The sequence below is a fragment of the Sardina pilchardus genome, chromosome 5, assembly GCF_963854185.1.
Source record: "Sardina pilchardus chromosome 5, fSarPil1.1, whole genome shotgun sequence".
Classification (NCBI taxonomy): Eukaryota; Metazoa; Chordata; class Actinopteri; order Clupeiformes; family Clupeidae; genus Sardina; species Sardina pilchardus.
Window position 1 is genome coordinate 21,868,472 of NC_084998.1, and position 121,912 is coordinate 21,990,383.

A 121,912-nucleotide genomic window follows, 5' to 3' on the forward strand; every position below is an offset into this window, starting at 1 on the left:
ACCGTTTAGTTTCAATTTAGCAGAGGCTACACTTGAAGCTCTCTGTGTGCAATTTGGTTCTGTGTCTCACCTCTTGCTTTCTGTAGTCTCCATGGCTGAGTCTTTCCCGTTGTGCGAGCTGCATGTGGAGGCCTCTCGCCCACCACGGCCCTCGCTTTCCCTCTCGGCCGAGTCATTCCCGCTGGACAGGCCATCCGTGTCGTCCAGGTTGGCTCGTCGAGGAGCCCTGGTGTCCCTTTTCCCATTGGATGGCTTGTGCTTCCCACTGGACAGCGAGCTGCCACTCAGGCCCGGGGAGCTAGCCTCATGACCGACATCGTCGTCCTCCTCTGCCCTAGGCACCGCACTGCTGGCATTGCTACTGACAGTTGCCTCGGAATTGGCATTACTCATAATAATGGAAGGATGAATTGGAGTCTTTAAGTGTTATAACAAGTCTTTAACTTGCTGGAAGTGGTTTACGCGAAGCTCTTTTGACTGAGCCTTGATTAGGATTGGACTGGGCTGGCCTTTAGGCCAAAACTTCTTGAGATGACTCCTCTCCTTGCAGATTGATCCAATGTGCTAGTCAGAGAAATCAACAATTGACTGCTTGCTTTCTTGTCCTGTAGAGATCTTGACTGTTTACACTGTCATTTTCAACCTGAGGGTGAAAACAAACGAAAAAACAGTTAGTGGTGGCATGCTGTAATTACACATACAACCTCAAGGCAGCAAAGAGCTAATACTCTCAAACATTCTTATTTTGTATTATTTGAGATTTACACTAGGCTACATAGGCTATAAATAAATTGTTAGACCAAAATTAAGTTCATAAATATGTTCATTAATTGTCTGTGCTGTATTCATTTTCATTGTATGTTAAACCAGCATACTAACACTTGCAAGTGCACTGGCACATGGAAGGGGCATAGAGATTTGGGGTCACTAGGTGAGACCACACGAGATCTTGTTTGGCATTATTTTCAGGGTTCTGTCACTTGGGAAAATGTGCTTGACCCCTTCATGAATGTCTATGTGTGGCTATGCATGCGACTATGCATGCATCCTTGAACCGCAACAAGATTGTCTATGAAGTAGGTGTGATTTACCGACAAGTCATAACATTGCAGTGTGTACACGTTATCTGCCGGATACTGCGCGCAAACAAAACAAGGTCTTGTCCGCGAATCTTGAAAGTTTATTAGCAACTACCAATCAAATTAAATCAATCCCTGAAGCAACGTGTCGATTATCCAGACTTGTTTACGGTCCGGGTTAATAGTGATTGATTGATTTTTTTTAAAAGACAGTATCGGATATGAATATGAACACCGCAGGTTTAGAGCGCACACAAAAAAAATAACACAACGCAAGATACCGCGAGAGGATTGACAATTCACTGAGATACTAAAAGTGCATTGGATTAGACTTGCGGACACTATCTTTCAGATAAACACGTGTGACTAATAGGACGCTTGTGTCTATTAATCAGTAAATCATTAACTAAGTAAAAATAAAATGATAGGGGGTAAATAAACAGAGTTAACTGTAGTTGTTGTCACGCTGATAGGTACGTGGCATTACCACCAACCAAGCTCCACACTGAAGAAATAATCTATTCCAAAAATATATTTGTAAAATGAGGAAATACGACATTTAACATATTTTGTAGGCTACTATCCGCCTGAAGTTACGGTTACCTTTAACTAGCCCATTTCCAGTACGTAAAGCCAACATTTTCTAACCAACCTTAAACTATGCATAAAGGCTTAACCTTAGCGGTTAACGTACGCCACTGTTGACAAATGCATACAGTTTAACAACTCGATTAAACGATACGCTAACGTTACAGCAAGTGCTATACAGAATGATACTTATCATTAGGAGCCCTATTTGGCTAACAAGTCACATTACCGACATGATTGTCGATTGTTAACGCCAGTAAGGACGTTGACTTTAACTCGCTAACGTTAGCCACAAGCCAAGTAAAGTTACCTTGCGAAACTTGGAGCATATCACCGTCAAAACATCACCTCTAACGTTATTTACACACAAGCTTATCAGCACCACATTCGAGAGATATTTGACCGAGGGATTCGTAATTTCATAAAGAAATCCAGAAACTTATTGATAACGCAATGTGATTAACTTGCCTTGTAGCACTGTTAACTCGCTTGCGACCGACAGATACGATTAGAATTTACAAGGATATCTATCAACAAAACATATAAGCAACCCCTGCTTCAGCTATAACTTTACCCCACATCAAAAGCAACATTAAATCTACAATCTGTAGTCCATTTCTCTATCAGAAGTATCAAAATAGTCAGACAAAAGAACACACACAGACGGAAACGTCCAGTACTTACAGCTTGCTTGGGCGTTTCTGACACAGACCGCGCGTTCCTTGTACTAGATGTGTGTACCTACAGCATTCTACACGCATCGGAACACGTGCAGGAGGAGCCATGGAGTTGCGGTGTGGAACATCATGTTCTACCGAGGAGGGGGAACGAGGCCGGAACCACCCTCGCCTTTGGTGATTGGTTTCTAAACTAGTCCACTACCGCCCATTAATATGAGACCGCGCCCAAAAACCGCCCCTAAATCCTTATTTGTAGATGTGGAGGCGGAGTTCTCCTGCACGGGGCTCAATAGTCACGTTGCGACGGCACAGTGTAGAAGTTCTGCATGAATCCTGAGAGCATGTACACACACTTGAGTTTGGAACAGCAAATGGGCTTGTCTGCCTTTGACTAATACGACTCTAATTGTATGCTGTAGATGTCACTGTTGTGTGCCACATATTTATTTATTCATGCATCCCAACTTATTAAAGGCTTGTATGAGACACTGACAACGAATGACATATAGCCTATAAAAGACTATATATAAACTGTTATTTAAAAAAACCTGTTTCAATCTTTAGAATGTTTTTTGTCTGTATTGTGGTGGTGATGCAGTAGCCTAACATGTGGCATTATGTTTATTTGTCATATTCTGCAGCATTGTCTCTATTCGGTCGTTGCACTGATACATTTCACTATCATTGCAACAAAGTGTTTATTTGCATGCACAATTGCACATGTTCCATGATGACCCTCCGAGGTGCCGTTGTGCGAACAAAGTTGATAAGGTTTCTTCACAAGCAAAGGTGGTCACGGTACACAAACAGACTGGAATATTATGGACTTTTTCTATCCTGCACATAGACTGGATCTGTCGCAACCAATCATATCCATTCAATGACCCTCAGCGCTCTTCCTGGTGGCATACGTGATCACGACGGCTACGTCTTGAATATCCACAAGGGGGCGTTAGTTTGTTAGACCATAGCACTTGCAGCTCCACAAAAATAAGTTAGGCCTAATATAGGCCTACATGCGACAGATTTATGTTGATAAGTGATAAACCTAAACACAGAAAAATCCTAAAGTGGGTGGATAGGGAAGTGTGATGCTATAAACGTATAACAAATATGTAACAAAATACATTGCCTAAATGTAATACATGCATAATAATGTCACTAATGTCAGCTCTATATCTGTTTAAGAAGAGTAGTGTGCACATCCCACCTTGCAGGTGCAGGACAAATGGAGAGTAGCTTCAATAAAAGGAATATAATGTCCGCAACACTGCTATTTGCTCCCATTTAATGTTTAAAAACAAACAACGTTTCATACTGGTCTTCATTAGGCATCAGGCTAATTTTGCCTGATGAAGACCGAAACGTTGCTTGTTTTAAAACATTAAATGGGAGCAAATAGCAGTGTTGCAGACATTATATTCCTTTTATTGAGGCTCTATATCTGTCCCATGTTGTAACCATGGGAAATGGAAATGTGGCAGGTTAAAAAACAATTAATTTACTTTACTTTTGGCAAGCAATCTAAAGCACAGTGTCAAATCCCAAATCAAGAATTACTAGTAGGGATTGGGCAAATGTGTACTTTCTCTGTAAATCAGGGTTATGGCTATTCTTGTATAGATTTTTGCAAGTGGTCAACAATGATTGGGTGATATGTTACCGGTTTGAGTGTTAAGATCTTTTATCTTATCTCTTTTCTTTCATTATGTTTAATGCTCCTCAAAAAAGTGTTGGCCACTTGTTGATTTATCACTTTAGTAGAACAAAATTGACAAAGGAACTTCTTTTTTTTATCATATATTTTGTTTATTTTAATGTCATTGTTTTCAAACACACACACATTTTGATTTTCTAACTCCGAACAATAAACACAGGTCATTATAATTATTAATTTTTCCAATATATATATATTTATATATATTTCCCATGATGTTCATCAATATAATAAGACATTGACAGGTTTACTCTACAACTGGTTTATGTATGTCTGGTTCTCAAATGGTCATCTGTCTCATTGTAATCCATTCTGTCAATCCATTGGAAACGAAGACACAATAAATATGCAAATAAATTAATGCATATAAAGGAGGATAACATTACAAGTGGCCATCCCACCTCGTCCCTCCTATAAGGCGAGATGAACAAGCGTAATGTTGGCCTTAAGAACTTTGCCTGTGTATTCCCCCCTAACTGAAATGAAGAAAAAAACAAAACAAAACAAAAACAAAATCGAAACATCGTTACATCAATACAGCAAATATGGCTCTCAGTTCAATGCCTTCCTTGACATTCTGGACATTGCTCAGCATGATAGATACCCAGGATGTGGAAGAGTTCCGCCTGCCTCTTTCCCAGCTTCAATCAACTGTCCTCTGTCCTCCACTATAGGCATTATTACTCTCAGTTTTCCACTGTTCAAACTCACTTACTTAAAAATGACAGTAACAATGTGATAGGGCAGACGACAACACTCCAAAATGTTCCGACACTCTGACCTTTGAATGGTTGGGCTTTGCTTTTTTTGTTTATTACATTGTCTCATTTCAGGTACTCCAACTTAACTGAATAATAATAATAATAATAATAATAATAATAAAAACAGCTATCCCCTTCCCCCAACCAAACACAAGATTGTGCCATTTTGCGACACTCTTAAGCCATAGCTAATTTTTCTTTGAAGTAAAGTACACAATGGTTCAATCCAAAAGTAAAGTTCTTGACAAGAAGATCATTTTTGAATCTACAGCCAACCCATAAGAGCTCTAAGTCTTCTTAGGTTCCCTCCTAATTCGAAAACATTGAGCAGGTCTTAAAAGTTGGCATTTGAAAATGATCCTAGTTAACTATTCCCCTCCACCCATTTAAAACCTTCAGTAAAGGAAAATAAAATGATACATCAAAAGATGCAACAGCCCACTCCCACAAGAAAAACATAAAATAATAAATAAATAAATAAAAATACACATACATCAAGTTTTATTAGTCTTCTTTTTATGACCTTTAAAATTTGTTGAGCACTCTATAAATTTGCCTCAAATGATTTGTCCATTATGTTGAAGTCCTACCCCCATAAAATGGTCTTAAATTACACCCACCCCCTCACATTGTTTGGACCAGGACTGCAGATGGCCTGATATCTGCTTGTCTCTTTATTAGGGGGTTTGTCTTAATTTGGTTTATTTCATTTCTCACTGGTGTTTCATCTCCATTAGATTTTAAATATATATTTGCTTTTATTTTTTTCCCTACCAGATAACATAGGACCCCCCTTTCCCCAAGGTACACCCCCACACTACAACACCACACAATATACGGTAGATTTTTTTGTTATTTTTTTTAACAGTATTTTCTAACAGCTATACTTCAGAAGCTTTTCGTCCATAATTTGTTTTCTTGTCAGCATTACAGAGACAGACAAAAAAGGAACAGTTGTGCTATTATTGGTCGTGGAGAGCATCAGGCCAAGGGGATACACCACAACCAGAGGGAGAGTAGAGACAGGGGCTCTGAAGCTCGTTTAGTTTTCTTTTTTTTTCTCTCTCTCAATGTACACGATAAATGCACACACCTCCCCCGTTTTCCTACTGCCTACCATGTACCCAAAGTCACAGAAAAAGTTCAAATGCCACATCTTACAGGTGTCTGACAATAGGGGTGAGCTCTTCGTAACATGAGGTACATCTCCTATCTCGCTAGCTTGGGGGCAAATGTGTGTGTGTTCTCTCAATTCATCTTCATTGGCAGTTGGCAGCATAAGCAAGACAATACGGTCTTTGGTAATTTACTTGTGAATTAGTTTTGCTCTGTTTTCAGGGTGGGATAAGGTATGACAAAGAGAAGTGTGATGATGATGATGATGACAAATGAAATGTTCTAAGGCCATCTCTTTTGTTCTAATCAAAGAGAGAGTCATTTGAAGTGATGAGTTAAAGGGTGAATATCCCAGAGAAACATCTTGACTTGAGTTCAGGTGAGTTGTCTCAACATGTTCTCTCAGACATACCTCCTCTGCCTGCATTGTGTGAATCAATGAGAGTTTATGAAGGAGCACAAAAAGCCTTCCTGTGACAGAGATGCACACCTGAGGACTGACGACAGCCTCATACTTTCCTCTCCGTCACGCCTAACAGCCAGCTCTCTCCCTCTCAGTCCTTGAGTGACTGTAATTGGGGCAGCTTGCATTCACCTCAATTCTAAGCGGCCTAATCTGTGGGGATAAACCAGGGATATTCTGCAAGGGGCCAGAAGTTCACCAACAACACACATACACACACATACGCACAAACAAACAAACATACACCTAGGAGACACACAAGTACACGTACAAGGACACACCGAATAAACTGGCCATGCTAAGCAAAGACATCGCAAAACATTACAATATGGCCTCCCCGTCTTCTCTATAAGGATTGAGGTCTTCTCATGGGTGAGACAAGCACCTGAGTCTTCTAAATCAGATCAGGTGGAGCTTCACACCTTCTCATTGATTCATTCAAGGCAGGCAGCTTAAGTCATTAGCGGGAGGAATGGATCCTAATGGGGAAAGGGGTTGGAGCACGCGCGCAAGAGCAAACCACTAAGAGCAAACCGGTAAGGGCACAGAATGAACAACAAGAAAAGTAAGACAGCAGTTTAGAACAGAAGATCGAATCTCCCTAGTTGCTTGGCAGTGTATAATCTACAGCGCTTTAACTGACAGACAGACAGACATAAAGACAGATAGGGCAGGGGCACAGTGTTGCCGCAGAGGCAGCGTTTGAGTCCTGAATGAAGCCGCCCCCCGCCCTGTCCGCTTCTTACACACAAAAATATATTCAATATACAAATATAATCTGTCTCTAAGTAAAAAAAGAAAAAGGCAGTATCTAGAGAGAATAACCATAACAAGAATCAGAGAGAGAACCATGGCAGTAGCAACAGGCTTGTACTGTACCAGCATATAAAGCAGTAGCATAAGGACCCAATTGTACGTGTGCTTTTGAGTCGTTTGTAAAATCCTTGTAGACACTAATAGGAAAGGCGATGTCATAAGGATACATTTTACCCATATTGTGGTTGTCTTTCCCATGAGCATGCCAAGGTAATTTTGTGGGGGCATCCTGGTGCCATAATCTGGTTGAATTAGCAATAGAGCATGAGTTCCTAAAAGGCCTGCTAGATGGGAGCTGCACAAGGTTCTTTCTCAGTCTGAAGACAGTCACTGAATCAAACCAGTCAGAAAGCGCTGTCAAAAACAAGGTTATTGTGCATGATAACTTCCCCTAGGCCAACAACAACCCCCCCAACATAAAAAATGTAGAAAATGGAATTTCGCTGGCAGTAAGCAATAAGAGTTAGCCCAGTTGTGAGATAAAGACAGCAACTTACTTAAAATTCTTTACCTCACATAAATAGCCTATTTTATATATATATTATATATATTTAATTTTGAACCTCTACAGAGCACTAGAGCATTGGTTATAATGCGGCAATATACATTTTTGCTATTAACTCTCGTGTTTGTGCTACATTATGAGAGAATAGATAAAATTCTGCAAATAATACAAAGACATTAACCAATTATTGTCTTGGTTTATATTTTTGCCTTAACCATCCCTGCTCCTGGCTTTCACTACTCTGCATTTTGGCGATAGTATAGAAGTTTACTTCTGTAAGCCTGATTATTTAAAAATATCTGCACACACATATTGTGTGTTTAGCAATATAGACAGTATATTACTACACTGCTATGAAGGAATGTTTAAGAGATAAGACACTAAAGACATTAAAAAAACAAATCAAGTCTACAGACATTGGTCCAGCTCTACTGTGGCAGTTCATACAAGAGTAAGATTAAGAGCATGGTTGAAAGAAAGAAAGAAAGATAGACAGACAGAAAGACAAATAAGATGAAATAAAAGACAGAAAGACAGAGAAAAAAAGAAAGAAGAAAGAAAGAATGCTGGCAGAAACAAAGGCAGAGAACATACAGTATGCACTAACAGGCAAGAGAAAGAGAGAGTAGCAAAACACATCTGAATGGTGAATGCTCAAATTCCTCTTACAAGGGAGGCTGCTCCCCATGTGCAATGATACACTCAGACTCTGCAAGTCACAGAGAAAAACAGAAAAAAGAAAGAACTTGCAAGTTATACAGACTTTGAACAATAGGCAGTAGTTCCGGTTAGAAGCATTAAGTAAATTAATAGAAAAATAAAAAAAATACAAATCCACACCCACGCACACACAACCTACAAAAAACATTATATCAGAATAAAACTCTACAAAGAACAATATATATCTATATATATATGTATCACATCAGGTGTACAGCAATAATCGGCGGGGTCTTTTTCTCTCTTTTTTTTCCCTCCACATTGTTGCCATTGGCATAACAACCAGAGCTACTGGAGTTGGAGTATGAACAATATATAAGAAAAGCAAGTTATATTTACAGAGGATACACTGGCCACACACTCACAGGACGAAGATTGACGAAGGTCCGAATGTGAGGCAGTGGAGGCCGAGGGGTCGGGGGGCCAGGTAGGTGGGACGATTTTCAGATTCTTCAGGGGGATCGGTTGTGAGTTGTAGTTGTAGTGGTGGTGGTAGTAGAGGTGGTGGTGGTGGTAGTAGTAGTCATTTTATCCTCATCTCTCTTCTCTTTCTTTCTCGTAGAATCTTCTGGAAATTGGGAGGTCTGGAGTGCAGCCTGGGGTAGGAGCCGCCCTTCTTAGGAGCTGAAGTAGACTGTGAACAGGATGGAGTAAATGGCTTATCAAAATGGGATGCACATACAAAAAAATCACACACACATAAGCTCTCTATATACATTTCCATCCAAATATGTCTTTCTCCAATGGACATCTATCAAAGTGAAACATTCTATTCAACTCGGCTTGCGCTGTTGACTCACTGTCAACACTGGCTGTTATCGCAAAGGATGGTGGGATTGCATTTCTCACAAACAAAGTTGCAGTGGCCTTAATATTCAGCATTGGCTGTAAACGGTAATAGCAAGCAATATGGAAATTGCACAGTACATTTCAATCTGTTGTCTTTTTAAATCAGAGGGGAAAAAAACTTTAATAAGACCTAGGTGTAAATAAAAGGTTTTGTGCATAACCAAAGCTACCCCTTACCAATGATAACGATGAGGACGATGACCCCTATCACTCCCAAGATTATCATCATCTAGAAGAACACAACACAGAAAGGTTGACAATCAGCTTGGAGAGATGGAAAAAAGGACATTGTGTCATTATAGACATTACTGAGACAATTGTACAAATGTTCTAGGGCATTTGCATGTTTTTTTTTTTTCTTTTCAGAGATTGATTCTAATTTAAGATATATAGCACATATGAGTCACCGTCAAATTTAAGAGAGGAGAACAAGTAGGCTTAATGCGATTACAAACAATCATAGTTCATTCATAATTGGTTATAACTCCTACAGTAAAACATATCTCTGATTTCTGATCCAGAAGGATAATTTCTCTGGGACTCACTTCCCTGAGCCTTTGACGGTTCTTTAGAAATACCGAAACCCTTAGTGTTCCATTGCTTCAGCTTCCCCCACTGACCACAACGGCTGATTCCAAGTGATCTTTATGTGGCAGATAAGGTAACAGTGGCCTAACTAGGCACTAAAGTACACCAAATTGTTCTGATGACATACATAAAAAGAAAGGCACATATACAAACATTTAACTCATCAAATTGTATGGCCAGAACATCATTCCATCCTTAATCAGAAGCTGAAATCTAACATTTCATTGTAAATAGGTGACCTTTACTTGTAAAATAACCTGTAGAATCTTGTGCCTTTAACATTCCAAAAGATTCAAGTGCACCTCTAACTTGATGGTATCCATAGAGGACACTGTTGTGCATTATTCTACCAGGTATTATTCATCTTTCATAGGATAACAAAAAACCTTCTCTAATGCATTTCACTTACCTTGGCATTTTTCCACCAGTACTTATTCTTGAGCTTGGCAGCACTGGTCTCAAACTGTGAGGCCCCAGCCTGAAGAGCATCAGCACGGTCGTCCAGCTCTGAGAGCTTCTGGTCCCTCTCCAGGACCTTATCGACATTCACGCGCATAATGTCCACCACCTGTGGGAGTTCATAAAGGAGTGGGGGTAGGGTGGAGGTTAAAACAATCGTGTGGGTAAATAAATAGACGTTCTATACTATGGCCTTGGAGACTGAGGGCAAACGTTAGTGTTTGCCTCTATCTGTGCAACGCTTGCTACTGTAATACAATTTCTGCTTTGTAACCTCTTCTCGCATGCTGTCCAAGGACAAGTTTGCTTATATTTCCTCTAACCGCAGGGATACAGTACAACAGAGGGTGTGTCTAGGCCTACGCTCTGTTGGAGTATTTTCACACCCGGGCAGGAAAGCTGGAACCAAACTAACACAAGGGAAAAAAAAGACTGAGATGAGTTTGATAGTATGTCTGGAAGGTGTCCCTCTCTCACCTCATCGACCTGAGCCTGTGTCTGCTGCAGACGGCGATTGCTGGTGAGGTTGGGAGGCTGAGTCGCTCCATCTGGGGCACCGGCTGGGGCTGGAGCAGACCTGTCAGTCAAGACGGGAGGCGAGAGGGTCAGATCATGCCACCATAATGACATGCAGCCATTTTTTTTTTGACACAATATCATCAAAATGTGACTGAAGTAAACAAATATTGTCAGATGTCATTTTTCTTTTAATGTGCTTAAATGAAAAGTTCAGTACAAGAATATATATTGCTTTTTAAAAACTGAGGTCATAGTGACCATGTTGAAACAACAAGCAATATATTGCGCTTCCCAGACAGATGCTAAAGGGTTCTAACATGTTTACACAACAAAAAAAGAGACAAAATAGTGAGTGTATTTGAGTTTGAAGATAAAGTGCTCAGTCATGAGTAATTATTCTTTCATTTCCATCGACAGTATATTGCTTAAAAAAGGGAAATGATATACCGACACCTCTAAAGCATTCAGAATCATAGATACCAAATACATGAAGTTATTCATCACATCGGATGACCCTGGGAGAGAAAAAGCCATTAGCAGGCATTACCGAGCCTTTGCTTTTCATATTGGCACAAGCGCCACACGAATGAATGCTACTGAGGACAAAAGAGACCATGAATCTTTGTCTGTGCAAACATAATGCACATCTTTTCATAGCTCTCTTCAACGAGTGCCCAGAAGCTATCTAAAATCAACTCTGTCCAAGTCATGCTTAGCAAAAGCAGCTATTTCATAGATCCACAAGGATTCCAAGCAACAATTAACAGTCTCATAGTGCAGTAAATAGCACCGGTGCACATTGTAACAGGATCTCCGTATACAGTAAATATAGTCAGTGTGTTAAAACTTCTTCCTGATACTCACATTTCAGACCTTATACGATCATTATTTTGCTCAATATTCAATACGCCTGTTTTTTTTTTCTATCATTGAATGTGATAATCTTTACCCTAAATGCATCCTTTAGAAATATTTAGTGTAAGGAGAATCCAATTACACATAGGCAATTATGAAGACTCATAAGGATCGGCTGATCATTTATAGGGAGGTCAGAGGGAATGACATGACCATAATGACAAGTGATTCTCTTTTTGGACTAAGCATGAGCAGCAATGGCAACTCATAAACAATGAGTAGCATGGTCGGGAAACATTTATCTCAAAGACCAGAGTAATAGGTTCTGGTGGTTCAGAGACGACACACGTCCACATTCAGTGATCACCAATTTTACCTGCAGCAATTTGAATTGAAATGCCTTGTGTCTGACCAGTTTGATGTAGTAAATGCCCACTAAGATGGTATGGCAATGATGTCAAGGTCATATATAGGTTCACATTAACCAAAGGGCTAATGAGAATCACTTGTCATTATGGTCATGTCATTCCCTCTCTGAGACTGGATGGATAACGCTGTAGTACATTTTTGGGCAAAAAAATAAAAGCACTTTAATCTGTAGAGAAAGAATTGAAGCATTATGTCTGACAGGCTTGTATGCTATAACAAGGTTTGGTTCAACTAATCTAGAAGATTCTGTGATCAACCTGTTGGAAACACAATATAGCATCATTAAGTATTAAACTCAAAGAGTGTCTTAGAAGTCAGAGCAGAGAGGCAGTTTAATGGGGACTTGTTTGCTCATGTGCTCCTTTGGTAGATGTCATGTCTTACACGATGTCAGGCCCAGCTGTGGGACCAACCAACGCCTGCACCGGAAGGAGACACAACTCTGAATAAAGGTCACCCCTGAGCGCGGCAGAATATATAAATCACTCATAAAATTATATTTCTTGTTCGTGGTGAAACTCAAACTTATATGTGGATGCAATGCAGACGGTAGGCTCATGACACATGGACCTACATGATATGATGTGGATTTTCAACCGTCCAAAATAGCCCGCTTTAGCCAAAGGCTGAAGGAGTTTGGCCTACAACCGCGAAGATGGCCGAAGTCGACGTTCATCAGAGACACATGTTGATGGTAAATGGAAGTTATGGCGTTCTTCTATTGCCTAATTCATGATGTATCTTTAACATTTACATTGCTCCAGGTTAGGTCAGCTAACGTTATTCTATGCATTAGGCTACTTTCACGGATAAGCCTATTCAATTGAAATTAAGCCGTTATAGGCTAAACACTAATGTGATGAGTAGCCTAGCCTACTCGCCAAACTTCCACACACGACAAGTAAACTAGCCTACTATTAAAACACAGCTGTATGAATATACAATCGGGAATTATGATGACAGTACCTATACAATTATCATTTTGAGTCGTGGTCGGTTTGGACTGGGGATATCGGTTGGAGGACATAAGGGCGAGGCCTAGGTTAGGCCTAGAACGTTGCTTCTTTGGCTAGTTCGCATAGTGACGAAGTAAGACCAGTGTGGTTTAGGCCCTACCTCTAAAAATGTTGGTTTGATATTTACAAGTGGTCGTAGCTGAGGACAATTTGTCGCTGAGACGTGACATCCGAACAACTCTAGCCTGATGGCGAAGAGACCTCCGCGGAGAGCCTTCGGAATTAAAATGTGGACAGTGGACACATGGTGCGCGTTCAGTAGGCTAGACTACAAACGTTTAATGATGAAAGTTTGTATCTTGAAGATACTCAGTAACATGTTTTCAATTACACCATTGATTCATTCATCCATGCGTGCAGAAGATAACAGGTTTTATTGGACAACACCCCCAGGAACATACACGAACAAGCCTGTGCGCGTGCGTCAGAGCGCGCGAGCAAGAATGTCGCGCGGGTGTGTGCCTATGTTTGTCAACCCCCTGCTGCCAAATTGTCATGACATGCATCTCAACAGTTTTCCTAAAATCCAAAAACGCTCGTCTCTGATTTCTTGAAATCGATTATTTAACAGTTATCTGCGCCTGTTTTACCATGTCCACACTAGCCTAACCTATGTCGTGTTGGTGCGCTGGCCTTTCCACATTTCACACCTTTCTTTCGAAGGGTGAATTTTTAGTAGGATCTATTCACCACATCAAAACTGTTTTGTGAGTAGATGTGAAAACATATCTTAAGTGAAAACGTCTGTGGAAAGACATCCACGGCCATCTTATCGTACAGTGAAACACCTGCGCCCTTTGTGCACGTCGCTTGCCAATAGCCCCGACTGAATAAACATGCTATCAAATATAGTAGGCATTCTATTCATAATAAAGACACGATCATCGAAGAAACAGCGAAGAATTGACCTACAGGCTGGCTTATGTATTTGCTATAACACGGTCGAGACAAATATGACCGCCAGATACCCCCACCCCCACAGTTTGTTGGCAATATCGTGTATCAAGATGGATGTACAAGGATAAATAGGCTACTTGGTCTTCCATCGCAATATCATGGTATTCTGTAGGCTTTACTTGCAAGCAGGATATTACATTTAGTCTAGGGATACTATGAGCTTGTATAAGGGGGCAAATAGGCTATCTTCCCAGTGCCTTTTAATAGGGAGGTTCTCGCTGTCTCCAAACTATCAGACCATTTGTTGATAATTCAGAAGGACCCGATTTTGCGTAGCTAAAGAACACGACTCTCAAAATGAAAGAACATCGAATGGCTGACTGGAACCAAACCAGTCCAATCCGGTGGAAACATGCGCTTCCAGGTACTTTTCGGCTCTGATCATTGGAAAACAATATCACGGATAATATGTGGTCAGCTTTTACTGTCCTCAATGTAGTTTCAGTAAGGCGTGTGTTTTAGTCTATGGCAGCCTACAGTAGCCTAATAAAATATTACAGAATGCAATAGGCCAGGTGAACTGTGGAAGTATTACCAGTAGCCTATTTATAGTAGCCCGACCATCATTTGATGAAGTACATTCATAATGCTTTGGAAAATGACTGTTTGAATTGCACATGTAGACATACTAGCCTAATAGTCACAATAACGTGTAATACACCTAAAATAAGTTCGTAGCGAAGATTGTAGAGCACGTAACCCTGGCATGCCCTATGTGACTACGTTCTAATATGATCAACAACGTGGTAAAATAACCGCGTAAAACGTTGAAATATCACACAGACGCGCCTACATGCATTAAGAAATATTAGTGTCAGTACTCACATTTTTAGTGTGGTTTATGTGTATATGGAAGTCCAACAAGAATGTATATCTGAATGGTTGGATGGACAGCCTTAGGCGTTTTCTCCTTTACCAATTTCTTCACTTGTTATTTCAAAAGCGTCCGAGTTCTCAGCCGGTAATGATTATATTTGTTGCCCCCCTTTTTTCTTCGCGCTATAGCTTGTTTGACGCGTTGTCTGTACCGCGCCTCGTAAATGTCCCTTTATTATAGTGAGCGCGAGTCTCCTCGGTGTCACTATGTAGCCTACACATAAAAAATAGACACTTGGATTATAGGAACAAAGATGGCTCGTTGACGTCATTCGTCATCCGGGAAGCTGGATGTTGGAAGGGGTGACCAAAGTGATGGGAGCGATGGAGAGGTAACTTGGTTGCCACACCGATGTAAATATATAGGTGTACATAAACATGGGCGTCTTTTGCATGCCATATGATCGAGAGAGCGTCATTAAGGAGAGAATTAGAGTCAAATCTATAGGTAATGTGATAACATCAGGGCAATTAGATACACCTTAACAAAATGGCGGTCCGTAGACGGGGGTGGGATGTAAACAGCGGTCTCTTTCTAATACGGCTGGGTCGCGTGCAAACTAATTGTAGGCCTAGAATGAAAGAGAAAGTGATGAAAACGTGAATTCAGCTCTCTCCAGGCATCATCAGTAGCCAGTGACCATGAACACGTGATGGCAGTGTACGTTGGGCCATTGTTCTTTTAGTAGCCTATGGGTTTCATAGAAATATTAGAAAGTATCAGTGTATTGTCTGAAATTATTAAAAGAGTAGGCAGCGGTGGGATTCGAACCCACGCCCCCGAAGTGACTGGAGCCTGCCGTCGGATCGTCCGGGTAAAATATTGAACAATGTTGGGGAGAGGGCCAATCGCGTTTCGCCATTTTCAACATTTCTCAACATTTTCAGCCAATCACCATCCCTGCTCTTCATTATTTTCAACATTTGACCAATCAGGGGCGAGAATTATGGAGCGAAGTCTGTTGCTATCTGCTATCCATGTTGAGGAGAGGGCCAATCGCGTTTCGCCATTTTCATAATTTCTCAACATTTGACCAATCATGGGCGAGAATTATGGAGCGAAGTCTGTTCAGGGAGGCGTTCACGTTCGCTAGGAGTAGCTATATTATTAGCGGCAGAGTTGACCTGTTGTTGTTTTTTTTTTTCGAAAATGGTGAGTATGCACACATTTCCGACAGTGTCCGATGATATAACGTTATGTTAAGAAATAACTTCACTTGTCGTGCGGTGTTGTCATTATCGATTTATAGCTATATTGTAACGGAGTCAGCTGATAGGCATATTGCTAGGCTAGCCCGTCTATTCAGGTGTTGCACTTTCGCATGCAATGACATAATATACAGTTAATAAATAAGTTCAGCTATTGTGTGATGTTGTCAAATGTATACTGTAACGTCATTGCGTGGGGGAAAACACTCACTGACTTGAATATTGCTGCTATTTTTAGCGAACATTGGGCCACTTTCGGTAGGCTATAAATAACGGTAACGTTGCTATTGCTTATGATAAACGACAATTTCCACCTATTTTTCGCCATATTTATTATTTTTATTACTGGCTACTGTAGGTTAGGTCTATCACTCTCAATCCCTTTGCACAAATTCACTGTAAAGTATCGGCTAAAGCAACTAAGTAACTAATCCCTGATATTACTGTATAGCACATGGTACAGTACAGTAGTCCTAACAACCACGATAAACGATCAGGTTACAGAAAACTATTGCTGTTGTTGTCGTATGTACAAAAGAGATGGCAGCGGTGGGATTCGAACCCACGCCTCCGAAGAGACTGGAGCCTTGAACGCCAGCTGCCGTCGGATCGGCCGTGTAAAATATTGAACAATGTTGAGAGAGGGCCAATCGCGTTTCGCCATTTTCAACATTTCTCAACATTTTCAGCCAATCTCCATCCCTGCTCTTCATTATTTTCAACATTTGACCAATCAGAAGCGAGAAATATTGAGCGGAAGCTGTTGCTCAGGGATGTGTTCACGTTCGCTAGGAGTATCTGTCTAGCTATATTATTAGCGGCTGGAGTTTACCTGTTTTTTTCGAAAATGGTGAGTATGCACACATTTCTGACAGTGTCGGATGATAGAACGTTATGTTAAGAAATAACTTCACTTGTCGTGCGGTGTTGTCATTATCGATTTATGGCTATAATCGTCACGTAACGGGAGTCAGCTGATAGGCATTGCTAGGCTATATCCCGTCTATTTAGGTGAAGCATTTTAGCATACAATGACATAATATACAGTAAATGAATAATTTCAGCTATTGTGTGATGTTGTCAAATGGATGTATTTAGCTGTAACGTCATTACGTGGGGGAAAAACACTGACTTGAATATCGCTATTTTTAGCGCATTGGCCAACTTCCGGTAGGCTATAAATAACAGCAACGTTGGTATTGCTTATGATAAACGACAATTTCCACCTATTTTCCACATATGTATTAATTATATTACTGGCTACTGTAGGTTAGGTCTATCACTCTCAATCCCTTTGCACAAATTCACTGTAAAGTATTGGCTGGAGGTATATAACAGCTTGATATTAATACCTGATATTAATATAGCCCATGGTATATTCATAACAACCACGATAAACGATCAGGTTACAGAAAACTCTTGCTATTGTTGTCGTATGTACACATTGTAACCCTTTTAGAATGGTTTATTCCTTGAAATGGAAGTCAGATTAATTAATGAGCCAAAAAAAACAGATTGTATTATTATTTTTAAAAAAATAGGTGGTTTGTGTCACCTATGGCAATGGGTAAAGTGAAGGGATTATGTCTGGAATTCATTTTGTATCAGTCATTATGGTGCTATGCATTAAAAATAGATTGACAGTCAGCTGGGCCATCCAGGGAAGCTAGCGAGACTCTGTGACCTGCCTGAACTAACGCGTGCGTGTGTGTGTGTGTGTGTGCGTGTGCGTGTGCATGTGCATGTGCGCACACTCAAATCAGTACACAAGCTAAAACTAGTGGTGTATCAATTTTGTTTACAGCCACCCACAGCACATGTGAGGTCTGTAGGACAACAGGATGCTGCTGCTGGACGTCAGGCTGCTACTGCCGGATGACAAGCTGCTGATGCTGGACGTCAGGCTGCTACGGGGAGTCAGCAGGTTGCTGCTGCAGGACGTCCGCCGGTAGCTGCCACTGCTGCTAGAAGTCAGCAGGTTGATGCTGTGGGACGTCAGGCTGCCGGTGCTGCTGGAGGTGTGTTGTGTGCGTGCGTGCGTGCGTCTGTGTCTGTGTGTGTGTGTGTGTGTGTGTGTGTGTGTGTGCATGCGCGCACACTCAAATCAGTACACAAGCTAAAACTAGTGGTGTATCAATTTTGTTTACAGCCACCCACAGCACATGTGGGGTCTGCAGGACAACAGGCTGCTGCTGATGCTGGAGGTCAGCAGGTTGGTGCGGGATGTCAGGCTGCCGCTGCTGCTGGAGGTCAGCAGGTTGATGCGGGAGGTCAGGCTGCCGCTGCTGTGGGACGTCAGGCTGCTGCTGATGCTGGAGGTCAGCAGGTTGATGCGGGAGGTCAGGCTGCCGCTGCTGTGGGACGTCAGGCTGCTGCTGATGCTGGAGGTCAGCAGGTTGATGCGGGAGGTCAGGCTGCCGCTGCTGTGGGACGTCAGGCTGCTGCTGCGGGGAGTCAGCAGGTTGCTGCTGCAGGACGTCAGCCGGTTGCTGCTGCGCTCGGACCAGAGGCTGCTGCTGCAGTGGGTCCAGCTCCAGTCCAAAGTCTAGGCAGCAGTTCAGTTCAGAGGCCATTGCATTTGTCATTTGTCACGGCTGCCACTGGGCACAGCACAACCATTCCCGTGGCAGGGTTTATTGCCCAAATGCAGAGACCCTCTCCAAAGAGGACTGGTTGGCAGAGATGACGAGGAAGTGATGGATGCCACTGTAAATATTGTAAATAGTTTAAAATATGTGTTATTAGTATTCTGTTCTCTTCTGTCTATTATTGTTTTATTTTTCCTTGCTTCCTTCTTGTGGATTAAAAACTGGTGAACAACAAATGTACTAGTGGGTATTTTATTGACAATAAGTGTGATAATAATGTCATAATGGTGGTGATGTGCCATTTGGTAACAGCAAGATGGTATGTTATTTATTTATTAGGTTCATTTCACCTCATTTATACATTTGATACTTGAAAAAACAATACATTATGAACCACAAACAGAAAAACACAAGTAATATTCAATGATATGGGAGGTGTTTCCTGAACCACGCTACAATATAGGAGATGTAGGGAAAGATCCAAGCCAGGACATCAGCCTTTGCAGAGGACAATCCAGTCCTTCAGGTAGGTGGGAGAGGTAGAAAACAAAACAAAAACAAATAATTATTCATTATTATTATTAGTAGTAGTAATCCATAGCATAAAGGAGATGTAGGGAAAGATCCAAGCCATGACATCAGCCTTTGCAGAGGACAATCCAGTCCTTCAGGTGGTGGCAGAGCTAGAAAACAAAACAAAAACAAATCATTATTCATTATTTACATTAATAATGTTGCCTGTATGGCATATTTCACATATTCATTATTTAGTATTTATTAGTAGTATTTATTCTGAGCTTTACATGTAAATAAAGGCCTAATCGGAAGTCAGAGTAAGCCTAAAACATTTAAAATAGCTGAGAATGCTTGCAGAAATGAAAAAAATCCACTTAATTGTGACGTCATTGACAGTTCTTGAACATAGCATTCTCAGTTTTTGCAGGTTCGAATCCCGTCTGAAGTGTTTATATTATCAAATTATTATCAAAAGTTTCCTACGTGTGTCCAAGCACCAAAACAACTTTAATCAAGTAGATATCCATGCAAAGAGTCATATTCCTTCCTTTATTTCTCTCTTTTCCTTCTTTTTCTCCCTTTCCCCTCCCTTTTCTTCTTCCCCCTTCTCCCCCCTTCTTCCCCATCTTTGATGGCCGAATGTTCCCCAGCTTGAACGCCAGCTGCCGTCGGATCGGCCGTGTAAAATATTGAACAATGTTGAGAGAGGGCCAATCGCGTTTCGCCATTTTCAACATTTCTCAACATTTTCAGCCAATCTCCATCCCTGCTCTTCATTATTTTCAACATTTGACCAATCAGAAGCGAGAAATATTGAGCGGAAGCTGTTGCTCAGGGATGTGTTCACGTTCGCTAGGAGTATCTGTCTAGCTATATTATTAGCGGCTGGAGTTTACCTGTTTTTTTCGAAAATGGTGAGTATGCACACATTTCTGACAGTGTCGGATGATAGAACGTTATGTTAAGAAATAACTTCACTTGTCGTGCGGTGTTGTCATTATCGATTTATGGCTATAATCGTCACGTAACGGGAGTCAGCTGATAGGCATTGCTAGGCTATATCCCGTCTATTTAGGTGAAGCATTTTAGCATACAATGACATAATATACAGTAAATGAATAATTTCAGCTATTGTGTGATGTTGTCAAATGGATGTATTTAGCTGTAACGTCATTACGTGGGGGAAAAACACTGACTTGAATATCGCTATTTTTAGCGCATTGGCCAACTTCCGGTAGGCTATAAATAACAGCAACGTTGGTATTGCTTATGATAAACGACAATTTCCACCTATTTTCCACATATGTATTAATTATATTACTGGCTACTGTAGGTTAGGTCTATCACTCTCAATCCCTTTGCACAAATTCACTGTAAAGTATTGGCTGGAGGTATATAACAGCTTGATATTAATACCTGATATTAATATAGCCCATGGTATATTCATAACAACCACGATAAACGATCAGGTTACAGAAAACTCTTGCTATTGTTGTCGTATGTACACATTGTAACCCTTTTAGAATGGTTTATTCCTTGAAATGGAAGTCAGATTAATTAATGAGCCAAAAAAAACAGATTGTATTATTATTTTTAAAAAAATAGGTGGTTTGTGTCACCTATGGCAATGGGTAAAGTGAAGGGATTATGTCTGGAATTCATTTTGTATCAGTCATTATGGTGCTATGCATTAAAAATAGATTGACAGTCAGCTGGGCCATCCAGGGAAGCTAGCGAGACTCTGTGACCTGCCTGAACTAACGCGTGCGTGTGTGTGTGTGTGTGTGCGTGTGCGTGTGCATGTGCATGTGCGCACACTCAAATCAGTACACAAGCTAAAACTAGTGGTGTATCAATTTTGTTTACAGCCACCCACAGCACATGTGAGGTCTGTAGGACAACAGGATGCTGCTGCTGGACGTCAGGCTGCTACTGCCGGATGACAAGCTGCTGATGCTGGACGTCAGGCTGCTACGGGGAGTCAGCAGGTTGCTGCTGCAGGACGTCCGCCGGTAGCTGCCACTGCTGCTAGAAGTCAGCAGGTTGATGCTGTGGGACGTCAGGCTGCCGGTGCTGCTGGAGGTGTGTTGTGTGCGTGCGTGCGTGCGTCTGTGTCTGTGTGTGTGTGTGTGTGTGTGTGTGTGTGTGTGCATGCGCGCACACTCAAATCAGTACACAAGCTAAAACTAGTGGTGTATCAATTTTGTTTACAGCCACCCACAGCACATGTGGGGTCTGCAGGACAACAGGCTGCTGCTGATGCTGGAGGTCAGCAGGTTGGTGCGGGATGTCAGGCTGCCGCTGCTGCTGGAGGTCAGCAGGTTGATGCGGGAGGTCAGGCTGCCGCTGCTGTGGGACGTCAGGCTGCTGCTGATGCTGGAGGTCAGCAGGTTGATGCGGGAGGTCAGGCTGCCGCTGCTGTGGGACGTCAGGCTGCTGCTGATGCTGGAGGTCAGCAGGTTGATGCGGGAGGTCAGGCTGCCGCTGCTGTGGGACGTCAGGCTGCTGCTGCGGGGAGTCAGCAGGTTGCTGCTGCAGGACGTCAGCCGGTTGCTGCTGCGCTCGGACCAGAGGCTGCTGCTGCAGTGGGTCCAGCTCCAGTCCAAAGTCTAGGCAGCAGTTCAGTTCAGAGGCCATTGCATTTGTCATTTGTCACGGCTGCCACTGGGCACAGCACAACCATTCCCGTGGCAGGGTTTATTGCCCAAATGCAGAGACCCTCTCCAAAGAGGACTGGTTGGCAGAGATGACGAGGAAGTGATGGATGCCACTGTAAATATTGTAAATAGTTTAAAATATGTGTTATTAGTATTCTGTTCTCTTCTGTCTATTATTGTTTTATTTTTCCTTGCTTCCTTCTTGTGGATTAAAAACTGGTGAACAACAAATGTACTAGTGGGTATTTTATTGACAATAAGTGTGATAATAATGTCATAATGGTGGTGATGTGCCATTTGGTAACAGCAAGATGGTATGTTATTTATTTATTAGGTTCATTTCACCTCATTTATACATTTGATACTTGAAAAAACAATACATTATGAACCACAAACAGAAAAACACAAGTAATATTCAATGATATGGGAGGTGTTTCCTGAACCACGCTACAATATAGGAGATGTAGGGAAAGATCCAAGCCAGGACATCAGCCTTTGCAGAGGACAATCCAGTCCTTCAGGTAGGTGGGAGAGGTAGAAAACAAAACAAAAACAAATAATTATTCATTATTATTATTAGTAGTAGTAATCCATAGCATAAAGGAGATGTAGGGAAAGATCCAAGCCATGACATCAGCCTTTGCAGAGGACAATCCAGTCCTTCAGGTGGTGGCAGAGCTAGAAAACAAAACAAAAACAAATCATTATTCATTATTTACATTAATAATGTTGCCTGTATGGCATATTTCACATATTCATTATTTAGTATTTATTAGTAGTATTTATTCTGAGCTTTACATGTAAATAAAGGCCTAATCGGAAGTCAGAGTAAGCCTAAAACATTTAAAATAGCTGAGAATGCTTGCAGAAATGAAAAAAATCCACTTAATTGTGACGTCATTGACAGTTCTTGAACATAGCATTCTCAGTTTTTGCAGGTTCGAATCCCGTCTGAAGTGTTTATATTATCAAATTATTATCAAAAGTTTCCTACGTGTGTCCAAGCACCAAAACAACTTTAATCAAGTAGATATCCATGCAAAGAGTCATATTCCTTCCTTTATTTCTCTCTTTTCCTTCTTTTTCTCCCTTTCCCCTCCCTTTTCTTCTTCCCCCTTCTCCCCCCTTCTTCCCCATCTTTGATGGCCGAATGTTCCCCAGCTTGAACGCCAGCTGCCGTCGGATCGGCCGTGTAAAATATTGAACAATGTTGAGAGAGGGCCAATCGCGTTTCGCCATTTTCAACATTTCTCAACATTTTCAGCCAATCTCCATCCCTGCTCTTCATTATTTTCAACATTTGACCAATCAGAAGCGAGAAATATTGAGCGGAAGCTGTTGCTCAGGGATGTGTTCACGTTCGCTAGGAGTATCTGTCTAGCTATATTATTAGCGGCTGGAGTTTACCTGTTTTTTTCGAAAATGGTGAGTATGCACACATTTCTGACAGTGTCGGATGATAGAACGTTATGTTAAGAAATAACTTCACTTGTCGTGCGGTGTTGTCATTATCGATTTATGGCTATAATCGTCACGTAACGGGAGTCAGCTGATAGGCATTGCTAGGCTATATCCCGTCTATTTAGGTGAAGCATTTTAGCATACAATGACATAATATACAGTAAATGAATAATTTCAGCTATTGTGTGATGTTGTCAAATGGATGTATTTAGCTGTAACGTCATTACGTGGGGGAAAAACACTGACTTGAATATCGCTATTTTTAGCGCATTGGCCAACTTCCGGTAGGCTATAAATAACAGCAACGTTGGTATTGCTTATGATAAACGACAATTTCCACCTATTTTCCACATATGTATTAATTATATTACTGGCTACTGTAGGTTAGGTCTATCACTCTCAATCCCTTTGCACAAATTCACTGTAAAGTATTGGCTGGAGGTATATAACAGCTTGATATTAATACCTGATATTAATATAGCCCATGGTATATTCATAACAACCACGATAAACGATCAGGTTACAGAAAACTCTTGCTATTGTTGTCGTATGTACACATTGTAACCCTTTTAGAATGGTTTATTCCTTGAAATGGAAGTCAGATTAATTAATGAGCCAAAAAAAACAGATTGTATTATTATTTTTAAAAAAATAGGTGGTTTGTGTCACCTATGGCAATGGGTAAAGTGAAGGGATTATGTCTGGAATTCATTTTGTATCAGTCATTATGGTGCTATGCATTAAAAATAGATTGACAGTCAGCTGGGCCATCCAGGGAAGCTAGCGAGACTCTGTGACCTGCCTGAACTAACGCGTGCGTGTGTGTGTGTGTGTGTGCGTGTGCGTGTGCATGTGCATGTGCGCACACTCAAATCAGTACACAAGCTAAAACTAGTGGTGTATCAATTTTGTTTACAGCCACCCACAGCACATGTGAGGTCTGTAGGACAACAGGATGCTGCTGCTGGACGTCAGGCTGCTACTGCCGGATGACAAGCTGCTGATGCTGGACGTCAGGCTGCTACGGGGAGTCAGCAGGTTGCTGCTGCAGGACGTCCGCCGGTAGCTGCCACTGCTGCTAGAAGTCAGCAGGTTGATGCTGTGGGACGTCAGGCTGCCGGTGCTGCTGGAGGTGTGTTGTGTGCGTGCGTGCGTGCGTCTGTGTCTGTGTGTGTGTGTGTGTGTGTGTGTGTGTGTGTGCATGCGCGCACACTCAAATCAGTACACAAGCTAAAACTAGTGGTGTATCAATTTTGTTTACAGCCACCCACAGCACATGTGGGGTCTGCAGGACAACAGGCTGCTGCTGATGCTGGAGGTCAGCAGGTTGGTGCGGGATGTCAGGCTGCCGCTGCTGCTGGAGGTCAGCAGGTTGATGCGGGAGGTCAGGCTGCCGCTGCTGTGGGACGTCAGGCTGCTGCTGATGCTGGAGGTCAGCAGGTTGATGCGGGAGGTCAGGCTGCCGCTGCTGTGGGACGTCAGGCTGCTGCTGATGCTGGAGGTCAGCAGGTTGATGCGGGAGGTCAGGCTGCCGCTGCTGTGGGACGTCAGGCTGCTGCTGCGGGGAGTCAGCAGGTTGCTGCTGCAGGACGTCAGCCGGTTGCTGCTGCGCTCGGACCAGAGGCTGCTGCTGCAGTGGGTCCAGCTCCAGTCCAAAGTCTAGGCAGCAGTTCAGTTCAGAGGCCATTGCATTTGTCATTTGTCACGGCTGCCACTGGGCACAGCACAACCATTCCCGTGGCAGGGTTTATTGCCCAAATGCAGAGACCCTCTCCAAAGAGGACTGGTTGGCAGAGATGACGAGGAAGTGATGGATGCCACTGTAAATATTGTAAATAGTTTAAAATATGTGTTATTAGTATTCTGTTCTCTTCTGTCTATTATTGTTTTATTTTTCCTTGCTTCCTTCTTGTGGATTAAAAACTGGTGAACAACAAATGTACTAGTGGGTATTTTATTGACAATAAGTGTGATAATAATGTCATAATGGTGGTGATGTGCCATTTGGTAACAGCAAGATGGTATGTTATTTATTTATTAGGTTCATTTCACCTCATTTATACATTTGATACTTGAAAAAACAATACATTATGAACCACAAACAGAAAAACACAAGTAATATTCAATGATATGGGAGGTGTTTCCTGAACCACGCTACAATATAGGAGATGTAGGGAAAGATCCAAGCCAGGACATCAGCCTTTGCAGAGGACAATCCAGTCCTTCAGGTAGGTGGGAGAGGTAGAAAACAAAACAAAAACAAATAATTATTCATTATTATTATTAGTAGTAGTAATCCATAGCATAAAGGAGATGTAGGGAAAGATCCAAGCCATGACATCAGCCTTTGCAGAGGACAATCCAGTCCTTCAGGTGGTGGCAGAGCTAGAAAACAAAACAAAAACAAATCATTATTCATTATTTACATTAATAATGTTGCCTGTATGGCATATTTCACATATTCATTATTTAGTATTTATTAGTAGTATTTATTCTGAGCTTTACATGTAAATAAAGGCCTAATCGGAAGTCAGAGTAAGCCTAAAACATTTAAAATAGCTGAGAATGCTTGCAGAAATGAAAAAAATCCACTTAATTGTGACGTCATTGACAGTTCTTGAACATAGCATTCTCAGTTTTTGCAGGTTCGAATCCCGTCTGAAGTGTTTATATTATCAAATTATTATCAAAAGTTTCCTACGTGTGTCCAAGCACCAAAACAACTTTAATCAAGTAGATATCCATGCAAAGAGTCATATTCCTTCCTTTATTTCTCTCTTTTCCTTCTTTTTCTCCCTTTCCCCTCCCTTTTCTTCTTCCCCCTTCTCCCCCCTTCTTCCCCATCTTTGATGGCCGAATGTTCCCCAGCTTGAACGCCAGCTGCCGTCGGATCGGCCGTGTAAAATATTGAACAATGTTGAGAGAGGGCCAATCGCGTTTCGCCATTTTCAACATTTCTCAACATTTTCAGCCAATCTCCATCCCTGCTCTTCATTATTTTCAACATTTGACCAATCAGAAGCGAGAAATATTGAGCGGAAGCTGTTGCTCAGGGATGTGTTCACGTTCGCTAGGAGTATCTGTCTAGCTATATTATTAGCGGCTGGAGTTTACCTGTTTTTTTCGAAAATGGTGAGTATGCACACATTTCTGACAGTGTCGGATGATAGAACGTTATGTTAAGAAATAACTTCACTTGTCGTGCGGTGTTGTCATTATCGATTTATGGCTATAATCGTCACGTAACGGGAGTCAGCTGATAGGCATTGCTAGGCTATATCCCGTCTATTTAGGTGAAGCATTTTAGCATACAATGACATAATATACAGTAAATGAATAATTTCAGCTATTGTGTGATGTTGTCAAATGGATGTATTTAGCTGTAACGTCATTACGTGGGGGAAAAACACTGACTTGAATATCGCTATTTTTAGCGCATTGGCCAACTTCCGGTAGGCTATAAATAACAGCAACGTTGGTATTGCTTATGATAAACGACAATTTCCACCTATTTTCCACATATGTATTAATTATATTACTGGCTACTGTAGGTTAGGTCTATCACTCTCAATCCCTTTGCACAAATTCACTGTAAAGTATTGGCTGGAGGTATATAACAGCTTGATATTAATACCTGATATTAATATAGCCCATGGTATATTCATAACAACCACGATAAACGATCAGGTTACAGAAAACTCTTGCTATTGTTGTCGTATGTACACATTGTAACCCTTTTAGAATGGTTTATTCCTTGAAATGGAAGTCAGATTAATTAATGAGCCAAAAAAAACAGATTGTATTATTATTTTTAAAAAAATAGGTGGTTTGTGTCACCTATGGCAATGGGTAAAGTGAAGGGATTATGTCTGGAATTCATTTTGTATCAGTCATTATGGTGCTATGCATTAAAAATAGATTGACAGTCAGCTGGGCCATCCAGGGAAGCTAGCGAGACTCTGTGACCTGCCTGAACTAACGCGTGCGTGTGTGTGTGTGTGTGTGCGTGTGCGTGTGCATGTGCATGTGCGCACACTCAAATCAGTACACAAGCTAAAACTAGTGGTGTATCAATTTTGTTTACAGCCACCCACAGCACATGTGAGGTCTGTAGGACAACAGGATGCTGCTGCTGGACGTCAGGCTGCTACTGCCGGATGACAAGCTGCTGATGCTGGACGTCAGGCTGCTACGGGGAGTCAGCAGGTTGCTGCTGCAGGACGTCCGCCGGTAGCTGCCACTGCTGCTAGAAGTCAGCAGGTTGATGCTGTGGGACGTCAGGCTGCCGGTGCTGCTGGAGGTGTGTTGTGTGCGTGCGTGCGTGCGTCTGTGTCTGTGTGTGTGTGTGTGTGTGTGTGTGTGTGTGTGCATGCGCGCACACTCAAATCAGTACACAAGCTAAAACTAGTGGTGTATCAATTTTGTTTACAGCCACCCACAGCACATGTGGGGTCTGCAGGACAACAGGCTGCTGCTGATGCTGGAGGTCAGCAGGTTGGTGCGGGATGTCAGGCTGCCGCTGCTGCTGGAGGTCAGCAGGTTGATGCGGGAGGTCAGGCTGCCGCTGCTGTGGGACGTCAGGCTGCTGCTGATGCTGGAGGTCAGCAGGTTGATGCGGGAGGTCAGGCTGCCGCTGCTGTGGGACGTCAGGCTGCTGCTGATGCTGGAGGTCAGCAGGTTGATGCGGGAGGTCAGGCTGCCGCTGCTGTGGGACGTCAGGCTGCTGCTGCGGGGAGTCAGCAGGTTGCTGCTGCAGGACGTCAGCCGGTTGCTGCTGCGCTCGGACCAGAGGCTGCTGCTGCAGTGGGTCCAGCTCCAGTCCAAAGTCTAGGCAGCAGTTCAGTTCAGAGGCCATTGCATTTGTCATTTGTCACGGCTGCCACTGGGCACAGCACAACCATTCCCGTGGCAGGGTTTATTGCCCAAATGCAGAGACCCTCTCCAAAGAGGACTGGTTGGCAGAGATGACGAGGAAGTGATGGATGCCACTGTAAATATTGTAAATAGTTTAAAATATGTGTTATTAGTATTCTGTTCTCTTCTGTCTATTATTGTTTTATTTTTCCTTGCTTCCTTCTTGTGGATTAAAAACTGGTGAACAACAAATGTACTAGTGGGTATTTTATTGACAATAAGTGTGATAATAATGTCATAATGGTGGTGATGTGCCATTTGGTAACAGCAAGATGGTATGTTATTTATTTATTAGGTTCATTTCACCTCATTTATACATTTGATACTTGAAAAAACAATACATTATGAACCACAAACAGAAAAACACAAGTAATATTCAATGATATGGGAGGTGTTTCCTGAACCACGCTACAATATAGGAGATGTAGGGAAAGATCCAAGCCAGGACATCAGCCTTTGCAGAGGACAATCCAGTCCTTCAGGTAGGTGGGAGAGGTAGAAAACAAAACAAAAACAAATAATTATTCATTATTATTATTAGTAGTAGTAATCCATAGCATAAAGGAGATGTAGGGAAAGATCCAAGCCATGACATCAGCCTTTGCAGAGGACAATCCAGTCCTTCAGGTGGTGGCAGAGCTAGAAAACAAAACAAAAACAAATCATTATTCATTATTTACATTAATAATGTTGCCTGTATGGCATATTTCACATATTCATTATTTAGTATTTATTAGTAGTATTTATTCTGAGCTTTACATGTAAATAAAGGCCTAATCGGAAGTCAGAGTAAGCCTAAAACATTTAAAATAGCTGAGAATGCTTGCAGAAATGAAAAAAATCCACTTAATTGTGACGTCATTGACAGTTCTTGAACATAGCATTCTCAGTTTTTGCAGGTTCGAATCCCGTCTGAAGTGTTTATATTATCAAATTATTATCAAAAGTTTCCTACGTGTGTCCAAGCACCAAAACAACTTTAATCAAGTAGATATCCATGCAAAGAGTCATATTCCTTCCTTTATTTCTCTCTTTTCCTTCTTTTTCTCCCTTTCCCCTCCCTTTTCTTCTTCCCCCTTCTCCCCCCTTCTTCCCCATCTTTGATGGCCGAATGTTCCCCAGCTTGAACGCAGCGCCTTAGACCGCTCGGCCACGCTACCATGTGACCTTTTTATTTACCTCTAATTTTAAAAAATTATGTCAATGGAGATGCGCTGTTTTATTGATCTAAAATGTCATCAATGGATAGCGAAATGTAGCCTATAAAACTAGTCATACCGGAAGTTCTCCTTCTCCATATTGGGCCAGTCACGCAACTACACAAGACAGGTGCGCGCCCAGAAAGTGAGATCCCAAGGGAAAGCACATACCGTAGGCCTGCATCCTGCATCGTCGTGGACACAAATATGCGACCCTTTTCTCTTGCAGGCTGTATGCGAATTTTGGCGTTTAAATTGACTAGTAGCCAAACCTTGCCTAACCTTTAAAGATAAGAGCGAATACGAACAGGCCAACTAGATTACAGTACCCTCCCGCCCCCTACTGGGAGAAAAGATGAAAACAGCACCGAGAACATCAGCATTTCTATATAGTACATTCTGCTACACATTTTCCACGGTGGAAGCGACGAGGTGGCCGAGTGGTTAAGGCGATGGACTGCTAATCCATTGTGCTCTGCACGCGTGGGTTCGAATCCCATCCTCGTCGAAAATGAGTGTTTTTAAAAGATATATATTCCCAATTTGGACGGAGATGTTTTCGCGTCAATTTCGTAGAACAGATAATCAAATGGCAAGCTCTACCGGCTCTACTTGGGCCTTACGATAGCCTATATTAACGATATACCTGCTGGACTATAAACATATTTAATAACGTTTTGCAGGGATATCTTGCGTGTAGAACGAACAAAAAAAATGGACAGACACGACGTGAAATCCATTCAATCCATCCAAGTTAAATGAGTGTCAACACTGCTCACAGGAACAATCACAGTAGACAGGTTTTTTTTTGGCTGCGTGTGCTAGCGCGCGCTCGCACATGCGCGTTTGTTCCATACTGTATAAAATAAAGTTTGTTCAGACTAAAGCGCTCAATTTTACACGTCGTGCCATTTTCTGTACTGGACTTTCTCTATGATTGCACTGCTTTGCATTATTTTGTAAAGGTTAAATATCACTCCATACTGTTTCCCTAGATCAGAAGCATATTTTCTTAGTTCAGCAGTTTAGAAGTTAACCAGCTTACATTTTAATCAGTCAGCAAGACCAAACGCACTCTGAAAACGTCCAAACATCTTTGGATTTCCAGCTAAACATACGTGACTCTGGTTGGTTAATAAAATAAACTATTCTGTAGGAATCGTAATATTTTGCAATAATAGTAATAATAATAATAATCGAATGTAACGCATGCAATGAATAAGTGAATTTCTTTAGGAATTGTAAAAAAACATTTATGGCAGCGGTGGGATTCGAACCCACGCCTCCAGAGAGACTGGAGCCTAAATCCAGCGCCTTAGACCGCTCGGCCACGCTACCGCGCTCTCTCTCGCCGCCAGATGGCACTAAGAGTATGTATTCCACTTCTATTCAAGTATGATTTGCTCTGTGTCTTGTGCTTGTTTCCAAACACTAGTAATGTAGGAAGTAATGAACATCAATATAAATAGGCGTTGTTTTGTAATGCAGACCAGTTATTTTCTGAAGTGATGTGTCTATGATTATTGCCAAAAAATCTAAATTAGAAACAGCAAAAAAATCAACTTGCAAATTACTCCAATATGGAAAACTAAGCCACTTTATTTTTAGATTAAGTCACTTTATTTGTATTCTCATATTTTCACAGTCCACTTGTTTGATCTAGGCCTAGGGCAATATTTGTCATAGCAATGACAACAGCAAGTATAGGGTCAGGGTGTGTCCAATTTGAAGTCTATAAAACCAGATAATGCAACAATAAGATAATTGTCTACAACACTACAAAGAAGTGGCATATGTGCTTATTTTTGCAAATCAATGCTCTTCCCTTGCACATTGACATGGAATGATCTGAGTTGATAATCTGTCAGGTCTTGACTCAGCATTGCATGCTAAGAGAGCGTTTCATTCAAAGAGGGGATTTTTAAAATGGAAACTGAGATTCAGATAGTCTGATGCTGTATATTTAATAAGGTGATAATTATTCTCATTAAGTGAGATCGCGCAATCCTCCTCACTGACTACATATGTCACCATCTTTATTGCAAAACCTTTATTGAATCCTACTCCCCGTGCATGAAAGAATGCTCAAATGTTGTCAAACACGGCATGCCCCTTTACAGTCTGTCGGGTCTTCTACTTGTCTTCAGAATCTTCTTGAGAGTAGAGGTATGGATTAAAGAGTTCACGGTGGTAATCATAAGGATCAAATAGTGGCTCAGCTTGGGACGGACTGTCATTTGTGAGTGGAGCTGGAGCTGTTGCTTCCTCCTCCTCCTCCTCTTCCTCTTCCATTTCCTCTTCCTCTTCCTCCTCCTCTTCCTTTGAGACACTGGTAGTGGGCGGAGGTGGCGGGGCCTCTGTAACCGGGGCAGGTGGGGCCGCCTCGGCTTTCTCAAGGATGGGCCGGGGTGGGTTATCGATCAGGCAGTCGGGGTCCCAGTAGGGGTCACAGTCGTACTCCATCCCTTTGAAGATCAAGGCTGGTGGAGCTAGGGGGGTGTCGACCTTTTGGGGCGCCGGGGCGACGGGCTCCTCCTCGGAGTCCTCAAGGACTTCAGGCACTTTAGGGGCCACGGGTGCGGCCGGGACGTCCGCTTCCAAGGTGCCCTCCACTATGGTGGGCTTGCAGGCTGGGTGGTGGCGGGGGTCACACAGAATGGGCACAGCGCCCATGGGCATGTACACAATGTTGGGTTTGCACAGAGGGTCCTTGGGGTGGCAGAGGTACATGACGGGGGCGTTGGAGTAGGGCGGCAGGGTTGGTGGTGGCATGGTGGTGGGGGGAGGGGGAGTGGTGGGAGCAAGGGTGGGGGGAGGGGGTGTTGCCTTAACACCCAGGAGGTTCTGGTACTGGGAGGCGTCTGGCCCGTGTTCCAGTTCAAGGTGACGCATCTGCTGATACAGGATTCTGATCTTGTCAATCTCGTATAGCTGTGGGGGTGAGACACACACACACACACACACACACACACACACACACACACACACACGGATAGAGAGAGAAGAGAGAGAGAGAGTGATGTTAATTTTACACTGAGAAGTTAGCCAAGCAAAAAACTAAAATCTCAATTTCTGAAAACAAATATTCATCATGTTGTTTTAGTCCTTTGTCCACCACACCTAACTTCACACTGCATTAAATGATTTGTGTGTTTGTTGTGTTGTGGTTGTGTTTTTTTCCCTGTCCTCTGTCCTCACCCCCTCATAGTGGCCTATGCTGTTGTAGTAGCGGTAGTAGGACTGGAAGTCAGGGGTTTTGCGATACCACTTGGGGTCACTTGGGACAGAGCGTCTGGTCCTGGGGTTGGACAGGAAGTCATTTGCTCTGACAGAGTCAATGCTGAGACCGTCCACAGCTGGATTGGGAAGAGCAACATGGATCAAAGTGAGGGTTAATTACATGCTGTAAGGCAATGTGGCAGCGCGACACCGTGTCACAGACTAACTAGGGTATTACAAATGTTCCGTCTGTGCACACGCAGTATCTGCATATTTCCATGCAAATATAAACACAGTTTTGAAGTGGAACATGTAGTTACAGTATTTAACAAAGAAAATGTGTGGCGGATTAAGAGTTGTCGCAATGACTTACCTCTCTTATTGAGGATCTTGGACAAAGAGGTGGCTTCTAATAAAACTATGGGCAGGAAAACAAAAGTATAATGTCTGACTGCATTTTTACGTTAGGATATTTATGAATGAGTCGGCTAGGTGTCAACTATACAAATCAATCACCAACTATTATTGTAATTGGTGTGAGTCATTTCTTAAGGAAAATATCCCAAAATGCTCTGATTTAAGCATCTTCAACTTGAATATTTTCTGCTCTGCTTACTCTACTAATTGTCTTTGCTGTGTGGACAAAAAGTGCACTTGAGGACATAGCCTTGTGCTTTTGGGAAACAATGATCCAACATTTTTTTTCACTGTTTTATGATCAAACAATCCAGAAAATAATAAACAGATGAATCGTCTATAAACATAATCGCTATAGTTGCAGCAATATTAAAACGTTTCCCTTAATGTTATCATGTATCTTGATAATGAGCCTGGTTATAAGCGTTGTCTTTTACCTGGCAGCAGCACCAGGGAAAGTAGCACTAACGTGCAACGACCCCGGGAAGTCATCGTCATAATCTGAGAGTGGACACATGTTAACAGTTTTACACAGTACTTGTGCACAATCATTATTTCAGTGACTTTTAAATGGACTGTCAGTCGCCTATAGAGTTGATATCACAGTAAGACTGAGCTGAGAAATTAAAGTAAAATTAAAGTTTTCAACACAAAATGGTACGTGTCAGACCCTTACGTGGAAAGCCAAACTAGCTACACACATTGGAAATTGAGATTTTCAGATAAACAAACAATGATAATAAATGAACACATCAGTAAATAAATATACAGTACAAATAGGTATGGCTCAGCTATAGCTAGATAAAGACTGAAAAAGATGGAAAAATACTGAAGCCCTAAGGTTTTTTTTAGGGTCCCATGAATACTCCCTGTACTCCAATGTTTCTCTACTTATCTAATATCTTTGACCCCTGCTCGTTGTCAGCTAACAAATGGTCAGTCAGTACTTACCTTTACCTGCAGAATTCACCAGTCCAGGTTCAATGACAGACACAGACGTCTGCCTAAATACTGATGTCAGTACCACTTATTAGCTTCACTTTTGCCATAGGCTGAAAGCCTTGAAATGTCTCCGCCCCTATGCCCATTCTTGCCTGAGGCTTCAAAACTGTAATGTAAGGAAATGCGCCCTCATTAGAGTCCCATTCTGATATGACACATGTGCAAACGATTTCGGTTTTGTGGTTGGTGGGATTTGAGGGCCAAACTATAAACTTAAACATCAAATGAAAGTCAACTGGCAGTAAAATATTAGGAGCAGACACCTACAGAGACCAGACACGGGCCTCTGCTTTCTATGATCTATTCTACAGCTACTTGAGCTGGTCTCCCTTGAAGTGCATAGATGTTTGCGTTGCAAACTTCTATCTCACTTTAGTGTCATGTGCATAGTCAGTGGGGATATGAATTCTGTTCTCAAGAGAAATGTTGGCTCTATTCGTAGTTTGTTTTTCAAAGATTCTTCTGCACCGGTAATTACAAGAGTAGTCTTTGTGTGTTGACAATAACGGCAAGTCTCAACAGTGAAGTTAAAGGCCCCTCTAGACCAGGTGAAACAGCTGGAGTTTCTTCTTTTTTCTTTTTTTTTTACTTAAAGACTAGGAAGTAGTCAACCTGGTCCAAAGATGGTGTATTCCAATTTAACTGAGCTGTCTATCACTTTGCCACGTATACAGCAGCTCATATTGACTCATTTGTACATGCCAGGCACAGCAATGGGCAGCCTTCATATTATAACTACTATTGCTGAGTAGAGCAGATTTATTTGGTTCTCTATCAGAACCATCTGTTATTAATGTGGTGTGTTTACTTTGTTGCTTTTGTTGCTCTTTTTTTTTTTACTTACTGTACGTATCTGTCTGACAACAAATTATGTAAAAACACAACATCGTCACTTGACACCCACAGAAATAAAGAATAAAAGTAAAAGAAAAATAAATGCATGCACAATGGTTTGATAATTGGCTTTGAACAGAAAAGCTGAAGCCAGTGTGGTGTCAAGTGATGCGTTGGATTAGTGTCGGTGGGGGTTCTCCGATATTGGCATTGGGCAGAAATCTCAGGAGGCGGAGACGGCCGGGTCAGAGGCGTTCAAACAGGTGTGAGGGGGATGGCACAGGAATCTGAGATATGTGTGAAAATAAAAGGTGAGGGACATAGTAATCATACAGAATATGCAATAATTACATTTCAGCATCCGTATCCTCTGTCATTAGCCGCCAGCTACGGCACTTACAGCAACACTTTCCAGATGGAAATACTGGAGCAAAAATCGCTCTTTTTTTTATTTGTTTGGACACTGCAGATGTGAAAGGGGATCCAAGTACAGTGCCACACAGATTTAGGATATTTTGTCCTACATTGTAAACAGTGTCAAAGTAATAACTATAACTGTGCATTATGTTTAGTAATGTCACTTATGTTTTATTTCACTTTTGTAGTCATATTAGACTTTTTCTTTTACTTTTTGCTAAGGTAACAATATACCAATTTGGGCCAGCTTAGATGGAAAAGATTGAGAAAATTAAATGAATAGACCCAGTTTACTCGGTCTACACTCGGCACTGTGCTGATTTCTAGTTAAGTCTCCCCAGCTTTCTAAATTTCATAGTAATGAGTTTTACTGGACTGGTTTTCATTTAGACTGTGCCCTTAAACCCCTTTAATTGAGTAGGGTGTTGTAAAACCTCAAAGAAAACACAGGTAAGTATTTTCATGCAACCAAATATTTCATTGGTTATTATAAGGATGTCAAATAAATTAATTGGGACAGTATCACATTCCCTGATAACCTGATTCCACTTGTAACAATTTGAGGAAAGTCTGAAGCTGTCAAATTACCTTAGACTATTAAAGGTATACTATGCAACGTTTTTCAGTTAATCAATTCGTTTCATACTGTTATATATCATTAAATGAATCAATACCGGTCAAACGATGTATTTTTCGGCCGCCCTAGTGGTCTATAGCCGTAGAACCACACTTGCAACTTCAGGAATCTTCGGGCACGCACCCATGCTCTACTCCAGGAAGTGTCATGTAAAGTCTCATGAAAAGGCACGGCAGACTGACCGATTGAGGAGTTTTGTAAAATATACACGCTAAAGCTGTAGGGGAAGCTCTGCAGAGAAATATGCAAGCATAAAACGAGCGAAACCGGCGATGAAATCGCCAATCCTGCATAGTATACCTTTAACTGAGGTATTGCCTTGCATCAATGACCAAATTAATGTTGCAGTGGGAAATCAAAGAACAGTGCCCTCACACATTTATTGGATATTTAGAGAATATGCCTATCCTCTGCCTTCAGATTATTAATCCACATGAAGCCACGCTGTGACTTGCCCCTTCAGAAGGATGTGGCGCCTTGTCATTCATCTAAAATTGGTTTGTCATGTATGCACACTCTAATTTATCTGACCTATTTGTTGTATTAATTCCTGCTAGTGCTGCTAAAACGTGCTGCTAAAACGTGCCAATCACAGTTCTTGTCCCAAAGGCTTCAGTAAGATATGTCCTACAGTGTTTATTGAAAGTAAGTAAGATTATACATATGCAACTGATGTAAGTGTATGGAGTTATTAAAGTGCTATTACGCCATGGAGAATCTCTGTTTTTTTCAGTTTATCACACTCGTGTGTGGTGCATGTGCGTGTAGACGCATACACAAACACGCGCGGGGAGGAAGGATTACAAGACACGTTTTGAGGGCAGCTTTCTAAACAGCCAGATTAACAGTATCATTTGCTGATTACAAGATCTGATTGGTCTTCCTTTAAGTGTTTGTTTCCTTTCCCGTGAAGGATATCCACAGGAGGGAGGAAGTGCTGAAGAGACCGTTTTTCAATGACCTACTGCAACATGTGCCACTTTGGACCCCCAAAGTTATAATACTTTTTCGATCATTTGCTGAATTTGTGAGTTTCCAAAAACTACTCACATATAAATAAATTATCTTAATGATTATTAGATAATACTTTTGTATGTTTATTAGTTAACTAAATCAATTTGACTTGTAGAGAGTTTGCCTGTGTCTTACAGTGTTCTGTTTAGGGCCATTGCTAATTGGATTTTGAACCCCATACTGAGCAGTCTACAGTGAATGCATTCACTATTAGCATGGCAGACACTTCAGTCCACCATGATCCTGTTTCTTGCTGGGAGCATGAATTAGTGCCCATGTGGAAGTGATTTCTTGAGTAACAACAGCCTATAGCCTATAGGCTACTCAGATCCCATGCTAAGCCTTTGGTAAAATAAAGGACTGAGTGCAAGCAAATAAACAAATTATATAGGCCTACTGATACAAGTACTGACCAGGGTAAAAGTCAGTAAAAAGTTCTGTTGAAGGAAGGGTTTTTAATCTTAGATATGTGAAACATGTAAAATAATAATAATAATAATGATAATAAAATAAATGGGAAAAGATTTAGAAGAAAATGGCTTTGTATTTTTGGATTAATATGGTGTGTGTGCACGTGGAACTGGTTATGTGGTTGCCCTGTAGTAGCCTACTGCCCAGAAAGTTGCTCCATGTATTGCCTAAAGCAATATAAAAACTTCATATTTATGCCCCTTGGCACCATTTGGTGCTTACACGGTTCCCAGTTAGTAAAGACCAGCTAAAAGGGTCATGATCTTTCCTGATCAACAGCATTACACAGTGCAATATCAAGCAATTTGCATAAATTGACAAATTCAGTTGTGACTTTTAGAGCATCTCTGACACAGTATGTAGGCTATGAGATGTAACAGGTATAACAACAAGATATAACAGGTCAGCAAAAGTTAATCTTTTGATTTGTATACAAAATATAATTAAATTGAGAGCCCATATGAATTTGTGCACCTGGTATCTGACAAATCATGTAGTATGTAGGCCTACTTCCTCTCCGCATGGTGGCAGTAATCAGATGAAGCCAGTATAGTGTGATGGTCACACAGCTGTAGAGGGAAAGTAAACAGGAACCTATCTTGCTAGCTACTGTCGCACGTTATTATGAATATTTACGAATTTATGGGAATGTCTTAGATCAAACTTACGCGTGTAGGCCTACTTGACATTCAAAAAGAACCCACTGATACATCATTCTTTTACGTGATTAACGGAATGATAAGTAAGTGAGCACGTCTTCAAGTCAGCTAGGTAATTAGCTCGCTAATACTGTCGGTTTGACAGCAGCAGCAGCAACCAAACATTAACGTTACTATCTTGAAAAAGGTTCAGCAAGTTCACATTTCTTGTCATTCTGGGAATAATTCTGAAGTTTTAAACCAACGTAGTTCGCTTCTTCTTCTTCTTTTTTGTTTAACCAACGCTGTGTAGTGCCTCCTAACTAACTTCCATTTGTGATTGTACGTGCCTGCCTGTCTTTACGTGTTTGCCCTTTCTTTCAAAATCCAGGACAATGATTTCGCAGGTATTCATCTTGACCTCTAAGGGAGATCATCTTTTATACAAAGACTGTATCCTTATTCAGCCCCCTGGCCCTTGTTGAAGATAAACAACTGCCCTGCCATGCATAGAACAGGAGAAGCTGTGTTACAGTGTGTATATCTTTCCTCAATGCCTTAACTTGAAATATCAGTCCGTGGAGAAGCTGGAGTTGATTCCATCAGTGCTTTCTATGAAAGTATGACTGCATTAAGTGGCGATCAGCCTCCTGTTGTCATGGTAAGGTGAAATTAATTAGGACAGTTGTGTGCATTCATGTCAGAGAAGACTGGCTGACAGCATGTTGATATGATTTTTTTTTCTTTTTCAAGACCCATAAAGGCATGCATTTCATACACGTCCGTCAAGGAGGGCTTTACTGGGTTGCCTCTACTAAGACCAATGCCTCTCCATTTACCATAATCGAGTTCCTTAATAGGTGAGATTGCCTCATATTTCTGTATTCCATTGTGTCCACTTTTCCATATGGCTTTGGTTTACTTCTGAAAGTGTTGTATGTTGTGTATGTAAATGCCAATCCACACGTTTGTGAGTACAGCCTTAGAATACTGGCTCATAATAAATGTGTGTGGTTTTTGCAGATTAACAGCTTTGACAAAGGATTATTGTGGGACTTTGTCTGAGAAATCAGTCAGAGCAAACTTTGCTCTTATATACGAACTTTTGGATGAAATGGTGGTATGTATGGTGTTGCAACAATTTTCTTGTTATTATATCCTTCTTGGGATCTTGTTGTGCCCAATGTAAAAACATTGATATTTGTCATGGTCTGCTTCTTCAATGATGTTGTCCGTTCTGAATCTGTCACTTAATCTCTGATGCTCAGGATTATGGCTACATCCAGACCACCTCCACTGACATTCTCAAGAACTTCATTCAGACAGAAGCGGAGAGCTCCAAACCATTCAGTCTGTTTGACCTGAGTAACGTTGGGCTGGTAAGACTGATTTTCTTTCTTCAGTGTCAGGTGTTCTTGTGTTGAGGCACATAATGAAAGGTCTTAAAAAATTCATCCAGCATCTGCATAGCTGTCTATAAATTAGCAATGGAAAAAAAAATAATATGCATAGTACAGTAAGACAAGTAATAAAAGTAACAAAAAGTAATATGTGATCTGTTTCTTCCAGTTTGGGGCAGAGACACAGCAGAGTAAAGTGGCCCCTAGTGCAGCAGCAAGTCGCCCCATTATGGCTAACCGTGGAGAACAGGTGTGTGTGTGTGTGTAACTCAGGTCTAGGTCAGAGCAGTGGCACCAAGTTTACCAGAGAGCCATCAGTGTTTATGTGTAGATTCATTGCAATGTTTTGATTGCTTTGTTTAATTTAATTTGAATATGACATGTAGAAAGTAAAACTTGCTATAAATGAATGAGTTCTGCGTGGATAATTGATGTTTGTCCAGTAGGCTATTGATATTTTCAATAATTGCTACCATTATCCAATCTCCTACAGGGTGGAAAAAATGAGATATTTGTGGATGTGATTGAAAGGCTTGCTATGGTCATTGGTGCTAATGTAAGTGCTCTGAAATAATCCTTTTGTTTGATGAGTTGTTGTTGTTGCTGCTGCTGTTTTCAGTGCAAACAGGCCTTTTACACCTGTTTTCTATGTCTGAAACAGGGCATTATAATGAAAGCAGATATAGAAGGAGAGATCAGGGTGAAATGTTATCTGCCGAACTGTTCAGGTGAGTGGTACTGCAGAGGATATACAGTAGTGAACCACTGATAATGCAAAGTAACTGTTGTTGATCTGGTAGTGACCTTTAACAGCTTCCCTCTTTCTTTAACACACACACACACACACACACACACACCCTGTTATCTCCCACGGATTCACCTCTCACAGAGTCTTCATTTTATTCTTAACGCCCTCACTCCAACCCTCCTCCTACCTCTTTTTTTCCTCGTTTCTCTCTTTCCTCTTTTTTCTCTCTCTTTCCTCTCTTTCTTTTTCCGACCTGCAGAGATGAGAATCGGACTGAATGAGGAGCTCAGCATTGGAAAATCACAGCTTAGAGGTGAGTGCTCTTCATATCATAGAGAGAGGGAGAACAAGAGATAAACAGACATCCCATCCCACGACATCCCATCATTTTCACAGCTTCTCTTAAGATTCATGATATCTGTGTACACTTGCAAGCAACACTTGGCCTTAGGGAAAGCTTTACAGTATATCAAAATGGCATGGAGCCGGGCACACTATTTGAGTCCCGCTCTGTTGTGCAAAGAATTACGAGGATATCTTGTGTAATTATTAAAACAGCATTAAAACCTTAGTAACCCAGGCAACTCTTATCCTTATTTTATTGCCCGTCCTGATGCTGTTGTTTTGACTGCAGGATGATGTATTGTTTTATTTTGATCTCAAATGTGTACTTTCCCAGGCTATGGATCAGCAGTGCGTGTGGATGAGTGCAGTTTCCACCAGGCAGTTAAATTGGACGAGTTTGACACATACAGAATCATAAAAGTTTGCCCTAGCCAAGGCGAGGTAATTATGACACACTGACACACACACACACACACACACACACACACACACACACACACACACACACACACACACACACACACCAGCACTTGATGAACACCACTGTGGAGTCATCAACAATGTCAGCTTCTCACTGCCCCCCCCCTTCTGTCCTCCAGCAAACAGTCATGCAGTATCAGGTCTGTGATGACTTGCCGTGCGCGCCACCTTTTCGTTTGTTCCCCTCAGTGGAGAGGGACAGTGGGAATAGGTATGTAGTCTTCTACCCGCAAGTCATCAGGATGCTGAATTGTCCTTGGAAATCCCCATATAATGGGACTTAGGTTTTTTTTTTTTTTTAGTTGTTTCCCTCCTCTTCCTCCTTCTCTCCATCTTTTTTTTATAGTATCTATTTATTATTTATTTTCATTTATTTATTCTTGAAGAGGAATGGACACTTGAGCACAATGAATTTCAATGCTTACGAATGCTTATTTATGAGTACATGACAATAAACTCTGACCTTTGAACTGTGTAGTCGGGTCTGGGAGGCCTATGTGCAAGTTCTAAGAGTAAATTAATGCTTTGCCATCTATGAGAATACTTTAAGACTACCTATCCTCTGTCTTCAGATTATTGATGTACCTGAAGCTACGCTGTGATCTGCCTCCAAAGAGGTGTGTTGTGCCCTCTCATTCCTTTGAATTAGGTTTTATTAATTTCAAGAAAATCTTTAAATTGATCTGAGCCTAATTGTTTTGATTTACATTTATAGTGCTGCTATCAACGTGGCCATCACAGTTCCTGTTCCAAAGGGTTCAGTAAGGTAAGTCCTAATAAGTGTTGTGTCACTACTGAAATGAGTAAGATTATCCTATGCATATGGAACTGATGTTTAAGCATGTCTTTGTCACACAGGCAAACACACTCATGCACACCAGCTTCTTGCTACACTCTCACACAGCCCATCTTCCTGTTCCCCATTGTCAGGCTTTATCTGTATGTGTGTGTGTGTGTGTGTGTGTGTGTGTGTGTGTCTGTGTGTGTGTCTGTGTGTGTGTCTGTGTGGGTGTGGGGTGTGGGTGTGTGTGTGTTTGTGGGTGGTAGGGGGTGGGAGGCAGGGGGTTGGATGCTTTGCTTAGGCACCTCAGATCCACTGTTCATCTGCTGTGTTTGGGTGTCACCCCACCAGTCTCTCCCAGGAACTGAGTAGCCCAGACCAGCGTGCAGAGCTTCAGCCCAAAAATAAAGCCGTTCTCTGGGAGATCCCTCGCTTCCCGGGAGGCTCACAGCTCTCGGCACTTTTTAAGGTGGGGTTGGCCGCTGATTGGTGGACCGTAGCTTTTTAATAGTGTTATTATTTCCTGTCTTGTCCAGAGCCAACAAATTTGCCCTAAAATTTGACTTGTATACAGTTTTTTTTATTTTTCATGATCGGCTAAGCAAAAACTCTTTCCATCCCCCAGCTGGAGGTTCCAGGACTCTCCTCAGCATCTCTACTGGAGGTGGGACCGGTCGGCATGTGCTTCGAGCTGCCAAAGCACACCTGCACAGGACTTCAGATACGATTCCTCCGCTTGACCCCAACTCAGCCAGGACTGTCTCAACGTTGGGTCCGCTACGTGACCCACTCGGACTCCTATACCATCCGAGTCTGACTCAAAAGTGAAAGGACACAAACATTCAACAGTTCTCCTGTTGGTCTTGTGAAATGTTGGACTGTGTGGCTGTGTACTTTTGAAGATGAATGCTTGTTCTACAATATAGCCTACTACTTGTCTTGTATTATTGTGTACTGTTTTGTGCTGTATCACATTGTTGTATGCCTCTGGAGCCCAAATAAAATAAATTGTAACATTTTTCATTACAGTGCTAAAAATAATATGCAGTAAATGTTTTTTTTATGCCCATAATCAAAGTAATGTATAATGTGAGACCGCCATTTAATAAATAAATATTATTTATTCTATCATATCGAGGAGAGTCATTTGTTTATTTGTGGCGAACTGGGACAGATCACAATTTGTTTCTTAATTCTGTCTTGGTGTCACTGTGGCAACAAACGCGCCTGCCGGATGTTTTTCCATGTTGGCAAATGTTCTCAGACAAAAGCTCACACCGACTGATGTGTCGTGTCGCGCGCACTTAATAATCTATGGTCTGCATCACTGAACTGCAGAGCGTAGCGCACAGCACACACTGAGGGCCACCCAAACTGATTTCAGCATATGCAGGGCAGTCATGTCAGTGGAGGAGGAGCGAAGGAAGGGAAGTGTGGGGGTAGCACGTTCTGAAAGAAATACCGAGATAGAAAACCCGAATAGGCGCATTGAAAGCAGTACTTTCTATCTGAATGTTTTAAACGGATCCACCGAGAAGTCGTTAAGCTCACAGCTTTAAGCTGCCCTGGAGATGGGGGACAAGGCGGGGACCAGGTAATGTTAACGATAGCTCATTGCAGTAGCGTCCAAATATAATGTGGTTATGTATGCGCTGGTAGCTAGCTAGTTGAGGCGTGAACAGTCAATAGCCTAAATGGTAACGGTATCCAAGAGCAACTCCTGCTCGTTATAGTTGGCTACCAGCTGTGATTGCAGCAGACAGAAATCAAGTGTATTGGACATAAGAAAGCTCACATTTGTGCGTTGCCACTAGAGAAATAATTCAACCATATACTGCTACGACCCAATAGCTAGCTCATGGTATTTCGTCAGGTTTGCTATTGTATGAGCTTAGCTAGCGCAAAGATCAAGAGCCTTGTTTTGATAACGTTAAGCAGCTAGCTGGCTAAGTTAAGTTAGCCAGATTGCTTCAAAGCATTTATCCCTGAAGACAATTTTGCTAATGTATTCTGTTGCAGCTGTGGACTCCTCTGACTGCACGTCCCAATTATCACTCGTATATTGCATTCAGTCGATTAAAGATGTAGCCATCTGCGTCGCTGCACATTTACAAAATCAATGTCTGAATTTGCAAGCGTCGAAGTTAGCGCATACTAAATTATTATTATTATTATTTTGCATTGCAACAAATATAAAATGCACCACACGATCTGAAGGTAATGAATGATGATACATCAAAGGGACTATATAGGAAAGGATGCCTTTAACGTCATGGCATTTTTTAGGTAGACAACCTACATTGCCCACATCTGGTCTGTTGCCGTGTGTTTGGACAGGCTTTAGTTTAGTCTATCTCCAGTGATGACTAAGTATGAAATGTAACACCTTTAGGCGAGGGTAGAATCCTCAGCCAGCAAAGACCACACCACTGATCTCGGCCATTAAGCCTAATCTCTATTGTTTTGAGTCTTGATGTTGAAATCAACATGACATCTGTGTATCCTGAAATTAACTGGTAGGAATAACTCAATTATTTCCTATTTAGGCTCGGGTGTGTTTTGTTTGAACTAGAATGCACTAATCAGTGATCACTAAGTTGTATATCACTGTCATTGCAGGCAGTAATATTGATTGTCAATGCAATTGCAGGGTATCTATTTACACTGTTGTTGTTTGATGGTTTGACCTGGAATTTCAGTCAATTTCTTGGGCAGTGATTTTGCACCTTGCAGCATCGGCTAATGGTCTCTGTTGCACCTGTTTGTACTATTGACATCCATTCTGTCTAGTCTATTGGTGTCATGTATATGGATTTCAGAAGTTTTCACTTGTTTATTTGCTCATATTTCACCTTTGTGCTTATTTTACACTGCCTTGAATTCTGTTTGCCATAACAGGGTATTCAAGAAGTCAAGCCCCAACTGTAAGGTAAGTCATTTGTATCTGACTGCCCTGTCATGCACATGTGACTCTTAAGTGGCCTTATGGTACTTCTCCATGTCTATTCAAAACAAAGGGGATAAAAGCAATGTTCGACTCCTTCTAGGTCACAGTGTACCTGGGTAAAAGAGATTTTGTGGACCATTTGGACCAGGTGGACCCAGTAGGCAAGTTCGCACTGTCAGAGAATCACTAACACGTTTCATCCATTAAGGAAGGTTTCGGCAGAGCTAGAAATAAACTTGTGTCTATTCCTCTGTATCCCCCCCTCCCTCCCGCCCCGGTTTCCTCTCCATCCATAGACGGAGTAATCCTGGTTGACCCAGAATACCTGAAAGACAGAAAAGGTATTTACCCTATATAGAACTACTTCCGGGGTTTTCCTACCTGACTCAAAAGTGTTTCAGGAATTTGTATGATCTAGTGCAGGATTCTCCCTGTCCACACACGATGCATTCAAGAGGTTATAATTAAGAATCAGTCTTATTAGTGATCATCTTTCATAGAGGAGGTCACGGGAATAGATAGAGGGTTGAATCTGAAGAGCACTCGCTAGAATATGATGGAGGGCAGTGATCCAGTTTGCTGTTCGCCTGGATACTGCTGTCCCTGTGAGACCTCTCCAGGCTCAGGTCTGGGCTACCTGAATAGGCTGAAGTATAACGGGGCTGCAGTGTTGTCAACCAAAGAATACTATACTGGTTCTTCTAGTGGATCAACATAAATTATACGGCCTGTTAAATTTGCCTTTCTGTAGTTTGATCATGATATTGGCAGAGATTGTATTGTTATTTGTACTTTGAAAGCTGTTGAACTGGTTAAGGGCAGACCAATATCAACAGCCTGAATATTTTAGTAAGATTGACAATGAAGCTCAAACACTGCTTTATGTTTAACGTGTTAGACAGGTTCTGTGGAACAGGAGGTAATGTACTGAAATGTTCCAACTCCTCTTCCCTTTCTCCCTTGTCCATCGCAGTGTTTGTGACCCTCACCTGTGCTTTTCGGTATGGCCGCGAGGACCTGGACGTCCTTGGCCTGTCTTTCCGGAAGGATCTGTACATTTCCACTTTTCAGGCGTTCCCACCAATCCCGGACGAGCGCAAGCCCAACAGTCGCCTGCAGGAGAGGCTGCTTAGGAAATTAGGCCAGCATGCACATCCCTTTCATTTCACTGTGAGTCCACAGCGACACACACACACACACACGCACACACACACACACACAAGCGCACACACTCTCACTCTCGTACTCTCCACATGCAGGCACGTACTAGCTGCCTCAGGATTTAGCTAACATCTGTAGCTATATATGGGATCTGTTCACAGGCTTAACCAACTCGCGCCTCTGCAAAACAACAGGAAGTAGCACAGGTCCAAAATATAGACAACGCTCTAATCGGGTCATTGAGTGATTATTTTGTTTTTGTTTTTACAGTGTCACTAGCCATGATGTGGATTATATCTCTTTACGGTCATTAATGAAACTGGCAATGAATGCTCACCTCTGCCAGGTGACACTGGTCAGTGTATTTAGGGAGGTCATAAAGCGAAACATTGCACGTAACCACTTCTGCTGGAAAATAGTTCCTCAATTTTGCACAGTTCACATGGTACTATAAATGCATTTCCTGTTCTTAATGACCTCAGTAATAGAATGGCAAGTTCTTGTTTTCTTGGTTAAGGCAACTATCCAACTATTTGCCTTTTAAACCTTCTGCCTGTCAGAACTGACCATTTGTTTAAATGTTGGTCTGTTAAAATTGAATAAACTTCACACTATAACCAAGGGTGTCAGATATAGAAACGCTGGCAGAGGGGATTAATATGATGCATTGTAATGCATGACTGTGGCGGAGAAATGCTTGGTATCAGTGCCCTACCTTTGAACTGATTTGCTATAGACTGTAACCACAATCCCACCACCATGGCCACGCCCTAGAGAGCAAGTGGAAAAGTAAAAATGTATTCTCACCATGGTTTAAATTAGCTAAAACTCAGATTTGGCGTGTGGGGTATAGTCTTAATACCACCTGAGGCCCCTATGGGGATTCACTAGGAAGTGTTTTGAAATTCTGTCTGCTTAATGCACCATTTAACCCGTTTAGGAGGGACAGAAATACCTTTAGTCTATGGAACAAGCTGCTCTGGCTCATGTGACGTGAACATTGGCTACCTTTACGCATTATCACTTCACTGCCCGTCACTACCCTACATGGAGACATATCTCGTGTTGACGAAGCAGAAAGCATAACATGTTATTTGAGCGAATGGGTTTGCACAAACATAGCTTTTGGTGAACGGAGATGCAGATCACTACTGTAAATTCATTCCTTTGCCCAACAGCCCATGTTCTGCGTTCACTCCAGTGAGACAAGTGAAATAAATGTTTTTTTAAAGCTGTTTCATTGCCATAGGCTATTTGCTACAATCATTTTAAGTCTTCTGTTTTCATGGACAGTTACAGGAATCCACATAATTCATGATCTCGTTGCTCTCTAACCTGCCCACGTCTCGACCTCTCTTCTAGCTTCTCTTCATCCGTCGGGATTTGTTAGGATTTTGGTAAATTTTGTCAGGCTACACTTTAGAAGAGAAGACGAAGGGGGCCTCGCTCCACTTGCACCGATGCCATTGTAGAGCAGTGCGATGTGCTCAATGATTTGGTTGGCTAGCTCCAGAGTAATGACACCGCAAATATGGACACAGCCGTTTATTATCATTATTGATTATTATTATTATTATAATCATTATTATTATTAATGGGACCCTCATTGGTCGAGGCCCCTGGGCTGAAGCTCAGGTAAGCCCCTGTATTAAGGCGTCAGTGGGTATAGCAATGTGTGTAGACTGTGTGGGTGTAATGCCTGATGCTGTTACTTATGGTTGTGCTCATGTGTTTGTTCTGATAGATCCCTCAAAACCTCCCCTGCTCTGTCACTTTGCAACCAGGACCCGAGGACACTGGAAAAGTATGTACACACACACACACAGACAAATATATATCTGCAAAAGGGAGCGGCGGCCCCCTCAAATAAATTCTGTGCCCCCGTAGTGTGACCACCACATAACCTATTACATTTCTATCTTGTTGCTATTTCACGTAGATATGGTCCTCTTCCGTTAATTAGGCTACATGCAGCAGCAGCCTATCGTCGTCACGCTCCAAAAGTTTAGGTTCACCCAGGCAATTTCATGTTTTCCTTGAAAAATCACACATCAAATGAGTTGCAAAATAAATAGAATATATAGTCAAGACATTGAAAAGGCTAGAAATAATGATTTTTATATGAAATTATAATTTTGTCCTTCAATAATCGCTTTCGTCAAAGAATAATCCATTCTCAGCAATTACAGCTTTGCAGACCTTTCCATTCTAGCTGTCGATTTGCTGAGATAATCTGAAGAAATTTCACCCCACGCTTCCTTAAGCAACCCCCACAAATTGAATTGGCTTGACGGGCACTTCTTACGTACCATATGGTCAAGCTGCTCCCACAACAGCTCAATAGGGTTGAGATCTGGTGACTGCGCTGGCCACTCCATTACAGACAGAATACCAGCTGACTGCTTCTTCCCTAAAATAGTTCTTGCGTAGTTTGGAGGTGTGCTTTGGGTCATTGTCCTGTTGTAGGAGGAAATTAGTTTGAATCTAGCGCTGTCCACAGGGTATGGCATGGTGTTGGAAAATGGAGTTATAGCCTTCCTTATTCAAAATCCCTTTTACCTTCAAATCTCCCACTTTATCAGCACCAAGGCAGCCCCAGACCATCACATTACTTCCACCATGCTTGGCAGATGGCGTCAGGCAGCCTTCCAGCATCTTTTCACTTTTTCTGTGTCTCACAAATGTTCTTCTGTGTGATCCAAACGCCTCAAACTTCGATTCGTCTGTCCATAAGACTATATTTCCGATCTCCCTCTGTCCAATGGCTATGCACATGCCCATTTTTTAATCTTTTATTGGCCAGTCTCAGATATGGCTTTTTCTTTGCCAGCATCCCGGAGTCGTCTCTTCACTGTGGACTTTGAGACTGGCGTTTTGCGGGCACCATTTAATGAAGCTCCCAGTTTAGGACCCGTGAGGCATCTATTTCTCAAACTAGAGACTCTAAAGTAATTGTCCTCTTGCTTAGTTGTGCACCAGAGCCTCCCACTTGTCTTTCTGTTCTGGTTAGAGCCCATTTGTGCTGTTCTCTGAATGGAGTAGTAGTGTACACACCATTCTTTGAAATCTTCAGTTTCTTGGACATTTCTTGTATGGAATAGCCTTCATTTCTTCAGAAGAAATGAAGAAATGATGTTGAGTTTCAGAAGAAAGTTCTCTTTTTCTGGCCATTTTGAGAGTTTGAATTGAATCCACAAATGCTGATGCTCCAGATACTCAACTACCTCAAAGGAATTCCAGTTCTATAGCTTCTCTAATTTTCAGATGTGCTAAGTGACATAATTGCACAAGGGTTTTCTAATCTTCCATTAGCCTTTTAACATGATTATCTAACACCGTGTACCATTGGAACATGGTTGCTGGAAATTGGGCCTCTGTATACCCATGTAGATATTCCAGCTAGAATAGTAATTTACCACATTAACATTAATGTCTAGACTGTATTTCTGATTAATTTAATGCTATCTCTCTAATAAGGATATTTCTAAGTGACCCCAAACTTTTGAACGGTAGTGGGAGTGGTAAGGTAGCTAACAATCTATCAACTGTGACATGAAATATTTGCCCCCTTTGCCCCCTCTGTCACTGTACTGTGTATCTGGGACTGTCTACAACCCATTTTGTCTTTAGAACTCATGTTCCATACAGCCCAGTCCATTTGCATATAAAATGCTGAACACAGTATTTAATCTTATTTACATGATCGTACATATCAGGCACGCATGAAAAGCACAGAAGGATTGGTGTTCCAAGTTAGGTTTAATCCCATCAACATTTTCTATGAGAAGATTTTCGGCAAATTTAATCTGTTTAGGTTTCAGTTCAGAATACTTGCAGCCCAAGGACGGTTGTACCATAATCTGTATTGATGGATGAATGTATCGTGTCCAATTCTGCCCGTAGGCCTGTGGAGTTGACTTTGAGATAAGAGCATTCTGTGCCAAATCAGTCGAAGAGAAGATACACAAAAGGTACAGAGACGCCTTCTCCGTCTTCTCTCTGCTGTGTTCCCATTTCTGTTGTTATTTTTGTACATCTTTCAGTGGAGTTCATTCAGACGGACGCAGATGAGGTTTGTTTGCTGGTTTGTTATAACTCTACTCCTCGTTCATTTCATTTAGGAATTCTGTGAGGTTAGTGATACGTAAAGTGCAGTATGCGCCCGAGAAGCCGGGACCCCAGCCCATGGTGGAGACGACTCGCAGCTTCCTGATGTCCGATCGCTCGCTTCACCTGGAGGCCTCTCTAGATAAAGAGGTAATGATGGTGTGCAGGCATCAAAAAGGCACGCAGAACTGATAAGTGAAGTCGTGACAGTGTAGTTGTGCCTTGCGAGAGCAAAGACCTATTTTTCTGTGTTCTAAAGATGGGTAGCACCACTCAACCACTTGCATCATATTTCTGCAAAAGCTCCGATATTTTTAGTATGGTCAAGTGTCACTGTGGCTCGTAGCAGGGAAGATACTCTGTAGTGGCACGTGAACATTGTTTACTCTGCGGTTTGTTATGTCTGGACTTTATGAGTAATCACACTTAGTTAAATTAAACAGAACTACACAGGGCAGTTTTCTACCAGGAGGACCCCTCTGTTATGTCTGTGACTCACTGAAGGTTTCTGTCTGCAGCTATACTACCACGGAGAGCCCATCAGCGTGAATGTCCACGTCACCAACAACTCCACTAAGACAGTCAAAAGAGTCAAAATCTCCGGTGAGATCAAGTGACCATACCAGTCGCTTACTGTGTTCTTTTAGCATCTACGTAGTAGAGTCCACTGTTGTGTATTGTTTTCAATACTAGAACATACCTGGGTAATTCAATCAAGTAATCAAATAACGTAACCGTGAAATGCTATTAGAGACTATGATGAAAGAATTAAGCATGAAATATAATTTGGAGCCATTTTTAGCCTGTGTGGTTGTTAAGCCTTGTGTGTGTGTGTGTGTGTGTGTGTGTGTGTGGTGGTCACTGACGTCCTTCCTCTTTCCTCTTAGTTCGTCAGTATGCTGACATATGCCTGTTCAGCACTGCACAGTATAAGTGTCCAGTAGCCCAGCTGGAGGCGGAGTAAGTTAAAACTTCCCTTTTTTATCTGTTAAAGGTCAGCCACGCTATGGTAGTACACAATGCCTTTTGTGCTCTATTTGTTGAATTTGTTTTTGTGTTCTGCCAAATGTGAATCGACCATATTGTCTGAACGGAACATGTGGTCTCGTCTCCGTGAGTGGACATAGTTTGGGGATGAAAGACAAGAAAAGGACTTGTTCCACTAACATTGAAAGAGTCAGTGTAAAGAGACATCCAGTCGCCCAGGACAATAATCTTCCTGTCCTGGTCAAAGCATAGAGGAGGACTGTGTGGAGACGACAGAGAGGAAGGGCGTGTCTTTTTTAGCTGTTCAGTCTCAAAATGACCAACTTCTGCAGAAAATGCTGGTTTCATATTCTCCGTCATCTCTCTCTCTCTCTCTCTCTCTCTCTCTCTCTCTCTCTCTCTCTTTATGCCTTTTGACTTCATGAGGAGGTTATTTTTTATTTGATTAGCGTTCGTATCTTTAGACCTTGTGTTGTTTATAGAAAGTTGTTTGCAGTGAGCAACAACAAAGCTAGTGTTGCTAACAAACATAGTTAAGCAACAAGGCCCGAGAGGCCATAGTTTACACTGATTTTAGAACAGCTAAGTGGCGTTGAAGGGCAAGCAACTCTAACTTTTGTGTGAGTTATGGTAGCGCATTACTAAAGAACAAAATGCGGTCAAGGTTACTTGAATACTTTTAGTTAGAATACTGGTTTAATAATCAGTAGTAGTCAGAGAAGGAGGAGGAGGAGGAGGAGGGATATTGTTTAGATAACAAGTTGAAGTCAAGGAATTGGCCCAGCTCATGAAGATGGAATTAGGGAAATCTGTAAGGGTTGCTGAGATAGTGTCAGTCAGATGTCAGTTCCTCACCTAAACTTCTGCAGTGTAACTCGATCCCGATAACACAAAGCACTCCAGTGCAGAAGTGCAGAAGTGCTGACGTGTTAGTATGTTAACACCTTCCAGTTTCAGATGAGCAGACACAAAAACACACCACACACACACACACACACACACACACGTACACATGCTGTGCATTGCAGTAATTTAGTGTGATGACCTTTTTAAGAGACTTTACGAGCACAGGAAACGTGTCTCACTTGCACTTCATATATTATTCATCGTGTTTTATTTGTGTGTGTGTGTTTATCTGCTTTTCACCCACACAGCGACCAGGTGTCGTCCAGCTCAACGTTTTGTAAGGTGTACACACTGACGCCCACACTGAACAACAACCGCGAGAAGCGGGGCCTGGCCCTGGACGGCAAGCTGAAGCACGAGGACACTAACCTGGCCTCCAGCACCATGTAAGCTCACGCGTCATGGGGCCCGCAGGGCATAAACTGGGTAGTCTGTAATGGTATGCTAGTGTGTGTTCACAGTTTACCTCTAGTCATGTAGCAGATTCTTGTCAGTTTACCTCTAGTCATGTAGCAGATTTGATTACAATACAGGTATATACTGTAGGTGTGTGTATGTCCTCTCTGGGAATCTAAACTGAAGGCTTTATTAGCTCTCTGCTTAGTTGACAACCATCGCAAGTTAAGAACTTCAACAGCGGCTATTAATATTCAATTTCATTATGCTGATATGAATGTGGCTACTTGTGCTATTTCTTAATGATGTCAGTACTTAAATTAAGGAACTTTTAATTTACCAATGAAGTGAATGTCAATGAACTTGGGAGTGCCCCTCCATTTGAGAGGTAACTTTAGGACAGCAGACATAAAGTACAGTACGTGAGTCATATGTGGGTATCTAACAGAGAGGCTACACCGGATGCCCATAAACCGAGTCCTGATTACGACTTGTAGATAAAAAAAATGTTTATCAAACGTACGTGGCGCAATCATGTCTGGTGTAGCCAGTTCCTTCAATCATAGTGGAAGCTAATTATTGCAGCAAACGCAACGCAAATGGAACGCTTCAGTTACGTGCCCGGTGTAGCCTCCCTGTAAGAGTGAGGATTGTCTCAAAGGTAATGGAAAGGCATCTCTGCCTCCCAGTGATGGTAACTAAATCATCAAAAGCATTTTCATAAGTTTGTTTTGGTTTTGGACGACAAGTGAAATGCGTCACTCTGTGCTTTTCATTTCCTGTGGAAAAGGTCCAGCTATGATATTATCAGGAAGTGGTAGAGCTGTGGCTTTTCAAATTTAGACCAGTCTTGCTTTGAAAACCACTGTGTCACAGATATCGACCTGCAGGCGATAGCCTGCTTGAGCGGTGGCGCTAACTGTTTTGTTGGGGTGGGCCCACAGTGCGAAGGACGTCAGCAACAAGGAAGTGCTGGGCATCCTGGTGTCCTATCGGGTGAAGGTCAAGCTGGTGGTTTCGCGCGGAGGGTGAGCTTTGCCACTTATTCAGATGACTGCATGCGCACCAAGGCACTTAAGCTTTCATGATCCATCATTTCACTGTCTTAGACAGACACACACATACTCAATTGTGTACACACAGAAACACACACACACACACACACACACACACACACACACACACCATGAGTGGCTCTTGCAACAGTAACCGCAACCGTCTCTAGAAAGAGTTTGGCCAGTTAGCATAGATGCTCTCTCCAATCTCCTAAAATGTACTAGGGAAATCCCAATGCGTATGCTAAATTAACTTATTTGCATGATCACCTAGCGGTATTTTGCAGACTCATGTAGAAAGGCCCTGAACTCCATATTCATTGAGGCACAGTATATGTGGACAATACATGTGAACTTGCACATTTGAAAGAAGCAATCCTCAATGTGCACCATTAGAAGATCATCTTGTACATTTGTTTATGAACTATATGGAGTTTCCACATATTTTTATGATGCACACCTTTAGTAAATCAGGCCCTAACTACAGTAACCTCTTCAGTATGATTGAGTGGGTGTGGTGTGGCCTAAGATGAAGTCACTGTTGGACGACGCGTTTGCCAGTCACTTAAGTGATTAAAAACACACACCTCCTACTGTGGCTGAATACCAAATCACTGCATATGTTTAGGCCATTGCAGTGTCTGTAGGCACCATAGTGCATCAGAGACCCAAAAGCACTTGCCCCACTGGCACTCTAAAATGCACGTTGTGGTCAGCACTGCCGTAGTAGCCATCACTTTCGTAAGAGGGGTCATGTGGACCTTGAAGCTCTCCTGAATCTGAGTTCAGTCTGAGTTCATACTGAATTAATCTCAGTCAAGATAACTGTATGCTAAATAACAATATGCTGACAAAGATTCTTTGTCTACATTGTGCTGTTGGCACCTGTCAACCTAGGTAGCTGCAGGCAGCCTATGGTCATTATTCTTTTTCCAGAATTGGCATATTCAGGTAGATTTATGTAAATCTGAAAATGATGCTGATCGTCATTGTTTCATCTGAGAACTATCCATGGTGCTGAATCAGATGGCTAGAGGAGAGAGTCCGTAGAGTTGCATTACTCATCCAATATACAAGATGCTTATTATAACAGCACACACACACACACACACACACACACACACACACACACACACACACACACACACACACACAACGTAGAGATGATGTGTATATATGTGCTTGTTTTTTTGGGCTTTTTTTTGTTTATTTTTAGTTCATCCCATTTCATTTCTCCCTCTCCTGTGTGTGTCTTCTGTTGATCTTTTCCTCCTGTCTGTCTCTGTCTCTGCCCCCCCCCCCCTGTCATCTGTCTCTGTCTCCCTGGTGGGTTTCCTCAGGCTCTTAAGCGGATTGTTGGAGAGGTAATTTTACACCTGAGTGGTCTGTTTCCAAGCATCTTTGCCAAGCTCACCTGAGACGTTTGGGGGTGAACTGTGTGTGTGTGTGTGTGTGTGTGTGTGTGTGTGTGAGCGAGAGAGAAAGAGAGAGAGAGGAGAGAATGCTGTGCTTGTACACCTTTTGGGGGTTCCCTAGTATCCAGTTGTCTTTTGATCCTTTTGTGTTTGCTTGTTTTTTCCATTTGGTTGATATTTGATTTGAGATAAACGCTAATGCTAAAGTGTTAGAAATACTGTATGTACTATCAGAAACATCAAATGATTGAGCTGGGTCGTTTGTTTTTCTCACCCTTTGTGTTTGTTTTAACAGGGACGTGTCGGTGGAGCTGCCCTTTGTCTTGATGCACCCCAAACCCACAGACCTCCCAGTGTCTCGGCCACCATCAGGTACAAGCTTTGGTCCACAAACACGGCGCCCTTTAGAGACTCGTTCCTAGTTGAATGCAGCAAATGACGATATATCGTATGCTGTATCTCAAGAAAAAAAGAATATGTAAAGCTAAGAAGTGCGATAGAAATTTTAGCTAAAGTTTCTTCAAATTTAATTTTCAATTGAAAATGAAGTAATTGTGCAGCCCTATTGTGAGATTGATTTTGTAATTTATGTTGTAATAATATTTCTGCTGACGTTACTGTACATTTCCACAGCTGTCCCTGAGATGGATCCTCCTATTGACACAAACCTAATTGAGTTTGACACAAAGTAAGTTCACCATTTCTCCATGCTTAATGTCTTAACTCTAGTCATGTCCAGTTTTATTCCAAATTTCAACCATGTAAACAGTCTTTCTGAGGAACATACCTAGATGAAAAATGTAGCTTGTCTTGAAGGATATGAGTGTCTAGGGTTTAAGTATGTTTCCAAAACTCAGTCCTATCTTGCAACAAACTGCATTGTTACCCTCAGCGCTTGGCAAGGGGGGCAAAGCGTATTGTCATTTGGTCCATCCATCCGTGTTGATGGATGGAGGGTACTGATCAGATGTACCATATCTTGGACCTACCACATGGTCACTCACAGCTGACTCTGAATGCAGATACTGGACTTTGGTTAACACTGCATGACTGGGGCAAGGATCTGCTGTCTCCTCACTGCTCTTGGCTATTGTCGTTAGCAGTAAATCAAATTAAGCCTCCATTCATGGATCCAAATCTGACCAGTGATTTCCGTTGCCATTTACATGAACGATTGTGAATGCCAGAGACGTTAAAGGCAGCCATGAATCATTGTTAGTTCTGTGGCACTTCAGACCAGCATGTAACCATAATTTGCCCCTGCTTGTCTTTGTCTTGCAGCAGCTTCTCTCAAGATGACGACTTTGTGTTTGAAGACTTTGCCCGTTTAAGGCTTAAAGGAGTGATCAATGAGAAGGATGAAGACTGCTAAAGATATTTCTTTTTTTCTCTCTTTCTGTAACATCCCCTCCTCCTCTCCTTTCGCCTTCTTTCTCTCCCACACACAATCTATATATCATTCGTGTATACTGAACAGAGAAAACGGTCTGCCTGAGACTGACACTGAAAACCCTGTCCTCCATCTCTTTGACGCATTTATCCCCTGCTTAGGAGTTTTATTGAAACAAGGCAGCTTTATCATTTACAGGGACCCACCACAGTTACTGTAATTAGAGAAAGAGTTGAGCGAGAGGGAGAGAGAGAGAGAGAGAGAGAGAGAGAGAGAGAGAGTGAGAGATCAAAACAGGTGCTGGTGAGTTTTCACATGAAGCGAGGCATCTGTTTTTGACCATGATGGACTCTGCGAAGAAACAAACCATTACAAATGACCCTCTTCTGCTTTTCTGCAAGTTTTTTAAATTCAGTTGTTCGTCAAATAGCTTAACTTCTCTGTGACGGGGGGATTAAAAAATAACAATCGCAAAGGACATCAGGATCAGCATCATCTCAGCTCCCGTATGCAGTCTTACTTAGAATGTGAAGATACCCGTGGAATCGTGGATTATGATGCCCTGTCATTTTACATATATGAAAATCCTATTTAATAAGTGTCATTTGCATTGTGAGATCATGATCTAGATTTGAAGTGAAGTTGAAATTAAAATGATGGCGTGAAAAGGGTGACAAAAGAACACCTTTTTCACATGTCTGGGGAGTTGTCAACTGATAGCTTGCCCTAATGAGCTGCACGGCACAAGTGGAAATTGTTATAGTGTTCGCTTTTGCATGAAGCTTTGACAGGTGTTAACTTGCGAGAACACCAAATTCAGAGCAGTCTGTGCTTTCACTCCCGAGGGGTGGGGTGGGTGGGTGGGGGGGGGGGAATCATGTCAAGAATGGAGCATTCTGTGTTGCTGTGAAGGATCTTTTCGTGTGTGTGTGTGTGTGCGTGCGTGCGTGCGTGCGTGCGTGCGTGTGGATGTGAATGTCCTGCAATCCTGTACAAATGAATGAGACTGCTGCTTTTCTGTTCTGTTGGACACCATTGACAAAACAGAACAACGGGTTAAGATGAAACAAGCTGTTGATAATAATTATTGTTATGTTCATTTTCATCATCATCAGAAATGTGCTGTTGGCCAATTTTTTTTTTTTCAATTTCAGATTTTTATTTAATTTTCTAATTAAATGTGAGAAAATCTAAAAACTACGCTGAATGTTTTTATTTTGTTGTATTTTTAGAAAAACACTGAAATGCTATCACTGCAGACTGAATTAAAAGAAATCTGTTATGATCAAGTAAGACCTATACTTAAATGCACAGTAGTGAATAAGGAATTAGTACATTAGTTTTAAGTCAGAAACATGCTGATCAAATCCATCACAAAAGTAAACATTAGAGGTATCTGAAAATTAAATGAGGTATCAGCCATTTCTAACATTGAGTAGTTAATGCACCTACTTACAATTGCACAATTCAAATACAACAAAGATCCATTAAATAGTATTCCCCATCCTGTAAATAAATATTTTAAAATGTGCAAACATATACAGTATAAGTATAACTTATTTTAAAATGTCTTGGTTATGCAACCACTATAAATTGCAACCAACTGAAATTAACTCTTCATGACCGAAGGCTCATCTGTCAGATCCTGTTCACCATCCGCTGGATGTAGCTGTTGAGCTTCTGGGTGGTTACGGGTGCCCATATGTTCAGCAAAACGCTGCCACCTAGTGGATTATAGGAAGAACACAGAATTGACAAAGTAGGCTGAGGATAGATTTTTGTGGGAACTTCCGTACACACACTCAAAGACTCATTTATTCTGTAAAATGACGATGACAAATCAAGGGGTAGTGCGCTTTGAGTTCTAAAATATTTGATGCACCTTGTTGCCCTAACAGTTGAATTAAAGGTTTAATGCATGTTCACCTGTTGTGAACTGGGAAACCAAGTAGCCTATGTTTGCAACACGTTTTGGCACAACTTTAATCGTTGCCCATACATGAGATTACAGTAGATTGGTTTAGTTAACATTGTGTACTTTGTACACTAAATGCTGAAACACTGAGCTACTACACATGTTTTCATGTGTCTACTACTAGCTATCCCACATATCATTTTATTAGTTTGAAAATGACTGATAACCTTCCCATGTTTAATACGTAATTTTATATGTGGAGAGCTCAAATATTGGCACAATATTTTATATGTGGAGAGCTCAAATATTGGCACCACTTTAATCAAAATTGTGTTTTTCAGGATGTAACACTGAAGTGATTTCAAGGGTGGGAAATAATATGAAAACCCGGATTTGAACAGACTTATTTTTCAAGCCTTGATGTTGAGCCCTGTTCATGATATAGAAGTTTGAACTAAATCTGTGGCATTGCAGCAACAGCCTTATCTGATTTGACACTGCATGAGCCAGCTAGGATAGAGGGTGGGTGAAGCTAAGCTTTAAAACATACTGAATGAATGAAGCTAAACAATCAAATAGTACTTAAACTGATAACTGATGCACACTTTGAACTGTCAAAGTAGACCATTAGAGTCAATTGCCACAGAGCAGCAGAGCAGGGTATGATCACATGCTGCCTTGGATTGAAAGATGTGTGCTCACTACACATAATGATGCATGATAGGTGAGATGACCATGTCTTATTTCAGTTAATGCTAAAACATCCCTATCTGACCTAGAATGTTGTGTCCCAAGGACTTCGGCCTCATGCCTTTTCTGTGTAGCATACTGGTGGTGAAGTATGCATAGGGTAATTTGAAAGGAAAAAAACATTTAATCAATGAAAACACAACCTCCTTCATCTCACCTTTCTTGCATTTGATTGTATTTGTTAACTCGGCTTGCCTCCAGCCTCTTTTCTTTCATCCAGCGCTCCAGAAGTTCCTCTTTCTCTTGCCGAACAGCAGAGAGCTCATTTCTTAGAGCCACCAGCTCCCATCTCTGAGAGGTCAGTTCCTTAGATTGCAGCTCCAGGGAGTACTCGTAGTCAGCCATGTTGGTCTTCAAAGTGGCCATTTCACGGCCGAAGACCAAGGCTTCATTGCGGAAACGGACAACCCTAAGAGTCAGGGGAAGATCAGTTACTTATTTTATGTAGCCTATACTATATACTGAGTTCTGTGAACAGTTTTCACATTATGGGAAGGGATATGACAAAATACCATTCACAGCCAGAGGAAACTAAATCCGATCTAAAACTTTGAGAATGGTGGTTTCATGCATCTTAAATCTGTATTGTCGGCTAAATATTCTTGAAACAGACACAGAGTTATACATCTAATGATATTAAGCAAATTGATTTATACCATCAAAACACACACACACACACACACACACACACACACACACACACACACACAGAGTTAACTCACTGTGCATGGCAGTACTGCAGCTCTGCCTCTTTAAGATAAAGGGCTGCAGTGAGGTCTCTGAGCTGTTCTCTGAACTGCAATAAATTCAGACACAATATAATAATAAAAATAATGACTGACAAGCAACAAACACTACCACATAAAGGAAGTTGGCTCTCCAATTTGATTAGGTATGCTAGATCAGCGTAGATGTCATGCATGTCCATATGACTATAGAGAAGGTATAGGCAAAACTATGGTATGACCTTCATTCGATCCTGTTCACTTTCCCTTAAGACCAGCTGATGCTTGAGTGACAGCTCATCGTTTGCTCCACATCCATGTCTTTCACTAACAAATGAAATGTAACAATGAACACACAAAGGCTAAGCTGTGCCCGATCATAAAATAACAATAGGCCTACTAGATAAGAGAGGACAATTATACATGAAACATATTTCAAATCTTAACATAATTCCCAATGATTCAATTATCATCATAAATCCTACCGAGTCTGAAGACTGTCCAATAGTTTGTCTCGCAGACCAACCTTTTCTTCCAAACTTGAAACTGTCATTAAGCAAATTAAACAAACATGCCTACTTTACAATCATGAACTAACGATTGGAGAGAAAAAAACATTCACTGCATTTAACACCAATTGACTTACGTGAATCGAATAAACCATGAAATGGATCTTTCTGAAGGTAGTCTCTTTTGAACAATTCACCACGCACGTGACTCCTCCACTTCTCCATTGTTGTTGTAGACCGAGCCAAGTGCCCGAGTAGTTTAGTTTTAGCTTCTTGCCTACGAATCCAACGAGTATAATCCCATGTAAAATAGTGTCTTTAGTCCACACTATTAAAATAATATTCCGCGTCGGAGAAAATACAAGTGTTTCGCTCAACTTTATTTCGCCTTTTCGTTTACACTGTTTGACCTAGTAGACCTTCCTTCCAACTTTAACTATCCAATCGCCTTCACTCTGCAAAATACATCTAACACAGACCTTAGGAGCTTTGGATACCTGTGAAATATGCTTTGCACACATTTACTTTACATATGCTTGTATTCCACCTAGATAGAATCAAAGTAAGGCTGAATGATATCATATAGGTGCTAGTCATATAATTAGAATATCATCAAAATGTTGAAAAGATGTCAGTGATTCTTTCAAAAAGGGAAACTTGTAGGCTATATTCATTTATTACACACAGACTGATACATTTCTTTACATTTTGATGATTATTACTGACAACTAATGACAAATCCCAAATTCAGTCCATGTATCTCAGAAAATTAGAATATTAGACCTCAAATACAAAAAAAAAAGTTTTCTTTTTTAGAATTGTTGGCCGACTGAAAAGTATGAACATGGAAAGTATGAGCATAACAGCACTCAATACTTAGTTGGGGCTCCTTTTGCCTGAGTTACTGCAGCAATGCGGCGTGGCATGGAGTCGATCAGTCTGGTACTGCTCAGGTGTTATGAGAGCCCAGGTTGCTCTGATAGTGGTCCTCAGCTCTTCTGCATTGTTAGGTCTGGTGTATCACATCTTCCTCTTCAAGGTTAAGGTCAGGCGAGTTTGCTGGCCAATTAAGAACAGGGATACCATGGTCCTTAAACCAGGTACTGATTGGCACTGTGTGCTGGTGCCAAGTCCTGTTGGAAAATGAAATCTGCATCTCCATAAAGTTGGTCAGCAGCAGGAAGCATGGAGTGCTCTAAAACATCCTGGTAGACGGCTATGTTGACCCTGGACTTCAGAAAACACAGTGGACCAACATCAGCCGGTGACATGGCACCCCAAACAATCACTGACTGTAGAAACTTGACTTCAAGCAGTGTGTCTTCATTGAACCTTTTCACAATATTCTAAATTTCTGAGATACTGAATTTGGGGTTTTTATTAGTTTTCAGTTATAATCATCAAAGCAAATAAAAGCAATAAACTCTTGAAATATATCAGTCTGTGTGGAATGAATGTATACATTAGAAAAGTGAATGGAATTACTGAAATAAATCAACTTTTTCATGATATTCTAATTATATGACCAGCACCTGTATAAAATAAAATAATATATAAAAATATAATTTCCAACACCAAACAGGTGTCATAAAATTACAAGCTCAATGTTCATTTAGAAGTGTATGGTTCACACGACAGCAACTTTATTTCATTTTTCTGATGAAATCTACATTTTGCATTTGTTTAGTTAGGATCTGCTCTGTTAACATTCTGAGAGATTGGACATATGATGAACAAGAGTTGTACAGTTAGTTTACTTGATATGAGGTCATTCTGTTTCCTCAGGCCAGTACTGTTTCTATAATTTGATGGGGCCCGAGAAACGGCCAAAAAATGAGTAAAAAATCAGTTCACATGGTCGTTATAACCATTCTGGACTTTAATTTGTGAATCATGTACAGCAGAGGACAATACATTTTTCCAAAACAAATATTATTGTTTTTGTAATAACAGATTTAAAATAAATCCTCATAAATAAACCAAACACGCACTCACTCACGCACGCACGCACACACACACATACACACACATGCGCGCGCACGCGCACACACACACACACACACACACACACACGTTTCAAAGATACGGCTGCAGTTCACTCCTTGGTCTTCATAGACAATTTCATTTTTCACAGCAGACAAATAAGACATCTCAAGTATGTTTCGGCATACCCCATGGTTTCACAACACAAGACTCTCATAGAACATCTTGACCACTACAATAGTATATGATTTTGCATCACACTAGCACAGATAGAGAATTTTAATGTGTGTAAACATTAACACCTGCCTTTCCTAAAACTACTCTTGATCATTGTTAACTAATGGAGGAATTGGTATGTTGTGGCCACTTTCACTACTCAGTCAGTGTACCCTCCTGGATCAATATAGTCTCTCAGTTGTAACTTCTTCCACATAATTATCTACAATCTAGCCTTTGTTTTATCATACATGACAAGGGTTTTGTGTAAGACATAACAGGGTTTTGTATGTACAATTAAAACTCTGGAAGGTTTGTTTTGCTTCAAAATACAGTTCACAGCATACATCCTGAAAAAAATATCATGATGACAAGCAGAATAGGAATGATGAATACCACAACACATACTAATAAATAAATAAACAAGGATAAGTGAAATTAGCAAATTCCACCTTTCCCTGCATAGAATCTGGTCTTCAATTGGCAGAGCCTTGTCCAGCTTGGTGAGTTACTGGACCATGTATTCCTGGCGCTTGTTCAACCTGAACTGTAAAAGAGAGACAGCCCCTACTGCCACATAGATGGCAGCTGCAATGAAACAGTTGATGCCCACTTGATTGTATAGGCCATATATTGTCCCTGGTGGATTCTTGCTGCAAGGAGGACACAAAGGCATAAGGTTAGAGAAGCCAAATCAGAGACAGATGAAATCTTAAGCCGTTTAGCAGCAACCTTTATTTAGCTTAAGAAGTATGAAAGAGGCCATTTAGAGGTACATTCCTGAACATGAAGGGGTTTTATTACTGGGGTCCCTTAAACAAATTGTGTGTGTGTGTGTGTGTGTGTGTGTGTGTGTGTGTGTGTGTGTGTGTGTGTGTGTGTGTGTGTGTGTGTGTGTGTGTGTGTGTGTGTGTGTGTGTGTGTGTGTGTGTGTGTGTGTGTGTGTGTGTTCTACTTACTCATTGCGGATATCTTCCTCAGTGAACGGAACGTCTTCAATAAGCACAGCTGACTTTGCACTGAAGAAGATGCCCAGCATCACCTAGGGGAAACAATACAACAACAATACAAGACGTCTGTCACATTACTTTCACAACTAAAATGGCATTCGAATGCATCTACCATGGCACAACACAGATTCAAAGTTCATCAACAAATTACATTAGATAGCCTAAAAGAAATGACAGGCTGCATTATAGCAACTGCTAACTAACCTAAACCTAGCTCATAGCATCACATGCCGACCAAACGAGAGGCACTTACGACAAAACATCAGTTAACACTGAAACATATACTCTCTACAAGACTTATTTGCAAATATCAAGAAGATTCACATCAAGGGATATGATAAAGGTTCACAGCATCTCGCTAACGCTTCTTTGCTAGCTAGCTTAGCTAGGAAGCTTAGCAATTTGACAACTAGCCATCTTTGGCCAGCATTAACAAGGGAGGATTGCATATTACTAATTCTTACCAGCATGATGACTCCCCATATGCTTAATACGATCCCACATGCGGCCATTTTCGGACCGCAAAATAAAAGGGACGGCATTTTCTACAATATAACAGCAATTCGCTCAAATACGCGAAAAAATTACAGTCTCTTCCTGTGCGAAGGACAAGTGGTGCGCGCTAGTCTATCAGCTGACGTACGATTCATCAAATCGGTAATTTTCGTGAGTGTTCGGCCCATGGGCCCATGCCATCTCGGAAGGGGACACCCTTTACTGTCTATGAGGGTACATGGTGTGTTTTGTCGCAATATCAGAGAAGTACGAATTTTACTTGCTGCAGGACATAAATGCTATACAACTTTCAGTTTAACATAATAATTTAATAACAATGCATACATTATTTATTGCAACTTCAGACGCATACTAATACGCTTCCAAGAAATGAGCCCCCTCCTCAGAATCCTGTCGTCCAGTAATTCTCAGTCATGTGATATTGATGGCACGATACTACCAAAGATCGTATAGTTACTTGCTTTATAAACCGTCTCTGATACAACTTTATTTTGTGATCTGCATCTGGAGGACATTGGCCACCTATTTTGGTCTTGTAACTACACTGGCAACTTCTGGAGATGTGTTTGCAATGATATTTTCAAGCATATTCTTTCAGATTTCACCTATTCTCCTTTAGTAGGCCTAATGTAGGCTACTGTTTGGCTTCACATCTCATCCATATGGTAAATCTAATCACTTCTATATCATCAACTTGGGAATACTTCTTGCGAAATTTCACATTCACAAATCTAAATTCTGTAACCAAATGCTATCTTCTACAGCCTTCTTGAATGAAGCTAAACAGCACATTAAAAATATTGTACACTCAAAAAATCCCAAAGCTATAAAAACTCAAATACATTTTGATTTATTTATGTCCACGTAATGTCATCCCTTTGTGTTGTTTATGTTCCCCCTGGCATAATCTCAGTCCTTAATGTTTGTATGTTTTGTTACTGTCAATATTATTGTTGTAATACAAAAAAAATAAAAAACTTTATTTTACAGTCTATAGATATTTCCGATCTTTTAGAAGATACCAGTTGCACAGACGGCTCCAAACATGAATCGTTTGTATAGGCAAATGAATGGCAGAGAAATGTCCTTATGTCTGTTATGTTTCGTCTTATATCTTATTTGCACACACTATTTAAATGCAGAATGTTCAGGGGCCTGTACTACGAAGGGAGCTCAACCTACCCAGATGTAACCCAGGGTTACTTTGCTAAACCGGGGTTGACAAAACCTGGTTATCTTCATTGGTGCTAATCGGTACTACGACGCTGAGTAAGAAGTTGATTTGTTGAACTGGGGTTAACCTCATCGGAGTTGGTGCGCGTTCACATAAAATGGGCGGGTTGCAGCGCATATCACCACTTTTAATGATGACGCGATCACGCTATTTTACGCATAAGGAATGAGCAATGATTATAAAAAAGTTGCGAGGAATTAAAACCCACTTTACGATACATCAAATACGTCGGCAGCAAACAAAGCAAGACAAGGCTGTTGGCAACGTAGCCTATTGCAGATCGGATATATGAAAAAGTTTTATTTCATGTTCCTTAAATAGCCTATGTGTTACGGAGGATTAATAGCTTGCGGAATGTCTGAAATGAGTTGAAATAAATACATTTTGAGTTCATAAGAGTCCTACAGATGCAACACAATTCATGCCATGTATATTAATAAATATTAATAAAGGTTAATTGAATGTTTAGCCCCATTGACTGATTTAGTGTATGCCTATCCTGTGAACATTTTAGATGCAACGGCAGTGCCGCTGGCAGCAGGTGAAAATGAAACTCAAGAACATTCAGAAGGTTTATAGGCCTAGTTATAGCTTGCATTAATATTTCTTAATTATGAAAATATGTTATATTGCCAATGCTTATAGCCTCCACTTTGCCTCGATCAGCTGACAAATGCAACGAATTCCCTCGGCTGAGAATGTATAGGCTATCTTTCATAGAGAATATTATATGGAGAAAGATTCTGGCGGTCTTAAAAAACTCTCGCCTTGCGAAGAGAGGCGCTTACAATTTGCGCTCCAATAATGTATCTTCCAAGTAGCCTACGTCGACATTGTGGGGTGTGGTTAACCGCAAACCTCGGGTTAACCAAGATCATAACCTGCTCGGAGCAGGTTTGAGATGCAGCGTAAATTGCCATGGCAGCATACCTAGGTTAAAACCTATCCACCTTTCGTAGTACGGCTTAACCGGGAAGTTACGCCACACGTGATCAATTTACTCTCGAAGTTACCCAGCTAAGCCAGTAACCCCGCTTCGTAGTACAGGCCCCAGATATCTAGTGTTTGCAGTCTGCAGCGCGGTAAAGAAAACACTTGCTATACACAATCTAGCCTCTAGATGGAGGTATTTTTGTCTCTCTGTTTTGCATTCACCGCCTTGACTGAAAAAGAAGAAGAATCTTGACCAATCACGTTTTCAGAGGCGCGCAAAGCACGACGGGGAGTTTTTATTGCAAATCTTAACTTCGCATATGCGAGGATCTCGACTTTTTACACCATTACTACATTTTAACAATCTAAATTTTTCCTCAATTAAAAAGCAGTATAGTTGCATCTATCTAGCAGCCTGTCTTGCAACATTTCAGTGAAACTGAGTTATTGCTCTGAAAGCTTTAATTTCGTTTGCTAGTTAGCATAGCCATTGTTTATCCGCATATTGGCTCTCCTCACTTCAGTAGCGCTACCAATGGGTACTGCATAGTGCGCTAATCTGCTGTTTGCTCAGCATATTGTGTTCAAATTTTAAAGGGCATTTGCATTTATTAATTTTACCGAGGGAGTATTCCACAAATCAGGTTGGAAGTAAACACGAACGAATATGACTTCAGCCTCTGCAAAAGTAAGTATGGGCAATCACGTTATAGGTTGTCATGCAAGAATCGTCGACACTTGTTATAGACGTATTAGTAGCTAAGTAGTTTTGCTTTGACGTTAGGCCTACTTTTTACGTTTCGTGTTTTCTCGTTATCTCCTTAGGTTGGAGAGATCTTCTCCGCGGCAGGTGCTGCCTTCTCTAAACTGGGTGAGCTTACTATGCAGCTACACCCAGTGTCCGATTCTAGTCCTGCAGGGTAAGTTATGGTTTCTGTTCATTCGAGATGTTTTTAATGAATGGCCAAAACTGTGGAACAGAAGTATCAGTCGTATTTCTCACATCTTCGCTCTATCCCTGTACACCAGAGCCAAATGGACAGAAACGGAGATAGAGATGCTTCGTGCAGCTGTGAGACGTTTTGGCGATGACCTAAACAACATCAGTTCAGTTATAAAGGAGCGTACAGTGTAAGGACCCCTCTCAATGAACTTTGCTGCTTTGTTAACTTCCCTGCAAGTACACCTATCATCTCTCTGCCTCATCATTGGTCAAGCAATGATATCAGACATTTTTTGCAATAGTTTTGGCCTTCAAGGGCTTTGAAATGTGGACAATTAATGTCATTGGTGTAAAGAAAATAGTTAAATGTGTAAGCCCTTGTGTAATGTAGGTAATCATTGATTTTGACCTCTTTGATATTACCCAATGGATATAACTACAGTTAATGTACAAGCCTGTTTGTTTTTTCCCCCCTTGCAGTGCCCAAATTAAGACCACAGTGAAAAGGAAACTATATGAAGACAGTAGAGTTCCTCTCTCACCTGAATCTCCTAAAAAGACGGTGAAGAAAACTGTGGCTTTGGCTGCTGCCCCTGCTCCAGTGGCTCCCACCGTCATCACCGTGCCAACCTCACAGGTTGTCGTGACCACGGGCCTCCAAAGTCAGTCCCCCATGCCACCCGCAATCAAAAAGCAGAAAACGGCAGGTGAGGGTTTTGCTCATCACAAGGTCTAAATGCGTGCTGATGAAATGTTGTGAATTGTATTGTTTGCCCAATGCGAGAGGCCTGTGTCAGTAGCTTGTGCGTGTTTGTTTCTTCAAACAGATGTTACTTTGAGTGCTCTGAATGACTCGGACGTGAACAGTGACTTGGTGGACATCGAAGGTCTTGGAGAGGGTTCCACCAAGAAGTTAAACTTTGATCAAGGTAAGGGAAATTAGATTACCCTTTTAAACAGAATGAATTTGTGTCATACTTGATACTTGTACATAGTTTACTATATCACTGGTGCACTAGTCTTATGTTGCACATGCATTTAGTAGCTGCTAGTAGCTGCTAGTAACTGCTAGCTACTAAATGCATGCACATGCTTTTAGCACACACACACACACACACACACACACACACACACACACACACACACATACACACACACACACACACACACACACACACACACACACACACACACATGCATTCAGTAGCTGCTCTAAAGTATAAAACCAGCAGATGCATTTCCACTACCACAGAATGAATGTGCTTCACAATTGTTTTGTGGTGGTTTATATTTCTAAATTAGTCTCTGAGCACTGAAACACTGCTCACATGGCAAATATGTTTGAAATATGTGATCTGTTATAATTAAAACAGTAACTGTACTATAATTGCCATCGGTTATGTCTTGCATGGAAAATGTCCATGTGACAGACAAAAGATTCAGTAAGGTTTATAGCGTCTATCTTTACTACGCATTACAAATGGAATTAGAGGATGACCAAATGTATGTACTGTATGCATCACGCTGTTAGAGCTCTCGTCTACCCCTTTGTTTTCCTCCAGAGAGCCTGAATCTGGACTCGAGTTTGATTATGAATTCCAGTGATCTGCCCCTGCTTTCACGCTGACTCCACCAAACCTTCATTCGACTCCCAAGCATAGAAGACCGTCAGGAGTGCTGGGCTTGACGGAAGTCAAGTACCGTTACTCATATTTTGTACAGTACTGTGTCTTTTTCAGATTGTTAGATGTGTTTTTTAGTTATAGTCCCTTTGAGAGAGAAAAATGCACTCACCAAAATAAATGTCTCATTCAGGGTTTCTGACTGATTTCACTCTTTTATATCTTAAAGTTATATTATAGAAACTCAGAAAACGGTCGCCGTCCTTAATCGTTTCTTTTTGCTAATTTATTTTCACTTTCAGCTGTAGGGTTAACAAACGTTTCAGTCTAAAGACCACAGTGAAAAGGAAACTATATGAAGATGGACTCCAAAACCGTTTATTTTTGCCTATTTATTTTCACTTTCAGCAGCAGGGGCTAAACGTTTGTTACCCCTGCGGCTGAAAGTGAAAATGATCGAGCAAAAATAAATTATTTTGGAGTGCGACCATTTTTTGAGTTTCTAAACAGTTTGTTGGATCATGCACCCACTGAGAACAAACCGAGGAGTGCTGTGTTTGAGAAAAGAAAGATATATTGTAACATTGAGCAAGGCATGTGAAGATTAGCAACAGTATAAAATAGAACTCTCTTTTCTAGTAACTTTATTCATTTTTGGAGACTGAAGCATGTTTGATCCAAGCTCAATACAAACCTAATACAACTATTTTGATACAATGTGAAGTAAGAATAGTCTCTGCATGGGCAATAGTCTGAGGTATCAAAATGGCATTCCTCTGCAAACTGTTGGCTTCCTTTACTTCAATTCATAAATATTCTACAGCAACACAACTTGGGGACTCGTGTATATATGAATATAAACATCTAGCTAAATAACGACTTACCAGCAGAACCTAAGTCTCTTTGAACATTTCCCTTTTTATTCACTGTTATGTCCCCAAAATACTCTTGATATCTTCCATTCAGATTATCAAAATATGCTCTCGCCAAACATATACTTTCACATTATTTAGGTGGTGGATGCTACACATGACATGGGGCGGTAATGAGATAACCTCTGTTTTGGGATACATGTTAAACTACTGAGGTGAAAGGAATGGTGTCTGATGCCAAGTTAACAGGAGTATCCAGAGTGTTTATGAGTGCTCAGATTGATATGAGCAGTACAATATTAGACCAGATTGAGGCTAACATCCTCTTTTACTCCTGGGCTTTGAATACTGATAGTAAAAATGATATCTTTAGTGATTAAGATGCAGACAATGTATCTTTTGAGTAAACTGCTTTGTTCCTAGTCTCATTGGGTCTCGGCAACTTCCCAAAACTGCCTTGGCTTGTGATCATCTATCTAGGATATGACAGAAAATTTGCTCTCTGTTTACGCTTTTCAAAAGGCAAAGGAACAAGACTGTATGTAAAGTATTTGGATAGATATTCCCGGAAATTTTGCATCAGCTACAACAGCAGTCTTCCCTCTACTGGAGAGATATCTACCAACAATGACACACCCCCTTTCTTGGTTATCAACAGTGAAGTATTTTTCTGTTTCCCAGAAAATCTCCGCATGACACAATATGGGTCGGGTGCGTTAGTCAGTGAGGATTACAAAACATTTTGGATGCGGCCGTCATGAGGATGTGAGTGGTCAATTTCACCCCAAAACAACTAATGCAATCTTCCTCGCTATCTCGTATGCCTGGCTGCATCTTCAATGCCCTGGGTGGTGGTCCGTGAATCATGCAGACGCATGCGCTGTGGCGTCGCTGCTGCAGAGCGCTCGCCGAGGAGACTCGACGCTGTCAAGACAACACACATGCAGACGTAGCGCCACTATTTCAGCACCGCGGCTGTCCACCATTGCATGTCAGTGTGTTCAATAGGTCATCGATTATGGAAGCGCCGTGTGCTAACGCACTTGGTCTCTGACGTATGTCAAGGCTCGCAAGTAACCATTAACAGCTTGAAGGCGTGCACAGACTACAGAACAAATCAAGACTGATAATTACCGCTGGTAAGTCCATGTTGCACACTATATTATCTCTTTGAGCAAATGACAACCACGTCTATGCTGACAGAACAGTGAAACATTGGTCAGAACATGGAAACATAATAGCTGGCTCAATGTTAGGGTAACTTTTACTGAGCGGTAAAACCTTTGCATCGAGGGAAAAAGAGAGTTTGGAGAGATGGCGGGGGCGACTCCGTAACGCCAGGTCATTGTTAAGTGCGTGAAGCGGATTCATTGCCGGCGAAACTGCTTGCTTTTAAAAAATGTATGTAAATGATCATGAAACAACGGCAGGTTTACGCATGCCTTTCATCATTTTGCACAGTTTATCTTGTGGAATATGCCAGCTTCGTTTGCACTTGTAGTGTGGGCTTACACCTGTTCTCGACGCAGCTCTTCATCACATGGATGCCTGTACAGTAGGATCGAGTGACGTAATGGTAATCAACCCTACTAAATGCACTGATTCTTGTCAGTCTAACGCGCCACCACTACTAGTGTTGTCATTCTAACTCACATCTCCACTTTCAGAATAACATGGAGACATTTTTTTTTACATATAGGCTATTTTTTAATGAATATAGCCACTCTTCTAAGAAAAGGGGTAGCTCAGAGAAACCTGTTCTTGGATGTAAAGCAATTGCAACAAATCATTTACAAAATAGTCTATGGTTTGACATTTATTTTGATTACTGTGTGTTCCAAATTCCAACCTTTTGCAACTAAGAGCAATTTGCAGAATACTGACTGTGCAGAATGTTATTCATTTGTTGTTTTATAATGTCTGGTTGCACAAACAATGCACTGAATCAGGAGTCAAATGCAGTTGATCATCCATCAGGGCATCAAGTGGATAATCAGGAAATCAACTTAATTTTGGGGATTTCATAAATATACTTCAAGCAATGTGTATTTATCTTCAGGAAATATTATATAAGTAATCAGTCAAATCTAAAATATTTTTTTAATTTCTCAAACTATATGTGTGCTCTCACTTCAAATGGGCCCACATTTCATAGCCACTTTGAACTTATCATATGACAACACAGGAAAATACCTTAAAATGCCTCAACGCTCCACTCTCTCTTGTTCCATTCATGCTAGTACTAGACAACAGGTGTGGGCCTTTTATTAACACTTAACAAAACGAAATGCTCAGGAGAAAAAATCATGTTTGACAACTCCAGGCTTCCATAGAAATGTGTCAACACAAAATAAATTGAGTAATTGAGTAAATCAATATAACTGTCCTGATATTTGTTTAATTTGGCAGCAGGATTGAAATATTGGCTAGAAATATTGCAGAATTGTCCTATTTAGCCCTCTTCTGTGATGTTAATTCTTTTACATTTTATAATACATTATTGTACTGAACAATTTGTGGATATTCAGTCATTCCCGTCAGTTTTTACTTTTATCCTGCACGCACCTATAGACCATCACTAGTGACAAGCAATGTGCTATTCTTTCACTGGCTTCACAGCCAGCCAACACACACTCATATCTCGGGTATCACACACCATAACCGATCTATGAAGAGCTTACAAAGTGGTCCAAGGAGCTCATCTTTAAACCTTACTTCCTTTTACAAAAGTTCATTATGTGGTATTAGTTTTGGTTATGGACCATGAGTGGTCAGTTAGTTACACCTAGGAAGAACAAATACAGATTAATACAATAGCCATGCAATAAGCCACTAGTATTGTTATAATGTTCTGCTGATGTTGTAACAGTTTGAGACTGTTGATTCAACCCGAAAGAAAAATGTGCCAGTTCAACGTAATGCAATTCAATAGCGCCACAAACAGCAGCCTGCAGAATGAATACAGTTGAATATACAGAATATTGTAACCACAATGAGGCAAAGATGTATTATTTGTTATATTTCAGACTCAATGACTCAAAATGAAATGGGACACTCGAGGACTTTCACAGGGTTTTCCTGAAGCCAGTCAAGTGTTCTCTTGGCAGTAGGCCAATGCTTCGGGTAGTTGTCTTGTTGAAATGTAAATGTTCGCCTCAGCCTGTGATTGAATGACCTCCGATTAAGGTTTTCACTCTGGATCGCTCTCTATTTCTCTGCATCCATCTATCCATCCTGATTGGTCTCCCAGTCCCTGTCACAGAAAAACATCATTATCTTGCCACCACCGCAAATGACGGTACGGATGGTATCAACGAGTTCCACATGCTCGTTTCACGAGTATCAGCATGCCTGGCTGATGCCTGGGTTTCTCCACACATACTATTGGGAAAAGTGTTCAATCTTCATTTGAGTCCGAAAGGCCTGATTGGTGTAGTGCTGCCCTGTTGATTGTCACTCTGTAAGTCCCTCCTAACCTCCACAAAGGAACTAAATCTCATTCATAGTGACCGTAGTGATCTTTGGTGTCTGGTTACCTGACCTAACAAGGTCCCTTGCTTCCGAGTTCCGAGGCTGATAGGCCAAATATAGGAAGACCAAATTTGTTCTATTTGACAATGATTAAGGATGGAGACTCAATGCTGTAGAAGTCTGCAGAAGTCTTGTATCCTTCCCAAGGGCTTGGGTCTGGGTCTTCAGAATGGATTTCTAACGATTTTGTTGATGTCATGACTTGTTTTTTTTTCTCAGCCTTAAATAAAAGGCAACACCTTTAGTGAATTCAATTAGGTGCAGGTGAAGTCAAGCTCTAAAAGCTTTAGCAAGTTTCATAGCGAAGTTTGTCTGGATGCTTATTTAAATGAGACATTTTAGTCTCTCATTTTTGATAAATAAACAAAACACTTAGAAAATCTGTTTTTGCTGTGTCATTGTGAAATGACGTGTGTAGGATGTTGAGTATGGTGTAAATATAGTTTGAAACCTTTCACAGTCAGTAGAGTGGGCAGTGTTGTCTCATCCGTGCACTCGGGAGTTTTATTTTCCAAATTGTCCAGTCTGTTTGTCCTAATCCAGAGCCGTCCACTGTTTACCCTCTCACGCGCATTCTCTCCGAAATTAAGCACCAGAATGCGGCACTGGGAATAGCCTTCCTCTTCATTTTCTAATGGCAGAACTAAAAGGGGTTTAAGCAGTACAATGCCACATGGTGGAATGCCATCCCTAATTCACATTCCAGCATCTCGTCCGGTGTAGAGATTATGTAAAACTATTTTGTAAACGAGCCAAGTTCGTTGTACCACCAGCATTGCCGACATGTTGCCATGGTTTCCTTTCAGTAGTTGGTTGAGTCCTCTTGACTATGGAGGCTGGATGTGTAGCTACCAGCAGACATGATGGGTTCTCTTCCTCCTCCTTCCACAAGTGTCTCTCTCTGCAGTCTTGTCCCCCTGTGGTGGAATTTGATTGGAATACTTGGGAAGTGAATTTTAAATCCAAACCATGGAGGCAAATGCCTTCATTTGACTGGCACATATTTTCCATGTTTTAGAAAAGCCTCTTTTTTTTAATGATCTTAGTAAGCGTATCATTCATGGGACCAGTGAATATTGATCTTAACACTTCAATAACTGAAGTGAATTCAGTTTAGTCCAGTGTAATGTTATTTATATAGCACCATACCAATTGAAATAGTCTCAATATGCTTTACAAAGCCTGAACTCCCTGAACACTAAGGGAATAGTGGCAAGGGAAAGCTCAATTTTAACTAGAAGAAACCATGTTCAGAAACTGTCTATAAGGGGGAGACCTCCTGCAGTGAACTAAATAAATCAGCGGTCTTCAAATTAAGGAGGCAGGATTTGAAAACATGCAGTCCTAGAAATGTCCAAAACGTCATAATCCTTTTTTTTAGTCAAGCGTAACAACAGACCTAGCTGTTTTTGTATACTGTCACAAGTAGTTCTTGGGATATGCCATAATTAGCATGCGGCATTTTGGGCAAATCAGTTCCATCCATTTTTACACAATAACAAAAAAACAGTGCCAGTAACACCTATGACCACAGTAGTATAACAACAGAGATTCTGAATGATAATGGATACAATATGCAGAATAGGTCCACTCGTCACCTAGGGCTATGTGGACTCTTGTGTGTCGGACCTACTCAGACCCAGGGCAGGTAGTAACTCCCGTTGTCATTGGTATCTGCTGGCATCCGTGGCCATGACCGCTGGTTGCTAGGTTACATCTCACCATGCATCTCGATGGCCTTAGAGGCAAAGCATGAGGTCGCCCTGGCACATGCGCCTCCTCTCTCCTCCCCTGCCCTGGGTGAAGTCCCCCAAGGCTGTTTACGCACATTCAGATGCAGCGCGTTGCCAATTTAGCGCCAGTCCAACAGCTGCAGAAAAGGAGCCCATCGCCCAGGGGAGTATTTTGGCCTATTTACTCTATCTGTCTCTTTATTCAGAGAAGAGCAAATATCTAAGCAAAGTGTCTGAAGCTCCCTTGACACTTGCAGAATATAGATTTTTTAGAAGTCCTTTTCATTTGTTTTCTATTTCTGTTGATAACTTGTGTATGCAATATTGAACATCTCATAAATCAGTTTGACTGTGTTTTTTAATTTACCATGTACTGTAATTTGTGTGTGTGTGTGTGTGTGTGTGTGTGTGTGTGTGTGTGGTGATCTGATGCTTGTAGACAGAGCTACTCTACTGAAGCTCCTCGTCTCTCTTCTCCATGGCGATGGGCACGGAGGCATGAGGGAAAGGGCCTGCGAGGTTGCCATGGCAATGGCCTCTAGACTCGGGCTGACAGTGCAGTGCTTCCCGCTCCCTCTCACACAAACACACACACACACACACACACACACACACACACACACACACACACACACAGAGAGAGAGAGAGATATTCACATTCATTACGCACACAACACACACAAATACACAACGGCAGCCGTTTTCAAATACTGTATAGATGTACACATAAACATAACATAGGCTTGGCATTAGTTTAATAACTAATAACTCAGTAAGGTTGTTGGCTTAGGATTGGTTGATTAATAGTAATCCATTCAATAAAAAAAAAAACTGTATGTTACTCTATGTTGCCTATAGAAGATGTAGTAGTAGTCTCTACTGTCGATACAAGATGACTCTATTGCCAGACTTTTTTCGGAAAACTCTGACAAAGATTTCACTCTAAACATCTGCTGTTTTTCAATTACGTAAAGTGCACTCGGAATTAATTACAACATATGTTTTGTTATGCTTACGTAATTTCGATTTTGTATTTTTGTTTGTCGTTTTTGTTTCTGTATAACCCTTAAAAGACAAACCGACGCAGCACAGACTGGTCAGGATGTCCGAGTTTACTGATTGGCAGAGTGCGCAGCGCTCTGTGGGGGTCAGCGTGCCAAGCTGAATTACATTTGTGTGGGGAGAGCAAGAGGCTGGACAGTCATAGCTTATTAGGCTGATGCACTGAGATCATCAGAGAAGCGTACGGACATGCGCACACATATACATACGCACTGGATACGTACATACAATGTGTATGTACATTGGAATGCTCACACTCACACAGAGACACATGGAGATGCACATGACATAGCCGACTTGAATTTGCTTGCTCACATGGACACGTGCCTACGCATGCGTGGGTGTGTGTGCCTACACAGAGACACAGACACACGCACACACACACACACACACACACGCTCACACACAGAAACACATACGCATACACACGTACATATTCATGCCCTGCACACACTCTCATAGATAATGCGTTTTCCCAGTTCAGCAGGGTGTGATGCTTGACCTCATGTTTCACTGGGTCATCTTCCATTTGGCATCAACCAACCCCCAACCTAATCGTGCCATCATCTGTCTCTTCGTTACTCTCTACCTCTCTACCCTCTCTGCCTCCCTTTGTCTTTCTGTCTCTCTTTTTCTCTTTCTCTCTCTCTCACTTGACATGGAAGCTTTCTTTTGCAAGCAAACTGGACTGAAATGATCACTTCCACAGTGGATGATACAGAACTTTGAGTTTTTCAACATGCACAAATGCAAGCAGGCAGATTTAGGCATGAAGACCTCCTCACTTGTTTCTAGTCTGTCACAATATGTACACTCTGCCACTCATCTCTTCGAAGGATAGACTGACACAGTCACCCCGGATTCTGACCCCTTTCACCTTTGAACTCTGACCTTTGACTTGGTTCGTCTCTCTTTTCCCAGGTGTCCAGCCCCTTCTCCTGGCCGTTGTAAGTGTGTGTGTGGCCGGAGGGGGCAGCCATGCCTCTGGTGAAGAGGAGCATCGAGCCGCGGCACCTGTGCCGACGGGCCCTGCCGGACGGGGTGACCAGCGAGCTGGAATGCGTCACCAACAGCACCCTGGCGGCCATCATCAAGCAGCTGGGGGGTCTGAGTAAGCAGAGCTTTGGCCTATAGGATACAGTAGGATAACGATGAACTACACAAGGCTAAATGAGCTTGTTGGGTTTATAGAGCTGTGGTCCTCCATCCTTGCAGCCTTTTACATTCTGTGACAGTTCTATATCAAAGGAGATTGAAACTTCCAGTATTATTCTATCTACTTTTGTGTTTAACCTATTGAGCAGTTGAGTTCAGTTGTAATCCAAAGTTATTTTCAATCACTATGAGGTAACACTGCTATATCATGACGATTGACGAACTACCTCAATTAAGCTACTACTCTACTATGCTTTTTGTGATTTGGCCTATGAACATGGTGTTGTCCACACTATTTTGTACAGCCTGCGATTGGGTAGGAACAGCGTATACTTTTGCATAAACGTTTTATGCAGTTGATTTTGTATTTGACCCACTGTCAAAATCTTGACTCTCCGTTGGTGCACAGGCCAAATAAAAGCATGGGACAGATAGACACAAGTATATGCCGAATGCTGTAAACAAACATCTGCAGCATTGTAGTTTCTTAACATTACTTTTTAATCCCTCATAAATATTCAACATGCAGTGCAAGATACTGGTTAGTAACTTGAAACTTGGCAATGATTCATTCTTTTTCACCACTGTATCCTTTGGAGTAGTTTGGTGCCTTAAGGCAGCTTGGAGGTCTTCAAGCGTAACTTAAACAGACAAAGTCCCAGGGCTCATTTCCTGCTGTTACGTCAACAGTCAGTAGATCCCACACACTCCCTTCAATGTAACTCCTGTGTCAGGCAGACTTCAATGATAAATGGACATAGTCTTGCTTATTACTGCACACTTACAGGGGAGCAGGCGCGTAACTGAAGCGTTCTGTTCGCGAAGCGTATGCTGCAGCAGTTAATAATCACTATAATCAATGGAAGTAGCTACACCAGACGCGACAGTGGTGCGTACATTCGAAAACTGTACAATCTAAAACTGGATTTTACGCGTCGCGAACAGAACGCTTCAGTTACACGCCTGGTGTAGCTCCCCTGTTATACCCTAAGTACATACTGGTTATTGGTTTTGTGTGAATACTTACTACTGGTGTGTAGCTTGTAATTGCGGTTGTTGTATATGAATATAAACTACAGTTGTGTATGTTTGTGACTGCAGGTAGACATGCTGAAGACATATTTGGGGAGCTGTTCAATGAGGCCAACAGCTTCTACATGCGAATGAACAGCTTACAAGAGAGAGTTGATCAGTTGGCCGTCAAAGTGACACAACTTGACTCCACAGTGGAGGAGGGTGAGTGTGTGTGTGTGTGTGTGTGTGTGTGTGTGTGTGTGTGTGTGTGTGTGTGTGTGTGTGTGTGTGTGTACGTGTGTGTGTGTGCGTGTGTGTGTGCATGCGCGTGCGTGTGTGTGTTCAGACTACAGGCTCTTGTATGGATAGTCTATCAGTCTAACATGTATGTAAGGCTGATTGTGTATTTGTGTGTGTTTGTTTGTTTGTGTGTGTGTGTTTGTGTGTGTGTGTGTGTGTGTGTGTGTGTGTGTGTGTGTGTGTTTGTCTGTTTGTCTGTGTGTGCGCACGTGCAAGTGAAAGCGAAAAAAGGGAAAATAGGTATTTTTTGTACTCAGTCACAAAACAATTCCTCATATCAACAATTCAACCAGACATACATACATAATGCATAAAAGCCCCTGTATGTTAGTGTGCATGTACTCACACTTATACTGCACACACTCCACTCCACATGCGGAGCCTGGCGCTTCCTATCCTGGCACGCTGTGCTCCTGAGCAGAGGTGAGCTGAGCGCACGTCAGCGAGCTGAACTAATGGGCACTGTCAGAGGCACCGCGGCCCAGCGCAGGGAGTATCATGGAGACATGTATTATTCAGAGGCTGGCTGCGGAGCGCCGCTCTCCCTCCCGCGGCCATGACGCTAGAGCTGGAGCCGTGGCGATCCGAGGGAGGCTGTGGTGGCGGCGGGCAGCTGCCGCTGAGAACGTGTTTGAGTCAGGGCTGAGTCATAGACACACACACATGCACACACACACACACACACACACACACACATACACACATATACGCACACACACAGCGCTGCAGGGTCTTAGTGCTCACCTTCCAATTTGTACTGTGCCTGTGACTCATCCATAGACATTTGACCACGTGTCCTTAAGGTCATTCAAAAGGACATGGTCAATTACAACAGATTGACCAACATTTTTTTCTCAGTAACATATTTTGTAAAAAATCTTAATAATAATAAATATGCGTAGCAACAAGACTTATTGTCTCAGCTTCATTTTCAGTTACTAAAGTGTTCCCTGTGATAAGGTGCTATGATAGTTATGCTACGTGAACTATGCATTCCTATACAGTGTCGCTGCAGGACATCAACATGAGGAAGGCCTTCAGGAGCTCCATCATACAGGACCAGCAGGTGGTGTCCAGAAACTCCATCCTCAACTCAGTCCTGGAGATGTACCACCGCTGCGACAAGCCCCCACCCCTTAACATCCTCACCCCGTACAGGTGAGACAAAGCCCCCACCCCTTAACATCCTCACCCCGTACAGGTGAGACAAGCCCCCACCCCTTAACATCATCACCTCGTACAGGTGAGACAAGCCCCCACCCCTTAACATCATCACCTCACGCAGGTGAGACAAGCCCCCACCCCTTAACATCCTCACCCCGTACAGGTGAGACAAGCCCCCACCCCTTAACATCATCACCTCGTACAGGTGAGACAAGCCCCCACCCCTTAACATCCTCACCCCGTACAGGTGAGACCAGCCCCCACCCCTTAACATCCTCACCTCATGCAGGTGAGACAAGCCCCCACCCCTTAACATCCTCACCCCGTACAGGTGAGCCAAGCCCCCACCCCTTAACATCCTCACCTCACGCAGGTGAAGTAGATGTATGAGAGCTGAGCTCAAACAGGGTGGGGTCATTTCAAAGACTCCACCCTTTGCTTCCTCTGATGTTGCTCTGAGATATTTCACTGAGTAACACCAAAGATCGTATAGTTACTAAGATGAATCATAAAGGGGTTTTTCAATGGAATGAAATGGCACCACTTCCGCCTCCTAAAGGGGAGTGTTCAGTGACGAGATAATCGGTTTAGAACGGTGTAGAATCAGCAGAAGCAGGTGCCATTGATAACAGGTTTATTTCTCCCATAGAAATGCTCCCGTTTGCCTCCTAAATGGGAGTGGCAGTTGCGTCACAATGAAACCAGAATTTAGCCTCATATGAATCGTCTCGCTTTATAAACCGTCTCTGGTAACACTAACAATAACTCTTCCAGAATTCCAGAACTTCCAGAATGTGTTTTTTGAGGGGCAGAGTGAGCACATTCCGTTGATATGGAAGAGTTTCTTCTTATCTGTTTGGGGTTGTACGCCTCATTTAACTCATCATAGCAAAAGCACCAGCTAGCGTCTGTCTGACTCTGTTTTCCTTCCATATTGAAATACATTATATGTCTACCATAATCATCGGCTTGATGAATGGATGGATGAATCCTATGGATGAATCCTATTTTACATCTTAAATTGCATTATAGACTAACTGATTTGAGACATTGAGACTGCTGTGTTCTTTGCCAGGGATGATAAGAAGGATGGCTTGAAGTTCTACACAGATCCCTCCTACTTCTTCAACCTGTGGAAGGAGAAAATGCTGCAAGCCACGGAGAACAAACGGAAAGAGAAGAGGAGGCAAAAGGTTTGTGTGTGTGTGTGTGTGTGTGTGTGTGTGTGTGTGTGTGTGTGTGTGTGTGTGTGTGTGTGTGTGTGTGTGCGCGTGCGTGTCTCGGAACAGGAGCTGTCCAGTCCAGGGAACATGTTTGTGTGTGTGTGTGTGTGTGTGCCTATGTGTGGGTGTGCACTCATGTGTACATGTATGTTCTTGACTGTGCACCTGCTAATTTGTCCCTCCCTGTAAATAAAGCTGTAACCATGCCCCCGCCCCCTCTCTGTGTATCGCTCATCTCTCTCTCTCTCTCTCTCTCTCTCTCTCTCTCTCTCTCTCTCTCTCTCTCTCTCTCTCTCTCTCTCTCTCTCACACACACACACACACACACACACACACACATATAGTGCACATACAACACCCTTTGTGTTTATTGTCACCTTTGGTGAAGCTGAGTAATAAGAATGAATACAAATGAGAAAAAAAAAATCCAATCTTGAAGGGAAGCAGATTTATTCTGAGAGAACCAAATAGAAAAAGCACCACAAAAGTGCCACAATCATTAGCACATTTCTGTACTTCTTGTCCTCCTTGTCCTCAGAGATCAGGGTGGCCTGTGTGGTGGCATTCAGGGTAGTGAGGCCCGTCCTCTCTCCTTCAGCCGGGCACCACACGCCGGCCTGAGCGGTGGCCTCCCGTACTCCAGACTGGTACTGATGCCCGTCCATTTCCAAACGAGGCACATGGCTCGCTTTGTCCCCATCGCCTTGCAGCAGGGACGAGCTCTCATCGCCCTCCTCGTCCAGCTGAATTGCCCCCTGTTCTACAGCTGGCTTGTTCAGGACTGTGGAGACTGGACAGAGATGAAATAATGATGAGTGATTAGTTAGTCAGACAAGGCAAAATGTAGGTGTCCATTTAAACTCTATTCAGCCATTATAAAAAAGTGATACTTACTGCAGTCCTCTTCGCTGAACTCTTCATAACTATCTCCATCAACAAGCAGTGGAGATGGGCTCCTACCATCCTTGTCCAGAGGTTCCCCTTGGTCAACAGATGACTCATTTGGGACTGTAGACAGACATGAAAACATGATTGTGATTAGTAAATCTGTCTCTAAAATGTAGGCGTCCATTTTAACTCTATTCAACCATCTGAAATTGTGATACTTACTGCAGTCCTCTTTGTTGATATCTTGATCTCCATCAACATGCAGCGGAGATGGGCTCCTGCTGGCTCCCTTGTCCAGCTGAGGTGTCCCGTTGTTAATGGAGGACACGGTCAGGTCTATGGACAAAGATAATTGTAATTAGTGAATCTGTCAACATACAAACATAGACGTCCATTTCAACTCTATTCAACCATCTGAAATTGTGATATACTTACTGCAGTCCTCTTTGCTGATGTCTTGATTTCCATCAACATGCAGAGGGGATGGGGTCCTACAGTCCCCCTCATCCATCTGAGATGTTCCACGGTCAGCAGATGACTCGATCAGGTCTATGGAGAAAGATTAAATGATGATTTTAATGAAGGAGGTTTACAACATTAAAGTGTATGAGATATGGGATTAGTGTTAGTTATCTCACCATGGTGAATAAAAATCACAGCAATTTTATCATCAGATCTCTCTGCAGGCCCATCCTTCACTTCATCCAGAGACACCACTACAGTCTCCACACTTTGCACCTTGGAGATGTCCATCTCAAGGGCCTCCTTTCTCCTCTTATCTCCCATCTCCTTCTTCAGGCGCTTAGCCTCCTTCCTTTTTTTCTTTTTGCTGGTGTCAACCCGCTTGTTGTTTTGCTTCTTCCCTCCGATCGGGAGACAGCAGCAGAAAAGTTCGCTGAGCTTCATTTCAATCACCTGTTCGCTTTAAAGTGTCTAATAAGACTGAGCAGATTCTTGGAATTCACACTGAAGATTCTAACTTGCACATTCTGGAATGGAATCTTCAGAGAACAATCCAAGTTGTCACGGCGATAATTCTGATGCAGCAACAAAGGATTTAGAATGTTCATTCTGTACAGCCCAGCTAACTCATTTTGATTGTCTTTTTTTACAATCGGTTATGGTTATAGTTGGTTATGGTTATGGTTCCTGGCTGATACTTTTGTCCAAAGTGGCATACAAAAATAACTACACAAAGACAGACAGACAGGACACCCCCCCCCCCCCTCCCCTCACCACACACACACACACACACACACACACACACACACACACACACACACACACACACACACCCTTTTGCTTTCTTGTTATCTGTACTGTCCTCTTCTTTTCTCTGTCTGAACGCATTGTGTTGCAGAAGAGAAATTCTGTTTTGAAATTCAGTTTTGAAATTCAGATGCTAGTGGAGCTCCCTCTCTTGCCTGTTCGAAGTATCAGCATTAATGCTTCGCTCATTTGCAGTCCTCCAGTACAAGAACGTATAATCCTGCTCTAGGCAGATTTCAGGAAGAACAGGACTTACATATAGTGCACATACAGCACCCTTTGTGTTTATTGTCACCCTTGGTGAAGTTGAGTAATAAGAAGTATTTTTTTAAAAAAATCCCTTTTTTGCCAATACACCCTGGCCTCACAGTTAATACAAACAAGAAAAAAGATATCCAACCTTGAAGGGAAGCAAATTTATTCTGAGAGAACCAAATAAAAAAAGCACCACAAAAGTGCCACAATCATTAGCACATTTCTGTACTTCTTGTCCTCCTTGTCCTCAGAGATCAGGGTGGCCTGTGTGGTTGCGTTCAGGGTAGCGAGGCCCGTCCTCTCTCCTTCAGCCGGGCACCACACGCCGGCCAGAGCTGTGGCCTCCCGGACTCCAGGCTGGCATTGATGCCCGTCCATTTCCAGACGAGGCACATGGCTCACTTTGTCCCCATCGCCTTGCAGCAGGGACGAGCTCTTATCGCCCTCGTCCAGCTGAATTGCCCCCTGATCTACAGCTGGCTTGTTCAGGAGGACTGTGGAGACTGGACAGAGATGAAATGATGATGAGTGATTAGTTAGTCAGACAACTGCAAAATGTAGGTGTCCATTTAAACTCTATTCAGCCATCAGAAAAAAAATGATACTTACTGCAGTCCTCTTCGCTGAACTCATCATAACTATCTCCATCAACAAGCAGTGGAGATGGGCTCCTACCATCCTCCTTGTCCAGAGGTTCCCCTTGGTCAACAGATGACTCATTTGGGTCTGTGGACAGAGATGAAAAGATGAAAAGATGAAGTAAATCTGTCTCTAAAATGTAGGCGTCCATTTCAACTCTATTCAACCATCTGAAATTGTGATACTTGGCTGATGCTTTTGTCCAAAGTGTCATACAAAAATAACTACACAAAGACAGATAAACAGGACACCCCCCCCCCCTCCCTCCCAACACACACACACACACACACACTTTTGCTTTCTTTGCTTTCTTGTTAGCTGTACTGTCCTCTTCTTTTCTCTGTCTGAATGCATTGTGTTGCAGAAGAGAAATTCAGTTTTGAAATTCTCTTCGTCAGTTTTTTTCAGATGCTAGTGGAACTCCCTCTCTTGCCTGTTAGAAGTATCAGCATTAATGCTTCACTCATTTCCAGTCCTCCAGTACAAGAACTTATAATCCTGCTCTATAGGCAGATTTCAGGAAGAACAGGACTTACATATCCTAGAAATCTAGACGCCCCTAGCGGCAGCAAATGTAATTTGGCTGGTGGGGCAGTCTAGGCACGATCCATTGAGCCAGGGAGCTGAGAACCCCCAGCACCAGCGATCCAATCACAGGGCTTAACATAATGGTGACTGACATGCGACCAGAAGTTGTGACGGTAACGCATCCTGTTATTTGAAAACAAGAAGATGATTCGCTTAGCGTTATCCTATTGCGTGGAGAGGGAAGGTTACGCATCCTGCTACTTGAAAAGAAGAAGATGATTCGTTTAGCGTTATCCTATTGCGGGGAGGGAATTTGAAAGACAACTGTTTATCCCACCCCTCCGATTGAGCCCTGTCTACGGTGAGTGTCCAGACCCTACATCTTGATGTGGGTCTGGCTCGTCAGGCTAGGACTTACACATAGTGCACATACAGCACCCTTTGTGTTTATTGTCACCCTTGGCGAAGATGAGTATTAAGAAGTATTTTTTAAAAATCCATTTTTTTGCCAATTTACCCTGGTCTCACAATGAATACAAATAAGAAAAAAGATATCCAACCTTGAAGGGAAGCAAATTTATTTTGAGAGAACCAAATGAAAAAAGCACCACAAAAGTGCCACAATTATTAGCACATTTCTGTACTTCTTGTCCTCCTTGTCCTCAGAGATCAGGGTGGCCTGTGTGGTTGCGTTCAGGGTAGCGAGGCCCGTCCTCTCTCCTTCAGCCGGGCACCACACGCCGGTCTGAGCGGTGGCCTCCCGGACTCCAGGCTGGCATTGATGCTCGTCCTTTTTCAAACGAGGCACATGGCTCACTTTGTCCCCATCGCCTTGCAGCAGGGATGAGCTCTTATTGCCCTCCTCGTCCAGCTGAATTGCCCCCTGATCTACAGCTGGCTTGTTCAGGGGGACTGTGGAGACTGGAGAGTGATTAGTTAGTCAGACAGCTGCAAAATGTAGGTGTCCATTCAAACTCTATTCAGCCATCAGAAAAAAAAAGATACTTACTGCAGTCCTCTTCGCTGAACTCATCATAACTATCTCCATCAACAAGCAGTGGAGATGGGCTCCTACCATCCTCCTTGTCCAGAGGTTCCCCTTGGTCAACAGATGACTCATTTGGGTCTGCAGTCAGAGAGAAAAAGATTATTGTGATTAGTAAATCTGTCTCTAAATTGTAGGCGTCCATTTTAACTCTATTCAACTATCTGAAATTGTGATACTTACCGCAGTCCTCTTTGCTGATCTCTTGATCTCCATCAAGATGCAGGGGGGATGGGGTCCTACTGGCTCCCTTGTCCAGCTGAGGTGTCCCGTTGGTAATGGAGGACTCGGTCAGGTCTATGGACAAAGATGATTGTAATTAGTGAATCTGTCAACATACAAATTAATGTAGACGTCCATTTCAACTCTATTCAACCATCTGAAATTGTGACTCTTACCGCAGTCCTCTTTGCTGATGTCTTGATTTCCATCAACATGCAGAGGGGATGGGGTCCTACTGTCCCCCTCATCCATCTGAGGTGTCCCACGGTCAGCAGACTCGATCAGGTCTATGGAGAGAGATGAAATGATGATTCTAATGAAGGAGTTTTACAACATTGAAGTGTATTAGATATGGGCTTAGCGTTAGTTATCTCACCATGGTGAATAGCAATCACAGCAATTTCACCGTCAAATCTCTCTGCAGGCCCGTCCTTCACTTCTTCCAGAGACACCACTACAGTCTCCACACTCTGCACCTTGGAGATGTCCATCTCAAGAGCCTCCTTTCTCCTCTTATCTCCCATCTCCTTCTTCAGGCGCTTAGCCTCCTTTCTTTTTTTCTTTTTGCTGGTGTCAACCCGCTTGTTGTTTTGCTTCTTCCCTCCGATCGGGAGACAGCAGCAGAAAAGTTCGCTGAGCTTCATCTTAACCACCTGTTCGCTTTGAAGTGTCTAATGTGACTGAGCAGATTCTTGGAATTCACACTGAAAATTCTAACTTGCACATTTTGGAATGGAATCTTCAGAGAACAATCCAAGTTGTCACGGCGATAATTCTATTGCAGCAACAAAGGATTTAGAATGTTCATTCTGTACAACCCCGCTCACTCATTTTGATTATCTTTTTTTACAATCGGTTATGGTTATAGTTGGTTATGGTTATGGTTCCTGGCTGATGCTTTCGTCCAAAGTGGCATACAGAAATAATTACACAAAGACAGACAGACAGGAGAACCCCCCTCCCCAACACACACACACACACACACACACACACACGCACAACAGACAGGACAACCGGCAACAAACAGGACAACCCCCCCCCCGAACACACACACCCACGCACACACTTTTGCTTTCTTGTTAGCTGTACTGTCCTCTTCTTTTCTCTGTCTAAATGCATTGTGTTGCAGAAGAGAAATTTGGTTTTGAAATTCAGTTCTGAAATTCTCTTCCTCAGCTTTTTCAGATGCTAGTGGAGCTCCCTCTCTTGCCTGTTAGAAGTATCAGCATTAATGCTCCGCTCATTTCCAGTCCTCCAGTACAAGAAGTTATAATCCTGCTCTAGGCAGATTCAGGAAGAACAGGACTTACACATAGTGCACATACAGCACCCTTTGTGTTTATTGTCACCCTTGGCGAAGTTCAGTAATAAGAAGTATTTTTAAAAAATCCCTTTTTTTGCCAATTTACCCTGGTCTCACCATGAATACAAATAAGAAAATAGATATCCAACCTTGAAGGGAAGCAGATTTATTCTGAGAGAACCAAATGAAAAAAGCACCACAAAAGTGCCACAATTATTAGCACATTTCTGTACTTCTTGTCCTCCTTGTCCTCAGAGATCAGGGTGGCCTGTGTGGTGGCGTTCAGGGTAGCAAGGCCCGTCCTCTCTCCTTCAGCCGGGCACCACACGCCGGCCTGAGCTGTGGCCTCCCGGACTCCAGGCTGGCATTGATGCCCGTCCATTTCCAGACGAGGCTCATGGCTCGCTTTGTCCCCATCGCCTTGCAGCAGGGATGAGCTCTTATCGCCCTCCTCGTCCAGCTGAATTGCCCCCTGATCTACAGCTGGCTTGTTCAGGAGGACTGTGGAGACTGGACAGAGATGAAATAATGATGAGTGATTAGTTAGTCAGACAACTGCAAAATGTAGGTGTCCATTTAAATTCTATTCAGCCATCAGAAAAAAAGTGATACTTACTGCAGTCCTCTTCGCTGAACTCTTCATAACTATCTCCATCAACAAGCAGTGGAGATGGGCTCCTACCATCCTCGTTGTCCAGAGGTTCTCCTTGGTCAACAGATGACTCATTTGGGTCTGTAGACAGAGATAAAAAGATGATTGTGATTAGTAAATTTGTCTCTAAAATGTAGCCGTTCATTTCAACTCTATTCAACCATCTGAATTTGTGATACATACCGCAGTCGTCTTTGCTGATCTCTTGATCTCCATCAAGATGCAGGGGGGATGGGCTCCTGCTGGCTTCCTTGTCCAGCTGAGGTGTCCCGTTGGTAATGGAGGACTCGGTCAAGTCTATGGACAAAGATGATTGTAATTAGTGAATCTGTCAACATACAAACGTAGACGTCCATTTCAACTCTATTCAACCATCTGAAATTGTGATACTTACCGCAGTCCTCTTTGCTGATGTCTTGATTTCCATCAACATGCAGAGGGGATGGGGTCCTACAGTCCCCCTCATCCATCTGAGATGTTCCACGGTCAGCAGACTCGATCAGGTCTATAGAGAGAGATTAAATGATGATTCTAATGAAGGAGTTTTACAACATTAAAGTGTATGAGATATGGGATTAGTGTTAGTTATCTCACCATGGTGAATAGCAATCACAGCAATTTCACCGTCAGATCTCTCTGCAGGCCCGTCCCTCAGTTCATCCAGAGACACCACTACAGTCTCCACACTCTGCACCTGGGAGATGTCCATCTCAAGGGCCTCCTTTCTCCTCTTATCTCCCATCTCCTTCTTCAGGCGCTTAGCCTCCTTTCTTTTCTTCTTTTTGCTGGTGTCAACCCGCTTGTTGTTTTGCTTCTTCCCTCCGATCGGGAGACAGCAGCAGAAAAGTTCGCTGAGCTTCATTTTAACCACCTGTTCGCTTTGTAGTGTCTAATAAGACTGAGCAGATTCTTGGAATTCACACTGAAAATTCTAACTTGCACATTTTGGAATGGAATCTTCAGAGAACAATCCAAGTTGTCGCGGCGATAATTCTGATGCAGCAACAAAGGATTTAGAATGTTCATTCTGTACAACCCAGCTCACTCATTTTGATTGTCTTTTTTTACAATCGGTTATGGTTGTATAGTTGGTTATTATGGTTATGGTTCCGGGCTGATGCTTTTGTCCAAAGTGGCATACAAAAATACCTACACACAGACAGACAGACAGACAGGACAACGCCCCCCAACACACACACACACACACTTTTGCTTTCTTTGTGTTTCACTCATTTCCAGTCCTCCAGTACAAGAACTTATCATCCTGCTCTAGACAGAGTTCAGGAAGAACAGGACTTACATATAGTGCACATACAGCACCCTTTGTGTTTATTGTCACCCTTGGTGAAGTTGAGTAATAAGAGGTATTTTTTAAAAATCCCTTTTTTTGCCAATTTACCCTGGTCTCACAATGAATACAAATAAGAAATCCAAAAAGATAACAACCCCCCCCCCCCCCCCCCCCCCACACACACACACACACACACATACACACTTTTGTTTTCTTGTTAGCTGTACTGTCCTCTTTTCGCTGTCTGAATTCATTGTGTTGCAAAAGTGAAATGTTTTCTCTTCCTCAGTTTTTTTCAGATGCTAGTGGAGGTCCCTCTCTTGCCTGTTAAAAGTATTAGGATAAATGTTTCGCTCATTTCCAGTCCTCCAGTACAAGAACGTATAATCCTGCTCTAGGCAGATTTCAGGAAGAACAGGACTTACACAGAGAGCGAGGAAATAGTGTGTTAATGCATTAATACTCAAATGAGAAAGATGGGGGAAAAATGGTGAAAGAGATAAATTGCGACTGAAATAACCCTGTCTGCACTACACCTTCCTCTAGCCCTCCCTTTCCCCCTTCTCTCTCTCTCTTTCTTTCTCTATCTTTCTCTCTCTATGTGACAAGCATACCTTCCACTACTCCTCCCTTCCCTCTCTCTCTCTCTCTCTCTCTCTCTCTCTCTCCGTCCCTCTCACTGGGCCTACATGCATGCATGCCCTGCAGCATGCTTGTCTTGGTTGTGTTCCCCGTGTTGAGATGTTAGCAGGTGCAGATGGTATGGCAGCAGCCGTCTCCTCCTGTCACACTTTGGCTGTGTAGTCGTGTGTGAGGCAGCAAGTCTGTTGTTTTGCACATGGAGGCATTTGGTCATCACATTCGCAATGACATTTATATCATCTCTTTGATGTACTCAGATGTCAGCCAAAGCAGCTTGATGTACGTACGTAGCCAACGTCAGTTGTAGGCTAGCCTTCACATTTAGTGTTTTGGCTAGTCAGAACTGAAGCCACAGCATCGACAAAAAGCCAAAGCTCATTTTCTTAGAGCGGTTGCCTTAAGTTGTAGGCCACTTCGTTCAGATAATGTTGCGGATTTACAAAGTGTACAGTGCAGTGTGCTATGAATGTCGGAGAGTTCTGATGGAGGATGATTTGAGTCACACCTGCAGAGAGAGCAGGCTTTTGTCTAACAGGCCTCTGACTCAGTCATGTCATTTCCCTTCACAAAGGGACTTTTGTGTGGGTTTAGAAACAGGTGTACTTACATCTGGACCGTGTTATTAAGTATAAGTGCCTCTTTGGCCACTCATGGTGATGATTGTCCAGTGCTCACAGCTTTATTTACCAACAGCTACTGTGCTTAAATTTACATAAGCTAATAATGCTACATTTACTAGCTTGTGTCATTAATTATGCATTCATAATCAGGAATGATATCAGAAAAGAGATATTGGAAACCTTGGATCTGTTTCATTTGGAACAATGATGTTATGATGTTCACAAAAAATGTGTTTTGTAAATGAATATAATGTGACTATGTGTAAACCCAGTTTTACATGGAATCTTACATTTGGTCACTTGGAATCCCACAGCAAGAGCAGAAGCACCAGGAGGACCCCAGCCGTGAGGTGAAGAAGATCCGCAAGGCTCGGAACCGCAGGCAGGAGTGGAACGTGTTGGCCTATGACAAGGAGTTCCGCCCCGACGCCCGCCTCACTCCCTCGCCCTACCATGGCATGTCCTCGGAGGGCTCCCTCTCTCCAGACAGGTGAGCTACACCTGGCCCAGACTGACCGACGCACTCTCTAGGGAAACATTATGGCCTCCTGTTGCCTATGATAGCTAAATGAACGTCTTCATATCACTTCATATCACTGGACAGTATTGCTTCTGCTGTGGAAAGCACATGGAGCCATGTCTGTGTATGAGTAACAGTATTGATGAATGAAATATTATTACATTATATCAGAGATGGTGTTCATGTGCTTTATGGTACTTCGGACTAATTCTGTCACTGGTACTAGGCCTACTGGTGTTACCACCACTGCAACCATTTTGAGTTTTGAACTTTAACTGCCAGTACTAGATTTGTGTTGCTATTTTAGTGTTGTACTGTATGCTAGCTGAACTGATCATCAAATAATACAGAACAAGCACAGAACAACAGTGCCGTGCCCTCCTGAGCCATGTACAGAGCCTATACAGCCCTGCACCTCTCTGCTCTCTGCTGCCCCCTAATGGAGAATGAGAACTCTGTAGACACCACACAGAGTTCTATGTTTATGTTTATGGTATTTGTTTAGTTTTGTACAGCTTAGTGCATTCTAGAATTTAAAACTATTGGCCTTAGTGCTTGATTCATATTTTTGTATAAATTAGTATATATTAATTAATATAATAGATTAATATTATATAAATATAGATTAATATTTATATAAATATAGATTAATATTTATATAAAATATTTATCGATGTCTCTCCCTCTCTCAGGTCTGGCATGTCAGATGAGCTCTCCTATCCGGCGAGCCCAAACCATCCGCCAGAGGCGGGCGGCCCAGGCGCAGATGGTAATGACGCGGGTCCTACGCAGACCCAGTCTCTGGACCGGGCCTACCGACCCCCAGCCTCGGGTGCAGCATCGGGCACGGCCCGTCAGCATTCCCTGGGCCGCGTGCCGTCTCACCCCCCGCCCACAGACCAGGCCCTCAACGGGCCCAGACCCGCCGCCACCAAAGACTACAGGTCAGCACTCACTATCAGAATATCAATACATACTGTAGATAGAGTCTTTATTTGTCCTGTAAGGATATTCTTTTGCACACATATCATTACATTCCACAAAAAGACAGCAGCATCTGATGTTAACGTCACAGCCTCATGCATATAGCATATCACATATACTGTAACATGTACCATATAACATAACACACACCAAGCAGACTAGTTGGGATGCAGTGATCCCATGGGAGTCTTTGCTACTAGGAGCATGAGTGAAATTCAAAAAGTAACTGACTAAGAAATCAGTCAACTAAGAAGATGAAGGCTGAATTGAGAGTTCTTTACAGTCCAAACATGCATTGCATTGCCTACAGCTACAGACTGTGCTGTATGTTCTGCTAACTCTACGGTCACTCTGTGTTGTTGTCCCTCAGTGGTCACCAGATGCCCGAGCACTTCGTCCCTCCGGCTCCCCCTCCTCCCCCGCCTCTCATCCCCTCGGCCCAGACGGCCTTCGACAGCGCGGCCGGCGGCGGTGGCCCCCCGACCCTGGCGCCCGGCACGATGGCGGCCATCTCTCGTCCCTACAGCCCCTCCCCTCCCCCGGCGCCCCCTGCCTCCTACGTCCCCTCCCCGTCCCATCCGGCCATGGCCGGCGGCCCCCCCGTCGCCCCTCCTCCGCCACCCCCGGGCGGCCCCCCCACCCACGGCCCGTCTCCTGCCCGCGCGGCGCACCCTGGCGCCGGGGACACGCTGCCCAGGAAGGGCCAGGTGCCCGTCATCCCCATGAGCGACGCCCGCAGCGACCTGCTGGCCGCCATCCGCAGAGGTAAGGGTGGTGGAGCGGGCGAGGCAAGATGGCCAAGCCAAGGCAACTCTATTGATTATAGTGCATTTCATACACAAAGAGATCATTCAGTGTGCTTTACATAAACACAAGCAAACAGGCATAGCTAATAAAAGCATAGAAGGGCATTTAGTCAAAGAATAGTTTAAAAAGTAAAAGAATTAAGAAAAGGAAAGAAAACATAAAAGGTAATAGTACAATAATAAGCATAACATGGCAATCATTTAAAAGTGTTTACAAAGTAATAATTAAAACACATAAACAACAACATAGAATGATTATAGTAGTCAAGCACCCAGTGAGCACTCTGGAGATTCTTGAAGTAGTCCCAAGACAGAGGGATAGGTGAACTCGGATAGATGCAGTTAAATACATATCAACAGAAATGTGCTAAGATGTATTACACACTCTTGGTCTATGATAAGATGCTTAGTCTCGGCACACACTGCACTCAATGCACATTGTATTTGTCTTTGCACTGATTTTAAATGACATTAACACCTCTAATCTAAATATGATGCTTACACCTGTGTTGTTGATATGCGCCTCCAGCCTCCATTTTAAAGGCGTGTGTGAGACATGAAGGAAGCAGAAGAACTGTGTTTGCTCTGTACTTGTGCTGTGCTGTACATGTGGAGGTGACGCGTGTGCTGTCCTGCAGGTATCCAGCTGCGTAAGGTCCAGGAGCAGAGAGAGCAGGAGGCCAAGAAGGAGCCGGTGGGCAACGATGTGGCCACTATCCTGTCACGACGCATCGCCGTCGAGTACAGCGAGTCCGACGAGGACTCCGAGCCGGAGGAGAACGAGTGGTCAGACTGAGGAGGAGGAGGAGGAGGAAGGGGAGGAATGCGGGGAATGGAGAGAGAGTCGGAAAGAGAGGAGGATGTTACCGGACCTACACACTGCTGCTATTTCAGAAATCAGACATACACTGCGTACGCAGACACACACATACACACACACACACACACACACACACACATACACACATACACACACACACACACACACACACATATATCTTACATACACACAAAGAAGGGAATATGAGAAAGCACATGAGTATAGAGAGCTATAGAAAGAGAAAAAGAAAGGTAGAATATATGACAGAACAGAGTTGACCAGACCAGTATAAATCCTGCATTTAAACTAGTATAATAGTGATTAATGTATGTGTGCATTTTGAATAGTTTATCTATATACAATTCCCAAAGTTAATATATTGTATTTCAATCATTAACATAGAAGTGGTCTGACAATGAAAGATTGAGTGATATGAGAGAGAGAGAGAGAGAGAGATGAAGAGAGGTGTGTATTCTGAAAGTAAGCACAGAAAGGCAGTCTGCAGTCTCTACATCAAACAACTATGACTAAACATTCACACTTGTAAGTGTTTCATTCCTCAGTTGCCAAGAATATCTTTGTTCAAACGATGTGTGTATGTTTTACTTGATGTTTTATGTGTCATTTCTGTTTTGAAAACTGACACTGCCAAAGCGTTGCGTTCTCCTTTATCGGTGCCCGTCTGTGGTCCAGACTCCGCTAGAAGAAATCAGAAATGTCCGATCATTTGCACGGGTCAGTCCGTGAACACATCATGTGCCCTACTGTATTTGCTCATGGTCCAGCTCTTGTGACATAGCGCCACCGCGTTGGGACCCTGTGACTACCGGTACACACACATGCACACACACACACATTCACGCACACTCCCAGTGACAGCTGCAGACTCACACGCTGAAGTCTGTCAGCCTCCTGTTAAATAAAAGGGTTGGCTAGCTCAGCATCAGTCTGTCAAATTCCAGTTACATGAGCTCTAGCCATATTCTAAATGTTTGAATGGAATTGTCTTCACTCTAATTAGGATAATATATACCCTTCACAAGGGCGATTATCCTCAGTGAAAATCAAGACCAGGCCAGATGAAGATGGAGAAGAAGAGTGTTTTACTGAGATAAGAGGAGGAGCCCTTGTGTTCAAATAGCATTTCATTGTGTTTCTGGGTCTTTCTGTCATGGCAGATGGGTGGTCTTGGCACCAGTGGAAGTGGACCATTAGTTCTGTCGCGTTCAGCAGTCTCGTCCATCTGTAAAAAAAAAAAGACCGGCGCAGGGCAGCCGCCGTTCCAGCGCAGCGTTGGACTTTTTTTAAAGAGCCCACCTCTCGCATTCTGTGTCAAACCAAATAGGTGATGTCATATCAGTAGTGCATATACCTCAAACCCTGTGTGGTCTCTTCACTATACTGTGAGCCGGGGAAGCCTCTCAAAACGCCACGGCTGCTCTCGCTGGTCTGTGCTGTCCTTTTGGGAGTGAAAAGTGCAAAATAAATGGGACAAAGTGGCCTTCAATTAACATCTAATTTTGAAATCATGATGATCCTAATTAGCTGCAGCCTTAATCGGTATTAGTTCAGTAAAATGTATCTGCTCTATGTAAAGAATTACTATGAGAGCAGTTTAAAATGATTCACCAGCATCACACCAGTGAACTTAAAATATCGTCTATGTACAATATACCTGTCTTAGATAAAATAAGATTTATATGTGATTTGGGCCTTTGAAACCATTTATTTTGGACTTATCTGATATATACTCCATTGTTGAATATTATGTGGCCCGTGGTTGATGTTGGATGGGAGAGGCAGTTGTGTGGCTTAGCTACCCTTTGGCTTTTATGTAACACACAGTGATTTGTAGGGTTGACTGTCGCCTAACTCATATTATAGCTGTTAGCCAAACACCTTCCTTTCTTCTGTTTTTCTTTATGAAAAAAGGCTTTTTTGTTTGTAACTTTGCTCTGTTGTTGACAGTGTTGTGGTGAATATTGATACCCTTACTAACAATGAGTGAAATCCTTTGTTGTTATTTTACTCTATAAAGAAAAATATGGTGGATTGTGACTGTGTGGGGAATACTTTGCCATGTTATTTTATTACTTCTGTAACAATTCATTTCTCCCTTCAAGCATATACTGTGTAGACAGTAGGTCTGATCCCACTGTGTGTGTGTGTGTGTGTGTGTGTGTGTGTGTGTGTGTGTGTGTGTGTGTGTGAAAGAGAGAGAGAGATGGAGCATGTCTGTGTCAGTTTCCTTATACGCATCAGTGTGTATTTGTGTGTTTTATCTCTATGCCTATGTTTCCTTCATTTTCATTTCCATGGTGTACCGAAACACTTTATTAACTTGGAAGCTACACATTGGCCATTTGTTCAGTACCTTCAGCTGAAATGTGAGATGTACCCTGGGTACAAAAGAGGGGACCCTGCATCTGAGTCTGTGATGAAGAGTCATGTGTCCTGTGGTTTATAAAGTAAAGTATCGATGTGTTTTACAATCCATTGTTGTATAGATTTTTTGTAACACTGCTTGTACAATGAACTTGGGCATATATCAAGTGACATATCTATCACGTGAAATCAGATAGGCCTATGCTTTCAATCAGTATGCATGTATTAAAATGAATAAAAATACGAAAGATATATAACGTGTTGACTTTTCCCCACATCATCTCTTAGCAACTTTTTTGGATTGGAATTTTTCTGTAATGGGGCTGACTGTCACAATTCAATCAAATAATTTAGACATGCATCAACTGGAGTTGGAGTTGGGAGTTGGAGTTTAAAACCGTGTTAAACTCCAAACTAGCAACAGAGCAATTGCCCCTATGAGATAATGGTTTGTTAGTTTGAGTCCTGGCCTTATTCTCAGCACTTCAAATTCAAGGCCATCTGGACCTCCCCAGCAGCAGGCACCTCCTATGGGTAGGACCTGCGGGAGGGATTCATTAACCTTTTATCTGTACGGAGAACACTGATGTTGAACAGGAGCCCCTTACAAATGCCTCGCCTTTGATACACGCCAGGCAGAGGGCATGTTAGAGCGCAGCAGACACCTTCAAAGGAGCCTCGGAAGGACACATAGGGTGAAGATGACTTGCAAAGACGTCATGTGCATGCTTGAGGTGAATCCGCTGATGTAGAATGCGATTAAAGATTTGTGGTTGTCATTTCTCTATTGCACAGGTGGATAACAAGATTTTTTTGTGTGTGTGTGAGTGTGATCCTGCACGTATGCGTGTGGGTGTGTGCCTCGGTTTGTGTTTATTTCTATTTATCTCGCAGCAGAGAGGAGGCCAGGAGGTTGTCTTTGAAATGACCTAGAGTCGGGTTTATTTATTTATCTATTTTGTTGCCCAACCCCTCCCATGCTAAATCAGAGCCGGAGTCCCAGACAGGAAAAGAAGCCGTGCCGAATCCTGTTTGTCTCCCCTGCACCCACCCCACCCCACCCCACCCCCTCCCGCGCCTGTGACGTCACACGCTGCCTCCATCCCTGAGTCTCCATCTGCTCTGCCCACAGACGGCCAGGAAGGAACGGTGCCATCACCGCACCCGCCTGGCATCAGCTGACACACAGCCACACTCCTATACCGGTGGCATTGTTTTGTTTTTTTTCCCCCTTCTAAAAAAAGCTGCAGCCAGGGCGGTTGGTCAGTTTAAGCTGTGGACCTCGTTGGCATCAAATATTGGATGGTAAGTCAGTACAAGGCCAGTGACATTCCAAGCTCAAACTGCAAAAACAAATATATATTTTTAAGAATACCCTAAAATCCTGACTTAGTTTAGTAAATATGTTTGCCACGAGAGTGAATTTCTAGATGTTATCCCAGTGTGGAGTTTTTCCATGATGCAAATAAGATGGGTATGTCATCAGGCCCTCTATATGGACACAAATAAGGAGCCACACATTGACCCTGCAATCTAGTTTTCTTTTTATGTAAACATCATTCAGTACATACACTTTGAGCTCAATGCAGTGAGATACATTGAAGTTCCTTGGTTAAATATCAAGTGAAATACAAAGAAAGGTGACACATCCATGATATTTTTAAGTCTTTCTAGATGTAGCACTGATGTTGCACTGCATGGTTTGCATCCTTTTGATACCAAATTGGATGGTTTGATACCAAGTCACCCAATAGAGTACCTGCCATGTAGAAGTTTAAGCAGATGATGACGTTAAGAGTCACTAAGTCGGTACAAGTTATGGCAACACTTCACTTGAAACTGCCACATAACCTGTCATGGGTCATGGCTGGATACTAAATGACAAAACAGTGACAGAATAGAGCATATCAGTAGACACTTCCTTGTTAGGCGATGTAGTAGTGTATAGACAATCTGACAAGTCAAGCTCATTAAGACATGTATGCAATGATGCACCGTTACGAAGCGAACAATGGAGTTTTAAGTCATAGCTAGTTTGGCATACGTGTACCTAAAAAATAAAAAATACAAAATCTTCAAGTATATCAGATTCACTGCCAAAAAATGTTTTTTTGACACGAGAAAACTGCACATCTTCTTCATTGACACAGTTGCTCTAAACATCAAAGTACATTATTGACAAAGATTACATTTATCTTTTCAAGATTAGCATACCAGTTACACACAGGCTCCACAGTATATTATTGCCAGTGACATTAGATAAGGCAAAACAAAACATTCCGTTTGGTTTTGTGTTGGACCAGGTATTGACATTTTATATTCTCACCACGTGGCCATTGGTTCTGTGCATAAGTGTCATTCAGTTATCCATAAAAATATAAAGACAGTATAAAACTATGCTACAAATAGGTACAAACAACCAAAATTATATTTTAGAAATCATAGCTCTGTTGAGGTCATCCTCAAAGTAACTTCCATATAAGATAGTGCTATTGTACGCTTTTACAAATACAAGTAATCTAAATTGAATATCCATCAGTTTGTTTGAAATCCATCAGTTGAAAATAGGCTCAAGATAACATTTTGCAATGCATCTTGCAATACAGGGCAAAACTGGGCAATGACGATTCAATGATTGCCAGGCCTGCCTAACACGTACTGTTAAAAGGCCAATATGTGATCATTTTTATACTCCTAAATTTAGATGTACAACTTAGTTGAATATACAGAAAAAGTGCACGCATTGTCTTTGCCAGTGTTTGTGTGAAGCACTGCAACCGTTCCACCAGAGAATGGTATGATCGCCAATAATTGTGCAAAACTTGTGAAATATGCATTTGGTGACACTGCCTGACTAGGTTTTAAGCTGTTTTAGTCAGCTGCGAATGAGCTGTTTCCCCCCCTTAACTATGAATTATTGATCAGGACTGCTGCAGCTGGCATTTCCTTGATAGTTTCTCTCGCCAGCTATCCCCTGTGTGAAGGGAATACTCAACATCCAACACAAGCCTTGAGTGCTCGCTATGTACAATCCGCTGTCCATGGTACTTAAAGATTTCTTAGGCTAGGTCTTAGTTCACCACTAGAAGTCTGAGGTTATGTTTTATCTAAAGATATGATCAGAAGAGGGCTTATTATTCATATATTTTTTTACTTCTACTTTTCCCATGAAAAGGCTATTTGATCCTATATCTCTATCCACTCATGGCTGTGTAGAGAGACACACACAATCTTTTGAGTTGAGTATCGCCTACAAAATAAAACCATCTGTGGAAGATAGTCTCAAATATCTATGTGTGATGAGAAAAGCAAGTTGATGTGCAGTTCCATTCACAGTGATATGTGTACTGACCATCAACTACACCAACAAAGTGGGTCTACGTTACATTCATCACAAACCTTGGGCCTACCTTGGGCCCCGAGAAGACAGCGCACATTAAAATCAAGTAATATTTCCTAAGTAAACTCCCAGTTTCTGTATGGTGCACAATGGAAAGTATGCAAATGTACAAAACTAAAAGGTGGCTCTGGTGCATAAATACATTAAATATTAACCATAAAATGCAGTTGGAATCATAATCAGATCTATCCATTCTCGTTTCCAGTTACAATACATGGATCATTGAAGGGTATATGTGTGTGTGTTTTCTTTTTTTTTAGAACAGGCTAGATATCTACACATCACTTGGTGTCCTTGGGCGCATGGTGAAACTATGGGGCAGGCATCCACAACAGGCGAGTCTCAAAGACCGTTGGATGTCTGGGTTTCTGAATGCGTATATAATGGGATTGATGAAGGAGTGGCAAATGGCAGGGAGCGCGGTGAGATACGCGTACATGGCAGGGTACCTGCTGTCTGCCACCAGGGAGTACATGGCGAAAGGGATCCAACAGAGTGCAAACGTCCCGAGGATGATGGAGAGAGTGGACACCCCTTTGGTGGTGGAGGACGCGTGAGAGGTAGTCATAAAGTGCTGCACCGCGATTTGTTGTGCGTGCCGGAACGCGATCTTACAGATCTGTAAGTACAGTTGCAGGATGAGCGCGAAGACGAGAAGGAAAGAGACCGCCAGCGCGGCGGCGTTGTTTTTGTTGATGGGCCGGCAGATGCTGCAATTCGCCTCGTCCTCCAGGCAGTTCCATCCAAAGATCGGCAGCGAACCCAGAGCGGCGCTAGTCAGCCAGATGAGAATCAGCGTGACGTAGGTGAAAGTCACCGTGCGCTCGGTGTGATAGGTGAGCGCGTTGTAGAGCGACAGATACCGGTCCACGGTGATGGCCAAGATGTTGAGCACGGAGGCAGAGAACGCGGTGATGAGCAGTCCAGCGGACAGAAGCGTCACCAGCCCCGTGTCCAGCATGTAGGTGACCACGAAATTCAGGATGAGCCCCAAGCCGGCGAGCAGGTCTGCGAAGGCCAGACTGCCGATGAGCACGAACATAGGAGCTCGCAGCGTGGGTGTGTAAACTATTAAGGCGATGACTACCGCATTCTCGAAAGACACCAGCGTCCCCGCCACACACACGACAACGTCCCACGGGTTGACAGCGACCGGCTGCAGCTCAGTCGTGAGGGTGGGAGAGTCGTTCCTACTCTCTTCAACAGTGAAGATCAATGAAGAGGTGTTGTAGAGTTGGTTACTCATTGTTGCGGCATGAGAGTGAATCATTGCTGTGAAAGGTGGAGGGGTAGAGAGGGAGGGAGGGACAAGTAGGTGGGGAAAATGTATATTAGACGAAGACGAGCATCAGTCTGCAAGCTTTAGCTTAACGTGTGACTGATTTGTAGACTCACATTTACCCAGATCACGTTTTATGGAGAGATTCCAGAAAGAGACATCAACTACAGCTACACACACTCTCGCTCAGTAAATGAACGAATGAGGGAAATCTGGAGACAGCCACTGAAAGTCTTAAGAAATGCTCATACCACCGGCAGCTAAGCCCTGACACATTTAATAGGTGGATTGCACAGCCAAAAATAGCGAATCAGGGACGTCAACTTTGAGGGTTCACTGGGTCCGACGGCATTCTATTGTTGGAATCGATTTCCATTTTTAGCCCACCATCAGGCACAAGCAGAGACCTGTGGGGTTTATGTCATTGATCGTCCTAATACACTTTAATTCTCTCCAAGCATGATAATAGCACATATAATAATAAAAATAATAATTATAATGTAATATTTAGGTATCTTCAAAATGACATGGTAAGCTATATTTACGTCGGTCAATTAGAGCAGTACACCTAAGAAGATATGAAAGCTTGCCACAAACCAGAGCTTCCGCGCGAGTCTCCATGTCACTCCCATCAAGTGGCGAAATGACGGTCTTTCAAAGAAACCCCTGTGCATTCCGTGACAACCTCTTGGAAGGAAGATGGAGTCGCAGAGAAAGGGAGAGAAAAAGAGACAGAGAGGGAGAGAGAGAGAGCACGCTCACAGAGGCGGAACGAAACGAATCTTCGCCACCTTATCCCTTCAAAGCACGTCTTTGCCCGTTGTTGTATGAACTGATATTAATGTTATTTTCATCTCTTTCTCACGGGAGGAGCGCACAGCCTTGGGCTGTCGCTAGGCTGAGGATATTGGTAGTCTATATAGACTGTCTCTTGGTTGTGCCTACCCTATTGGTCCTGAGGTTGCATCTCACAATTGACGTCAAATGTTCTCTTCATTCTTGAGCGGCCGGATAATTCACAGTCTGTGATCTTCGACATGTCCTGAAAGATATAGAGGCTAATAGTGACGACTGAGCCTACAAATATCGATCAGCCAAAAATAGAGTGAATACAACTAATAGACATGCCTAGCCGACTCAAATTAGAGCTAGAATTTGGACAGGTAAATGTGTGACTAAATATTTTGTTGTGCTTTCACTGTTCTTGATGTCACATACTAGTTTGCAGGACACTTAAAGGTATGGTTGGAATGTTTCCAGCAAGAGACTTTCAAAGAAACATGCAGAGTAATTGATCACTGATACTGATGACTTGGTGATGATTTCAGCTGATCTCTCAACTGAAAACCCAATGTGTTGTAAATGTTGTATTGCCTTCACATGATCTCTTAACTTACAAAACCCATGTATTTGTAGGGTATTTGCAGTCCAGTCCCAGACAAAAACATGCACTTTGACCTTTTCTGATGCACCAAAGATTAGTCTCTACCTCATCACTGTGGAGTAGGTTGATGTCCAAAAGATCTGCAGAAAACAGAAGAACTCTATCTGAAACAAATCCTTATCAGGGAATGTGGAAGCGAAATTAATCTGATCTGAGTAAATACCAGTAGCATCTCTCCTCTTGTCAGATAAGCAAATTGTATTGACTGAAATGTTCCTTAAACATTTAATCAGTGAGCAAGGCAGTGGACTCAGTCAGTGAGACACTGATAGGCCCTTACTTTATTACATCCTGGTCTAGTCTGGGTTTTTCAGGTTATAAAAGCCCTCTTTAGCCCATCTTTGATAAGTGGTGGATCATTTTTATTATTATTATTATTATCTTCCTTATAGATTTTGATGTTTACATCGATCACGTACATTTTTGATGGCTTTACTCAATGATAGATTGATGACACATCCAAAGAATGTTTTAAGAGCATTGGTCAGACTGGCACAGACAGGCGTAAGTGAAAGCCTCAGGCTATGGGACAATACTAAATGACAGGAAAGTGAATCACTCAAAATCAACACAATCACAACGACCATGTACGGTAATTCCCCATCCACATGCCTTGGCATTCTCTATTCGCATTGTGCTCTATGCTTGAAAAATGCCATATAAATAATCTGTATAATTATATATTATTATTATTATTATTATTTTCCAATGCTATGATGTCACTGAAAATGTAGGTTAACCCATAAACTTGATTATATAATATCATGTTAAAAGATTGTATACTGTTGCTATTTTTGTTCCATGCAAATACTAGAGAGTTTGTTTGCATGATGTGTTGAAGCCTGCATGATGTTGCGTGTTGTTTGTTGTATCTTTTTGAGACAGAATGACAAACAGGAACTGTTGTCTCAAAAATATCACAGGAGAACTGTGTGCAAATAAACAAATAGCCTACTATATTTATGAATTTGCTCGACATTTGCATAATGAAACCTCATGTGCTGTTTGTGTGGAAATTCAGCCCCTTAGAACTGAACTTTTCTTGGCACGAGTAAATTAAGAGTTTTTAAAACCTGAGATGGGAAATAACTAAGTATCCTCAAGTACTGCACCTAAATAGTATTTTCCGGTGTCTATACTTCACTGAAGTATTTATTTCTAATAACTTTTTATTTTACTCCCTGGCATTTTGACAGAAATATACACTCTTAAAATGAATGTGTTGAAAACAACATATCTCTGTGTCCAGATAGGGACAACACAGTGTGTGTTATTTCCAACACATTGCTTTAGCTATTTGTTACACAGTATGTGCTGAAAATAGCACAGCTTGTGTTGTTTTTTTTTTTAACAAATCTCTGTGTCCAGATAGGGGCAAACACAGTTTGTGTTGTTTCCAACACATTCGTTTTAAGAGTGTATATTTTACCTCTTACATTTTCAGAACCTTCTTCAATAGTTATGTTACTTTTGAAGTGTGTTATCAATTATTTGTATTTGAGGTCAATGTGCGCTTCCCCAATATCAAGGCTGATTTCAACCTAAATCAATGGAGAAGCATCGAAGGCCAATAGAGATGCAAAAAGGGCCACTTAAGGGACAGTGCCAACGCAATGGTTACATGATAATGGAAAACGTATTTGTCAAATATCAGTGCTTTATTACAATATGTGCAGACATCAAAACATCATATTCTTTGTTTGTATTTCCATCTTGAAAGTGGAAGGCCCACTTAGTGAGTTTACTGTACCTCAAACAGAATGTATGTTTCTCTGCAAGTTCATCCCTGGCTTGGTAGTCAACAAGCTTGATTGATACCATAGGGACAATGAAATAGCCTAGTTGTTAAGGAGTTACAGTTGTTAAATTGGTATACCATTATAGGTTACCGCCTGCTCCCTTGAAACAACTGGTATAATAGTTCTTTAGGCTAAGTACATTTCAGAGTCTGTACTTTTACTTGTGTAAAAAAGTTGAATCACTAGTTTTTAGTATTTTTACAGATCTATTTGGACTTCTACTTGAGTATGGCAAGTATGTACTTTTACCATCTCTGTAAAACCAACATTAAGTTGTGTAATCTTAATTTATCCAAACCAAATCAGTATCAGAATATGCTTTTGTATTCTTTACATTTTGAAAACAAAAATGTCTTTTTGAAATTGAAAGGCTGTTTACATGGTTGGGGATGATGGAGGAACTGCATTTTCCATCTTCATACCCTCTTTCATGTCTACTAAAAGGCAGAAACCCGGACAAAACGCCCTGGATTTCTTGAAGGTTTGTGTCTGTCAGACAAAAGGACTTTGACTGTTGAATTATCTCCTACACCACTGCATACACAGTAATGAATGTAACATAGTATACACTATACTGTATGTCTACTGACAACCCACTGGCCCATGTGTGCATATAAAAGTATTGTGCAAAATAAACAGAAATGAAGTCAACAAGATGCCTACTGTATGAAGACAGTTTGCCGAGTTAGCAAGTGCACAAGCTGAGATTGAGTCGACAATTTCAAAGTTAAGCATCGTCCAGAAAGGTGACACAAATCTATTTAGGGGTCTATTTAGGAGTCATCTCCATTATGTAATTAAGAGATGAATCCATTAAGTAATTAATTAGGGTATGCAATGCAATGACTGCATTACACTCTTGGTGGGGAAAAGCAGCAAAGTCAAATGTACTGCTTAAAAGGTTGCAATTATGTTTCTGTTTTGAGATCTTCTGATATGGACACTGCAGGTTAGGGTTTAGCTATCTTTTACATTTTAGAGTGTACAGAAAATAAATGATCGCATATTCTGTGTTAATCATAATATAGCAGTTCAGTTTGAGTTTATTTTTTATTCTGACCGCCAGATGGCGCGCTTGCATCCCTTAAAAAATGTATTGGGTTGTTGGAGACGATTTAACCCGGATTAGATTTGTATTACCATCCATACTCAGAGGGTGTCGCTGCAGTTTGTACTGCTACCTCACATCAAGAGCAATTAGCTACTGCCTTGACTGCTATATGTCTTTTATGAATCGGAAAGCAAGAGAAGGATGCCTATGCCTACACATTTTTAAAATGGCTAATATCAGTGAAGGTCTGGATTGTGCACCACACAGCAACAACCTGCTGTGTGGACTTGGTCAGCCTCAGGTCTCAACTCTAAATGCTTGCATCCCTCAAATAGCATACACAGCACTGGAGACACAAGTTGATAAAGACCAAGGTGCTTAAGACATAATGTGGTGTTCTCGTGTAGGGGGCTCGTAACATAAGGGGCTGGACATAACAAATGCTGCAATGAAAATAAAAACATATGGAGCACAGGGAACAGGCTTTTTGTTGTATACTTTTAAATGCAAACATTGGATTTAATAACACAAGTTGTAAATTGAATGTTGGAATAAATAACATAAGTTCTTGATGCTGTACACTGTAAATGATCATGCTCACTTGCAGTTCTCTGTCTAGAGAAGACAAAGTGACTTACGGTTATGTAATATTCTGATTGTACTGTGAGTCTCTGAGATACAGTTTGTGGTAGAACTGCAGGGGGCAGAGGTACAATGTGTTTATTATGCAGCAGCTCAGTGCACACTTTATTCATATAACCCTGAGCGCTCACAGCCAGCCTGCTACAACCACAGTGGTTCACACACTTTGCTCAGCTTACATATGCCAGAACTGTATGTTGCAATAGTGGCTGGATTTCATGTTCTTATTTTTTTCCCCCTTCTTTTTTTTATTTTTTTATCTACTCTCGACTGAAAGATGTCGGGTGTTGTTGACAAATTTGAAAGTACTTCTGTTTTTTTCCCCCACAGATTTATCTGATGCTGTCAAGTAGCTTCACCTTAAACTGCATGGAGGAACGCTCTGCCCTTCCGCTGTCGTGATGCTTATGACCTCACATCTTGCTGTCACCTTGTATCTTTTTCTGTGCAATCAATTTCTTTCTCTTAACTTTACATCTGGTTTCCTGTTACTGTTGCCAAACCCCTCTACTTCCCCTGTCATGTGGGTGGGGGCGGCATTTGTGGGTTTTTCGGTAGAGTGGTGTTACAGTCGCCTACAAGGGAGGGGTAGTGGTGTGTGGCAAAATAGAGAGGGTGTGTGTCTGTGTGAGTGTGTGTGTATGTGTGTCTGTGTATGCATGTGTGTGTGTGTGTGTGTGTGTGTGTGTGTGTGTGTGTGGGAGGGTCGATGTATGTGTATTTGTATGTGTGTGTGTGTGTGTCTGTGTGTGTGTGGGAGGGTCGATGTATGTGTATTTGTGTGTGTGCGTGTGTGTGTGTCTGAACAGTATACGGGGTCCAGTTCACCCAAAGGGACCCGGTCAGAGCACACACAGAGCAGTCTCACCCCAAAGCAGCGCTGGCACCAGAGAGGAGGACCCTGGGATTCCAGGCTGCTGCAGGCAGGTAAACGGACGCCTACGCTGCGCTCTCTGAAATGCCTTCCTCAAATGACTCCACCACAGAAGAGGAGCTGTGAATAATTGATGAGGCTAGTAATTCACGTCTATGATATCTGAAAAAAGTCCAGACAACAGAGCAGCGTGTTGATGTAAAACAGGATGATAATCAATATTCAGTGTGTGTGTATGTGTGTGTGTGTGTGTGTGTGTGTGTGAGAGAGAGAGAGAGAGAGAGAAATAAGACTAAAATCAATTGAACAACCAAATCAACATATCAAACAAATGCTTAGATAGCCATGCCAATAAACAATTGTAACCTTGCCAGAAAACAGCATCAGATGTGATGCTAAACTCATGGTAATTACAGATGTTTAGCTTTTAGCTTTCATTAGCACGGACCTTATATCCAAACAGAGCTTTTATTCCACTCGTTGGATTCTAGGCTTCACATTAATCCAGAGCGGAACACACGTTTTAAACCTGCACAAAGTAGCCTCAAAGGACCTGTGCTAGCGGCTCTGGTCAAGACGCAATTTACATAAAACGAGTCATTCTGGCTCTCCTCCATAACTAATATGAAGTAGCCCTTATGAGCCAAATCACCAGCATTCATTGCCAAGGGTCTCTGGTTAGAGAGAGCAGAGGAATCCATCTGAACACTCAGGGTCTAATGCTGTGAGCAAAGTTATATATACATGAGATAGGTTAGTTGCATAACGGGATTATGTAATATCCAATAATGCATTTTGTGGTGTGAGTCTTGTGGTCAGGTGGTGTTTTTCCTCTATTTCATACACTTGCAGAACATCTTGCTCAATATAACAAGGTGGGTCTGTTTGATTCGATCTCTCTTGCTCTTTTCTCACACCATGTGCCCTTATCTCTCTTTCTCTCTCTCTCTTTTCTCTCACTCTCTCTCTTTCCCCCTCTCTCTCTGTTTGAGCATGGTGGTCAACATCATAACATAGACATACTGTACATGCGCACACCAATCTTTGTACCATGCAACTGTGGATGTGGATGTGGCTGAGCAGTCTCTCAGGGTCATAAACATTTCAGATGCTGCTGAGTTGTGACTATCAGGGGTGACCCAGAATGCACTCCGGTATCAGATCCTCAATTTCTCACGCTGTAATTGCAAACACGCCCTGCATGTACGAGAAGTATGTGTGTGTGTGTGTGTGTGTGTGTGTGTGTGTGTGTGTGTGTGCATGTGTGAGTGTTTGTAGGTGGGTATTCAGTACGTATGTGTGTAGGTGCACAACATGTGACCATAGCACTGAATAGATGTCAGTGCACGCATAATTACTTTGACTGAGGGTGTTAGGTTATAGCTGTGTTATATTTAGAAACAATGCACATAATGCATGGCCAGGGATTTCAGGTGGACCAAAACACAGCACCACAAAGTGCTACGTCCAATTAACATTGATGTATAAGATGTATAAAAAACAGATCTCTCTTCTCACTATACATTTATATCTATTTTCATCCACATATTCGTACTTTACTGAAATACTGAATCACACATGACAATTTAACTCCCTACGCCGTTTGTTTTGATTCGGCTGTTTTCTTTGATTCACTGTTTCACTCCGTGGGAAGTGGTTATTATGGAACAATTAAGGATCCAGTACCTGAGATTGAATTAATACGCCACTGTTTTAGTGCGCCCACTGGTTAACGTCTGCTCTGCGCTGTCTGCTGCCGGGGATGGAGGCAGTTACCTCAGGCTCATAAATACTGAACATGCATGTTCTTCCTGGTGATCACAGCACCACTGTCTTCTCCATTCTCCCAGAGGATCTGTCTTATGTAATCTACTCTCTTCCTCGCTCTCTCTACCTCTCTCTTACTCCCTCCCTCCCTCCCTCCCTTTCTCTTTCCTTCTCTCTCTCTTGCTTTCTTTTCTTTCTTTACATCTTACTCTACATCCCTCTCTCACCCTCTCCATTTCTCAGCATCCAGCGAACTTGAACTCGGAGAGGAAGCGAACAGCCCACTTCCTATCGTCATGGTAACAGCATATGAATGTGCTGGGCTAGAGCAAGGGGCTGTGTGAGTGAGTGAGAGATAGAGAAATAACAGGAGAGAGAGAGCGAGAGAGAGGGAGAGGGAGAGAGAGGGAGAGAGTGCAGAGCTGAGCATGTTTGTGTGTGTGTGAGCGAGTGTGTCCGTGAGAGAACTGCATCAGAAGGCACATTTTGAGTCTCCGCGGCCAGCAGCAAGGTAGGGTCGACAGGGGGGCTTCGCTGGTGTGTCGAGAAACACAGCCATTGGTGTTTGCTGTCGTTCGATTTGTCCTTGTTGTTGCTCGATGTCTCGTCTCTTTGAACCCTGTCAGATATGTCTCTGATGCCTCTCTGCATCAAATCTGTCTATTTTTGGTTCACGCTTGGCACTTGAGTTGGACTGAGAGATCTTTTTTTTTCCTGTTGCATTTTCCCTCTTTTCACGTCCAGTGGATTTGCATCTGGGTGCCGTGCGCTTGTTTATTCTGGCTGGCGGCTCTGGTGTTTGTGTGTTGATTTTCAGGTTTGTTTCCAAATGATGTCATTGTTTTCATGATGTCATCTCGATATGTTTCTTCGGTGTCCCTTAACTTTGAATGCCATGTTAACTCGTCAGCTGCGACGCTGGCGTGAAATTGTTTTTCGGAAATGTGTAGGCAAATAGCTTAGCCACAGGTGATTTGGATTTCATTAGGATGAATATATGCATATGTCTGGATGCAATAAAGTGGCTGATCTGCCATTGCCGCTCTGCCAGTGCTTTAAGTTGGTCTTTTTATTTGGAAGGGGAGGGATGGGGGGCTGCTTTGAGAGGAGGGGGGTCTGTTTGCTGCCACTCTATTTATGCAGATATTTTTTAATCTCTGCTCAATCTTCAGAAGTACCTTACTCATAAATACCTGGTATGCTGCTAATATGCATGAATTACGAGCTGGTCTATTCTGGGAAGCCTCTCTGCTAAAGTACATCAAATGATGTGGGTAGGCAAGGCAGTAAAAATTTTAAGCAGGTGCATATATTATTCCTCCATTTTTAGAAAAGTGTGTGTGTGTGTGTGTCTGTGTGTGTGTGTGTGTGTGTGTGTGTGTGTGGTTGTGTGTCTGTGTGTGTGTGTGTGTGTGTGTGTGTCTGTGCTTGCGTATGTGTGCGTGTGAGTGTGCATGTGTGCGCGCGTGCCTGTCTGTCTGTCTGTCTGTCTGTCCGCTTATATGTGTGCAGATCTCCATCTCAAATAAGCGTTCTGAATAAAGTGTGATCCCCGTCCATCCGCTGGCCGCCTCCACAGTGTGTGAGTGTGTGTGTCCCCTCAGGGATATCTTTGGGAGCGAAACACTCCTAAAGCTGACCCACCCCTCTCTCTCACTTCTCACTACTCCCTATTCCTCCCGGGGGACTTCACTTTCTTTTGATTGGGGAGGCCAGTGAGATGTGTGTATGTGTGTGTGTTTTTTCCCTCTCTGAGTTTAGTTGAAACCCCCACTGTCTGCTTCAGTGGTCTGTGAAGTTGCCTTGTGCTCTGGGCTTCTCAGTGTTTGTTTTAAACTCTTAAAGCTGCTCGCTGTCTCTCGGCAGAGGAACGCTGCTAAAACACACAGATGTTCATCTGGGTTGGCTGTCTCATTCTCAAAACTGAATGTATGATAATAGTCAGATCAAGCTGGTGATTGCATTATACTCTGGCAGGCTTATGGCGGAATTGTTTGTTCTTGTAGGCTGTGCTCAAGACATCTTGTCACTTTATTCAGACGGTATTTAAAAAGCTGAAATAATGCTGAATGTGATATCTTTACAAATAATTGTCACTTACGTCCGCAAACCACCTTACCACATCATACTTATATTTATTTACATATGCTTGTCCATTTGTGTTACATATACTGTATGTATCTGTGTGTCTTTGTGTGTGTGTGTGTGTGTGTGTGTGTGTGTGTGTGTGTTTCTGTTTTTTCTGTGCGTACATTGTGTATGTTTGTATTTCTGTTGACTGGAACAGAAAAAAGGACAAGTAACTAACCAAAAAGAGGAAATGACTGGGGGTTGTGTGGTTTGAGGGAGGGGATGAGGGCATGGAGTTCACCAGTAAGTGAGTTCAGGAAATGTACAATATGAGCAGTTCTGAGATAATGAATACCAAAAAATAACTACCACGACCATAATCTCAACTCAGTATAGATGTGACATAATAACCATAGCAAACAATTAACTAAAAAAGAAGGAAATCAGAGCTATTCTACTCTTTAATATGTGCTATATCGTCCCCGTTGGCCAATATTTCAAAATATGTCACTTTGGAGACACAACTCCTGTAACCACAGATGGTTAATCAACTGTTCTGGGGATCTTTGCTGTAACCCAATCAGTTGTCAGCTTTAGTTATTTTACACAGCATGCATAATTATCTACAATGGGGCATACGTTATGTAATACCAATACTGAATAGTAAAAGTAAGAGCAGATTAAAATAGGTTTTGCTGGCACAACTTGATTGCAGTTAACAGATGGAGTTGGATTCCAACACTTGCCATATTGCCACATGTGTGATATTTTGACATCCTTTCCATCCTGTACATTCTAGTTTCCTAACTTCAGGCCGGAGTGCAATTCCTCCCTGTACCTCAGATTGGCATTTCGCTTTTCCTTTGTGCAATATCCTTCTTCGATTGTTTCAACATGACTTTCAAAACCTTATTTCCTTGCTAAATATGGCTTGCGGGACTCTGAATTCTCAAGATTCCTCCCTCTCTCTCTCTCTCTCTCTCTCTCTCTCTGGATGCACAGGTAACAGTTGCCATAGTGAACACCCACTCATATGTCAGACACACAGAGAGGGGCGGACATGCTCTCTCATTTGTTGCCTGTAATTCAGCCAACTGTGGCAGTTACGCACGCTGCATTGCTGTGCTGATAACAAGATTGACCAAATTTGAAAAGCTACAGTCACATGTTGTGCTGCATCACCTCCTACCTCCAGGTCTAAATTTGTACATGCCTGCAGTCTGTTCTGACAATCCCAATGGCAACACAAACACACATTAAATATCGCTACATTGTATCTTACCACATGTCAACCCTGACATCTTCCAACTAACAACAAACCATATTAGTAAAATATGTAAAAACAGAGGCATTCATACCTTTACTGAGGAGTGAGGTCCTCTGCAGGTGTACTGCTCATGTGGTTAAGTACAGAGGGAGAACCCTAACATTGCAGGCCTCTCTCCTCTCTGTGCAGACATCATATGCAAGGTCTTCTCGGGCTTTCATCTGTTGTGTGAGACAGCCATCAAAATATTGTCATGTTTGCAGTGAGAGTGTCTGTGTGAACTGCCACTCATTTCTCTCTCTCGTGTTTTTTTCTTGATCTCAGATGCCCTTGGAGTGAGAACCGGATGAAGATTACGCCCTCGGAGATGGAACAGACGGACACACACTCCCACTAAGAGGCTCGTCTGTCAGGGACTCGTCGTTTCGTTTTTCCCTTTGGCTCGGTGGACACACCTAACGCGTTCCGTTCCCCGAGCCTGTCCATGGACCACACTGGCCTGTTCTGTGCGACTGCGACGCATCAGTCCTGGAATGGACCCAAAGGCTCCACCTTCTCGCCTGACTGGAAAGACTCGTTGACCTTCCTGACGCCCGACGTCATCAAGCCTCCACCGCCGGCCAACCAGCCCGCCATGGCCGGTCTCCATCACCCGCACGGAGTGTTCGTCTCGGCCTCCGGGCCCAGAGTGGGGCCCATGGATCAGAACCAAGTGGCCGCCATGATGATCGAGCAGAGCTACGCCACGGTGCAGAAGGATCGCCGGGGCCGACCACTCAGTGCCATCGACCCCCACCGGCGTTCCCAGTCGCTGTGTGCGGCGGCCGCCGCTGCCGGTGTGGCGGTCCCTGACACCGACCTGGTGACCCTGCGGCGCAGGTGCGAGAGCTACGCCATGGCGTACCCGAGCAGCAGCTCGGACGACAGCGGCAGCGACAGCGCCTCCACCAGGAAGGCCGAGCTCCTGCTGCCGGACGCCGTCCCCCGGCCCCGGGCCCGCAGCATCGTCCTGCGGAAGCCCAAGCAGCGTCCGGCGCCCCCGACGCGCACCGTCTCCCTGGGCAAGGCCGGCGAACGCCGCTGCCAGAGCCTCTACATCCCCCGGGACCTGCACGCCACCCTGCTGCCCGACCTCATCCCCATCGGCTCCAAGCTGGAGGACGGCGAGCAGAGCCCCCTGCCTGCGGACAGCGGCGTCGCCGCCGCTAAGCTGAAGACCTCGACGTCCGCGTCTGCGTCGTCCACGCACTCGAGGCCCCTCAACGAGCTGAGGTCCAGCGAGCCGTGCAAGTCCCAGCCGAGCTCCGCCGTCCCGCCACCACCGCCACCGAGGGTCCCCGCGAGCGAGACGGCCAAGACCCCGAGCAGCTCGGACTCCCTCACCTCCCCGACCTCCTCCTCCCGCTCGTCCCCTTCGCAGCCGCCCGCCACGTCCCCCTCCAAGCCCACCGGCTCCACGTCGCCCTCCAGCGGCTACTCCAGCCAGTGCGAGACGCCCACCAGCTCGGTGCGGACGGCGGCCATCTTCGGCCCGTCTCCGATGGGCTGCCGGATGCGGCCCAAGCCCGCGGGCCAAAAGTCCAGGGCCAGCAGGGTGAGGCTGTCCCTGCAGCTGCCCGAGACGACAGCGCCGGCCGCCCTGGACGAGTCCGCCGACCCGGTCAAGCCCAGCCGGCGGTACTCGGACTCCTCGGCCACGGTCAAGACCAAGCAGCGGTGCCTGAGCATGCTGCTGCCCGTGGTGACCCAGGAAGACCTCATGAACGTGCGGCTGCGCTCCGTCTCCAGCTCCGACAACGAGGGCGGCCGCTACGAGGGCTTCGCCGAGGCCATCGCCGAGGAGGCGGAGAGAGACACCCCGACGCCCTCCATCGAGAGCCCCAAGAACAAGCCGCCCGTCGCCCCCAAACCTGCGGCGTCCGCGTGGCAGCCGGTGGTGACCGCTCAGAAGGACCAGCCCGAGGCCCGGGAGCCCCAGCAACACAACGGCCCGGAGAGGAGACGCGCTCCGATCCCCAAACCCAAGAGGTCTTCCCTCTCGCTGTCAGGCGGGGGCGCTGGCGAGCACCACGCCCAGCCCAACCTCGGCAGGTCGCTCTCCTCCAGCGTTTCGGAAACGCAGCTCCCGAGCAACGCCTTCCTGAGACAAAACACAGACTCTTACTTGTGCGACCCTAACGACAAGCGCAGGATGGGTCCGCCCCAAGTCGCCAAGAAACCCGAGGTGCTCATCCTGCCCAACGGCCACGGCGTCTGTAACAAGGACGGGATGACCACCCACGTACCAGCACATGCCACCCACGACCAGAGACTGGTTAACGGCAACGTTGCAATGCAGTATTATATGTCTACAGGACACATGCACGGCAAATACAATACCATGGGTAAGGCACAGCGTGCAGAGCACACACGGTCTGTCGTTGGCAGCTCTTGTCTAAGGTGTTGATGATTAATGAAACACTTCCTTTGCATACTAGGGAGAAACCCATCGAGCGAGAGATACCAGCACGGAGTTCCAGACCCACACATGATGCAGGGGTTTGGAGAGGGGCAAAACGAGGTGTTCGCCAGTAAGACGTCTCGTACAACTGAGGACCTGTTCACCATCATCCACAGGTGAGCTTTAACCATTTCACACACAAAAGAAACGGAAACATAAAAATGAAAAAGACAGAAAATCTTGAAATACCACAAAACGTCCAAACATTATCAATAACTTTCCCTGTGTGATGCTTTTGTATTTGCATACTTAGCAGTTTTCAGGTATTTATATTGCAACGCCAGTCCTTACAATATTGCAATACCAAAAAAAAGCACTGCTTTTGCTCAAGCTAATGCCTCATCGCTCGTCAAATCTTTCACACTGGCAGGTCAAAGAGGAAGCTCCTGGGGCGCAAGGACTCCTTCGAGGGCCGTCCGAGTGACATGGGCATGCTGACCCTAGGGGGCACCCCTCGGGCATCCACCCAGAACGACAGCTTCATGGCCCTGCTGCGGAGGACCCGCAGTGCCAAGTCCGCCCCCGGTGGACGCATCTCCGCCACGGAGCTCCTGAAGAGCTCCAAGCCCACCAACGCCGGCGGTCAGCCCTATGACGCCACGCGACCATGAAGCGACCACACACACACACACACACACACCTCTAAAACGTCTCAGCCCCACTTTATATCAAGTGTGCTTATCAGAGTTATCTCACATGAATAAAGAATAGCACTGTGCACTTTTCCTGTAAGTATATATAATTACATGTTGTTATCCCAAACCCCAAATCTCACCCACCTTATCCACAGTTTCAGACTGTAATTGCATGTATTTATATGGAAAGCACATAAATCTCATCAGTTAAAAAAAATATATGTACATAGAACCTACGTACACTTCATCTAAAGTGGGGCCAATTTTTTTTCAGTTTGTTTTTGTTTGGCTTGTTTGTTTTGTCTGGTAATTTCTAATCGTGTTTTAACTACGTGAATTAACAACAAAGTTATATGTCATGATGTTGCACATTTTCAAGTGTATGAAAAATGCCATAAAACATAACAGAACACAACTTCAAGGCCGAAACAATGCCATAGTACAAAAGATATAGTGTTTTTGTTGTTGTGGTTGCTGTTGTTGTGTGCCTTGCCTGAGAGTTGCTCACCTGTGTATGCCAAGGATCTTTGCTTCGGAGTGAATGGCCTGTAAATAGCTTCTAACTACTACTGCACTGTGGCTGGGTAATTTGATTCACCAAAGGGGAAATACATCAGCACTTTACATTAACCTTCCATTAAAGATACAGCCCGCCATTCTGGAGAAAGAGTGTTGATGTTTCAGCTCAACAGCCAGTGACATCATAGCCATTCCCTCAGTGCTCCTGAGGCACAGTTAAGAGCAGCTGGACTGTGTGTGTATGAGCACCAGTGGTTGGAATGGGCAGCCCGGAAGACAAAAAAAAACAAAGCCGTGTGTGATGAATTAGAATTGCGGACTGCACCTTTAATTAACATTAATTCAATGCAGGAGTTAGAACTTACCAAGTATTAACACCATCGATGATTACCCAGTGTTTGTTTCTGCTGATGTTAATGTTTTGTTCATGAAAGCTAATAAGCTGAACAACGTAATGGATTTCATATTTTCAATGTTTCATTAATTAAGACTTTGAATATGATGTCTAATTTGTCCTAAGCTAATCATACATTTCAGCTTTTAATGTTAGCCTACATACAAAATAACTGATTCTAATGTTCATGGTTTATTTAACATCAAATTATGCATTAACTAATGTAAGTTAAAGGAATGTTAATGTAGAGTGTTACCAGCAATGCTTTTCCCCAACCACGTATGTGTCAACACCCACTCAAATAAAGCTGGTGGTGTAGAGAGAGTGATGTTGTATAAGACTGGAGTGAACTGGAGGACCAACCTGAACTGCTTGCTATTTAAATCTATCTCTGTACATGACAATCAAAACAGAGCTCCTAGGGCTAGAAAGACCCGAAACTTTGATGTGATTTGATGAGAATGGGGTTGTGGGAGACGGGGTGGGGAAATGCTTTTATGAAAAAATGTGAATAGAAATATTCTACAGATCTATCTCTAAGATAATCATATAATGTGCTGTTTGAGTGAAATTCAGTGCTCTGATCAAAGTAATTAAAAACATTTATTCACCCATACACTTTGCTGCTGCCATATTATTAGGGGTCCAAGCAGAACCATTGTGAACCGTTGAAACCATGAAAAAAGTGACATTTGGCACATCTACACCTGCGGCCATTTCATCATATTTCCTAATCTGTCAATTGACTCGCTCTTCAAAATAGCCGCCAACGGCCAATCAAATTTCAGTTGTCATGCTAAATGGCTGATCCTCATGAAACTTCATAGGTTTCTTCATAATGGCACAGAGAAGCATATCTCTTGACCCACAGACATAGACATGGTGGTGTGCTGATACCTTGTCCCATTCCTCGGCGATGACCGCCAACCTGCTCAAAGGCAGGTCTTGCAATTTTGCTTGGACCCCGATAATTACCGTTTGTCATTATATTTATTATTACAGTGCATGGAAATGCACTCTATTGTTATTCCTTCGTTTTTACTTTTTATTATTAGTGGGCTTGCTGTAAAGCAAGGCCCACTATTGTTCTTCTTAAGTTTTATACTTATTCCCGTCCCATTTTTTTTAAGACGCCTCTTCTCCTAGACCTACAGTAGAGCGTTTGAGCTATCGACGCCGTTCCAACACTAAAAAATCAGGCCTTATCCGGTGTAGCTTGCTTGTTAATGTCGGATGGCTGCCGGCTGACGTTTTTCCGGTATTCCCGTTTTTCGCTGGTTTTCGGTCCCATTGAAATTAATGGGGAAATTATTTTTTTGATATTTTTTTTCCAGCCTTTTTTTTAAGCATTGCTAACACAATATAAGTCATTAGCTAATCAATGTGGTTAGCATAGCTAGCATGGTTAGCATAGTTAGCATTTTTAGCAAAACTGTTAGAAATCATCAGCTAAGTTAGCTAATCAACCTGGTTAGCATTGTTAGCATAATTAGTATTTTTAGCATAACTGCTAGAAATCATTAGCCAAGTTCGCTGATCAACCTGTTTAGCATAGTTAGCATTTTTGCAAGCTCACTCTTGCAGGTCCTCGGACATGCACATTTCTAGTTATAGAGAATGGGAACGGAAGTCAGCGGCGCAATGCATTCTGGGACAAAAAGGGTGTTTTCCTCCATTACGTGAGGCCGCGGTGCGAATTATAAACAAGAAACCTATGGTATTTCGAACAAGATCGGCTAGCCAAAAGGATTCAAGGATTCAAGGATTCAAGGAATTTTATTGTCGTACCAGTTCACATTTACATGTTTTGTGGTTCGAAATTAGTACTCAGGGACCCAGTATGAAGCCATAGAATAATAGTAAAAACATTACAATAACACTAGATGAAAACATTTAGGCTACTATGCTAAAAACTAGTAGTAGAAGTAGTAATGGACCGTACAGAGACAAGCTCCTGCCGGACGCGAGGAAACGTTATATGGAAAAGATATATTTGATCAGTAACATGGATCCCTATGACATACCGTCTGGAGAGTGGACGGGAAATCCTGAAGGCAATAAAAAGACACTTCGTTGTTGATTGTTTTACCTGACGATCGTGGGCACGGACGTTACATCCAACAACACAACAGGTTCGTCCCATGATGTGTGAAAAACAGTGTTAGAAACAGCAAGTTAGCGATGTTTTACAATGTTTACAATGATACAGCATTGGCAGCAGCGTACAAGTGGCCTCATGTATCCCAGACGCCACCGCGGCGCAACCTCGAACACGTCCGCCACGTCACATTCCAATTCTCTATTATTAGTGGGCTTGCTGCAAGGCAAGGCTTTTTTAAGATGCCTCTTCTCTTAGAGTGTTTGAGCTATCGACGTGGTTCAAACACTAAAAAATCAGGCCCGATCCGGTGTAGGTTGCTTGTTGATGTCGGATGGCTGCCGGTTGTCGTTTTTCCGGTATTCCCGTTTTTAGACCCTTGTAGTTCCGCCATGCTCCACCAGAGGCGTTTCCCCATTGAAATGAATGAGGAACTGTTCAGGCGTTTACATCACTGCCCCCTGGTGAGCAAGCCCACTCTTGCAGCTCCTCCACAGAGATGCACATTTCTAGTTATTCTTCCAGGCCCTAATTTGAATTGAACCTCTTATCATAGGAACTTTGTTCAAACTTTCATAGGTAGCTCTGCATCAAATTTTCATTCCATTATTTTTCGTATTTCTACAACTTTTACTTTTTGAGATATTAGATAAAAACGGAACTTTATTTAACATTGGCTTTGTGACATCATAATGGGCTTTTAAAGAAAAGCAGCGGCTGCACCGAAGGTTTAAGGCCCAATTGGTTTTTTGTCAGATTATTATTACAGTGCATGAAAATGCACTGTACTGTTATCGCTGGCCTTTTTATTATTCTTCCGACCACTTTTTCTGCAATTAATTCAGCCTTAACCATTTAACATACAAACTTCGTTCAACCATCGTAACGTAGGTCTCTCCAACGACAGGTGCGGTATGTAAGTTTGACGTTTGACAACTTTATACTTTTTAAGATATTTGCCATAAACGTGCTAAAATTTCCCCATTGTAAGTCAATGGGTCGAACGTTCGTGTGTTAAAATCTAATGACATCACGATGCTTTCGCGCCTCAAGTTCAACCTACTCACCATCTGTCTGACTGACTGTAGCCTATCCATCTCCATACAGGCTATGTAGGCTACAAACAACTTGGACTGGTCTGAGCTTGCTTCTGCTATTATTAGTCCACATCTGGCACATCTGGCACATAAGCACAAAGTGCGGTTAGCGTTAACAAACTTAACGATTTCTGACTCAAAAAATAGCCTAACGTTATCAAGCCAAGCAAAATTGAAATTTTTTAATTAAAATACTTGAATTAAAATAATGCAGACCACAAGAGACCTAGATAGTTCAGCTGTAAATAAGGCCCCGTACACATGTAGCCGGGTATCTGCTTAACCGAAGGTATTTGTCTACGTTTGGACCTGTCATCCACATGACAACACATATAACCGAATGTTTAAAAAAACTCCGGGCAAAGTGGAGATCTGCGAATTCTCCGGTTATCAATTGACGTGTAGCCAGAGATAACCGGAGATCTGCGGTTTCGAACATCAGAATATGCGCCAAAACCACAACAAATCTGCTCTTAAGTCAAATGTGCGACCTCTGTTCACTGCAGAAGCATGGATCTGAGTGCCTTGAAATGTTCGGTTATGTGTGGAAGGTTTTTCTTCCCCAAAACGAGTTAATGTGGATAAAATTATTTTATAAACGGAGGGGAGGAAATATTCGCTTTTAAAAATACCCGGCTACATGTGTACATAGCCTGAAGCTAACTTCACTGAATCAATGTCAACCCCCGGTGTTGATCCCCGTCTTTTGGCAGTCACGATTAGGCTTAACATTTAAATGTTTACCACTGTGCATAGAGCCTATTGTGAAACTCATAGCCTACTGCTTCATCTAAAGTTAGGCTACAGCCAGGATAAATATTGTGATAGCCTACTCCAGACACTTTGTCACACTTGAGGGAACCTTCCCATGCTTTATTATCAACCAAGTATCACAACCGAGTTGCTGTTTTAGCCACAACTCACGCTTTTAACAGAGCATTAATTAACAGACCTAACTCTATGTCCAACTCCTTCACTCTGGGTAGACACGCGCACACACACACACCTAAAACTCCACCCCCCAGTTCCCCTAAAAGGGACACAACAATTTCAGGAACTAAACAGGTAACAGAACACATCACAATTAAGAGGATATATCACAATATGATATCAATGTAATTCGGCTACACAGCCTGCCGAAATGACCATTGATCATTTTACCAGTTTGAAAAACATAGACCGCATAGACCATAGAGGTCTAATTGCAGGATTCTGGGAGCCAATCAGATTGCAGGATTCTGGAAGCCTATCAAATTGCAGGATTCTGGGAGCCAATCAGATTGCAGGATTCCAACAGCCAATCAGATTGCAGGATTCTGGGAGCCAATCAAATTGCAGGATTTTGGGAGCCAATCAGATTGCAGGATACCAACAGCCAATCAGATTGCTGGATTCCAACAGCCAATCAGATTGCAGGATTCTGGGAGCCAATCAGATTGCAGGATTCCAGGAGCCAATCAGATTGCAGGATTCCAACAGCCAATCAGATTGCTGGATTCCAACAGCCAATCAGATTGCAGGATTCCAACAGCCAATCAGATTGCAGGATTCTGGGAGCCAATCAGATTGCTGGATTCCGGGAGCCAATCAGATTGCAGGATTCCAACAGCCAATCAGATTGCAGAATTCTGGGAGCCAATCAGATCGCAGGATTCCAACAGCCAATCAGATTGCAGGATTCTGGGAGCCAATCAAATTGCTGGATTCTGGGAGCCAATCAGATTGCAGGATTCCAACAGCCAATCAGATTGCAGGATTCCAACAGCCAATCAGATTGCAGGATTCCAACAGCCAATCAAATTGCAGGATTCTGGGAGCCAATCAGATTGCTGGATTCTGGGAGCCAATCAGATTGCAGGATTCTGGGAGCCAATCAGATTGCAGGATTCCAACAGCCAATCAGATTGCAGGATTCTGGGAGCCAATCAAATTGCTAGATTCCAACAGCCAATCAGATTGCAGGATTCTGGGAGCCAATCAGATTGCTGGATTCTGGGAGCCAATCAGATTGCAGGATTCTGGGAGCCAATCAAATTGCTGGATTCTGGGAGCCAATCAGATTGCAGGATTCCGGGAGCCAATCAGATTGCAGGATTCCAACAACCAATCAGATTGCAGGATTCCGGGAGCCAATCAAATTGCAGGATTCTGGGAGCCAATCAGATTGCAGGATTCCGGGAGCCAATCAGATTGCAGGATTCCAGGAGCCAATCAGATTGCAGGATTCCAGGAGCCAATCAGATTGCTGGATTCCAACAGCCAATCAGATTGCAGGATTCCAACAGCCAATCAGATTGCAGGATTCTGGGAGCCAATCAGATTGCAGGATTCCAACAGCCAATCAGATTGCAGGATTCTGGGAGCCAATCAAATTGCTGGATTCCGGGAGCCAATCGGATTGCAGGATTCCAACAGCCAATCAGATTGCAGAATTCTGGGAGCCAATCAGATCGCAGGATTCCGACAGCCAATCAGATTGCTGGATTCTGGGAGCCAATCAAATTGCTGGATTCTGGGAGCCAATCAGATTGCAGGATTCCAACAGCCAATCAGATTGCAGGATTCCAACAGCCAATCAAATTGCAGGATTCTGGGAGCCAATCAGATTGCTGGATTCTGGGAGCCAATCAGATTGCAGGATTCTGGGAGCCAATCAGATTGCAGGATTCCAACAGCCAATCAGATTGCAGGATTCCGGGAGCCAATCAGATTGTCGAACAGCCTGCCGAAATGGCCATTGAATTTTTTATCAGTTTGAAAAACATAGACCTAAACATTAAGCCAATAATGTCGCCTATACTCAAACTGTGATTTTTGTGTGCGATGCGCACCCTAACCGGCTAAGCGCTCTTCTACAGCCAGGATAATGCAATACAATTATATGATGTTTAATGTGAGCCTGCATGACCCATAGTCAGTAAAAGAATGACCTCTGAAGATTCCACCATTTCGAAAAAAGTTAATTTATCCACACATAATGTCTACACAAATTATCTCTTGCTGTGATCCCTTGTGCTCTCATCCTAAGTTGCACAGTTTATAGTAACAAAAAAACCAACCATTTATGCATGACTTCATATCACAACATAATATAGATGTTAGGTTATAAAATAAACTAGGCCTAGTTGACTTTGGACTGTTCAAGAGCTCCATGGTGTGTTATCTATGATCAGTTTGGAAATTGTCGTTACACTCATGTCTAATTCAAATACTACCTAGGAACCTCCACCTTTAGCAACCTACTTTATATAGCAGAGTAACCACTATGAATACCCTATGATAAATCTAACAGCTATCTCAATTACCCTTGCAACAATATAGAAATCATCGCAATCACCCTATTAATATTAACACAGACCACTTTCCATTCACTTCAATTCAACTTTCCATTTCCACTTTCTCTCCATCCATTTACTTCCAACTATTCATTCCTCTATTAAACTGTCCTTCTATCAACATCCATTAATCTACCTAAACACATCCATTAAACTAT

At 42.6% G+C, this 121,912-nt stretch overlaps 11 protein-coding genes and 2 non-coding genes across 20 annotated transcripts in view; 6 read left to right on the forward strand and 7 right to left on the reverse strand.

Annotated features, from left to right (window-relative positions):
• The window catches only part of per1a (period circadian clock 1a), a 14,304-nt gene extending 11,835 nt beyond the window's left edge, over nt 1–2,469 (reverse strand). The window contains exons 1-2 of the mRNA XM_062536920.1: nt 2,352–2,469; nt 71–643 (exon numbers count right to left, since the gene is read on the reverse strand). Coding sequence (XP_062392904.1) covers nt 71–393 — 323 coding nt within the window. The 5' untranslated portion in view covers nt 394–643; nt 2,352–2,469. The remainder of the gene's footprint in view (nt 1–70; nt 644–2,351) is intronic.
• Nucleotides 2,470–4,150: 1,681 nt separating this feature from the next.
• Nucleotides 4,151–15,186, reverse strand: vamp2 (vesicle-associated membrane protein 2). The gene is made up of 5 exons (XM_062536925.1): nt 14,943–15,186; nt 10,819–10,918; nt 10,292–10,450; nt 9,472–9,523; nt 4,151–9,079 (listed from the first exon to the last, which is right to left on the reverse strand). Coding segments are annotated over exons 1-5 (330 nt in total). The 5' UTR covers nt 14,945–15,186; the 3' UTR covers nt 4,151–9,062.
• On the forward strand, nt 12,609–43,068 carry ap4m1 (adaptor related protein complex 4 subunit mu 1). 3 transcript variants are annotated; one of them, XM_062536923.1, is made up of 18 exons: nt 12,609–12,838; nt 36,484–36,569; nt 36,977–37,090; nt 38,578–38,639; nt 38,762–38,847; nt 38,940–39,046; nt 39,210–39,306; nt 39,455–39,565; nt 39,756–39,836; nt 40,080–40,142; nt 40,248–40,314; nt 40,594–40,647; nt 41,014–41,120; nt 41,279–41,370; nt 41,732–41,776; nt 41,875–41,925; nt 42,292–42,409; nt 42,566–43,068. In XM_062536923.1, exons 4-18 carry the CDS (start codon nt 38,582–38,584, stop codon nt 42,755–42,757), a joined length of 1,329 nt encoding a protein of 442 aa, XP_062392907.1. In that variant the 5' UTR covers nt 12,609–12,838; nt 36,484–36,569; nt 36,977–37,090; nt 38,578–38,581; the 3' UTR covers nt 42,758–43,068. The 3 variants fall into 3 exon arrangements, with proteins under 3 accessions (XP_062392907.1, XP_062392908.1, XP_062392905.1); XM_062536924.1 differs by lacking the exons at nt 12,609–12,838; nt 36,484–36,569; nt 36,977–37,090 and adding an exon at nt 38,098–38,319; XM_062536921.1 differs by lacking the exons at nt 12,609–12,838; nt 36,484–36,569; nt 36,977–37,090 and adding an exon at nt 38,098–38,290.
• and3 (actinodin3) lies at nt 29,607–33,665 on the reverse strand. Its single transcript, XM_062537432.1, has 5 exons — nt 33,611–33,665; nt 33,130–33,174; nt 32,736–32,893; nt 31,866–32,468; nt 29,607–29,654 (listed from the first exon to the last, which is right to left on the reverse strand). Exons 1-5 carry the CDS (start codon nt 33,663–33,665, stop codon nt 29,607–29,609), a joined length of 909 nt encoding a protein of 302 aa, XP_062393416.1.
• Nucleotides 29,964–30,045, forward strand: trnas-gcu (transfer RNA serine (anticodon GCU)). The gene has a single exon. It is a non-coding gene; the product is annotated as a tRNA-Ser (tRNA).
• trnal-uag (transfer RNA leucine (anticodon UAG)) lies at nt 30,794–30,875 on the reverse strand. Its single transcript has one exon. It is a non-coding gene; the product is annotated as a tRNA-Leu (tRNA).
• Nucleotides 43,069–43,332: 264 nt separating the features above from the next.
• Nucleotides 43,333–57,412, forward strand: arrb2a (arrestin, beta 2a). Of its 4 annotated transcripts, none has more exons than XM_062536926.1 (16): nt 43,333–43,534; nt 44,839–44,869; nt 44,988–45,048; nt 45,184–45,228; nt 45,861–46,057; nt 47,793–47,852; nt 49,952–50,019; nt 50,170–50,305; nt 50,674–50,758; nt 51,043–51,115; nt 52,297–52,434; nt 53,389–53,472; nt 54,840–54,863; nt 55,210–55,286; nt 55,548–55,602; nt 56,196–57,412. In XM_062536926.1, the coding sequence occupies exons 1-16, from the start codon at nt 43,512–43,514 to the stop codon at nt 56,284–56,286; spliced, it is 1,248 nt and encodes a 415-aa protein (XP_062392910.1). In that variant the 5' UTR covers nt 43,333–43,511; the 3' UTR covers nt 56,287–57,412. The 4 variants fall into 4 exon arrangements, with proteins under 4 accessions (XP_062392910.1, XP_062392912.1, XP_062392913.1 ...); XM_062536928.1 differs by having other exon boundaries at nt 56,199–57,412; XM_062536929.1 differs by lacking the exon at nt 54,840–54,863.
• Nucleotides 57,413–57,502: 90 nt separating this feature from the next.
• Nucleotides 57,503–60,619, reverse strand: si:ch1073-143l10.2 (uncharacterized protein LOC565165 homolog). Its single transcript, XM_062536931.1, has 6 exons — nt 60,341–60,619; nt 60,180–60,240; nt 59,937–60,021; nt 59,692–59,765; nt 59,127–59,378; nt 57,503–58,028 (listed from the first exon to the last, which is right to left on the reverse strand). The coding sequence occupies exons 1-6, from the start codon at nt 60,426–60,428 to the stop codon at nt 57,914–57,916; spliced, it is 675 nt and encodes a 224-aa protein (XP_062392915.1). The 5' UTR covers nt 60,429–60,619; the 3' UTR covers nt 57,503–57,913.
• A 1,441-nt stretch (nt 60,620–62,060) lies between these two features.
• rnasekb (ribonuclease, RNase K b) lies at nt 62,061–64,048 on the reverse strand. The gene is made up of 3 exons (XM_062536932.1): nt 63,877–64,048; nt 63,362–63,444; nt 62,061–63,055 (listed from the first exon to the last, which is right to left on the reverse strand). Exons 1-3 carry the CDS (start codon nt 63,952–63,954, stop codon nt 62,911–62,913), a joined length of 306 nt encoding a protein of 101 aa, XP_062392916.1. The 5' UTR covers nt 63,955–64,048; the 3' UTR covers nt 62,061–62,910.
• A 2,299-nt stretch (nt 64,049–66,347) lies between these two features.
• Nucleotides 66,348–68,855, forward strand: c5h17orf49 (chromosome 5 C17orf49 homolog). The gene is made up of 6 exons (XM_062536933.1): nt 66,348–66,783; nt 66,921–67,015; nt 67,125–67,226; nt 67,519–67,745; nt 67,866–67,967; nt 68,601–68,855. The coding sequence occupies exons 1-6, from the start codon at nt 66,763–66,765 to the stop codon at nt 68,663–68,665; spliced, it is 612 nt and encodes a 203-aa protein (XP_062392917.1). The 5' UTR covers nt 66,348–66,762; the 3' UTR covers nt 68,666–68,855.
• A 1,631-nt stretch (nt 68,856–70,486) lies between these two features.
• On the forward strand, nt 70,487–95,810 carry si:ch73-362m14.4 (actin-binding protein WASF3). Its single transcript, XM_062536934.1, has 12 exons — nt 70,487–70,671; nt 76,780–76,969; nt 78,115–78,249; nt 79,332–79,485; nt 80,567–80,688; nt 81,481–81,497; nt 89,804–89,839; nt 90,166–90,192; nt 90,383–90,558; nt 91,281–91,532; nt 91,943–92,337; nt 93,017–95,810. Exons 2-12 carry the CDS (start codon nt 76,837–76,839, stop codon nt 93,172–93,174), a joined length of 1,605 nt encoding a protein of 534 aa, XP_062392918.1. The 5' UTR covers nt 70,487–70,671; nt 76,780–76,836; the 3' UTR covers nt 93,175–95,810.
• Nucleotides 95,811–98,865: 3,055 nt separating this feature from the next.
• On the reverse strand, nt 98,866–100,929 carry gpr185a (G protein-coupled receptor 185 a). Its single transcript, XM_062535679.1, has 2 exons — nt 100,860–100,929; nt 98,866–100,255 (listed from the first exon to the last, which is right to left on the reverse strand). Exon 2 carries the CDS (start codon nt 100,251–100,253, stop codon nt 99,258–99,260), a length of 996 nt encoding a protein of 331 aa, XP_062391663.1. The 5' UTR covers nt 100,254–100,255; nt 100,860–100,929; the 3' UTR covers nt 98,866–99,257.
• A 5,015-nt stretch (nt 100,930–105,944) lies between these two features.
• Nucleotides 105,945–115,833, forward strand: si:ch73-362m14.2 (NHS-like protein 2). 3 transcript variants are annotated; one of them, XM_062536936.1, is made up of 4 exons: nt 105,945–106,125; nt 111,501–113,560; nt 113,654–113,792; nt 114,047–115,833. In XM_062536936.1, the coding sequence occupies exons 2-4, from the start codon at nt 111,661–111,663 to the stop codon at nt 114,285–114,287; spliced, it is 2,280 nt and encodes a 759-aa protein (XP_062392920.1). In that variant the 5' UTR covers nt 105,945–106,125; nt 111,501–111,660; the 3' UTR covers nt 114,288–115,833. The 3 variants fall into 3 exon arrangements, with proteins under 3 accessions (XP_062392920.1, XP_062392921.1, XP_062392919.1); XM_062536937.1 differs by lacking the exon at nt 105,945–106,125 and adding an exon at nt 108,043–108,138; XM_062536935.1 differs by lacking the exon at nt 105,945–106,125 and adding an exon at nt 108,204–108,350.
• The last annotated feature ends 6,079 nt before the right edge of the window (nt 115,834–121,912 follow it).

Excerpts from the sequence above, each read along its gene's own strand:
- vamp2 (XM_062536925.1), bottom strand. Across the intron at positions 10,451-10,818 it reads CACAGGCTCAGGTCGATGAG|GTGGTGGACATTATGCGCGT; the intron begins GTGAGAGAGGGA and ends GAACTCCCACAG. Across the intron at positions 9,524-10,291 it reads ACTGGTGGAAAAATGCCAAG|ATGATGATAATCTTGGGAGT; the intron begins GTAAGTGAAATG and ends GTGTTCTTCTAG.
- and3 (XM_062537432.1), bottom strand. The coding sequence starts at position 33,665 with ATGACTTCCCGGGGTCGTTGCACGTTAGTGCTACTTTCCCTGGTGCTG. Across the intron at positions 32,894-33,129 it reads CAAGATCCTCAATAAGAGAG|CTGTGGACGGTCTCAGCATT; the intron begins GTAAGTCATTGC and ends TTCCCAATCCAG. Across the intron at positions 29,655-31,865 it reads CACCTCCGCCCACTACCAGT|TTGCGTGACTGGCCCAATAT; the intron begins GTCTCAAAGGAA and ends TGTCTTGTGTAG.
- ap4m1 (XM_062536923.1), top strand. The coding sequence starts at position 38,582 with ATGATTTCGCAGGTATTCATCTTGACCTCTAAGGGAGATCATCTTTTA. Across the intron at positions 39,837-40,079 it reads TGGCTAACCGTGGAGAACAG|GGTGGAAAAAATGAGATATT; the intron begins GTGTGTGTGTGT and ends AATCTCCTACAG. Across the intron at positions 40,648-41,013 it reads TGGAAAATCACAGCTTAGAG|GCTATGGATCAGCAGTGCGT; the intron begins GTGAGTGCTCTT and ends GTACTTTCCCAG.
- arrb2a (XM_062536926.1), top strand. The coding sequence starts at position 43,512 with ATGGGGGACAAGGCGGGGACCAG. Across the intron at positions 44,870-44,987 it reads AGTCAAGCCCCAACTGTAAG|GTCACAGTGTACCTGGGTAA; the intron begins GTAAGTCATTTG and ends GACTCCTTCTAG. Across the intron at positions 45,229-45,860 it reads ATACCTGAAAGACAGAAAAG|TGTTTGTGACCCTCACCTGT; the intron begins GTATTTACCCTA and ends TGTCCATCGCAG.
- si:ch1073-143l10.2 (XM_062536931.1), bottom strand. The coding sequence starts at position 60,428 with ATGGAGAAGTGGAGGAGTCACGTGCGTGGTGAATTGTTCAAAAGAGAC. Across the intron at positions 59,766-59,936 it reads GTGAACAGGATCGAATGAAG|TTCAGAGAACAGCTCAGAGA; the intron begins GTCATACCATAG and ends AATTTATTGCAG. Across the intron at positions 59,379-59,691 it reads CTGCAGTACTGCCATGCACA|GGTTGTCCGTTTCCGCAATG; the intron begins GTGAGTTAACTC and ends CCTGACTCTTAG.
- rnasekb (XM_062536932.1), bottom strand. The coding sequence starts at position 63,954 with ATGCCGTCCCTTTTATTTTGCGGTCCGAAAATGGCCGCATGTGGGATC. Across the intron at positions 63,445-63,876 it reads TATGGGGAGTCATCATGCTG|GTGATGCTGGGCATCTTCTT; the intron begins GTAAGAATTAGT and ends TGTTTCCCCTAG. Across the intron at positions 63,056-63,361 it reads GAGGAAGATATCCGCAATGA|CAAGAATCCACCAGGGACAA; the intron begins GTAAGTAGAACA and ends TCCTCCTTGCAG.
- c5h17orf49 (XM_062536933.1), top strand. The coding sequence starts at position 66,763 with ATGACTTCAGCCTCTGCAAAA. Across the intron at positions 66,784-66,920 it reads TGACTTCAGCCTCTGCAAAA|GTTGGAGAGATCTTCTCCGC; the intron begins GTAAGTATGGGC and ends TTATCTCCTTAG. Across the intron at positions 67,968-68,600 it reads GAAGTTAAACTTTGATCAAG|AGAGCCTGAATCTGGACTCG; the intron begins GTAAGGGAAATT and ends GTTTTCCTCCAG.
- si:ch73-362m14.4 (XM_062536934.1), top strand. The coding sequence starts at position 76,837 with ATGCCTCTGGTGAAGAGGAGCATCGAGCCGCGGCACCTGTGCCGACGG. Across the intron at positions 89,840-90,165 it reads AAGCTCATTTTCTTAGAGCG|CTAATAATGCTACATTTACT; the intron begins GTTGCCTTAAGT and ends AATTTACATAAG. Across the intron at positions 92,338-93,016 it reads GCTGGCCGCCATCCGCAGAG|GTATCCAGCTGCGTAAGGTC; the intron begins GTAAGGGTGGTG and ends GCTGTCCTGCAG.
- gpr185a (XM_062535679.1), bottom strand. The coding sequence starts at position 100,253 with ATGATTCACTCTCATGCCGCAACAATGAGTAACCAACTCTACAACACC.
- si:ch73-362m14.2 (XM_062536936.1), top strand. The coding sequence starts at position 111,661 with ATGGACCACACTGGCCTGTTCTGTGCGACTGCGACGCATCAGTCCTGG. Across the intron at positions 113,561-113,653 it reads CGGCAAATACAATACCATGG|GGAGAAACCCATCGAGCGAG; the intron begins GTAAGGCACAGC and ends TTTGCATACTAG. Across the intron at positions 113,793-114,046 it reads CTGTTCACCATCATCCACAG|GTCAAAGAGGAAGCTCCTGG; the intron begins GTGAGCTTTAAC and ends TCACACTGGCAG.